This window comes from Mastacembelus armatus, chromosome 8 (assembly GCF_900324485.2).
Source record: "Mastacembelus armatus chromosome 8, fMasArm1.2, whole genome shotgun sequence".
Classification (NCBI taxonomy): domain Eukaryota; kingdom Metazoa; phylum Chordata; class Actinopteri; order Synbranchiformes; family Mastacembelidae; genus Mastacembelus; species Mastacembelus armatus.
Genome location: NC_046640.1, coordinates 20,321,917 through 20,466,095, shown reverse-complemented (window position 1 = coordinate 20,466,095; position 144,179 = coordinate 20,321,917). Strand labels below are relative to the sequence as shown.

General features: G+C 42.4%; 5 protein-coding genes across 15 annotated transcripts in view; 4 read left to right on the top strand and 1 right to left on the bottom strand.

Annotated features, from left to right (window-relative positions):
* Positions 1-1,481, top strand: part of LOC113141328 (uncharacterized) — an 8,712-nt gene extending 7,231 nt beyond the window's left edge. For 2 of the 3 annotated variants that reach the window (XM_026325675.2, XM_026325677.2), the window contains 5 exons: positions 1-31; positions 225-270; positions 382-669; positions 781-859; positions 951-1,481. The exon at positions 1-31 is cut by the window's left edge and continues 52 nt beyond it. In XM_026325675.2, the coding sequence (XP_026181460.1) occupies positions 1-31; positions 225-270; positions 382-669; positions 781-859; positions 951-1,173 (667 nt within the window). In that variant the 3' untranslated portion in view covers positions 1,174-1,481. The remainder of the gene's footprint in view (positions 32-224; positions 271-381; positions 670-780; positions 860-950) is intronic. The other variant, XM_026325676.2, reaches the window with a different exon arrangement.
* On the bottom strand, positions 1,144-4,050 carry ccdc97 (coiled-coil domain containing 97). The gene is made up of 7 exons (XM_026325678.2): positions 3,661-4,050; positions 3,373-3,558; positions 3,066-3,225; positions 2,774-2,862; positions 2,505-2,685; positions 2,288-2,411; positions 1,144-1,659 (listed from the first exon to the last, which is right to left on the bottom strand). Exons 1-7 carry the CDS (start codon positions 3,754-3,756, stop codon positions 1,533-1,535), a joined length of 963 nt encoding a protein of 320 aa, XP_026181463.1. The 5' UTR covers positions 3,757-4,050; the 3' UTR covers positions 1,144-1,532.
* Positions 4,051-4,550: 500 nt separating this feature from the next.
* Positions 4,551-32,653, top strand: LOC113141380 (myocardin-related transcription factor A-like). 8 transcript variants are annotated; one of them, XM_026325763.1, is made up of 21 exons: positions 4,551-4,688; positions 5,344-5,400; positions 6,510-6,686; positions 15,751-15,816; positions 21,080-21,135; positions 21,651-21,726; positions 21,811-21,972; positions 24,421-24,584; positions 24,666-24,779; positions 24,932-25,000; positions 25,097-25,281; positions 25,451-25,622; positions 26,012-26,255; positions 26,383-26,540; positions 26,786-27,799; positions 27,972-28,154; positions 28,264-28,380; positions 29,574-29,726; positions 29,889-29,972; positions 30,101-30,149; positions 30,264-32,653. In XM_026325763.1, the coding sequence occupies exons 3-21, from the start codon at positions 6,548-6,550 to the stop codon at positions 30,791-30,793; spliced, it is 3,735 nt and encodes a 1,244-aa protein (XP_026181548.1). In that variant the 5' UTR covers positions 4,551-4,688; positions 5,344-5,400; positions 6,510-6,547; the 3' UTR covers positions 30,794-32,653. The 8 variants fall into 8 exon arrangements, with proteins under 8 accessions (XP_026181548.1, XP_026181547.1, XP_026181546.1 ...); XM_026325762.1 differs by having other exon boundaries at positions 24,418-24,584; positions 25,454-25,622; XM_026325761.1 differs by having other exon boundaries at positions 24,418-24,584.
* A 29,376-nt stretch (positions 32,654-62,029) lies between these two features.
* LOC113140278 (protein shisa-8) lies at positions 62,030-128,188 on the top strand. Its single transcript, XM_026324087.1, has 4 exons — positions 62,030-62,592; positions 89,185-89,300; positions 122,018-122,134; positions 127,698-128,188. The coding sequence occupies exons 1-4, from the start codon at positions 62,030-62,032 to the stop codon at positions 128,186-128,188; spliced, it is 1,287 nt and encodes a 428-aa protein (XP_026179872.1).
* Positions 99,083-103,054, top strand: LOC113140277 (piggyBac transposable element-derived protein 4-like). 2 transcript variants are annotated; one of them, XM_026324086.1, is made up of 4 exons: positions 99,083-99,346; positions 100,090-100,823; positions 101,010-102,284; positions 102,401-103,054. In XM_026324086.1, the coding sequence occupies exons 2-4, from the start codon at positions 100,675-100,677 to the stop codon at positions 102,846-102,848; spliced, it is 1,872 nt and encodes a 623-aa protein (XP_026179871.1). In that variant the 5' UTR covers positions 99,083-99,346; positions 100,090-100,674; the 3' UTR covers positions 102,849-103,054. The 2 variants fall into 2 exon arrangements, with proteins under 2 accessions (XP_026179871.1, XP_026179870.1); XM_026324085.1 differs by lacking the exon at positions 99,083-99,346 and having other exon boundaries at positions 100,026-100,823.
* Positions 128,189-144,179: the final 15,991 nt, after the last annotated feature.

The following is a 144,179-nucleotide window of genomic DNA, read 5'->3' as shown; positions in this document are numbered from 1 at the left end:
TGTAAGTGTCGTCATCAAGCAGCTCCCAGAGGTAACACAGAGATAAACTGCAGAGTAGTTTCCACTTTGTTTCTGCACATCATCTTCTGTTACGTCTCCAAATACGAACTGATTTATTTTAGATGTTAAAAACAGATTATTGCTGACCTAAGGATAAACTCGCCTAACTTTTCATCTGATGCCATCACATCTCTGTTGCTGGTGTTTTATCTCATCTGCTTCAGGCCAGGAGTGATCATCAGCCCAGCTGCAGGGAGCATCTGCTGACAGGTGTGTAAATGTTACTGTAGGTAAACCAGCATCTTTATTGTACATGTGGGATTAAATCCGTTTTGTGTTTCTCTGATGCTGGTGTGTAACGTCAGTTTCATTTATGAACAGACAGTTTGCATGACTGTGGGGAAGCACAGAGTGAAGAGCAGAGTGAACCCAACACTTTGGAAATACCTGACCTCTCCGTAACACCAGACACACATGAGGATCCCCCACAGATGTCAGGTCCACACATCACTGCGGAAGAATTCATTCAAAGTAATGAAAGAAAAGACCCCTGTGAAAGTCATGGCATGTCAGGATCTGAGTCCAGTGCAGCTGGAAAAATGAGTGATGTCAGCACAATGACAGTCCCCACACCGCTGCGTATCAAAGAAGAAAGATTACGTCAACTGAGTGAGTTGTTCAGAGACCATAAGTAATTGCATGTTTTCTTGTCTTTGCTGCATTTTTGTTTGTGCACGACCAAAAGCACATTTCAATATTTGTTTTCTTCTAACGTCACAGCTGAGAATCTAGGGCAGGCAGATGCCACCACCTCCGGCCACGATGCAGCACGATTAGAAGAGATGGCGCATGAGACGACGTAAGGTTTAACAATCACATTACTTGTGTTAGAACAGATGTTACATTTACAGCACATACAGTATAAGTACACTACATATTTCCTTCCACAGGCTTTCCCACACAACAGAATCCTCAGACACGGTGGAGCGGCCAGACTTTAGGTCCTCTGCTAACATCGATCTGGACACAATGGACCTAGATCAACTGAAGAGAGAGAAAATCAAAATGCAACTGAAAGTTTTAAAGTTAGAGCAGGAATACTACACTCTGAAAATAAGGAAACTCAAAAAGGACAATGTAATTACTCAAGGACAGAGTAGTTTTAATAGTTAACAAAACTCAAGCTGTGGTACTTTTTATTTTCGATTTATTTTCAACACTGGGACATGTTACTATTGCATATTAAAAAGGGAAGAGCACTTTTAGAAAGAATTGGTGTGTGGAAATTATGTGAAACTTAAATAAGTGAACATAATTTGGAGCGATTATCATTGAAATCTTTTGGGAAGACTGTACTTTACTGGTTTACTGACTGTTTTTATATCTGTTCGTACAGACAGCTTGGAAAATCTGATAAACAAACGTATTTATTACCAGCTCTTTTTCTACTCAGGGGTAACATTAAAAAAAATAAAACATTTCCTTTTGTTGTCCATTTGTCTTTACAGCTGTGTTGTTTCACTGCTCAGCTGCTACTCTGTCATGCTTTCTTCATCTTCATCTTCATCCTCTTCTTCCTCATCTTCATCAAAGTACTTATCCTCTGCGTCTCTGCTGACGATGTCCAAGTTGTCGTACTCTGGGTTCTCATCCACCTCACTATAAAACACACACACGCACAGACCCTTAAAATACACACTTTCAAAACCCACAGCTCATGACACTATGTCCTTCTTCAAAGTAACTTAACATTAAAACTCATTTGTTTTGTTTCTTCCTGCAGGTATCTGTGGTGTTCACATCAGCATCTGCAGTGTGTTATATTTAGGAATTATGCCACTTTACCAACTGCATCATTAAAACTGGATTTTAAAAATATTGTCTACACATCTTATGTTTGTCCTGGGGTCAATCTGCAAGTAGGGACTAAACGTCAACCACAGGAGACAACAGGCGTTTAGTTCAGTTTCATTCAACAAAACTGTTTGTTGTAAAGGCGATAACATATTTAAACAGACATCATTCTCTTCATCACTTATCTTAGTTGCAATAATGTAAATGAAATGGGCAACACTTCACTCTTTTGTTTATTTTAAAGCCCAAAGTATCTTCATCAGGATTTAGTGGAGATTATTATATGAAATAATAATCAGGAGAACTTGACAATGAAATAATAATTCATCGATCACAGTTCACGCTAAGCTTGGCTTTGACCCTTGTTTCCTTAATGCAGATGCAGCCTTTACCCACAGTGAATGCCCAGTGTGTGTGTGGTGCCACAGCTGACCTGTAATTGAAATCTTTGTCTTTGCCATCTAGGAAGCGCCGGTGCATCTGACTGATGAACTCCTCCCTGAGCAGAGCCTTCTCCTGTGCAGTAGGTGCCCATTCATTGAGCTGGACTCTATCATCTAACGTATGGACACACAGACAGACACATGCTGACAAACTGCACAGAGGTAAAAGCAATTACAGTAATATTTTAGAACTCCAGTGACACTCACCACCCTCTTCCTCATCCTCGTCCTCCTCCTGTGCACCCTCCTCTCGCTCCTGCTCCTCCTGCAGACGGTTCTGGATGAGGCGCTCCTGGTAGGAGTTGAGGAGGAGGTGGGCGAGCCCTCCCCTGGCACTCTCTTCCCCCTCTGCACCATCCAACATGGCTTCCTGGGAGCGTTCCAGCACCTAAAGCATTGAGGAAATGATTCAGAGAGTAACTGAATAATCTTTAAGAGGAAAAACCAGTCGAATATGATCTGAACTGAAAAATCACCTCCTCGTCAGTCAGGTATTGGCCAATATATTGTTCATACAGCAGCGGCTCCCTCACGCGCATCTGCTCCTCGCTGAAATACTGACCCTCTAGGAGGAGAACACAGTGAGAAAAAACATAAACAACAGATACTAAACTCCAGCAGCAAGTGTCGACTGTTGTGGTGGCTTGTTAAATGTTAATGGCGTTAATGGCGGAGTAAATAATAAAATCTATACCAATACCAATACCAATCTATACCAATTCAATACCAGCCACTGTAACAGAGTTTGGATTATGCAAAGCCCCCTACCCTTCTGCAGGGCCCTGAGGGCAGCATAGCGCTGGTTTCTGATCCTGGTTCTGTTGGTGCAACCTGTGGCTCGTCTCTGTATCACTTTGCTGTAGTGTTGGGCCCGTGGGTCTGAGCTGACGTGGCTGAAGGCTGACAGGTGCTGGGGCTTGATGCAGGCCTAGAGAAACAGCAGCAGGAGGCCAAACGATGGACAAGATGTTACAGATACAGATTTGTTCTTCAGGCTCTGTGCTCTAATATGACATTTTCTAATCCATCCGTCCCCGTCAGTGCAGTTCTCTCCACTGCACAGATGAACACATACATGGTACCTCTCCAGGAACACCAGTGGTCTGCTCCGGTACTGATGCAGCAGCTCCTCTCTGCGCTGCTCTGGGGTCAGCTCGGCCTCCCCAATCTGCTGGCTCTTCACCGGGCACCCACTCCTGGCGACGGCCTCCACCATGGAGCTGACACAGCTGGACTCGGCCTGGCTCACGCTGACGATGGGCTGGAAAACCAGAATGACACGATAACAAAAACACAGTATAGTGAGATGTTATTTACATTGTGCGTCTATAAAACACGTGGACGTCACTTCTCGTCATCTCACCTGGTCGTTGCGCAGGGGCTGCTGGGTACCTGTCGCTGGTTCATCCGGTAATTTGTCTTCACTTGTTTTAACGGGAGGTTCAATCTCACCCCACATTATAAACAGTGTGAACCCGCCTCCCACCGCGATGTCTGCGGCTCTCACCGATCAATAACTTCGATTAACTGAAGCTCAGTTAGCTTAGCGTTAGCCTCAGCTAATATTTACTACAGCGGGTTTAGTCTGCGCTAATGAAATAAGTCATCAAACACACCGCAAAGAGCTGGTGGATATTCTCCGTTTAATATGAACATTCTCAGAAAAAATCATGAATTACAGTTTAATAACACACGAATTTCCCTTCACCGTTTAATAACATGTTCTGCCACCATATTGGTCCGTCATTATTATTGATCCGCTTCTCTGCGACCGAAAGAATTGTTCCGCATTAACGGAACGGAGGCACAGATTCTGCCACCGCCACCTGGTGGCGGATTCTGTGCAGCACAAAGAAATAGGTAGATTCTTCTTATTATTATTATTAATTGTAGTGTTGTTTATTTGTTCTTTTTCACCCACTGTTTTTAAAATTATTTTTATTATTATATTTATTATTTTTGTCTCTTTTATTTTTCTGTTTATCACCCGTGCTGTTTTTAATGAGCTCATAAGCCCTAAATGTTGAGAACCCAATTACACAATTTGTTAAAGTTTGATTAAATAGGAATATTTATTTACGGGAATGTATTTGAATGTAGCTGACCCTAAATACTATAGTTTAGTTTTTTATAACCAAACAAGAGTGGAAGTGGACTTCCTTTCAAAACAAGTGCAGGTATTATTCTGAAACTTTGCTCCTGACATGGTCAACTATAGGAGTTGTATTTTGAAAGTTTTAAAAGGAAATTATATTTTTCTCGTTGACTTAACAGTGTACTCCGCACAAACTCAGCGTCGGACCAGCAACAGTTTGCTCGTATTTTATTTTGTCTACTCTCGAAACGGACAAAAATATATGGACACTGTCCAGGGACAAAGAGAGTAGCGGGGTATGTATTTCCAGCAGCCTCCACGGACTGTTGTGCATGTGCTGTTAAACCAGTGCAGGTCTGCGGTTCGTGCGTGAGTGTGTGTGAACAGACACCAGCCCAGGGATTCCCTAACGCTGGCATCAGACACTTGCATGTGCGTCATATGGAAGAAATGCTTAGTGTCACTACTGGAGAAATGGCTCTTGAATGACTCTGCTAACGTAATGTATATTTTTAAATTATATTTAAAATTGAGCTTGGAGAATATGTGTTTTGTCACTGGCGGTTTTCATTCAGTCCCTAAAATCACATTGTCTAGTTTTAGTCATGTTTAGCCAAAGAACAAGGGGTTTATAGGTTTGTACATATGATTGTCGATGTCAAACTCCAAATATAGGTCCAGTTTAATTCTTTATTTACTCTATTTATTCTGTTTGCTTCAACATCTGATCATTTAAAAACATTTCAAAAGCAACAGAGAACAAACACAACTGGACTATTTTATCTTCAAGCAGCCCAGCTGTCCTCATACACTGTGGGCTGGTGCTGCAACTTCAAAATACAGCCACACAGACAGAACCTTTATTTTTGAAATGTTGTTACTGATTTCTGGAGTGCAGCTGTTAAACAATGTACAGATGTTTTAATGCCAACTTGTTTTTTTTTTTTTTAGTGTGAGTGGATCCGGTGAGATGGGAGTCCGCGGGAGCTTGTTGCACAGAGAATAAAGGTATGCGTCTGTAATTAGGAATTTTATTCTACCTAAATCATCCTGGTTTTCCAGGAATGCCAATGTCCAGTGTTGTCGTTTTCTAGCATGTGAGCGTTTGCTTTGCCACATGACAGAGCTTGAGAAAGCCACGTCAATTTTTCCTCTTCAGGTTGATAACTGTTTGAATAGCCTGAGCTCAACACATTGTTTAAATTCCAACACAAACACACAGGGAGGTTCTGGAGCTAAATGAAGCCAATGTTACCTCGTAAACAATCATCAGGGCGTGATTGGCAAGTCTCTGTGATAAACCTCTGTTTATGATGGTTTGGTCATTGCCTATGAAATCAGACACATGGTTGGACTGTGACCATGTTAATGAGTCAGAGCAGCTTTTGGTGAAAAAGAAAAAAAGGAATAAGAGCAGTAGTTTTTTATTGACTCTGTCCCAGAGACTTTATAATTTGGCTCATTAGCCACGTCATGTTGTAGGTAAACAAAGTTATTCTCTGGGCTAATGGGCTGAACCAGCCTGTTCAATCTCATGACACTGTAACTGAACCGCCAGTCAGATAATTGGAAAAACCCTTGTATGTGTGTATGTATATATGAATGACCAGTGCTCTCATCAAAATCTATGTTTTATGGGCAGTTGGGGAGAAGTAGCAGAGACCAGAGTTGGGACTGATGTAACAGGTAGACTAATACACTGTTCATTTCACAGCCCAGTAGTCTAGTAATCTACAAAATGTTCTCACGTTCCTCCAAGTCCAGAAATATATCAGCTCTGCAACTGACCATTTGTTGAATTCCACCTCGAATGATTGTCCAATTATAGTTTAACCAGAGAAACCGGACACAGCAGGCCTAAGCCTCAAGCTTTGGATTCTCCACCTGCTGCAGCCCTATGAATGGTGCAGTGTGATTGTAATTCATTTGAAAAAGGTTCCTTAAATGTAATTAGTAGTAGATTGTGTACAGACACTTCACAGTGTAAAGATTATCTTGGTGGACATGTGTAAGACTGGAGAACTCAGTGTAAAGATACAACTGCAGCACAGTCAGAAAGAGGTAAAAGACAAAGTGCATGTCATGGGTCTTGAAACATTTGTTTCATTGCTTCTCAGATCTGTTTGCGAGCGTCACTCTGAGTCCCTGTTGGACCATGGAGTCCAGGTTCGGAGACGGACCCAGTGCAGATGTGTCCATCCCCAGCTCTGCCAGTGAGGCTGTGGCCAGTGAGCTGCAGGAGTTGTCTCTCCAGCCGTCCCACAACCTGCTCCCAGTCAGAGAGAGGAAGAACGGTAGGTGGCACACAAGGTCCAAGTAAAACCGCTTCTACTTTAGCACACAGGTCCTGTTGTCCTTCATGTGGTACCAGATTTCACAGATTTGTTTCCATACCAAAGGAAAGGAGCTGAAAAATTCCTACCACCAGGTTATTGTGTACTCACGTACTGTAAAAAAACCTGCAAATGAGCCAGTTTCTTCCATCGTCTTTGTACTTCAAGAAGCCATGTAAAGTGTGGAGCACATGTTCCGCACAGGAGAGAAGGTGTTTGTGTGTAAACGTTTTCTTTCAGTATCTGCACAGCAGCTGGCTGATGCAGTTTACATTTCGGACGTACTAGGTCTCCATTCGCATTATGTCATTGTAAACAGTCAGTGCTGCCTTCTGCGCACACAGACAGAGAAATACTGTAAACACACCAGGTTCCAGTGAAGTGCACTTCTTAAAATGACGGTTAAATTACAGCTTGTTTGAACAGTAAGTACAGAAGTCACTACTTCAGTGTCTTCTTTTTATGCCACTGTGTACTTCAACAATACCACAGTTTACTGGGAAATACTGGACCTTTTACTTCATTACATTTATCTTGTGGTTTTAGCTACGTGTGACTTTACAGGTCAACATTTCTGTATATGGAACATGTGAAGTGTTTATAAAATATGATGTTACTTTGGAGTTAATTGTGAAGTTTCACTTTGGCTCTGGATAACTGAACAATCAGTCAGTCGATCTAGATTATAATCATCATATTATTCCATAGTGCAAATAATCATTAGTTTCAGTTCTGTGCCAAGTCATTAACTGTATCCACGTCTTTGTGTCCTCTTGTGCTCTGAAGGACACAACAGACAGATGTTTCAGCAGTAAGAAGTACACAGCTGACGCATTAATCCGAAACATGTGTGCAATATGTTCATATGACTGTACCAGTTAGTACCACACTGCAGATTCTCTTTTAAAAATGGATGTATGACTCCACTTTGTGGCCAATAAAAATACTACAACAAGCGTGTCTGTACAAACAAACGTGAATCCACAGTGTCAGGGTTAATTCCTGAGCAGAAACCATCTGATGGACTCAGTTTTAGTCCATCCTTCAGATCTCGTTAATCAGCCCCACTCCAGGTGGCAGTATGATGACTAGTCCCAGTGTGCACAGATGAAGAGGCTCTGGATGAAGTGGTGTGACCAGCTGGTCCTGCTATTTAAACCAGCGGGAGCGAGTACAGACGTTAAGAGGAAAGACAGATGTAATGTCAGAGGAGAAGAGGGTTTGATGGGCTGATTTGAGGTGGAAAGGTGTTGGCTGGAATATGTAGGAGGAACACACCAGAAGAGAAACAGTCTTTTCTGATCCTCTCAACAAATCACAGCATATAGATGAGCTATAACAAAATGTTCACCCTGACAGTCCATGTTTGCAGAAAATATGAGGCGCAATATGACAAACAATCATACAAACTTTATGTTCTTGCACCTACAGCTCAATTTAAAACTGTGGTCCCATTATTTTTTTAAAGTTTGCATGAAAAGATGTTCTGCCCTTTGTTTTCTCTGACATGTGGATCAACAGCTAACTACATTTTCAGGTCGGGGTGAATTATTCCTTGGTGACCTGTTTGCAAAAAAACAGAAAGTGGATCTAGATAGATATGAGACTGGTAGAGTGGGTGTACAGAACAGAGTGGGTGGAAATGGATATATACTGTATGAGTGAATAGCTCCCACTGGCTATTAAAATATATATACTGGTGCATGTCATGATTATAAAGTATAGTAAGTTTCTTTGGCAGATAAGAGACTTTGCGTGGAAAACAGAAATAAGTACAAGAGAACTATGGTTTTTGGAGGATGCAGCACCAAGGGCAGGAGGAGTTAGGCCTGCAGAGAGTTTGATACAGCTTTCTCTTGTTTTAGGAAGATCACAGGTGATGAAAGGAGAGATGAGATGGATAAACTGCGTGTTATTAGAAATGAATGAGAGTCGGAGATACAAAAGTGTAGTTTAACCTTTTAATCTTCAATGCAGCGTTTCGTGACCCATTTTTCTGTGAAGACCTTTCAAATATTAGATGCATGGATCCAGTAGCATTATCTTAATGTCTTGAAGCTGGGAGAACTAGTCCTCTGTGTGCTGTAGCCTCAGAGTTGTTCTTTAATTTCCTGTATTAGTTAGCAGAGGGTTTCTGGGGCTGTCTCTGAAGTATTGAGTCAGGTTTTTAATGAACACACATGCTGACACATCAGTACAGCAGCTGTTTTTGGCAGTGACCTCTAGTCCCATCGTTACCTCTCGCACTGCATTACAGACATCCTGTCTTAAACATCCATGTCGGACACAAATTCTTATTGTTATTCGAAACAGAATAGACTCAAATGTCTTAGGAGGAGAAATTATGTCACCTCTCCAAACCAGCACTTTAAGATCTGTTTATTAATAAACAGATGTGTGTCCACCGATACAGCAGGACCAAGCTCTGTGTGTGGGAGAGAGATGGAGATTTACAGTCCACGCTGAGCCCTTGGCCATGTGTTGGCTCTTATCTCAGTATTTGTGACTGATTTGAGGACGTACGTTGCAGAAACCATGACTGGCTGAGATTTATCCAAACAAAAAATGTGCAGACACATTTTTAGATACAGTTTTATTCTCACTGTTATGAAGACGTGTGCATAGGGTTGTCGCATCTAGATACACACTTACTGGCAAGAAACACTCATCTGCACACGCACACACACACACACACACAAACACACACACACACACACACACACACACAGCAAAGCAGGATTATCCCTGGCAGTGCTTTGGTTGGGCCTTATCTGAAGTAATGGTGGATCAGAGTCCTGATTCGTTTTCCCCTCTCTTGTCAGACTGAGGAGTTTTTGCCTGGGGACACCACATCCTGCACATTAACACCGTCAGAAACAAGAATGCACACACACACACACACACACACACACACACACACCATCCTGCATATTTAACGCAAACACACAGACTCTTATTTGTGCGTTTATGCCTCTTGTCTGTAATAAAGTCACTGATAACCAAATCCTTTACAAAAGCACACACACTCTCTCAGCTTTAGAAGTCCTGCCGTCACCAAATACATTTTTGATCCACATAATTTGAACATGACAATCATCACCAGTTCAGTCTGATAGTAACTGACAGGTGAGACCGACCTGCATAGTTTCTTCTCCCTTTGAAAGGCTCTGTCACCTTTAATGTCAGGTCATATTACCTGATGTCACCTGGGACAGAGCCTTAATAACGGCGATGAATGAAACTGTCGTGGGACGGTAACAGGTGTTTTACACTGACACACCGTGAGGACGTGATGTTCAGGTGGAGAACAGGGGTAGAGGCAGTTTAAAGGCAGGTGAGCAGCTACAGGTCACTGGCCTGCAGGAATAATTCACATCAGCCTGTTGTTTGAACTCTGGATGCTGTTATACCTTCTGTTTTCCAAGAGGCTAAAGGTCAAGTCAGTGAGGAATGATCTTAGAGTACAAAGTGGATTAAAGTTCTTCTGTTTCTCATTAGTCCCTACACGCCTCATTTTACAGGTTCTAGCAGTGATATGGTTTTTTAATGAGACAGTAAAGAGGCAGGTGTTTCATCCTTGTGGGTTCATCCAGCCTCACTGCAGGTTTTGACTAAGGTTTGGGTTCCTGGTTCTTTTCATAGACACAACTGGTATATGGGATGATACAAGGTCATAGATGGTAGAAAACCCTTGGTTAAACCCTTGGGATTCATTATTATCTCATTTCCTATTGCCATCCTGCTTAAGTTAAAAAGAAGACGAGACAAATTAAACGACTGATGATGACGCTCAGTGAAACGTCAGCGGATGAACGAAGTTATTACGTGTCCTCTTGAAGGAGACGTGAATTTCTTTTTTCTTTCAGTCGTAGTCAAGACATTTCACTAAAAGCCAAAAATGTCAACATGCCAGTGGCACTATGGTCAGTCCTTAGCATTGATATAATAACAATAGTGTAGTACTGAATTGCAGTTCGGATATTAAATTCAGATAGCTATCATATCAGAGGGCTCCTGATACTTTATTAAATATCAGACAATGTGTTTCAATGTGAGTTTCTGAAAATCAGTAGCTGAAGGCAAACAACAACAACAATGGCCCCTATTTTCTTTGCATTTGGTTAATAATCTGAAAAGTATTATGCTAATATGTGAGAGTTGGTCTCAAATCTTCCACCGGCTGTGATGCTTCATGTGTTTGGTCCCAGTTTTTAGCATCAGCCTGTCAGGTTGGACATTTTAGCCTCAGCAGTGAAACAGTCATAATAAATCAGATTCCCAGAGATTTAGTTGCTCATGATGGACTTACCTCTGGTCCTCGTCATCATTTACCCTCTGAAGCACACATGACTCATGACGCGAGCATCAGCTCAGACCTTAGCTTGCCCTCACTTCATTCTTATGCTAAGCTGTTCGTGCATGAGTAACTGCTGCCTGTAAAATGTCAGCGTCTCTGTGCGTACATCCGTTAAACTGTGACGTTTGGTGTCATTTCTTGTGGATTCAGGTTACACACTTTGAACAGAAAGAGGTCAGATAGTTTCCTCAGTGATTCCAGTGTCATTACTACTTTACAAAGACACAAAAAAATGATCCAGGTGTAGTAAATACATGAGGACGACTCTATAATCCTCTGATTGAATAGGGTTCTTCAAGCATGGTTAGCTGCTAAGAGAAAAATGCAAGAGTCAGACATGTGGGCAGGAAAACAGCCAGACAAAAGTGGAGAAGTGACGGATAGAAAAGCTGCTGCACATGAAGCGTCACAGCAGGTGTTTCAGTGTTCGTGCGTGTGCACTGATTTCAGGCCTGAAGGCATGACAGCAGAGAGGTGCTCACACAGGTGTGCAACCCTGACACCACCCTGAGCTCAGATCACAGGTGATCACATGATTTGTTGAAGAGGAAGGGGCCTCGGCTCCGAATGAGTGTGTGTGTGTGTGTGTGTGTGTGTATGCGCGCCTGTTTGTGTCTGTCAACGGCTGAATACAGCAACAGCTGAGAGACTGCTTGATCACAGATTCACCGACATTTGACACACACACATGAACATGTGTATACTTAGTCAGTTTGCTGCAGCAAATACAGCAGAAGCTCTTTTCCCAGCTCTTTTTCAAAGCTCTGCACGTTGTTTTCATACAGTCCTTTTTGTTTTGCTTGTGTTTTAATTCGGTCTAATCGAGGAGTTTTTCAAAGCCAGTTGGAGGAAATGCCGGTTTTGATGGAAAGAAAAAGGCTCTTTTGCTTTTAGAAACTTTGCTTTGAAGAATTTTGAAGAATATTTTTTTATTGTACTTATTATACCTGCACCCAGCAGCTCAGCTGTTGTCAGGGTTTCATTGCACAGACCTGAGACAGCTTCATTAATCCAGCACCTGGACTAAGCTCTTGCTAACCACCGACTTCTCGCTGCGATTGTTATTCATTCGTGGATGTCTCATTCAGAGTAATATCCTAGTTTGATCGCACTCGCCATGCTGGAGCACCTGCCTTGTGTCCGCGTTGACCCTGCCCCTTTCAGGTCTCAGCCAATCAGCAGCAACATGGATGAGCGAGCCATACGGTTTGAGTTAGAGCGCCAGGCCTGTCAGAGTCTCAGACAAGGTGGGAAACCTGCTGTGTGTGTGTTTAATGCACTGACGCATTTACAACATGTGATGCCTTTAAACTGGAGCCTGTTTATTGTTAAGTTCTTTGTGAACAACAACACATTAGTCATAACGTGCAGTCAGTAATCACAGAGTCGTCTCAGTTTTAACAAACCAGCATGTTACAAACTGCAGCAGCTGCTTTTAGTGGAAATGTTCCCTCCAGAGTCGTGTCCAGGGTTATTTTCTGGACTGAGCTGTTAAGTAAATCTAGTACTTTACAAGCAGCTGGGCTACAGTTGGGACTCAGCCATCCCCGGGCACAGCAGGCTCCGCCTGAACTCAGCAACCTGTCGACTGTAGCAGCATGGTCCTTGGACCTTAGCTGGACTAAGAGCAGTTTGGGCGAATCTAGGAAAGGTCAAACTCTGTGAACTGCAAGAGATGTGTAAAGTATAATGACATGGATCAAGCCAAACCTTAAAAAACAAGATTTCAATATAGCTGACACTTTTCTTTAGCTTGGTTTTGTTTGGGTATGTGTAAGTTTCAGAAAATCTTCATAAGAAAGACTGGCTTGCTTCTTGCTTTCTGTAGACTTTAGAAAGCCGGCTGGACTGATCTGATTCTCATCCTTTCTCTTCTTTTCTATGTTGCATTGAGCGAGCATGCTCTTTCGTGTGTGTGTGTGTGCTGGGAATTTACAGTAATGTTCCTTTGCGTTCACCCAGCTGTCCAAAGGAATTGGGTTCCAAGCAGTTACAGCACGGACACAAATAGAAAAGTGAGTCGGAGAGAAAGAGGATCACAGTGACAGAGGAGACGGCACAGAGCGCAGGAAGTGCTGTGATACAGTTGGAAACAGAGAAATGCTGAATTTAGAAATCCGTGATGAAAAATGGAGGAGGACTTAAGTGGAGATTGATTGTGATCAAATGGGGGGGAAAAAAAGCGAAATGTTCCTTTACAGACACAGACGCTAGAGAGAAGATTATTACCCCTGAAATCCCTGGTGCAACAGAAGTGTCGGCCCCAGTAAAAACTGTTCTGTGCGGTTTGTTCGTGTCTGTTCAGCCTTTGGCACGATTCTACCAGATTTACCAGTTTTTCCAGTTTTCACAACAATAGGTCCTTATACTGAGACATAAACTGAGGTGGACCTGATTTGTGGGAACAACCACAGCTGTTGACAGATGTTATCAGCTGTAGCTATAATGTTCGTTTCATGAGTTAGTGGAAACCCTCTCTCCAGCTGTCGTTTTAATGTTCCCAGCTGACTCATTTCAGGATCATCATAACAGGGTCTTACCCGATGACTACAAACATGACATTGTATTAGAAGACTCAGGCTTGGAGCTGCATGTCCCTCACACACAAGTGGAGAAATGTGGTGGTGTCGAATGATCGGTTCCTAATTATATGTGTCTAGAAGATATTTCTGTGATTTTCAGATTGTTGTTGTTTAGTTTTGGTGTTTGGAGAAAAGTTCCCTGGCCAAAGATGATACGTCGTGTTTCTTGTTAATTTGAAAACTCACATATTAAAGTGCCAGTTCACCTGTTTTAAAGGTGACAAGCAGAATTTGATGCCTTTGCGGTGTGATGGCAATTCTGACTTCTGAGTGTGTAAACTTTTTCATAAGGGTAAGTGGTTAACTTGAGCCTGTAGGTCTGTCAGAATTAGTCCTCTTAGTCCACATTGAGTGTTGTTGAGTGCACTCGCTGCATTAGAGCAGTGAGCACACTTTCCCAGAATAGATTCTGTATCAGCACATTGCATCACTTGCCTGTCATCATCTTTGTTTTGTGTGTGTCTGTGTTGGAGGGGATAGTGTGTGTTTCACGCCCGTGTATGTATATTCTCATTATGCAGCTAAAAAATGGAGGTGTTAAAATGTGTGTGTTTGTGTCTGTTCAGTGTGCACTTGTGTGTTTGCAAACATCATGCACAGAATTTGTGTGTTAGTGTTTGGTTTGTTAGTCTGCCCGTGTTAAATCTTTCCTCCTGCCGACAGGAGAAACTGCAGCATCCTGCGTCAGCCGCGTCCTCATCCCCGAAATCAAAGGATTGTGGATGTTTTCATCTCGGGCGAGGACGCACAGAGGGACTGTCGGCTGATTCAGCTTGTAATAGGCCACAGCAACAGAGCCCAGCTCTCATTATTACAAACACAGGCGCCAGAAATTGCACAGCTCAACAGAACACGCATCTTTTCCTGAAGTTAAAAAACCTACAGTTTATGTTGATGTGAACTTGAGATATATGAGAAAAGAGGAAGAAGCTGGGCAGTTGCATGGGGGTTGATATGAGCGCTTCCTGCTGCTGTATGAAAAACTGGTCAGTGCAAAAAGAAGAATTAAGTAATAGAGAAGTAATAATTGCACCTTAAAAGTAATTAGAACTGAGCTGTTACTACTATTGACAACTATTACTATTACTACATGACAACAGCCTGTAGCTTTAATGTGCTGATCCACTTTCACTGCTCTCATCAGTGATGGTTTTGGTTCAGTGCAGGCAGCTGTTTACTCCAAGAACTACTTTTCTGGTCTGTGACCCCCCTGTTCGGTTCACTTCCTGTATAAATCATGTGAAATACTAGTTTGTTGGTTTTATGGACTTAACCTGACTGCTGATCAAGTGATCCCATGTGGGATTTCAGCTGATGGTGTAGGAAAGATTAGTTACATTCTGAATGTCACTGGGGGGGATTGACTTCAGCCTAGAAGAGGCAGCATGTGAGTTTTAATGGATTTCTTCTTTCACACCAGAGCTGATCAGACGGACTGACCCGGCTCTGAGGGGCCTCTGTACTTTTTTCTTACCCCAGAGATTCGTACAGGAAGGTGGTAACTTACAAAGCTGAAAATTAAGACGTAAAAACGTTAAATGTGTGTACGCGGCGTATCGTTCGTGCTCATACATTATATTTAATATACTAAGAATCAGTGACACCACATTAAAAGAGTCGGTAGCATTTCTTTATCTCTTTCTATCACACTTTCTACATTGTGTGTCTGTGGTGGTGAGATGCATGCAGCTTAGCTTGAAACAGGAAACTGCTGATGTGTCTGTTCATGTGTGTGTGTTTCCCTCCTCTTTATAGTGTGTGATATAACCTTTGTACATCTTCTCACAGATAACCTCAGTTTTCATCACCAGCAGTGAACAGGGTAGATAAATCCTTTCTACAGAGTAACCTAGATATAACTGGACACCGTAATTACTCATAGTACATTTATTGCTCCTATATTTCATCCATAGGCATTTTATATGGCGTTCATTTTTTTTTTTTTTTAACTTGCATCTAAGTCATGAGTAATTTCACCACTTTGTGGTTTCCTGTGGCCTGGAAATCCTCCATTCATTTGACAGTTTGACGATATTCTCTGCAGTGACCGAGTTTTGTTTCTGCTTCTTTTTGTGTCTGTGTTCAGTTCTGCAGCTGAAGCTTCAACAGAGAAGGACCAGAGAGGAGCTGGTCAACCAGGGGATCATGCCACGTAAGTAGACAAGAAGATGCGTCTTAGCCTGATCTTAGTCCCTGCTCTAAACACGTAGATGTTTCCACAAAAATGTTGGATTGTTCATTGAAGCGAAAATGGACAGAACAAAGAGCATAGGGTGCTGTGCTGTCAGTTTTACATGTAGGCTCCTTTGTGAGTTTAACATTGTGTTGAAACTACATATTCATTTGGTTTTTGATGTCAACCATCAAACCCTCACGTCTGAGAATCCTGAACCAGAAAATAAAAACAATAATTGATTATCCTAGAAACATAGAAAATACTATAAAACATTAGCGTACAAACTACATTTAGATAATTGGGTGCACTGTGCAAAGTTGCTTTTTATCTGATGAAGACGTTTCCTCTTGTAACTCCAAATGTTGACCTGCTTTCAACTACATCCATTCTATGTGACATATTTCTACAGTCTTACACTGTTAACGTAGCTTATTTAGCTAGTGAGGGTAAAGTTGTTATATGAAGCAGCTCTCAGTGAATTGCAGGACAAAGAACATGGCTGTTGTGTTAAACTGCTTTAGTTTTACCAAAAAAAAAAAAAAAAAAAAAAAAGACACCTGACTCTAGTGCATCCTGTTCAAATGACAGACGTTGCTTCATGCTGAAGTTTTTCATTCAGTCAGCACTACCACTACCTGTGAGAATCCGCCAGCTCGCCTCAGCGTGAGCGTCACTATGTGCGACACAACAGTTTCTGAAGTGATTTTAGATTGAGGTTGAAATGGTGCCACGGTCTCCTGGCAGACAGCACTTTCAGTCTTCAAGGTGAGGTGAGCCGAGGTCAAAGCCTTTTTACAACTGCCATCATGAACATCCGTTAACTGCGTCTGATTTAGTGATTTCTCTCCCCGCAGCGTCAAACTCAAACTGACGCTCAGCAGGTTAGTGCTGCTTATATTCCTCTGCTTTAACTGTTAGATCTGTTGAGTAGAACGAGAATATGTCACACTGGGAACAGAACCTGGAAAAAAGATCTGTGCTAGTAATCCATGTCTGGAGCTGGGGCAGCTCAGTCAGGTACTGCAGGAGTTTATCTTCCACATATTGAAGGTTATAGTTCTCACTTGTTCTTTCTCACTTTCATACATTGTCACACAGACGTACTTTGTTCTGTGTGTCTCATCTTTTGCTATTTGCTGTTGTTATCTCTTCATGTTTGAATTAGCTGCCTACATTGATGATGTTATGGATCCACCTTGTTGACGTAAAAGTGAATTCTGGTCTGCATCACAAATACCTTCACACACTGTTCCACTTATTTACTAGAACCTCTCACAGTTCTTACCAGAACTTATCACTGTGCACAGACAGCGATAAGAGTGAGCGTGACCCAGACCTGGAGGAACTGGCTGAGGCAAAGATCAAAATGTTTAGTTTGCGTGGTTTCACCCAGTTAGCCCCTGCTTCTCCGTTTTGTATTAGCTGACTCTTTGCTCCATGCGTCATGTTTATCCTGGGTAGACACAGATGAGCCCTGAATTTAAAGAAATAATCTGTGTTTGTACACCAGGTGGCATCTTTTCCATTGCTGTGCATTAGTTGTTAACATTGTATTAGTGATGAAGAATTCACTGGTGATTTGGTTTCCATCTGTTTGGTTTTGAACACAGCACTCAGGCGAGAGGCTTCAGGGATGGGGTTTTTTTTTTAGGAAGCAGTTTCCTGACCAGACAAAATGATAAAACTATCGACAGTTTGTGTCTTGTTATTATTGTCTCAGTGTTTATTAATTGAGACAGACAATCTGAGGTAATGTGTGGACTGACACCTGCTCTCTGTCACAATCGTGATGACAAAACCTGATGCCTACATTACCCACGATGCAACCAGAGGCAGTATAGTCGGAGATTCAGAGCAGATGAGGAGTGAGGTCCGTAGGTCCGGTCAGATCACTTCACTTCACTCCCCCAGATTCTTTCCTTCCTTCAGACTTTGCAGAGCTCCCTCTGAGGCCAGAAAGGCTGCATTCACATATGTGGTTAAGGTCAGAGTGGCAGAACAATTAGCCGCTGACATTTCAGCTACCTTTGTCTGCCATGTGACCTTTATCATAATTGTCCACACAGTCTGTCATGGAGACAGGGGGCAGCTGGAGGAAAGGGAGTGATCTTCACTGGAGCGTGACATCTCTACGGCTTCCAGCTCTATATTTTATCTTCTTCTCCTACACCTTTGGATTCAGTCTAATTCCTGTGTCCATCTGCTTTGGGTCATTATTTCTCTTTTCCCATTTACACCCTTCCTACCCTCTTTCTCTATATTAGCCTCCTGGTTTTGTTAGTTGGATGCTGCCTCAGCTTATGACTCTTCTTCTCTGTCTGTTCACCTTTAGACAACCTCCGCTTTGTTGTTCAGTTTCATCTATTTAGTGATCAGAGTGCTGCTCTTAACGCCACGTTCTCTTTGTTTCTGCTGTGACAGACTGTTCTCTTGTTTAAAGCAGGCGTTTCTGTGACTGTGGAGTTTTTAAATGACTTTGATTCAGTTATGTTTGCTTTCTCTTCTCTCATAAAAAGAATTCAGAATGAAAGTTGGCTGATTCTTGCCGTTGTCTCCTGTCACCTTGTATGTGAGGGTGTGTGTCTTTGGCTGCATGTTTGGCTGCTTGAGGCCGTGGTGTGTGGCTGAGTGTGTTGATTTCACACGGTGCTATATTAAGCACTCGGTATGATACTCTACCTACCTTGTTATTTATACACTTCTGAGAAAAACGCAAATGGTAAAGAAATAGTTTAATAGTTTAACTGTTTTTTTTTTTCTTTTAGCTTGTTTTCACCCACATGTGGTTATCAGGTTAGTTCTGTGTGGAGTCTGCATGTTCTCCCTGTGCTTGTGTGGGTTTTCTCCAGGTCCTCTGGTTTCCTCCCACAGTCCAAAAACATGTATGTCAGGTTGATTGGTGACTCTAAATTGTCCATAGGAGTGAGTGTGAGTGTGGGAGGTTGTTTGTCTCTATGTGGCCCTGTGATGGACTGGGGACCTGTCCAGGGTGGACCCCTGCCTTTCACCCAAAGAGAGCTGGGATAGGCTCCAGCAGATCCCTGGGACCCTGGTTAAGGAATAGAAAATGGATGGATGATTTGGTGTTAATGAGAAATAATAATAGAAGGAGACAGAGCCGGTAGTTTACCTGCATGCATGGGAATTTGATTTATTCCTGGAAAGTGTATTTAAATAAAATGCAAAACAACAAGCAAAGTGTAAAGCATGATCCTTTCAACACACATTTAGTGGTTTCTTGGTTAGTCTAGGTAGCGATAATGGTAAATAGTTAAAGGAGGTTGACCTTGACAACTATATATAAGTTCTGCATGTGTATATATTGATCAGCCTGAACACTGTGAGCACCAGTCTAACACTGTGTACACAGGAGTCAATGCAGCAGCTGGTTGGTGCTCGTTTGACTCTGCAGCTCACGGTGCATCTTCTCTGAATCTGCAGTAGTGTAGTATCCAACTTTTGGTTGGACCTGCAGTTCAGGAGCTGCTCTGATCCAGTCCTGGTCCTGACAGGTGTGACTGTGACGAGATCATCAGTGTCCTTCACTTTACCTGTCACTGGTCATGGTGTTATGGTTCTACAGAAATACCAGCTTTACACCAGCTGGTGGAGGTGGGAGCAGCTCTCACAAGTACTGACGTCAGAAATGACGAAGTGTGTTGTCTGCACATACTGAAAAACAAACAGCTGTGTTTTTGTGGCTACAGGAGCTATTTTGTTATTTAGACAAAGAGCCAGTTTAAATGTCTGACCTGTAGTTAACACACACACTGGAAAACAAAGTACTGCTCCACAGGAGACTGAACATATAAAGACAGCCTCCACCAGAGGAAGTGATGCTTGCTGTTCTCAGAATCGGAAGATTGGTAATGTTGGTAAGCTTTAGTAGGGTGACGAGAAGCCATGTTGCAGCCACTCATGCAGATAATGGGGTCTTTTCTCTCTGACCTCATCCCAACAATCTCTATTTCCTCCTCTTTATTTCCTCCCATTGTTCCATTTTTCTTCCAGCTGCCTCTCTCCATTTATCTTCCTTCTATCAGTCTGTTTTCTGATTCTTCATCTTCTTCCTATCTATTTTTATCCCTTTCACTTTTGTCCCTGCTTCCAAAATTTTGCTCTGCACTCGATCATCCATCCCTCCCTCCACCCCACCATTCATTTCCCATGTAGCTGACTGACAGGCACGTTCATACGCCCTCGAGGGGGCCACATGACCCCCTTGTGGATGGAGGGGGACTCTAAGAGCGTTGATATCCCCAGGGTGTGCAAGAGTGAGTGTGTACCAGCAGCATGGCAGTGCTCAGCGACGTGAACTGAGGCTTGAGCAGGTACCAGCAGTTTGGCCCCAGGCGTGTTAATCCAGTCACACCACTGGTACCCCTGCGTTCAGAAATTATAAGAACAGCGACACATTTTCAGTTGCATTAGCTCCAGCGCTCTGCACTTGAAACGGAACAGTTGCTGACTCTTAGCTTTAATTTGGTCTGCGGTGGTTCAAACGTGTGCTCAGCTCAGTGACCGACTTCACAAACATCCCACTGTTTTAGATTGTAGTGAGCCAAAACTGCGTTCATACAAACAGCTGGGTTTTATACACTGTTCACCCAGTATGCATGTGGGTCTCCAGTTTAGTGTTTTAGTTACTGGTTCAGTTCAGAGTAGTGTAACACTCAGGTGACGTCGTGTTATTACTTTATGATAGATGCTGCTTTGTTTTCAGCCATAATATTTCAGGAGCAAAATTATAATGCCTGTGCTGATATGCTGCATTTAACTCGGCATTTTGGTGTCATCACAACCCTTTAGGCTTTAAGTTCCCAGTCGCACTAATCCCTGGGTTTTTGCATAATCATAGGCCTACAGGAAGTCTTGCTTGAGTCATTTGTCAATGCTGAACACTTACCATAAATTCCACTGCTGTGGGAAGGCTCGTTGAACTGGAGCCCTCAGAATCCATCCCAATAGATTTCCTCTTTGACCTACTTGACCTTTTACAGCACCTGTTAATGGGACCATGCTCAGGCTATTAAGCTGTTTATTCTGTCCTGAGCCTTTAGAGTGAGGGCAGGCATATACAGTATAAGAGCAGTAATCCTCACCATCAGGAAACTGAAAGGAAATGAACTGAAAGAATCATTCCAAGGTACTTTCCTCTGCATTTCCCATCAGTAGCACGAATGTTCATACAGTGCTGCTGTGTTAACGTTCGCTCTCTGCCCTCTCTTTCTTCTCTAAGCACTGAAAGGTTCAGCTGCCTTCCATGAACAGAGACGGAGCCTGGAGAGAGCACGGGTGAGTATGCCAGACTTGAATCAGCCACTGGAGTCAACACTTGTAACATGTCAAAGCATTAAAGTGACTCCTGAACATCTATGTAATACAGAAGAGAGAGAGATAAGACACAAAAAGTGAAAACTCCTGGACAGGAGTGCAGTGTGTATAAGTATTTATTCAGTGTCTGCAGTTCCTTTGGTGTACGTGGAAAAACTGTGGAGTAGCTCAGATAATATGAAAAAGTAGAAATTGTGCTTTGAATAAAAAACAGATATCCACATATTAAATCAGCTGTGAAGATCAGCAGTTAGCAAGTGAGGAGAGAAATACATCAGACAGAAAGGCTGGGAAACTGAAAGGCTGAATGTTATATGATGCTGCACTGATGCAAAAGATGAAGACTGTTTTTATTTATTTATTTAGGAACTTAAAAGAGGCTTCAGATAGTTGATATATTATTAAAACAGTGAGTTATGGAAAAATTCTAATCATGTGATAAACACCCAACGCTGAGCGGCCGGTTCTTTCTGCAGACTGAGGATTATCTAAAGCGAAAGTTCAGGAGCCGTCCAGAGCGATCTGAACTGATCAGGATGCACATCCTGGAGGGTGAGTGTCACACGGCACCAGCTTGATAAATAACGTCTGAGGATCCAAGCACACAGGTAAACATCTTTTTCTTTGTGCTTCCAGAGACATCAGCAGAGCCGTCACTGCAGGCCAAGCAGCTGCAGCTGAAGAGAGCTCGCCTGGCTGATGATTTGAATGACAAGATCTCCCAGCGGCCAGGGCCTATGGAGCTGATCCACAAAAACATCCTACCTGTTCACACCAGTATTAAACAGGCCATCATAGGTAAGTGGTGCCACTGCCAGCAGCAGGCCAGGGTTCAGAACATGGTCCCAGGAAACAAACAAAAAACACCTGAGGTGACATTTGAAGCTCCTGTTGAATAATTAGGTTTTTAGGTGTCGTGTGATGTAATTTCCTGATCTAAACTCTTTTCGTTGCTGTGAACAGAAGCAACTTAGATTTGTTTCTACAATTAACTCCTCTCACAACAGCGATGGTCTCTGATTCTGATTGGTGGAGCCAATTATCAGCTGAAGAGCGAATGCTGGGCTCGTTTTCATTGGTTGGTTGAAAAACATGATGCCAAATAAAGACGGATGTGGTATCTGGTTTATGTATAGTCTACACACATACAGACACATAGACACTAGTTTCCAAACATGCTAAGCTACTGTATATCTTGACCAGTTATTTATGAGCTTGTTTTGTTGCTTTCTGCCCCCTAGTGGCCAAGAAATACTCAATGCAGGTTGTAATAAAATATTCCCTGTAGAAGAGAACGGTGTAATATAAATTTGAAGTCTTAATACACCACAACACACCCACACATTGAGGCTCCTGTTTGGATGTGTCTCCTACCCCCCCTTCCTGCCCCTCTTCCTCCAGCTACCGTGAACATACTGATGTTCCTGCTCAGACGCCTCAGCTGTGCTCGCCACACACACACAGGAACAGGCGCCCACACACAAACGTTTTGCAGACTTAAAGACACATCCTGGGTGTAGACAGAGTCATGCACACTGAAACACACACACAACCAGGTCACACACCTGAGTATTCATGCTTCAAATGGCCACTGCTGGGGGGTTTTAGAAAGGTTACACTAGGGTATCATAAATCATGTATGCCCTCTCATCCCTGCTTGACAGACAGAAAGTAAAGACGTCTCTTCCTTGCCTGCTGTCAGCTTTAAATAGCCATGGTGTCGGTTATTAAAAGCCATTATCTTTTATTAGCAAATTTACATGCTAATTGAAGAGTTGGGACTGTAAATGAATACGTGTGATTTTTGGGACAGATAGGGTGACCTCAATCTCACCCTTTTCTGTTCCAACATCAGCAATGAAAGAAGCAAAGGAGCAGCACAATCTAACTTTTATTAGTCTGGTGCTATCAGTGATTAGGAGATGACATCAGAGACTGTTTGATCAACGTGCAGAGTTAGTGTTGCTGACATTCAATAAGATACAGTGTCAGTGGATTATCCATCTCTGTCACCACGACACGGGGAACACAATTGCATTACGGCCACTTGTTACAGGAGCAGTGGGGTGACATGCAAACATACAAAGCATGACACACAGACACACCCTGGCACGGCGCAGCAGTGGGCAAACATCACATTATTGGATCATAGGGTATTAAATCAGCCCCATGTTGTCTTTTCATCATTGCCTGCTGATGGCAAATTAATGGCCAGGGGTGTTCTACATAGCTGCCTGCTTCATTCCAGGGTGACTCCTGAAATTTAATAACACTGGTCCACTAGCCAAAGAAAAGTCTACACCCGAGTCCAGAGAAGTGTAGCAGGTACTGTTATTCCCTTAAGTCCATGTAAAGACTCATAAGTCTGCATAATAATGAAATGATTATATGAGATCCCTGATGGGAAAATGAGCAGGAGGCCCATGACTTCGATTCTTTGCTGTGCTGTACGGTGTCACAGGTTTCTATGCAGCGGTTTTTCACATACTTGATCTGATTTGTGAGTCCTTTTTTTTTTTTTTTCCTCATTCAGCAATGTTTGTTTGTAAAGGGAATATCATATATAGCACAGGAGGCTGGTACACACCTTCACAGAAACAGTTAATACATTCATACCATAAATTGGATGTAATGATGATAATCTATCACATGAAAACGAGTATGAATGAGGTGGTCGGATTTATTTAGCTGGACTGAGAATGAACTAGATGAATGGACCCTGGATAAAGCTCGACTTATTATGGTCACGCCATGGACAAAAGAGAATATATCATCTAAATTTAGCTTTCATGCGAAGTGTGTGCAGACGGAGGGGACGGGAATGTGGGCTGATCTGCAGCAGCTATCACTGTAGGGATAAATGCACCGGCTGACAGTTCTGGAACAGACACTGAAGAAGAGGCTAGTTGTTTGTGTTTTTTGCAGCATTTCACTCAGTCATGAGAACGTTAGCACACACATGCAGTGATATTAAGCTGATATTTGTAAAGGAGGCACTGATGGTAATTTTGGCTGCCTGTGGAGGTGCTCACAGGGTGGTGGTTCATTGGCAGGGGCGGTAGTTTTTGGTGTGTGAGGAGTCCACCTGTAAATGCAGGTTATAAAGGTGGTTGTTGTGTGTGTTTGTTAGTTTAGGGACCACACCAGCTGAGGGGGACGTCACAATAGCTTGCTCTTTATTTGCCAAGATACCAGTCCTTTCATTTCCTGCCTGTTCCCACCATCTCTCCCTCTTTCTCCCAGAAGCACAGTTTCCAAAGGCCTCAGGTGAAAACTCGTCATTGGATGAGGACAGTAATGACAGTCTGTCTCCAGAGCAGCCGTTCAGCCAGGAGTCTCCTCTGGGCCTGGGACCTCCGCCCTCTCCACCAGAGACACTGGCTGGGAGCAGCATCCCGTCTCCTACACAGGTAGGATCGCTGTGGTGAGATGGTGACACGGTGTGATCAGCCTGCTGTGTAGAAAGTGAATTCAGTGTGTGTCTCTACCAGGGCCCTGCTCCAGCTCCTCACCCCCCACCACCCTCTGGATTCCCCACCACAATGAAGCTAACCAATGGAACAGCAGCATCTGCCCAGAGGATAAGTGTCTCCTCCCAGATGAAGGTAACTTAACGGGGCCAAAGAAACCTTAAATGTTGAGAACTGTCCTACTGTATAATGTTGGGACTGTTTTTGGGTTTGCTGTTCTGTCAGTGGTCTGATTTAAAGATGCAGGTATAATGAGACATAATCCTCACATCATTTTCCTTTTTTAGTTCCAGCCTAAACAAAACACTGACCGCTCCAACCAGAGACACAAGAAAACCAAGGACAACAAACCGAAGGTGGATTTTTGTTTACTATTGCTAATGCTGTTGCACTAAAACACACTAAAACAGTAGAAAAATATTTTTTTATACTGTTAATGTGTTGCTTTCTAGATAAAGAAGTTGAAATACCATCAGTACATCCCTCCGGACCAGAAGGGAGACAAAGAGCCTCCTCCCCATCTGGATTCATCTTATGCCAAGATCCTCCAGCAGCAGCAGCTCTTCCTGCAGCTCCAGATCCTCAGTCAGCAGCAGCAGCACTACAACTACCACGCCATCCTGCCTGCACCACCCAAGTGAGTGTGGAGTCTCTATGATGGCTGGAGCAGTTTAATATGAGTTTCAGAGGCAGTTTGCTTGACAGCCCAGATTTCAGGGTGGTGTTCAGTGCTCCTGTGTTTAGCTTCATTTGACTATCTAAAGGCTGTCACTATTCTTTGCCTCCCTGTCGATCTTTCCTTTCAGCAGAGCTCAGGCAGACCAGCAGCCATCTTCCTCCTCCAGCTCTAGGGCCTCCTCCTCCTCCCCACCTCAACCTGCTGGAGCCCCGTCAGCTGCCCAGTCCAACCAGGGCAGCCACAGCCATCAGAGTTCTGCCAAACCAGTGTCTCTACCTCCAAACCTGGATGAAATGAAGGTTAGTGCATGATCCTTCTCTTATGTCTCATTGCCCTGAGCAGCATTTTTGCTTGTTGGACACTGCACCTCACCCATAGTGTCATACAGTTTCAGTGAGAATCAGTACAAAGTGAACCTACAGCTGCCATTACTGCCTACAAGGTGTGGAGTCGATTGAGTAACTGGTGGATAGAAGTTGACTTATGTAAAAGATTCTGTTAACAAAATTTCGTCACTTCAAAGTGGCCCGCCAACTCAGGCTGTGATAGATTACTCTGTCTTTCTGGTTTGTCTCCTCCTTTTCATTTGAGCCTTTTCAGTTTTTCTCTCATATTTATCTTCGTCTCTTTGCTTTTCCTCGCTCCCGTCCCTCAATCTCAATTTCTCTTTTACTTCATCTCCTGTCAGGTGGCAGAGCTAAAGTCCGAGTTGAAGCTGCGCAGCTTGCCGGTCTCTGGTACCAAAAATGACCTCATTGAGAGGCTGCGGATCTACCAGGAACTGAATGGAGGCTGTGACACGACCTCGACTCCGGCTGCAGGGGGTACCACAAGGCCGGGGCCTGAAGGTGCAGGACAGTCCTCCCAGCCTGCTGCAGCTGGTACCACCAACACATCACATCAGCATGAACAGCTTCGGTGCCAGCAGACAGGTCAGTCAGGTGACTGAGGTGTGTTGATGATTTCCCCTAGGAACCATGTGTAAGCAGCATGTGTTTATTGGCTTTGCAAAAAAAATGCATATACAAATAAATAAAACCTACAAATACCTCTGTACAGGTGATGGAGGTAGCAATGCCACCACACCTCCTCAACACCTCTTCACCTATAGTGGCAGCGACTCACCGTCGCCTGTCTACGCCACACCCTCTGACCGCTCACCCCCCACCATGAGCCCAGCAAACAGCAGCTTCACCAGCGACGCTTTGGGGGAAATGGTATGAATATTTTCACTGTGATATGTTGGAATGAACATATTTAATCACAGAAGTACTAACCTCTGATGAACATGGTAGACATTACGCCCGCTTAGCATTAGTGTGTTGCACTGTTGTGAACGTGTGACCATGAAGATCGAGCTCTAACGTGGCTGCAGATTCTGAGCTTAAGATATGATTTCACTAGTCTGAAGCTCTATGTTTATTTCTTTAAGGATTACCCATCTTCTTTTCTTTCTGTGCAGATGAGTACGCCTCTTACCCAGCTGGGCCGTCAGCCATGTTCAGCTGCTCAGCTTCCAGTGCACATTAAAAAAGAGGCCCCATGTTTAACTGCAGCACCTTGTCAGTTCTCTCTAAAGGCAGCTTCTCTGCAGAAACACTGCCCAGTCTCATTAACTGCCCCCACCACTACAACCTCAGCTCCAGGACTGATGACTGACAAAGACAAGATGCTGCAGGAGAAAGATAAGCAGATAGAAGAGTTGACCAGGATGCTGAGGCAGAACCAGAGACTGGTGGAGGTGCTGAGGATGCAGCTGGAGCACAGGGCGAGAGGGCGACAGGTTCCAGATCCAGTGGTTCTTGTAAGAGTAAAACAAGAACCTCCTGATAATCCCAGTGTCCCTCTTTCATTTGGCCATGGTGCATTTGCCCCTCCACCATCATCCACGTCATGTGAGATGAATGTCAGTGTCAAACAGGAGGCCACTGAGGCAGACGAAACTCTGTCTGAGACTTTGCGGTCACCAGACACTCATGAATCACCACAGTTTTCAGCACAAACTCAGGAGGTGCAGGATAAGATCCTGCTGCAGATCAAGCCAGAGCAAAGAGGTGCAGAGACAAAACAAGGGAACCAAGTTCGTCATCAGCCCGTCAGTTTGCAGCTGGCCCAGCAACAGGCCATACAGAAGCTCCTGCTACAGCAACAGAGCCACAGTCAGAACCACCGTCAGACACCTGAGAATCAGCAGAAGCTGCAGAAACCTGCTCAGCTGAAGAAGAAGAAACCCCACAAACAGCAGCAGAAGCAACAACCGTTGCAGTCACAACATTGTCAACATTTGAAACATCAGCAGACACAACAGCTGCACCTGAAGCAACAGATTCTGATGAAGCAACAAAAGCTGCTGGTGCAGCAACAAAATAAACAGCATCCGCAGACTAAACTACCAGAACAAATCCATATAGAGACGAAGATACATCTGAAGCAGCAACAGGTGCTAATGCGACAGAATCAAAAAGTAGAGCAGCAGGTATGGACAGGTTTTTATATGAAGTGCACAGAACATGCAGGTTCTGCATTATTCCTGTTAATAATCTTATTTGCATGTTATTTTAGCAGTTTAGCTTTGAGTTTCCATGCATACACTTGTAAACATCAGCATTAATCCTATAAGTCATGTCGATTTTGTGCACGTGTCACAGATGTACCTCAACAAGCAGTCAGGTTCAGCTGCCTCGTTCCCACTGGATCTCCTTAAGAGTGACTCCACACCAACTCTGGTCACTGACAGCAATGGCAACCACTTCCTGATTGCACTGACCAATCACATCATTGATAACCAAGGAACCAACACACCTGAAAGAAAAGCAACCAATCCCATAAAGGTCCATAAATTCATGTCCAGTTTTCAAGTATGAAGATGGACTCCTTTTGTTATTACTGTATATCCAGTACTTCAAAGTACTCACTATAGTGTTTTTCATCTTCCGTTAGCGACTGCAGTCCACACCAGCCAAGCTCCCAGGCCTCAAGACCGTGGAGCTGCAACGAGCTGACAGCCAGTCCAAACAGAGAACACAAATGGACTTTCAGAACCAACAAAACACCAAGGTGGGGCTTAAATCAGGACATGTAGATTCAGATTAGCTGGACTAGTGTTATATAGCAGATAAGCATGGGGCTCTTCAAAAGTTGCAGGCACCGGGTTTTCTTATTTCTGCAGTAGAGTAGCAGTAAATCCACGGAGAGATGTAATGATTATCTAACAAGGACATCTGGAAGGACACATTCAGATGTGATTGTCAGTGTTTTGTCTGCAATAAACAAAATTTTACCACTTACCGCTGTACTGGTTTGCGGAATAAACATCATATAGATGAAGATTTCTGACATATGTATTTCCAAACCTCAGATGTGAAAGTCAAAGTGAATCTGCTTGACAAAAGGTGTGTAAGAAACGGTGTTTACTTGTAATTCAGGTGAATGGAACATTTCTGCCACAACTATCAAAACCAGCAGTAGTTCATAGTGTGTGTGTTACTCAGTACAGAGATCCACATCAAACACGTCATTCTCAGCCTCTTTTCTATCAAGTGCAGTAACTGAACTACCCAGAACTGTCTTTTGATGCTCCATAAACAGGGAAACGTAAGAGTGAAAACTGCTCCAGTGAGTCCAATAGCCATGGAAATTAATGATGTATGCTTTTTGAGACAATGACAGGCTTTGATAAAGGTGTCTGACACCAGCCTCAGCTAATTACTCTAACGACATCCTCCATTACTATGATTTATGTTGTTAACAGATGAGGAGCGAAGACTCCTCTACCTCCTGACTAATTGAGAGTGGAGTGCAGGTGTGGAGCTCTGGGCCTTTTGGGGCAAAGCCTTGAAAATGTCAGGGTGTAGTGGAGCAGTGTGTGCTGCTATCAGCAGGCTGAGGTTTAACACACATTTAGATATTTTTGTACACGTGTGACATATTGAGTCAGCTGAAACTGAGACTGTGTGAAAACTGGAGATCAGGTGAGCAGAGAAATCTTAACTCTTAGCTAAAAGTTGTCAGAACAGACAGGTGAAAGTAGAGGCCAAAAATGGAGAATAGCTGAAATTAACAGATCATTTTAAATATATATGAAATCAGAAATGATTGGATGAATAGAAACTACTGGAAAACAGAATGTGAACTCTCCACGATGAAGAAGAAATAGCTTCATTAATTATTAGAGATGTTCCTATTTACAGTGTTTCGTTTTAAAACTAGTAGTTCTGCCTCTGGATACTGTTCCTTGTTATTGGAAACAGGCACAGAATGGGGGACTTCAGGAGCCTGCAGACCAACCACAGCATGGAGTTCCTCATCAGTGTTTGTCTGCACCTCCCACTCTGCAGCCTTTCTTCAAGGACCAGGACACTGCTCCCTCAGGGAAAACCATCTTATCACATCCCTCTCAAACTGTAAGTGGCCTACAGATGACATGGCTAATCCTACAAGGTGACTCGCATCGATCAGTCACATTGTAAAGGTTTTCATGATAACCTTGGAAGGACACAAATCCCGTATCTGGCTAGAGAGCGAATGGAAAGCTCTTATTCCTTGTTTTGTTTTTCTTCCTGTAGGAGGTCTACTCTGGATGTCTGGATGTTTTGTTGAGTCCTCTGTCTCCAGCTTCTGTAAAGACGGCCATCTCATCACCTGAGAAAGTATGACGAGCTGCATATCCAGATTCATCTGTTCTTCTGTGGTCTTGTGTTGTGATAGTTCCTGTATATATTAAGCCTTGATCTTGCCAACTCATGGGTTCTGTGTGTGTGTGTGTGTGTGTCCTCAGGATACAGAGCATGAAGACAATTTCATCGACACCATTCTGCAGACGGGAGGTAAGATGCACTAACACTGTCTGCTGTGTTTTTTCTCAAAATGATTTATTACATTGGGAGCGAACTCCCACCATAATGTTGAAATTTTAACAGGATGTGTGTCTCTGATTTCAGAAACCTTTAAACCAGCAGCAGACCCGTCTCTGGGCCATCTCTGTCCAAACTCCTCTTCCTCTCCTCTCTCCCCACTCCAGTTGTTGTTATCTCCCCCCATCCCTCCCAGCTATGACAGCCCACAGCTGGTGCCCTCGGTGCAGACGCAGCTTCAGACTCTGGTCGACACCACAGGGGAGAAACAACACCTCAGTAACGCTGGAACTGGACGCCTGGAGGACTTCTTGGAAAGCACTACCGGGAAGCCTCTCCTGGGGGTGGAGCCTGGGGGCCTGTTGACTTTGATCGATGACCTTCACAGCCAAATGCTGTGCACCCCGAGCATCTTGGACTATCCCCTGTCTCCCATGGACACCTTCGACATGGCGGCTGAGGTGCAGCAGGGGCTGGACAGTATGGATTGGTTGGACCTCACCATGGAGGGAGACAGAGGTGAGGAAACGCCCACATTGGGCCCTCTGGGTCCCCAAACACCCTCCGGTGTCTTTTCCATAGACTTCCTGGACGCTTATGACTTACAGATACACTGAGACTCCTGCCTGTAGCATATAACAGTCATAAACCTGCCTCCAACATGGAGCTCTGTGCACATGCACAATTCCATACACAAGAGCGGGATATTGATCACTGAGGCTTCAGTATTCGATCTGAGCACCTGTCTGTATCTTCTCACACAACAGTATACTGAATTTTCGAACACTTTGACCTTTATTTATTTTTTTTGCATGCAGTATTGATTTTGGTGCAGAGATTAGGCAGGTCCTGTATCTGTTCTTCCTCTTTTGGCCACAGTTTTGTGACTTCTATGGATTTAGATCGAGCGGTTGGTCCCACGTGCCTGTTGTTCACATCTAATTACTCTGATCAGACTGATGTTACAGTGGAAAAGTTTATTTATTTGAGCTTTGTCTAATTAGAAACTCCCTTCACTGAAAATGATCAATCACAGACAATAATTTTCGAGCAACATGATGATACGTGAAAGTAATTTTGAAATAAGGTTCATTTGTATTCACACAGAAAAAATATGACTGTGCATCATACACATTTTTAAATGTAGGTAATGTTGGTGCAGCTGGATGTAAACTCTGCATTTATGCCCACAGAGCTTTATGTTGACAGAGGCAGCGTCCTATAGTTTGATATATAAGAAAACTGAAACACCAGCAGTTGTATCGATTGTTATTTAGAGGATGAAACATATTCTTCATGAAGATATTTGTCATCATTTTGTTGTCGCTTTTAACGGTAACACTGAGCTCATCTGTACTGTATCAGTACTTTTTATTTCTTCTTCCACTTTCAGATTTTACAGTGCTCTTAACACCAGTTAGACCCTGTGTAAATGTATTATAGTGCTGGTGTACTGTGTTTAGTTCTGTTTCTGACTGATTGTCTGTACTATCGATGCACAAGCTTCCTTGAGAAAACCTCTGAGACTGTTTGCTGCAAACACAATTTACACCAGCTTTTGAATTTTAATTTTACACCTTTTATTCAAATGTTCAAAACTAATTTCGTTTGAGTTTGCTACTAAGCTTTGCACTGATTCAGCCATGTTTTGTCAGCTGTTTGCAGGTTTTACTGGTAATGTCCTAATGTGACTGGGATGCATTTTGCCGTATTGCCTTTCTCTGTTGAGTTTGTGTTGTTCACTTTGGAAAAGTGCTCACTTTAACTTTTATTCATGCAACCTCCTTGATTTTTAACTTTGCTCATACAACCTGGCCCTTTAAAAGGAGGAACGCAATTTCTTACATAGTTTTATAAAGTGCAAAATCAAACCAATGTATTCTTTAGTTTTAATAATGTTTTGAGAGAATATCTACACTCATAGGTCGGGTTTTGCATGACAGATACTACAAATGCACTTGAAAATATGATCACATGCTTGGTTCAGTGGCTTTTCATGGGTTTCTGTTGAACTTTTGAAGCAGGATGTATTGAACACACTTCACAGAAGAAACTAGGACTTTATTTCCTGCTGTAAAGTCATGATGATGAGGGTTTGAGCTTTTTAAGTACTTTAGATGTAAATATTATTCTCAAAAACAAAAACAGGAGGTGGCGTATTAATAAAAGGAAACACAATAAAGTACGTTTTTGTTTTAATTATTACAATAGTGAGATATGACTGCTACATGTTCACCACCTTTATCTTGGAGAAGGAGAATCGGTACAAAACTTTTGTTGCTGCAGCACATCTGGAACAAAATCCATTCTGTCTTATTGCATATAAATGTCTTATTGCATTTTCAACTGCAGACTTGGTCGTTTAATGTGGAACCTTTTATTAAAAATGAAATGAGATATATAGGTGACTGATTTGAAATGCTACCAGGACCTTGTATTAACCATGAATTACAGCTCATAAAAGCCTTTATAATGTAAATGGCGCCTACCAAATAAATATTAACCTGTGCTAGACTGCTGTTCTCCACGTTCAGATCTACTTAAAACTATCAACACGTAATTAAAATGATTGATGTGTCAGGCCATTAAACAGGAAGCTTTGATTTTTAGAAAAGAACAAAATAAATTGTCTGTGAGGTCTTTGTTTGTTCGATGGTCCCTGACATTCTGTGATAAAAAAGCTAATGACACTGAACTCTGTAGCAGAACATAATTGCATGCTTGCGCACAGTTATAATTATCTTCACACCCGTAGCCCTGCTGCTTTATGTCTGAAGATGCATCACGGTCCCAGACACATAGAAAAGCAAACTCACACGACTGTAAGGCGACATGAGAGTAAAAGACGCAGCGTTGTCTTTGCACACATCATCACTACAGAGCGACAGAACTGTGGTGGTGTAAAAACAGAGTCACAAGAGGGTGGAAAACTAGATAACTGCATGGTTACAGCTCTGGAAAGGGAGCCTGCTCACACACACACACACACACACACACACACACACACACATGTAAACATATAAAAAGTAGCGCACACACACACATCCTTGCCAGACCAGGATATGGGTGGGCATGTGAGGGAGGCAGATGATTGGCTGATAACAACTTTCTAGCTGCTAATGAAGGGGAGCAGAGGATGGCAGGCTAACATCTATTCCACAGTGGGCATCCCAGGCCTCCCACTGAAGGCTGAATCAAAAGTGTGTGTGTGTGTGTGTGTGTGTGTGTGTGTGTGTGTGTGTGTGTGTGTGTGTGTGTGTGTGTGTGTGTGTGTGTGTGTGTGTGTGTGTGTGTGTGAGAGAGAATAAACAGCTCCCAAATCTTTTTTGCACACTCATGGTCACTGAAGCAAGATATTCTTGTGTGAATTTAAGTGGCCTAAATAGCTTGATTTCTCGTTGAAAGGAGACATGTATCTTCCACAACACCAGTTATTCTCCAGCTTCATTGTTCCACCTGCTATTCAGGAGAATAAAGACGTCCTTTAAAAACCTTCTCCACTGCTGGTTACCCCACTTTCACTATCGTGCATCTCTTCAGGTGTAAGATTTACTTCAGGTGAGACAGCCTGAAGTAAATCTGCAGATGCTTTGATGCATCTGAGCACAACAGTGGGGGGGTCTGCCTGTGATGTGGCAGCATGTTAGTATCTGCAAACACACAGGGTAACTCATATATGCACTAACACAGAGTTCAGAAAGTTTTTCTTTTTGCATGCTGCTGTCCTGCTTTTTTTCCCCAACTATCCCTGCCATACCCACAAATGACTGGGATCAGGTGTGCTCAGCCAATCAGAAGCTGGAGGATACCACGTCATATTGTCTTCCTCTACTCCACCTTCACCTGAGATGGAGCAGTGCAATGGCTTTTTGTCCACCCCAGGTTTAAAACCATTTCTAAAGCTCTGAGTAATCCTGGGATCATAGTGGCCTCAATAACTGCAAAATGGAAGAAGTCTGGAACCACCAGAACTGCTTATGGAATCGGGCCTCGGTCAGGGAGGAGACCAAGAACCCAACAGTCCCTTCAGAGGTCACTTCAAGTAAAAGGCAGACGACCGCTTCTGGGAGTTTATTGAACTTTTTGTCTGAATCCGAAAGAAATCTGTCTGGTCATCACCTGCTAACTCCATCCCTGTGGTGAGACATGGCAGGGGCAGGGAGACTGGTCAGAAATGGGAGAAGGACAAATGCAGCCAAGCACAGAGGTCGCGCAGGGGTCGCGCAGGGGTCGCACAGAGGGATTCTGCTGCGGAGACCTGAAACTGGGGAGGCACTTCACCTTATGAGCCAAGACAACACAGCAGCCAGGTGAGAATGTTCAGCTTTTGTTAAGGAAATTTACAAATGTTCTCAAAAACACATTATGTGTTTGTGATTATAGACAGTGAAAATAGCAATTTTACCAAGTTTGAGTTAAAACTACAACATCAGGTGTGAAGAAGCGAAGAGGTCTGTGTTGGCAACATTATGGACATTAAGTAAAGGGATTTGGCACCTGACCTGGTTTAGCTTCAACACATTCACCTAATTGCTTAGTCCACTGTTTATTACTGTGAAAGCTGTCATTAAACCTCTGCTGCTGACTGATTAACAACTGTCTGACTGAAGACACCCCAGAGTTACATTTTCTGTCTTCAGTGATGACTAAACCATCCGACCCGCCGATGTGAAAGCATTCAGACTCACAAAGCAAAAGGCTGAGAGTGTGTGTCTGGAGCTGCTGTTGTTCTTGATTGGATGTGACAGTCCTTTGAAAGCTCGGGTTTATTTCAGTCCAAACATCGTGACACCTCCATGGTGGATGAAAGGGTGAAATTAATTCGTGGTTAGCAGGAGGTGGGGGGGGTTTGGCTAATATCTTCCTAGTGAGCGGCATCTTTTCAGGCTGAAAGAGGAAACTCAGAGTAGAAAAAATAATAGGATTGACAGAAATGCAGAATAGTGTACAAGATGTTTTCTTAATCAGATCCTCAAAGTCAATGCAGTGTCATTCCAGGTGAAAGATAATATGCTAAATCTGCACCGATCTAATGGAAACCTGCTGTGATGAAATACAGACACAGATTTTGGCTCATGTGCAGGTAGAAACGCTGACTGTGCCCGTCACATTCATGTAAATAAGTAAAATATGCCTGTGAGTTAAAGGAAACACACACACACACACACACACACACACACACGTACAGCGAAACTATAGAAGAGCACATGCATTTATTTTATGTGATGCGTTAATAGTAAGGGTGAAGGCTCATACACAGCCAGCTGAGTGACGTCACCATGTTGCACTGCCTGCTAGTGTCCTGCAGGGATAATACAAAACTAAATCATAGACTCGTTGGTCACTTTATTAGGAACACCTGTTTAAATGCTCATTAATGCAAAAATCTAGGCAGCCAATCACATGGCAGCAACGTTTATTTAGGCATGTAGACATTATCAGGATGATCTACTGAGTTCAAACTGATGATCTACCATCTCTGGAGTTTGAGAACGGAGTGAAAAAGAGGAAATATCCCGTGAGTGGTAGTTTTTGTTGATGCCAGGTCAGAGGAGAATATCCAGACAGGGTCGACCTGGGAGAAAGGAAACAGTAACTCAAATTTCCACTGATTACCCTGAAGGTATGAGGACACCAGCTGCCCTTCCTGTCAGCTAAGACCAGGAAACTGAGCCAACAAATACTATGAACTCACCAAAACTGGATAACAGGAGATTGGAAAAACTTTACCTGGTCTGATTAGTGTTGATTTCTGCAGCAACATTTGGACAGTAGGGTCAGAGCTGGCATAAACAACATGAAAATGTGCATCTATCCTGCTTTGTATCCACAGTTCAGGCTGGTAGAGGTGGTATAATGCTGTGGTGGATATTTTCTTGGCACATTTTGAGCCCCTTAGTCCCAGCTGTTTAAACTGAAGGCAAAATAGGGTCCAACCTATTTATAAAGTGGCCGGTGAGTGTATGTATAATCTGTGGTTTATAATGTGTCACCAACACTTATCCATTTGAGAAGGAGTTTCAAGGCATCTCTAACAAACAGGCCTGTTTTTTGTTTTTTATTTCTAATTAGCTTAATTAGCTGATTAGCTGTAACACATCCATTTGCAGGCTTCATTTGACTGTAGCTTAAATAACAAGATGACCAGTCTAATGCACCTGAATGATGAATGTGTCTGTCCTAGTTTTAGGTTTAATGCTTCTTCCACATAGTTACCAACCATGGGGCAGAGAACAGTCAACACTAATAATTATTCAATGCTATCTCATGCTTTTCTGTTCTAGAAGCCACTAGGGTGAATATTAATGGTGGTGCATCATCTGCATGATCTCACAATAGAGATAATACTCAACAGATAAAGGCTGAAACCCTGAACAGACAATGTTGTTGCAGAGCGTCTACCTTCCCCCTCTGCAACACAGAGGAACTGACTGTAATGACGCTGGCGAAGTTGCTGACATTACGTCAATTCAGCACACAAAGGAAATAGAAAGAAGCAGTTTAGAGCAACGAAAGGAGGAGAGATGAGGTGTGAGAGGATTCGGGAGGAGGTGAAAGAGGAACGAGTAAAAATGGAGGAGAGAGTGTGAAAAAACAGACGCATACGTGTTGAAACGAGCTTGTGTGTTTCTCTGTGTTTCAGTTCCACCTGGAGCAGAGTTGAATGTTTGACAGTGAGAAAATATGTGAGCAGGAGGGAGAAGACAGAGGTGAAGAGCACGAGAGAGCAGAACAGAAATAGCTGCAGCCTATTATCATCACCTCACCTGTCTGTGGCTGTCACACCTCTAATTACCGCTGCCACAACCAGAGCGTGTGTTGTGCATGTGTGTGTGTCTTTGTGTAGATGTATTTGGTGTGTACATGTGTAGGATGTAGTTTTTTTGTATGTTTATGAGAGTTTCTGCTCTTTGAGTTGCAATGATTGTGTGTGCGTGTGTGTGTGTGTGAAGATTACCTCCCCTCCTCTCCACCTAGAGAGAGGCAGCCTGGTGAGAGAAGCTTAAAGAGAATCTAATCCTTGCCTTAATGTGACAGCAGCACTTTCTGTGAAACTACCATCATTACTAAACTGTTGAGTCTTCTTGCGTGTGTGTGTGTGTGTGTGTGTGTTTGTCTTTAAGCAGACACACGCACACATGTGTTTGAAAGCAGACATTTTGCAGGAAGATACAGTAAGTGAGATTTCATGTGTCATCTTAAGCACAGCGTGAGCAGCCGATGTAGGTCAGGCGTGTTGCAAACGGAGCCTCTGAGTGTTCTCTGACTTTTGCTTGAAACCAAATGGTACCAGGGGGGTTTCACAGAGACGGGAAGGACACAGACACACAAATGTGAACACCATCACACAAACACATAAAGGGCCTTTTGAATATAGGTCAGTCAAGTAGTGGAGACGGTGCTGCCCTTTACTGCACACGACACACGTTGCTGGACAAAAATCTACAGCTACGAGGAGGAAACACACAGAGGTTAAAGATAAATCAGAATGTTTCACCTGGGTTTGTGTTTTCAGCGTTTACCTTCAACCCTCTGGGTTAGAGTCCTCTGGGAGAACCTTTTATGTCTTCATGTCCTTGCCATCAATCTGTCATCCTGTCTCTGTGTGTAAACTGCAGAGGCAGCATCATATGGCCCCTGACAGCTCCCATACTTTCCCCTCCACCCGACAAAACTGCTGAGCTCTTCCAGAGAGAGAGAGAGAACCAGAGACATGCAGCTCTACATCCAGGCTTCCCATCTGTTTACTATGATGCATAGTTTCCCCTGTCAGGTTTATACTGTATGTTTGATCTCATCAGTCAGTACGTCCATCTGCCTTCTGTTTGTGTCCATCTGTCCTCTGGCTGTAGTGAGAGAGACTCTTCAGTTGTCAGTTTCAATTCACTTCCCAGAAATTCTGCCGAGTGACATTTGCAACCTGTTTTCAATCAAGGCCACCTCACTGTAAGAAGGTTCTGTATTTGAACCTTGGTGGAACACAGCCTTTCTGTGTGCAGGTTGCATGTTCTCCACACATCTGTGTGGGTTTTCTCCAGCTTCAAACACATGCACAGGTGTTTGGGTTATGATTGTGGGAGTGTCAGCCCTGTGATAGACTGGCAAGCTGGCCAATCACAGCCGACTTGGGCCAGCAATGGCCCCAGCCCCCGTTATCCCTCGAGAGGTTAACCAGTATAGATAATGGATAAAATCAGTCCCTGTCTCATCTTTGGCCTCTAAAAACACATAGAACACATTCAAATCTAAAAACCTTCCACACATGCGGGTCAGAATATAATAACGACTAAGCCATAGTTCATGTGCTTTAATAGAAGAAATGCTGCTTAAAGCACCTTAAGCATCAGTGCAGCCCCACACCTTCATCAGATTATGCTCATGTGCATTCATCTTTCTCCACCTCTTTTCCATGTTAGGGGGAAGAAAATGCAATGGCTCTATGTGTCATGTGACAACAGTTATAGGTGTAAGATATACGACTCTGATGCAGGTGTTGCCGACCAGCCTTCTAAGAATCACTCCAGTGCTTTAGTTCTACTTCTGAACTTGTGCTGCACTTGAAAGTTTCAGTAAGACTTTACAATAAAAGTATAAATCATATACTTAATGTTGAACTGATGCATGATTGATGATCTATTGCATGAATTAGTGCAGGATGCATCACAAATTCCTGTTAGTCAATATTAACAAATGATCAAGTCACTATGGTTTCCTGTGATTAGTTGAGATCAAAAAATGATATGGCACCACATAGCTGCACTGCAAACACCCAAAGGTGCATTTCAGATCTGTGGGTCCAGTTTCAGTTTATTGGGTCACCAGTTTCAGTTTATTGGGTCACCTGCTAAATGATTTTGGTTTTGTCAAAACTAAAAAAACATCCATAAACTAGTTTATAAATGTGGCATAATTAAATGTCACGTGATCGCACCCTGTTTGTAAAGTGATACCAAACTTTCTAACCCTAAACCTTTAAAATCCTCCTGGCAGCTTCTTTATAAAACCACTCCACCATTTCCAGAGCACATTGTTTAAAGGAACAGAGCAGTCAAACCCCAGCATAAGAGTTTCTGTTTTACCCTCAGCCTGCCCACACTGTCTGAAAACCCTCCGGCACAATCGTGAGTCAGTTTCCCCCCTGTGCTCTCAGTCAAGCACATTAGCAGGCATTTGTGATATTCCCACAGAGTGAAGATCAAGGCAGGGAGCTGATCCTCCTCCTGTTCAGTAACCGCACATTTCCCCTAACAACAGATCGAAGCTGGAGTTCATATCTTGTTATTCTCCCTCTGATCTTCTTTCTCCTACAGCCGAGGGGCAAGCTTTATGTCCTACCTTGCTACTGTAGCTGCATAAGCACTATTATTGTTGTGAGTAGAGCTGTTTGGAGCTGTCGCTGACTTTTTTTTTTATTTCTTCTTTTCATGCAAACAAACTGTGCAGGTGGAGGGGGAAGCTGTTTGAGTCTCTCTTTAGCTATTTCCTACCTTTAATACTTCAGTTGGACCACGAACTAACACATATCTGAACCGTGTTTTAATGAAATTGATTATTGATGCAGTAAACTCACCTGCACTACACCTTCCAAGCTCAGCGTGATCTCCAGTACTGGGGTTTCATTGTGATTAGACTAAAAGTAGATCAGAGTAGACTTGTCTACATATTTGTGTGTTTACACTTTATTCATTATACGTCCATGATCCTCTCAGGAGAAAGGAAAGGAAAAGATTATGTAGCAGGAAATGAGGTCAGCTTCAGACAAATCTGTGTGTGTGTGTGGGTGTGTGTGTGTGTGTGTGTGTGTGTGTGTGTGTGTACACAGTATGCTCATACCCAATGCATTCGTGTTTCGCAATTAATGTAGATAGAAATTCACACATGCACGCATCTTAATTTGGTGTTTTTCTGCTCTCTGAGTTCAGCTGGCTTTCTGGGGTGTTTGTATCTGACTTTATTGCACCACTTTAGACTTGTGCCTCTGGTCTTCTTCACTCTGTACATGTATATTGCTGCCAGCCTGGCTCATGTTTTCCTCCTTCAGCACATCCTCTGCCTCTCTCAATCTTTCTCATCCTAATCTCACATTTAAGCCTGTTTTCACACTGAGGTTAAAGAGGATTCTTGTACAGGAGGTGCTGCTAAAAGATTAGAGGCTGTGACTGAAACAATCACAACCACACAATGTGCATCTCAGCACTGCTTCTGCTCAGGTCTTAACTTTCATACCGACTCCTTTCTCGCCTCCTTTGCTGTGAAATGAAAGCAGAGTATTACTCTGACTATCTGTCTGATGTAACTGCCTGTTAGATTTTGCAGTGGCTTCCTAATGCAACTCTAACCTGCCTTTGAGAAGCATCTTTAGCTGTGTCCAATAGCAGATGTGATGCAGGGGTGCAGCCACCTCTGGGTGCGGCCTGACTGTCCGTCTTACAGAGTGACATGTAACCTGTTTCTCAAGTCTTTGCACTGACCGCCAGTATATCAGAGAAAGCATCACTAACTAGCTCGGCCTTTAAAAATATTTATATTCCTTATTATTTTATGTGTTTTATGCTGGTTTAATGTTTGAATGCATTATTTGATCCTTTGTGTATGAAATGGTGCCTTTAAGGACACACACCGTTATGCTTAAAACACACACAAACACACACTATGATGCATAGTCATTGTCACATGGGAGAGGCCAATAAGGAGGCAAACCCCAGTTAGCCTGCCAGACGCCATAACAAACAACCTTCCTTCCTAAATGACAAATAAACACAGTGTCAGAAGTAAAATATTTCTCTGCGGTATTCCCACCTGCAGCGCCAAAACACCACTACAGCACATTTACCCTTGTTTATATCTGTCATTATTTATCTCTTTATCATGGTGAATTATTTGGTTGTGGCCTGCTGGAGTTATTCTGCATTTACAGCTGCTTTGTCATCACCTGGCCAAAGGGGTGATAAATCAAAACGCACCATCATGCAAACACAGCATGAAACCAATCTGCACTTAATGTTCACTTTCTTATCGAACAATTAAGTCCCTTTACAGTTATTTTCAGATTTTCTTCATGGCGCTTATTTCTAATTTCCTTCTTCATATATAAAAATCAGTCTGTTCCTTCACATCTACTGTCTCATCTTCCCTTTTTTAATCTCTACACCCACCTTCCATTTCTTTTTCTTTCTAAAAAAAAAACAAGCTTTTCTCACAAATTAACATCCAACACCTGCAGGTTCCTGTGCTGCCACAACAACACAGACGATTTTATAAAGAGGTGACATGACATAGTGCACAGCGTTTCCTAAGGCTGTGTTTTTGTTGGTAGCTATAAAGAAATATGCACACACACATATCCAAGCTTCCCCTACACAAACCACAGGTGGTTTTTGCATAAGATGGTATTTCATATTGTGCTGCTACTCTGACGGAAAATCCAACATGCACTTATTCTTGCTACAACCAGATGATGGTTGTTTTTAATGTCTGCACCAGTTCTAAAATTATTCCTTTCTTTTCCGCAGCTCTTTTTATGTTAGCACAATTGCATATAATCACATCAGATGCCAGCAGACAGTGTGTCGCAGCCTATTTAAACCCTTTTGTTGGCGATAAGATAGAATACTGCCCGTGCAGGGAAAGAACAGCTGGTGTGAGGACAGAGCATTAGCAAATCACACCAAGCAAGGTCAGAGTCCTGGTGCTTGTTCCTGTTGCAGGGAACAGTGAAATCACTTATTAGGAAATGGAGATATTGTTGAACAGAGACTGAGGCATCTAATTAGAGAGTGGGGGAAATTTGAGGCCAACGTTTCCGATCTGCTCGTAGTGACTACAGTGTCATTAAGCTTTGTTTGTGTTTAGACTTTGACAGCTCTTGGTCACAGTTAGGAAAGATTAGTAGTCTGCTCTGATACTCAAAAAGACTGCAGTGACTTGAGCACAAAATGTTTAACATTTAACCACCATCTTTCCCTAACCTTAACCTGTCTGTGCTTTTGTTGCTCAGACAGACATCAGGTCATTTTAGTCTTTGTAGAGTTTCTGAAATAATGTGGTAAATTTCTTTTGCCTGTTAATAATAGAATAATGATTCTGATGCATGGACTCATCACTGTAGTGGCTGTGTTTACCTCTTTAGCACATGATGGACACTGGGGGCCCTGATAGCCTAGTTTTCCTGCACAGATCTCCAATGCATGTGTCAGAGATGCAGAGAACTGAGACAGGAACATGCAAATTCAGAGCTGGAAGTGATGCTGCAACAGTGTTTTTATTTCTGTGGACAAATCATGTGACTGTAGAGCACGTTTCAACACTTTTGAGGATATCTAAAGATAATTATTAAAATTATTTGCTGGTTATACAGCCACCACTTTGTATTGTCACCAGTTGTTTCAGTGCTCGTATCTTCTAAGATGGTTTTTCCTGATCCCATCATGCCTAGTTGTTGTTTGACATAACTAGTTTTGCCTGGGATGCGTTGTCCTTCTGCTTGTTATTATTTCCACCACAGCATTAAAATATAGAAATACTGGCTGCTGTCGTGTTATAAATTAGGAAGGTTTGTGCCTGTGAAAAAAGAAATGGAAGTGGATGAATAAACATGATCCCTCAGCATCCCAGTGCTGGTTTTACCGCTTCCTGAATTATCTGAAGATATATGACAGACTGCCAGAGCACATGTTTTTTCTTTTTTACTGTTTGCTGCTATTAAAACATTGTTGAATGCAAAGCTATTGTAATTTCTGTTTACAGTAGGCAGCTGTAATTCATAGATGGCTGAACTTTCTCACTATATTCTCACTCTATGCTGAGTCAGTGCCATGAATTACACTTCAAATCTTGCAACTAAGGTAAGAGACACTTTAGTATCTATTCCTAACTAAATCTAACATTTTAATCTGGCCTGACAGACAGAAATAGTAGTTTCTCCTTATACCTTGCATCTTTCTTTGTTAATGTTTATAGAAACTTGTGTTAAAACTGTTTATTGACGTGATAATTGAATAATAATAATTAAGGATCCAGCAGGCTGTCAGTGAAGAGCTGTAATAGGAATCAATAAAATCTTAAAATCAATACTAAAACAAATTGGTAACCAGTGTAGTGATAAGAAGTAATATGTGCAATGAGGAATGTCCAATGTAATAATCCAGTCATTAGGAGACAGCGGCAAATAACTTTAAAATTAGTCGGATTAATATTCTTAGATGTTTTTGTAATTTATTTTTTCCACAGGCTTGATGTTCTTAGAATTTTCATAAAAATAAAGCTTAATTTTTCTAGTTGAGTTGAGCTTAAGGAAATTTGTGAACAGTAAAGCTCTTAGATCTGATAGACAGTTAATTCAACAGCAAAGATCAGATGCCCTGTTAGGGCTTTAGGGGAAGTTTAACATTGATAGCAACATGGGGGAGCATGGGAAACATGTCCACAAAGACTGGTCCTAAAACTGAAGCCTTGTTCATGAGAGAAAAGTGGATTTCCAGGAAAGACTGTGGCACCAACTGGTCCCGTTATAGGCAGAGAGCTCAACATAGACCTGAATGTGGCAGTTGGGATACCCCCTCAGAAGAAAAGGTTAAGCTGCCCAAATCCAGGTCTGCAAAGTTTTTAGAGACTCACCCAGGAAGACTGGACCCTGAACGTGCTGCCAAAGGAGCTTCAGCAAATATTTTTTAATAATAAGCAAAAATGTATAAAAACATGGCTTCACTTTGTCATTATATTTAATTTAGTGTAGGTTGATGGACAAAAGTCAAAGCCAGTGAGTCTGAAAACTTCCTAAATCCACTGATTTAAAGAAACTCTAATGATTTATGTTGAAACTAATCTGTTCAGGCTAAGAGGCTTGAGTGTAAAGGCAAAGGGACACTGTGGTGTCTGGAAGAGCTTGCAGTTAATATTTTCTTACTGTCTAATCTTTAATGGAACAACAGTCAGGAACTGAAGAAAAAGAAAATGCGCATCCATCCATCAGCGCCAGCTCCGATAAGAGACACTGTCCTACTTCCATCTACTTTTAATTGGTTGCCCTTAATTTTTGCATGTATCTCATGCCATGCAGCCTGCACTGAGACTAATACTTCACACAACAGAATGCAGAAGGCACGTGGCTGAATCAATGCACATCGACAAGCAGTAAAAACAAACACACATTGCTGCCCATGCACGCACACACACACACACACACACACAGACACACACATTTCCGCTGCCTATGCCAGTGCGGCCTACAGGCAGAGAAAATGCTGACGCAGTGGTAACGGGGCAGTGGGGCCGAGCGTAAACTCAACTCATGAAAGCCGTTAGGACCAGTATGACCCTGTTGGCTGAGCTTACAATGATCAACAACAAGGAAGAACATGTTAACATGCTAATAATATGAACCTTTAACCTTTAACCTTTACAGCATGTCCCTCAAAGGCAATTTATCACTTTTTTTCAGCCCTTAAACTGTTTAGTTTGACCAAACTCAAAGATATTCACCATAGAAATCCAATGTACTGCAGGACTGATTGTACTTAAGAGCCTGAAAAGCACTAAGGCTGACATTATCAGTAGCTAGTGGGTTTTGCAGCATCACTTCATTAACTAAAGAGATGGGCAAGTTAGTGATTGACCAAAGTCTGCTGAACATAAAGGTCCGTGCTGAATCTCATCCCAGTCCAAAAGCTACGGATCAAAGTGTCGGCTTCTCTCGAGCCTCGTCTCAAGCAAATATGGAGAGTGGGGCATAACTGTGTAATGTATTAGAAAGATAAGAGTGTGTTTTGTGTGTTAGGTGGGACAGAGTGAGGAGGAGGGTGAGACGATCTATATTTAGCAGAGGAGCTATTGTTTTCTGGCTGGAGGAGGTGGAGGGGGTGGAGGAGGAGGGTGGGGTGGCTTGCCAAACTGAGCTTCCTCAGTAAATCCATCCAACATGCAAAATTGCTCAGTTATGCACATGCAAATCTATACACAGATGCATCAGACCCTCCACACGCAAACCTGTGTGTGTGTGTGTGTGTCTTTATGTGTGTGTGCGTGTGCATGTGCGTGAGCTCCCCTCTAACCATTTTATGCCAAAGAAATAGCCGCTGGCTCAGTCTCATGGCTGGGATCTGTCACATTGTTATGATCATTATTCAGTAGCTGACCTTATCAGCCTGTGATTTTTCACTGACTCCAGACCAGTATTATTATCATCCCCTCTAATCTCACAGGTTGGTGTCCTGGCACTGCTGCATCTCTCCAAGTCAACATATAAACTACATTATAGAAGAGGATCACAGGAGGTTTAAGTAACAAACATGTTAGCAGGAAGTTGTACTCTGCCTCATACACGTCTGTCCAAAGTTATAGACACTGTAGAGTTTTCGTGAAGCTTTTTATAACTTTAGAAACTAGCTGGTTGGGGAAACAACAGTGCAAAATAACCACATGGTTAAAATTCAGGACATTTTGTGGTTGTGATTTGTAGAAATGTGCACTGGCTGTCTGGAGGAAATGAAAAACACATAATTGTTTGTGTCTGTTTTGCTTCTTATTATTTTATATTTTGCCATAAATTGGTTTATTATATGACAATGCAGTAGTTTATTATATGGAAATGCAGTAGTGCAGCAGTTTGCTTCTGAATCCAGTCCATCCATGATGCTGGTGGTACTTAAGAACAATTACTGTAACTGTACAGAGTTTGGCAGGATCAGATTCCCTGGTGAGTGTTGGCACCAAATGACCCAGAAGTGGAAATGTGTAAAAGCTGTAGTGATGATGCACAAGCAGTGTGATTAGTTGTGATCAGGGGCTGTGCAGCCGATGGGCGGGTGGCTGCTGTGTGACGATGAGCGCCACACATGACTCCACACAGTCAGCTGGAGGAATCGATGGTCGGCCCCCAGCCTGATGTTTCACAACACAGCGGTCCTCTGTGCTGCCACAGGAGGGATTTTGCTGTTTCAGATGGGGCAGTGGGTGACAGCTGAAGACCATTAACTCTGGTGTATGTGTATTGTATTTGTATGAAATTCAGGTGCTCAGGTGCTTTGCTAGACAAACTTAGGAGAGGCAGCGTGTTGAGTTTTTGCAAACTGACTGTGATCCAAGGACAAACAAAAAAAACATTGCTCCAAAACTGAGGAGAGAGTTTACAAGACTAGGAAATTAAAGACTACAGTAATGCAGCTTTATGCCTGCAGGCAGAGTGTGTATTGTTAGTCCTGACTCTCAGTTTGGTTCGATCTCTCATCTTGATGAGTTGTCTACTAGGAACATGTAGCCTGAGGCGGATGTAAGCTGCATGCAGGGAAGCTGATTTTTAAAAAGAAAAAACCATAACATTAACCCATTTACTGTTTAATTACCAGATGACATTAGATTTAATTGTCTTATCTAAGAAAGCTGGATACCCCAGCCACAAAGGGCAAAGGACACGGCGCTTCCTCATGTTGAGTCAGAAAGAGAAGTAGAAAACAAAAAGACAGAGTCAACTCACTGGAGCCGAAGTGGGGCCATAGAAAATAACCATGAAGAAAGAACTAAGCTGAGAGCTGAAAGGGCCAAAGACTACCGAGTAAAGGGGAAAGGATCCTACAGGATGTGGACCCTGAGACGACCTACAAATGCTGGGAAATAAAATAATGAATCCACCAGCTGTTTCTATAAACAAATATTAGAGGCTCTCAGGACTTTGACAAAAGTATTATATTATCATAACTGCACTGGAGAGCAAATCGATAGAGTATGGAGCAGTGTGTCAGTCTGTGTGATGTGAACCACTGTATTTTCCAAATGTTTCTCAGACTCTTTCTGGCTGCTGGCAGAAAATCAATCTCCACCTACTGAGTATGAAACTTGGCAAATCATTGTGACACTTACTTTGCCATTAGGGTCATGTACTCTCTCAAATCTTTAAGAAAAGTACAGCACTAGTTCAGTCATTTTAGAAACTGCATATAAATTCTAGTTATATAAATGTAATTATTTATGCAATAATTTAATTAAACAATAATTTCCTTATTTATTTATTCAATAATTAAATTGCTTTTTTAAATACAATTTAAACAGCAAGAAAATTCCCCATTACCTTAAACATTACATTACCGTACATGAAGCCTTAAAGTTAAATCAGAAAGGTCTTTGAATCAGCAACTACTGAACATACTGTGACTTCTCTAACATACATGTATGTGGTTTACATGACTGAGATGACCCACGTTACCATGAAACGTGTAGGAAACACAAGAAGCTCGTGCAGGGCCAAGTGGTGCCTTCACTGACACCGTATCCCCGACGTGTTGTTATGTTTTTGAGGAGGTGCATGTCTATTAGCGATCCCTGCCTTCACAAGGGCCCACACTTGATGAAGACTCTTCAAATCAATGCGGCTAATCTCTGAGATATTTCTCTGTGACCAGCCTCAATAAATATTGTCACACTGCAGGATGCAATAGAGAGATACATGAGATATAAGCCATAGATTTTAACAACAGAGACTGTAAGAGACATGACAATCAGCACGAAGAATCCCCATGATGCTCCTTCAGCACACTGTTTTCAATCCCATAAACTGAAGTGATTGAACTGAGCCACTAGCATCAATAGATTCAACAGTGGGATCCTTAAGTTTCATGTGTGTCTGAAACCCAATCAGAAACACCACTTTCTGATTTAAGAAAGCCAATCTCCTGTGCACTGACCCATTCACTCACACTAGGCTGTCAGACAGCAGGCAGAAAATACCGGAGTGAGAGGATGGGAAATGAGACAGCTTTTAAAAATCAATGAGAATATCAGTGCTCTGTTTTTTCCTCATCTACCCTCCAGTTCTAATCTTCGGAAGGAACGATCCAGAAACCCTCGAAACCTCGAAAATGTAGCAGGAATGTTAGTGGCGGGGGAAAAGAGCCCCAGGATATGTTTTCAATGTGGTGTGGAAACAGGAAAGAGCAAACAATGTGGAACAAAATTAGTGAGCAATTTAGATGTTCAGTTCTACAGAATGTGCAGCTGCAAGTGCAAAGAGGTGTTCTACTGTAAACATCAGCAGGGGCACTGGCATTTCTCTGTTCAAGGTGTGTTGGAGCCAAAGAGAATAGACAGAGAAGAAAAACACAGGGAGAGATTGATAGAATGGGGAATTCAAGAAGCATTTAATTGCTAATTAATAGGATAATGTTTGGGCTGCAACAAACTGTAAAGCCTTATGGGACCTCTACTGTGGCTCCTTATGGCACTGCCTTTAAACTGCCTTGGAACACTAATTAATTCACATCCTGCTGCTAATTAATTTGCCACCACTAATTAAACTGAAAGGCACCTTCTTTTCACCCAGTCCTCTCTGTCCCTCAGCTCCTGTCTTCTTTAGACTTTTTTGCATCTTTGTGTTTTGCCTCCCTTGACTCAACAGCTCATCCAACGAGCCGAATGCTTTCTTTCCCCGCAGTGTCTTCACGGCTGACAGTTGATGCTATTATTGTGCTCGACGCCACCAGCAAAAAGTGAAACATCTTGCTATTTGTACCTTTTAAATGGTTTCACCAACAGGGGGATTGTTAGCAGGATGTCAAATATAATCACTCTCTAAACCCTAACGCCACACACAGACAATCAGCAGCACTGTTTGTGGCACATTATGTGTTTACATCATCGTGCAATACTCTTTATTTGGCTGTAACGATAAAATACTGCTATCGCTATCCTTTTAAAAATAGATGCTTTGGATGAAAATGCCTCCTGGTGACTCATGACTTTCATGATAAACCATAATGTGCTTTGCTTTCATGCCTGTAATTACCATGCTGGGCATCATCATCATCACCGGATATCTTGCAATGAAATGCGTGAGAAGTGCTGCACTGTGGTTGAACTGTGGGGTTTTGGAGGAGGGAAAGAGAGAGAGAGAGAGAGAGAGAGAGAGAGAGAGAGCTCTGCTGAGAGCCAAACTCATCCTCCTCCTCACACAGGAGCCTTGAAGTACAGCTGCTGATTTGTGGCCATGCCATACGCTGACTGATGAGTCCGATGAGATCCTGTGTGGTTCTGGTCTCACTTGGACAAGCTCAGTATGACTTCTCCCATGTGCACATTGACCTCAGGACCCCTCTACAACAATTTTGCATCGCATGTCGGTTTGATCAAGGTCTTATACCCCCCCCCCCCCCCATCCATATGGGAACTAATGTGCATGACAGCTCAATCTCATGTGACCTCATATGAAATCATTGCTGCAGCCTGAACAGTTTTTCAGATGTCACGTCACAGTGACATGGTTTTTCTAATAACCAATTAGGAGTCAGGATCATTTATAATTCCCCAAATTACCTCATTACATCAGCAGTGTAGTCTATTCATTGATATATAATGAGCAGCCATAGTGCTTTAGAGGAGCCTGGGGTTATTTTAACCCTGGGTTAATGGCTGGCAGAGACACACAGACCTTAACTCATGGTCATCTCTGGTCCAACAATTCACATGGGCACAGCGTGTTTCCATTATGTCCTATTACCTATTTAACACAGCAAACAGATAACTGCTGTTAAATGCTTTGCTGCTCTGATTGTGTGCTATGAACAATCTGAATAATCAGCTGGCGACATTATTAGACACCCTGTCTGGACATGGACACCTCCAGTACAGAAAGGGATTTTATTTTATTTTATTTTATTATTCTTACTAGTTATAATGAGTGTCTGTCACCTCTGGAGACACTGCTGGACACAGACGAAATATAGTTTTTCAAAGGGTTGGGAAGTAATTACTGTAAGTGCAATTAAGCAGGTTATACTGTAGAGGCCTCTATGTTCTGCCATACTCCATCCAGCCACCAGGTGCCCTCACATTTTCCCTCCTTTCCCAGTCACATGACCTCCCCTGTCCATTCACACACCTGCTCCCAGTTTCCCCAGCCATTTTTCCACCATCCATTTCCACCTGCTCCCTGCCAGTTTGAAATGTGTGTTTTTGTTTGTACTTTTCATACCATGGAGTTTTTGCCACCTGCTGGTTCCCTGTTTTGTTTTGCCGACTGAGCCCGGACCTGTTCCTGTGCCACCTCACCAGGGAGCTGTAAGTCTTTTTTTCCATTGTGTTAATCTTGAAGTTTGTTATCCACCATGATGAGCTACAACTTTCTGACAGGGGTCATTTAGAAAACCTAATAATATTGTGGTAATTTTACTGAAGAAATATTTTTTGGGTGCAGGATTTGTATTTGTAGCTATTACTCTGATGCTACCTTGACTCAGTCAGACTGAAAGTGGACAGAATCTGGGGCCTACATTTCCCACAATACAACCCATCCACTGCCAGTTGGCTCAGAGTTTCTGGTGTGTTGTGCTAGTAGCAGCTAGTGTGGCTTCACCACAGACAGAGATGAGGGGAAGACTCCTCCAGATGCTTGGTTTTCATGCCCAAACCTCCAGTCCCAACTAAAGCTCACTGAGATGAGCCACCACCCATGTTTCTATCAGTCTGTGCAAGATCATCAGCAAAATAAACTTCACAATAACTAGAACAGCAGGTCCACTGCATGGAAGTGATCAGACTTTCATAATGGATAGTCAAAAGTTTCTTTTGTCCATTTCTTTTGTTTGTTAACCTCTTTGACCCGAAGAAATCACATAATCTGTTGCCACAGTTTGTTCAGCCATGTAATTGGAAATCTTGCATCAGGTCTTAAAAGTAAATGATCTTCCAAAGGATGAGTGGTGTGCTTCCCTGTGCTTTAAATATCCATCCTCTTACATCAGTAATAATTATGCTGATGGTTATGATGATAAAGGATTGTGCTACAGTTCTCTCAGGCTATGATGTGATTATATTACCAACGACAAAGATAATGAAAGTCATACACTGTTGATTACAGCTGAGATAAACCTTTATGGTGGTGTTGTAAAATTTAAGGTCTCATTCTTCAGGAGAGAGGGAAAGTGTGTGTGTGTGTGTCTGACTGCGTCTTTGTGTAGTGTCTTTACAGACAATACAGTGACCTTGAATGGGTCATTAATGACGATATGGCTGGAGGGGTTAAACGAGACCGTGTGTGAGTGTGTGTGCGCGCGTGTGTGAGTGTGTGTGTGTGTGTGTGAGACGGTGTACTGCATGTGCTTGTGTGTAAATGCAGATGTAAGTGATTCACCATCTCTAAACATTCACAGCATCAAAACACCTTCACATGCTGTTTATAGAACTGTGTGTGTGTGTGTGTGTGTGTGTGTGTGTGTGTGTGTGTGTGTGTGTGTGTGTGTGTGTGTGTGTGTGAAAACTGACAGACCTTATGTGTGAGCTGGTATTTAAAGATGTGCCAATTACATCTCATTAAGTCAATTTTATTGTAAAGCTTTAATTAGTTCTAGTAGTAATTAAATTCAAACTGCATCTTCCTGTTAGGGCTGTAACCCAGTTACCTGGAGCTGTCCTTTAATTGATGAAACTTATCCTATGCAGATATTTGCATTAGTAAATTAACCTACTTTATGTTTTTAAATTCGGTGATCATCTTCTTCAATGAGTTTCTATATAAGAGGTAAATAAAATACCCTGTCAGTGTTTGCTGGTTTTGGGGATGAGTCTGCACTGAAATCCACTGGGACATGTTGTGGAACCTATGAAACACCCATGGGGCCAATATAAAGTGACAGGTTTGCCCTGTGGGTTATTGTCTTCATTTTTAATATAAACAGATCAAATTAGTAGAGATATTCACCGCTCCATGTAAAAGAGAATTTGGAAAATCAAAAATAACCTGGTTCAGAAGTGTGATGGACTAAGGAACAGCGGCGCGAGCTCTTCGGGGCCTTATGTTCCACATTGGATGGAGAGGATTAAGTGAGAGATGTTAAGCTTAATTTATACTTCTGCATCAAGGGGTTTATGTACTTAGGGCAGCTGCATGTGCAGGCTCTGTGGGCTAAGCTGTAGCTGATATGTTCCTCCTCTGCACAATATCTTCTCCTCCTACATGTCTGCTCCTTTTCACTAAGATTTATCTACTGCTAACCTCATACTCACCTCCACCCCTGTTCTCCATCACAGTGAGAGAAATAATGTTAATACAGCAACTGCACAGAGGAGGAGTCCCATATACAGCTCAGTCAGGACGCTCATCCAGGCTTTAACCATTTAACCAGACAACTGAACGCTGATACAAACCCAGTGGAGAAAGTTAGATTTGGGCAGCAGTATGGCAGAGCTCGGTGGCGTCGTGGACTTTAGTTAGTGAGGGGTCAGTTATTGGAGAAGGTATGTAACATCTGCGTCTGCCTGAACCACCACTGATCTTCTCTCACATCCATTAATCAAAGCCTGTGCTGTAGTGCTCTGCAGCAGGATCGGTGTTAACCCTTTGTGTTGATTATAAATGCAGAGTAGCCTTTCTAGAATAAATCAATCTTGAAAAATATTTTGACTCAGACGTGCTGGGTGACATGACTCTAATTTCTCTATTTATTTACATGACAACACTCTCTCCCACACAGATGAAAGAACTTATCCTCCTCTTCGATGCCTCAGCGACTACATCTAGAATAACGCCACCTGATACCTATTTGTGCTAGTGCTGGGAGAATGGACTCGCACATTGAAACCTTATACAACCCCATGTGTAACAGTCAGTGGGGGTCAAAATGAAATGTCTGGGTGCAGGTGTGTTGTGGAGCAGGTCAATTACGGTCACTCAGTGATGGTTCAGTGTCCGGGTGAGGCTCTGGAACATCTATCCAGTCTCAGACTTAGGAATGATCAGAATTATATCTTCCTTTTTATTATGCTAAGGGATTATTATGATGGAGAATTATTAAAACAGCAAATAAACCTATCTCTGAGTTCTTCTGCAGGAGGGTACTGTTGTGTGCACTGTAATTGACTGTAAATGAACCCTAACATCTATTTTTTTTCTGTTTTCTTTACTCTCATTTTGATTTAAATTGTTTGTGAGTGGTGGAGACAGATCTTCTGATGAGCCTGTTTTGGAAGAGCTTTGACATTTTAAAGGGATAATGAGGTCACTGCAGAGGCTTTGAGGATGGCGAAGTAAACATTTGTCACTGATCCAAGCTTCTGTAGAAAGAGGGCTCTGAAAGCTAACTGGTTTGGAATATCAAAGAGAAAGGGAGAGACTACACTTTGTAATTCAGTTAGACTCAAGGTAGCTTTAAAAAAAAACAGCTTACTTTCTTTGGGGAAGAAAAGGGAAAAGGTGCAGTTTATTGTCAACATCAGGGATTTACCAGGCCCACAAAATCACTTGTGTTTCCAATAAATCACTGATGCACACAATGTGCCACCACCCTGGGCTGTTGTCTTTGTAGTATCCTTGGCAAGTGCCCGCTTTAAGGTAATAAAAAGAGAAATCTCTTGGTTGAGTAGCTGAATTTGTTAGACTGGAAGAGTTATAGCTGTGTGCTAACAGCAACGAGGGGTCTTTATCATCCTCAGCTTTAAGAAACAAACATGTTTCAGCTCCGCTGCTCGCTGCATGTAGCCAAAAAGATCGGGACTCTGATTTATGGATGTTGGACCACTATGAATAAATATTTGATATACTGATATAATTAATTATCTTTGGCTAATTTGGAAAATTTCTGTTTAAATGATAAAACCAAGTTTCCCACATCAGGAGAAAGAGGATTCAGTAACTCGGGCACTGCCATAACCTTCTTTCCCTTTTAACTGTAACTCAACTTTCCCTTTGAAGAAGTTTATTGAATCAAATTAAAGAGGAAGTCCTGACTTTGATACTGCTTGCTCAGCTTGAACATTTCAGATTAGATCAGGAAAACTATCCACCCAGAAGCTCTTTACTTCCCAATACATGTCACATACTTACACGCTGAAGAGAATATGGGATTTCCTCTAGTTTACAGCCCTTCACTAAAGCTAATAGCTGCTCCTGGGCTCTATGTGGCATGTTGGTAATCAGCTGCTCACACTGGAGTGTGTTTCTGTAAGTGTGATAAGATGATAAATATAGAGTTGGGTAAACAGCTCCAGGGAGAAGCACTGTGAGACGTATGGTGACGACATCAGCTGGACCAAATATGAGTCATCCACAAGTTTCAGAGCTTCTGCAGTGAAAACATCAGCCCTACACTGGGCGAAAGCACAGGCATCCACACACTCAACCAGTGTATGGACACGTGTTTGAATCAAAGATCACTTCAAATTCATTAGGTGCTAATAAATTAAACCTACCTCACCTCTGTAAAAACTTTGTTCATAGCATCCCTCAGTTCGGGGTCCCTCTATCGGCCTGGCGCACTTTCATTGTGATTTCTCCCTTGCATGTGTTTTGGCCGTTGCGGCGCGTTTGCCCTTGTCGGCCACCGTACGAATCTGCTTTGTGTCTCAAAACCTTAACAGGGACAAAGTTAGGGAGCATCTCATAAAGGATCTGTGGCTCACTGACTCATAATCCATCCATGTCTGACTTTTGTGCACCTCCCTTATCATTCCCTTTTCCTTCAGCCCCTTTCACCTTATTGGTTTCCCATATCACCCACATCATCTCCATTCTTCTTTGTTCACCTTTGGGTGACCTTTCTGTCTGCCTGTCTCCCTTTCTTCAGCTCTCCTAACTTTGTCCCGCTTTCTGCAGCACAACTGAGGACAGATCTCATCTTTGACTGGCTGATTGAGTTACCGCAGCTGTCCCTGTTGACACGTACACACAGATAACAGTGGATGGCTTTGCAGGGGACTGAATCAGGATGAAACAGAGACGGCTAATGACAGAGACCTCCCACAGCGACACAGTGGGATAATCCTCTATTGACGTCTACTGGCTGACTGCATGACTGGTGGGCTAGCTGCTGGCTCCCTTGACATTTGGGTAACTGATTAGTAGCTCTCTGCAGAGTCTTCTGCTGATCTCAGAAAGATTTCCACCCATCCATTATGTGCCGTCACTTATCCTATGCATGGTCGATGTAGTCTATCACACTGAGCAGCACGAACAGGTTGCCATTATTTTCGACTCATGACACACCAACGATCGCCCCTTAGCCACTATCGGGCCATCAGTGAGCGTCTGTCGTCCTACTTTATGCCATGTGTCCAGTATTGTTGGTCCTAGTCAGCCTCCTGTTTGTCTTTTCAGTTTATTCAGGATGTTGAATCGACAGCAGATCATGTCAGAGAGAAAGGCTGTTCTGATTGGCTGTTCAGCTTAATGGATCAGTGTAGTATCCATGGTTTCACCTGTTTAGTGCAGTTTTTCTTATTTTTAACCTCCACCTCTTCCTTTCTTCTTTCACAACCGAGCGTCTGACAGCACCAGGACTATTTGCAGGATTAGAAGCAGCTATAAATCTCTGTGGTGAGTGGGAGTGTTGTGAAAATGGTCAGCAAATGCTGCTTTGTTTACGGTTTGTATATATCTGCAGCGAAGGTCTTCTACCTTCCATTTTCCAGCGGCCAATACAGGCTATTGCCACCTGCTGGTATGGAGAGTTATTGCCTCAGTATTGTGACACTTTTTGGTAACACAAGACACAGGGGCCACCTACTAACTGCAGGAGATCCTCTTGTTGTGAAGGCGACATTGCGAACAATGCCTCTTACAGGCAGCTATGGTTTTAAAAAAAAAAAAAAAAGCCTAGATTTCTGGGTAATTGATCTACCAGACAGGCTTATTAACGAATAGATAAAAGGGAAACATCAGCACTGGTCATTTGTTTTGAGTGGACTTTATTCATGTCAAATGAAAAGGAACACAGAGAAACCAGACGCAATAGTATATGCACCAAACTATACACAGAGCAGACACCACTCCAAACTTATGCAATCCAATAACAGACCGGAGAAAGAAATTGAAACCACCCAATAGGTTTGTTTTTCTATCAGCTCGACCCACGTGCTCTCCTTTCACAACAGGCCTTTATCTTTGTTGTCTGACATGAGCAAAAGACAAGTGGAGCTCTTTGTGTATGATTTTTGATTGGAAAAGAAGGAACAGCCACAGGCTTACAAAAGCCAGAAAAAGTGCCACAGCTGGGAATTAGACCCAGCTGGTCCACAATGGAGAGAATCCATCTACAAAAGAAACTTTTGTTTAAGCAGAGCTGTAATGATGGAAGCCTGGGAACATCTTTAAACCTCAGACAGCTTTGCTTTCAAGAACTTTGTAGTTTTAATCTTTAAAATTTGAGATGAAAACCTCTGTACTGGCTGGAATCTGCACACTGTTGGCTCATCCCTGCCTTATCTCAGCATGTACAGCTAGAGCTAGCTGCTTAGCTTAGCATAGATACTGGAAACAGAGGGAAACTGTTAGCCTGGCACTTTCTGAATTCAACTACAATCAAACTCCCAATAGCTCTTTGCTGAGCTGCAGCTGGCTGTGATATTTATCATCACGTCTTACTCTTTTTAACTTAATGTTTCATTTTACAACATGCAGCTGCTGTGTGTTGGATTTTAATGCGATGTGTCGACTTTGCAAAGAAAAATGAATCTCTGTGTCTTGGCTACAGAGATAAAAGCAATAAAATAAGCATTTTCTTCTGCACAACACGCACCACAAATGCTTCACTTCGGCATAAAGACGGGGAATAAGATATCTATGTTTGTGTGTATGTTGGTTCGCTGGCGTGTATGAGAAGCTATTTATTTATGTGTGTGCAGTCGTTCCTAATCGATAGCAGCAGGTATGTGATGTCTGCAGTCAAGGACGGGGGGAGGATGGTGGTTTAAAAAAAGAAAAGAAAGATACTGCTGCAACCACAGACATCCATCAACTCTGCAGATGCAGTCCATCAGTTTTAGTCTGAACTTCATCACTTCTCTTTCTCCCATTTGCTTCACTCACACCTTTCATGTTTATTTGTTCTGTTAGAAAGTGCCTAATTTCTTTTTCCATCCATCTTCCGTCCCTAATTTTTCATTCTGTCATATCTCTCTTCCTCATGGCCCTGTCTGAGTTACCCTCACATAACTTCATCCCTTTTCTCCATGTTCATCTCCACCCTCAACTAATCTATAATGAGTGACAGTCGGAGAGTGCAGGAATGATGGGCAGTGAAAGCGAGAGAAAGGGAGTGACATGAAGAGGAAAAAAAAAAAAACAAAGCCTACACTCCCATGAGCCAAAACAGAGTGGGAGTGACAGGCGTGGTGTGGCACATACACTGGAGTCTGAGAGGCAGAGGAGACAAGTTGATGAAAGGATGGGAGGATGAGGTGAGAAATGGAGACCGACTGAGGAAGGGATGAAGTGAAGGTAAGGACGGGATGGGTGTGAAGTGGCAGCGGAGGTGGAAAGGTGATTGAAACTAGGTGGAATTTGAGGAAACATGTTTACCCTCCTTAAGTCTTGCTGTAAAATTTAATGACGGGTGAGTGGGAGAGTAGAGGAACTAGGGTGAAGAAAGAGGAGAAAAGAACGGTTGAGAGAAAGGAAAATAAAGGAAAGAGGAGGTGAGAGTGGAAAGAAAAAACCCAATGAGCAGGAGAGATTAAGCACAGAAGCACCTGCTTTGAAGGACCCACCTGAATTTTTGCAGTAATATTTGTCACTCCAGCCCTTCCCCCAGTATCAGGTCACCAGCTTGATTTAAAAAATTGCCCCAAACAGTGCTGCACTTCTCAAACCATTGCAGACACAATGTGCACCTTGTTCCAGGATTTCCTCTGTACAGGGAGGCCAGGATCTCTGATGCTGATTTAGGATAAACATCCTTTAGAAACCATCGAATTTCTGGTCATAGTCACCAGATGCTTCAGTGTCAAAGGTAGAGAAGTAGAGCAAAAGAAAGGCGACATGAGCAGAGATCAGAGACTGTGTGCTATTAGGCTGCAGAGAAGCAGATGAAATGATTTAAGACAGATCTGCCATTCAATCTGTACTCTCTGCCCTCCATCTCTCCCCCAGGACTCCTTCATCTTTCTGCCGCTCCATCTATCTCATCACTCTTTCTTTTACAGCTTGCTTTTTAGGAAACACCCTTCACTCCCATGTCTTAACTGCTTGTCTGAGCACTGACAGGCAGCATCCTGTGTATAGACCAGCCCTTATTCACAAAGACTTTGATTTTCTTTTCTAAATTAAAAACGAGGTGAAGGAAGAGGAACGGCACATAATGGTATTTTGAAGCCGTGAGAGTGTGTGTTTTGGCACGCATCTGTGTTTACAGTGTGTGAGTGTCGTCTTGACATCAGTGAATTTAGGCTGAGAGTGTTGGACAGAGTACAGACGGCAAGCAAAGATGAGCTGCAGGAAAAACAACAATCCCAAAAAAAGTTTGGCTCAAACACATAAGGGTCTGGCCCGAGTGTGTGAGAGAGGAAAAATGAAACGCAGTGAGAAGACAGAAAGCAGAAGTGGTGATTGGAGGAATTAAAAGAAAAAAAAAAAGAGAGATTTGAACAATGAATATTTGAGATGAATATAATATCATCCACTTAAAAACAGAATAAAATATTAAGCATCATTTTCTTTGCTCCCTTTTTCCTCAATATATTCAGAGGTGGTTTGAGTCATAATCAACCCAAAGGCAATTCTCTTTCTCCTTATTTAAAATCTAGTTCACATTTAACATTATATCTGGGATTATTCAAAATTGAATTGAATTTCTTTCCTTAGTTGCTTTCCTGGGAATTTAACTGTCTCTCTCTCTCTCTTTCCTGCATTTTTCTCTGAATAAAATTCTCTTTGTTTAATGTCTAATGTAATTTTCCTTTTGAAATAGCTTTTCTTTTTTTCCTCCTACCTGTCTGCACTCTCTTCCTACCTATGTCTCCACCCATAATCCATCTGTCAGTTCCTGTTCCAGTTGCCATCCCTGTTTTCCTTAATCCCCCTCCCTTCCCTGTGTTAATTCCTCTCCTCTTTCCCTCCCCTGCTCCTTCTCTCTGTTTTTGCTCTACTACACTTCTCTCCTCCCCTCCCTCCGTCCGTGTTCCCCTCTTTATCTCACTCTAGCTTCCTCCTTTCCTCTTCTTCTCCCTCCATCCATCCCTTTGCGTCTCTCTAAATCAGCCCTGATCGACTGCAGCACCACACATGTTCCACACATGCTCAGACAAAGACGAGCACGTGCAGTGGCATTAGCACAGTGACTGTGGACACGCACATGAGCATCATTGCATGCATGAACGTTATAACGCGTGTCTCAGGCAGCTCATTTGTTGGACTGACATACAACACTTGCATTTTGGGAAAGTAGCACAGAAGAGAGAGGCAGAAAATCAGTATGAAAGGAGAGAGGATGAAAGCTCAATAATCATTGGGGAAATGGAGGTAAAAAAAAAAGGGAAGTGTGGGGCAGAGGAGGCAGCCGAAGCAAACTGGAAAGGTTCGATGAATGGATAAGAAAAGAACAGAGGGAGCATGAAGGTAAAAGGACAAGCAGTGATGGTCAGGAGCCAAGAAGAAGAAGAAGGTGAAACAAAGCTGAGAAGAGAGACATAATGATCAGAGAGGAGGAGAGTTAGCGAGCGCTCATTTCCCCACAAAAGATGAGTGTGAGTGTGTTTGTGTGAAAAAGAGAGGGGAGGAGTGAGCGAGAGAGGGAGGAGAGAGAGAGAGAGAGAGTGTGTGTGTGTGAGATATTGTCATCCAGTCCTGCCAGAGAACAACAGCAGCAGCGAGAACATCACCAGTGGACGGGATACAGACGCACTGAGCTGAGCGTGGCAGCGAGGGCAGAAACGGGAATACACACTGATGAAGAGGCAGCAACAAAAGGGGAGGATGGAATTTTTAAAAAACTGCCTTTTATTGCTCCTCCTTGGTCTTCCCACTTCTGTTTGGAGCATCCCACAAGCAGAGCACCAGTGAAAACACATACATATGATATATATATAAAATTCCTATACATATATATCAAATTATGCCTGTTTTCAAAGAAGCTGCAGCTGGACAAGGACTGAATTGACAGCAAAATCCAATGCATAAAAAAACAAGAGATAATATGCAGCATTTGCCTAAAAACTGTTGCATATCTTTGTCTTTTGTTTTTTCTTTGCTGAGTGGGGAAAAAGACAAAAAACTACACTGATGCAAATGGAAATTTTGAAAAACTGGCAACTGAGTTGTTGAAACAACAATAACAAAGAGCAGCTGCTGCAGCCAGTCCTGTATTCCCAACGAGGGCTTCTTCTGAAAACAGGATATTTTTTTTTGATCAGCCCTCGGTGGCTGTCACATCTCCACTTGTCTCTCTTGTCCAAATGTGCTGGGTGAATATTATTCCAGTGAGGCTTGTGCAAGTGTGCCGCTGAAAGTGCGGAGGGCAGTTCACAGGCTTAATGACACCCCCACACCGATATTTCCCAAGCAACAACAAAAGCTCTACTCGGACTGAGAGGAGAGGGTGAGGTAAGTTAAAGAAGAGAGAGAGGCAGCCTAAATAACAAAGAAAGAGAGAGAGAGATTAAGATCAGAGTGCAATCAGGAAAGCAAACCAAGGAAAGGGAAAAGGTAACCAGCGGTTATAAAGACCCTCTCCGTTCTGGTCCAGTAATTCCAGGCATGTGTCTCTTTTTTATGGCTTCTCTTGAGTCTGGGATGCAGCAGCACTAGGACATTAAGACATTCAGTATCACAACATCAGCCCTCCCCCCTCTCTCCTCCTCCTCCTCCTCCTCTTTGCTCAGTCTCAGCACTCAGGGCAGGACTGAGCAGGCTGAGAGTACCTGGCTGGTGTCCTGGGTCTGGTAGAGATCCAGGGAGAGCAGTGGTTTCAGTAGAGTGCGCACGGAGCAGCAGCAACAGGAGCCCTGCACACAACGAGCACAAAAAACCCACTGGACTACTTGTGTGTCGCTTAAAAGCTGCAGAGTGACACTGACAGAGCACTGCCACCACAGGGATTTGAACTATTTGTGAAATTTGCGCGTGTGTGCGTGCGTGCGTGTGTGTGTGCGTGTGTGTGTGTGTGTATGTATGTGTGTGCGTGCGTGCGCAGATGCATGAGAGGAAACACGCCTCAGGAGCAGGAGGGATGATTCTGGACTGTAATCACCCCGGGATTTCCACTTGATGAGAGACTGGAACAATGTTTTAAGGAGTACTGAACAAATGGTTATACCTTACAAAATAAAAGCTGAATATTTAATATCATTGCCAAAGACATCAGGGACTGGAAGTACACTTCTCTAGGAGGCAGTAGCACTCACCAAAGTGGGCAAAGGTGAAAAGATGCTGACCACAAAAATAAAAAGGCGTTCTCTGAACAGTATCACTGAGAGCAGGAGGATGATAGACACAAGTTAAGCCTTGAGAAGAAGAAGTGGAAAACTGCTAGTTGTTTTTTTTTTTTTGTTTGTTTTTTTTTGTCTTTTTTATTCCTGGACAACAGAACTGATCTAACTCCAGAGTTCAGCATTAGAGTTGTTATCCACTCAGGAGTATGAGGCTGGCTCCAGAGTGAAAAGCCTCTCTCGTGGGAGCTGCCTTGTGTTTCTGTTCGAGCCGTCAGAACCCAAGTTCCCACTTTTCACGGATTATTCATCCACTCAGCGGGGGGAGCTTATTGCTGGAAATGCCAGCGGCAAGTTCATCTGTAGGTAACACGCCCTCCTAAACTGGATTCCCACCAAGCCCGTGGATTTGGATTTGTCTGCAACTGCCTCTGCTGTCTGCTCATGACATATGGCTTTGTGAAAGGTGACACTGTCTGAATTTTGGAATATTTATTTATTCTGATAAACATAGAAGAGCAAGGACTGTGATGGTGCATGTGAGTGCCCACTCATAAGGGACTGATATCTATAAAGGCTCAGAGCTTCATTCACTGACTATAACTGAAAGGTGGTGACAAGAAGGATATTTCCTCTTTATTTCTTTGTTTTTTAAACCAGGAACTAATTCATTCGGATCTATCCTTAATAATTACACATCAGCACTGAGTCATAACAAGACAGGCAGTAAGTCCAAGATGGCTACGTCTTTGCATCCAGTCTTGGTGAGCTTCTCCCTGGTCGTTCTTCTGGGTCTGACCTCTCTGGGTGGACTGAACTCCAGGACAGGTCAGGCTTTGGCCCAGGTCTCTGCCAACAACCAGACCATAGAGTCCTCTGTGTCACCTGAGGCAGCACTGGCAATACCCACACCAGACACAGAGGACCAGACGGTCCCAACCAACAGAAACCGATGCTGGGGTTACTATGACGTGATGGGCCAGTGGGACCCGCCATTCAACTGTAACGCAGGTATCTACATGTTCTGTTGTGGTTCCTGCTTCTACCGCTTCTGCTGCCAATTCAAAGTTCACAGTCTGGACCAGACATCTTGTTCCAACTATGACACACCTGTGTGGGCCAACACCGGGCGACCGGCAGCACCCGTCACAGAGGTCCAAGAGGAACCAGACCGGGATCGGACCCACATGATTGTGTATATTATCTGCGGAGTGGTGGCCATCATGGTGTTGATCGGGATTTTCACCAAACTCGGGCTGGAGAAGAGTCAGGGAGGACAGACGGACATGACGAACTCCAGGTATAGTAGGAGCTGAGAAAGGTGGACAGATGGATGATGTTGGGCATGGAAAGGAGCAATGATTTGTGGGTAGGGGATTAGTAGACATCAACAGCCCTTATAATTTTGAATAATATAGCTGGATTAGATTTTGCTGAATGGATGGATGTGTGGATGCATGAAGCCTTTGATTGATGAGCAGATCTTGTGTGTACAGGAAATATGGAGTTAGAGCCAGAAGCTAACCAAGCTTAGCTCTGCATAAGGCATCAGTCCAACTCAGTCCACAGGAAACCAGGTGGCCTGGCAGCATCATTAAAGCTGACTGATGACCCTTTTCATCAAACCTTTGCAAAAACAGAAGTGTAAAAATGAAGTTGTGGTTATCGGACAAACCCTCTGACAGCTTCCTCTAGTGTTTGTGCTAATCTAAGCTGACATATATTTATATTTACAGTAACTGAGAGGAGGCACTAAAGTGGTTTTGTTCATATAATTCTCTGCAGGCATGTTTTTAAATATCTATTTCTTTAAGCACAAGACAGACAAAGCCTTTCAGCCATTTAAAAATGTGAGTAGGATCATTTGAAATCAGAAAGAGATGATGATTATTATTAAAAAATTATTTAATGGTCACACAGGTATTCATCTAGACTGTACTAAATACGCTTCTAGACTAAATAATGCCCAACAATCAGTCACATATGGAATAAATTGAAAAAAAATCCATAGTAGTGATTGTGTGTGTGTTTATACATGCATGTGAAAGTGTGCAAGTAAACTGAAGTGTAAATTCCTGCCTGTGTGAATATAGTTTTTTTTTTTTTCTGTATATGTGTGAGAAGGTCACCAGCTGGGTAATGAGTCAAGTGTGTGAGTCGCAGTGAGGTGATAATGGCTGTTTGAAACCATGAGGGAGCAATGGACGCAGTGACAGAGAGGGAGCGCGGCACAGAGGAGCGGACGGAGGTCGGGCAGGAGGGTGGAGGCTTCGGCGGACAGGTTCCGGGGAGTCGTAAGGGAGGAGTTTGGTGCGGTTGTTACTGTGTTTTCTCTGTATCGGTGTAGCCGTTTCACATTGATGGACCACCAACATTGATTGATTGCTGTGACACAACAACACAATGTGCGGCCTCCAGTGAACAATGAGGAGAGAGAGAGGGTGGATTTTTTTCAAAGTGGTGGTGGTGGAGCTTATTGAATGGCTCTGACTGGACCACCGCCAACGGCTAATTCTAGTATGGAGAACAGGGGTGTGTGTTTGTATCTGTGTGTGTGTGTGTATGCTGGGTGTCACTGACCAGCCTGCCGGGCATTATAAGTCGGGCTGTGGGGGCTCTTTAAAATCCTGCTATTACCGGATCTCCTCTCAGCCTTCCAATGGAAGAGGATGAGGAAGAGGAGGGTAGCAGTGGACATCAGCACCCATTAATGTTACACTGCACTGAGCCACCCATAACACAATACAAGCTGGCAGCTCTTGGCACATTTTATCCCCTGAATCAAACAAATATGTGAATTTTAAGATTGAATCAAGGGATTGTTTGGGACGTATTTCTGATTTGTAGCTGGCTGTCGTCACCAGATGCAGGTCATGCTGTCACATGAAATGTTCAGCGTTTGTCTTGAAGTTTCCCAGAGGTGATGTGTATGTGCCTCCCAATCAGCAGGACAGATGTTGGCAAGCATCTGTCCTGCTGAAGTGTCCTGGAGCAAGACAGTTGAACTCTGTTCGTTTGACCAGTCACTTTGACCTTCCTGAGTGAAAACGATCGAAATGAGCAAAGTAGATGAATGAATTTACTTTTATCAGTCCACTCAAATGAACAACAAACAGCAAAAACCAACTGTCTGACTGTGCAGAGCCACCTGGGTTGGGGACACATGCTTGAACACAGTGTGTAAGAGCTCCCAGCTAAACGTCACATTACAACACGACGGGTTTTCGCCCTCAGCCTCACCAGTTCAACGGTGGGTATATAACATTAATGCTAGTGTCTGACGCAACAAATGAAGGCACCATCGATTTATGTTGTTTTTCCAATAGGAAGTTGCAGCTTCCTCTGATTTAAAGTGTTTAAAATAAATTCCAGATGTGTGTGTCAGTGTGAGGGTGCTTGGAATCATACTTATCTAAAAAGGTGGGGGCCCTGCAGAAAAAGCTGGTGAACCACTGCAGTAATATAATATTCCACTCCTACAGCAGCCATTCTTCTACATAATGAGCACTTTTATGGTTAGTACTTTAAATACTTCTTTGCTGTTTACACTTTCGTCCATCTTCTTAAAGGATTTGCACAAACATGGGTGTTTATAATGCTGAGACCTGCAGTGTGGTCAGGTGTTAGTCCTGAGAGGAGGAAACATAAATGAAGAACATTACTGCGACTTTTACTTATAGTGAGGTGTGATTGTTTGCAAAGTCAATAGAAAGAAAAACAAAATGAGACATGTATTTGTTTATTTTTAAACTCATATGGCAGGTAAAGGGTCAGCGATGGAGCGAAGACCAGAAAAGAGGAACAAAACCGAGTGTGAAAAATACAAAGACGGAGAACTAAACAATAAAAAGAAGCTGCACTGGGGCAAGTGAATATTGAGACGCTGCCAAACTCATTACTACAACTTGTCTGTCATAGTTGTTTACTCTGTGCTGAAGTGTGTGTGTGTGTGAGAGAGAGAGAGAGAGTAGACAGTGATACCCGAGCAGACCACTGCATTGATGTAACCCAATTCTGGTGATAAAAGAGGCTGTGACAGGACAGTCCACTGGAGCATTAATGGTGTAAGAACAAAGGGGGAACGTTACAGAGGAGCGGTGCAGATGAGTGAAGGCCTAAGCTGTTGTAATTCTGCTGATCTGCCACTGAGAGATGTGGATGACTGGTGATTATTGAAATACGTCTGTTGTTGTTTTAAAGACGTCGTACTGGAATGGGTCCTATATTTTCCATCTAATGTCTTGGAAACTTTTCTTGTAATTTTCAATATTTTGTTCATTGTTCAGGATATTTTCAAGAAAACTCTGTGCAGTTCTGTGCCACTTATATAAGCAAAAAGAAAACATTGTACATGTAGTACCTGCTTATGTTTTTTAGGTTTAAAGGCAAAAACAGGTGTAGATACATGAAAACATTTCATTAATACATGTCAATATACAGCTGGATTTCTTATAAATACTCATTTTGATGATGTTTGACTGCTATGCATTATATCATCATTACCCTATAAATATTCATGTTTATGCTGCATATTGATTTTAACTTTTCAGCTGCCTGAAATTAATTTCAAACTAATATGATTCAGTTTTCTTAAATATTTCTATACTGGACACACAAAATAAACTGATATGATGTAGAATAAACATGAATATGAAGAAATGAAAAATTCTAGTAATTAACACATACTATTAATATACCAGGAAAATAAATGATTACAACATATATTTTAACTCTTATTTTACTTTAATAACTTTAGTAATTGTTGTTGTCCCAGACCTGATTTAAAAAGAGAAAGTTGCCTTCCCTGTTGCTTAGTTTTGAAAGTGATAAGTGCCTGAAAAATATTCATTTGTTAAAATGGAAATAAAAAGTTCTCTAACTACAGAAACTATGGTGATGCTCAGAGATGGTGCTTGTGAAAGAGACACTTTGAGGCCACTCTGTGCAGAACGGATCCGCCCCAGAGAAACTGTTTATCACATCTATGCATGGGCATTACATTTTAAAAATTCATTCTCAACCTGCATATGATAGTGTGACACTTTCACCCAGCTGTGAGTGAGACAGTGCATGAGTCTGTGTGCTCGTGTTTAGATGTGTGCGCACTCAACAAATAAATCCAGCCACAAAGCTGTTGAGGTGGTAATGCTCTGAAACCTTGGGTCAGGCAATCACAGCGAGCAGCAGTGCAGTGATGTATAGGACAAAACACACATGCACACAAACATCTCATTATAACTGTACGGTGTCACCTCCGTTGCATTGCTTCTCAACTCCCTAGCAGCAGATTGTGTTTTTGTTTTCTCTCAGTCAATCTGCCGCTGCCGCATCTGTTGGGTGGAAACTGCTGCAAAGCTAAATTAAAAATGAATTATTTCTGTGGTATGAGACTCTGAGCTGTGGGAATTAATATGCCAAGTCAAATTTTTCCAGTTAATGAGGGGGGGAGTAAAAAAGAAAGAGGAGGACATGTTAAATAGTGCAGGAAACAGGTTCATATTATCTCAGAAGTTTAAAGCTAACATCAGTGAGGCTGCGTATTGTATAGAGGTGTCGGCCAATAAATATTCAGCCCATCAGACTTGATCAAATCCACCTAGAAAACATTTCTCAGAACATAACAACTAATGTAAGCAATTAAAAAACAATAAAACAATGCTTATCAGCCAACAGCATAAATAGCCTGAATGCATTTTGTGTTGTATTAAGTGAACGCAGCACAAATTAACAGCTAAAGAAAATGAAAATTGTAGTTAAACAACATGAACTATTTCACACTGATCAGCCATAACACTATGAGCATTATCCAGCTTTTGGTTTGCAGAGACCCAGTCACCCAGTCCATGGCTGATTGGTGTGTATGTTACATGCAAGTCACTGTGGTGTGGATAATTAGATCAAGTTTACCTGATAATGTTGATAGAAGACAGAAGATACTGAAATAAACTCTTATATAGTCACATCAAAGCAGCTCAGGTTATATGACAAGTGCTTCAACAAGAAAAATGACTAATAGTGTTAGTGACCTTGTTAACACAGCTGGTTTTGTTTAGCGTATCATTCAAGATCAAGGGCTTTTGTGTTTTTGGTTGGACCTGTTCATACCTTAACCTACACGTATTGATTCTAACACACACACACACACACACACACAGAGCATAACATCCCTCTCATTTTCATCCCTCTCGCTTTGTGCCACTTATCATAAGTTATTCCACTGAAGAGCGATGTGTTCAAGGGCACCGGCGATTGAATGACCCACTGGGGATCTAAACAACCATTTCCATCAGCCATTTTACTCTTTTACTGTATTGTGTTTCATCAACAGTGCATTCTGTAGCTTTTATTGTTCGGCCCCAGTGGAGCTTTTCATCATTGCCTGTGACAGCTGTTTAGAGCAAATAGATAAACATGTGCACACAGCTCCACTTTTTCTGAAACACTTACAGCAGTAGTCAGATGGATCACTGAAACATTTCACAGTGGGCTGGGTATTCTGAAATTAAGGGTATATTTTTAGTGTGTGTGTGTGTGTGTGTGTGTGTGTGTGTGTGAGGGTGTGTGTGAGGGTGTGTGTGTGTGTGTGTGGTGGCACAGCATGACAATAGGATCATTAGTTGCTTTTTTATATTCACGCACCAAATGGATGCAGTGATTTAAAAATACCAGAGCATGGGAAATTACCTACAGTCAAAACAGATCAAACAATCCTGCAGACTGACTTTGCACATCACAAAGACAGTCAGTGATGTGAAGTTGTGTCTGCAGGCTTCATCTCTTTATTGTAGCTGTTGCTATTCTCCATTTGCATTAATAAGAACAAAGCTCAGGTGTCTTGTTAAGCTGACGTCCTCCCTCCATGTTTAATCTGAAACCCAAATAAACACTTTGATGCTGCAGCAGGTTGAGAAATAGACTCTGACTCCCCCTAAGTGCACAGATCAAATCAACAAGGATTTATTCTTTATGCCTTTTATTTGTCCTGTGCACATGAAGGAATCGGGGGATAATTGTGAAGATTTTCTACTTGTCTTCACCATTTTATTGCTGACTTCACTTTGCCAGTACCAGGCCAAAATGCACCAGCCTGAACGTTTTCTTTCTATTCTATTTTACCGATTGGCAAGCACACGTCAAAATAAAAGGCTTAAAGGTTTTAAGCAGAGCAGCTGAGGTAAACAACTCAAGGTTTTGTCCTTCCAGACACTCTGCCCAATCTACAGTAGTTTGTTTAATCCAGTCAAAACAGTTCTGATTCCACCACTCTTGGTTTTTTTGACATCTCGACCTGTGCACTGGATGAGTTAAATATGAAAGATTTATGAATGACTGGCAGATCTCGCTCACACATAATTAATAGATTTTGGAGAAATAGTTCATCTCAGTAGTGTGTTTATCCCTGCCCTCTGAGTATCATCCAGGGTTTTATCAACCCATCAATCTGCCCTGACCTTCACCCTGTGCAGACATTACCTGACATCCTCCTTCACTCCCATCATGGCCTCACATGACTGCTGGGTCTCTCCTCATATCCCTCCGCCACACACATTCACGCTTTAACGTATCTACATGACAACCTACTTAGTAATAATAAACCTATTTCAGCTAGACATACAAATGAAGGCAGTAGTAAAGTAGGTCTACTGTACTGAAGTACAAAAATGAAGTACTTGTCTTTACAGACAGTGGTGTGTATTTTTACACGCATGTCCCTAAGAGGTGGCCGTATCGGTTGTGTTTTGATTGTAACGCCACACCTCGGTGCAGCAGGGCTCAGGGAGACAGATTGCTGCAGCTCCTCGGCTGAAGTTCCTCAGCTCAACTGTTGCTGCAGTGTCCCCACGTCAGCTGATCCCCACACCCTCTTTCCGTCACGCTCACGCATTTCTTTCTTCCCCTTCTTCTCACTCCAGTTTACTTCTTCCAGTTCTGCTTCACTTCATTTTCTTCTGTCTTCTTTCGGCATCTTATGTGTTAAATATTTCATGTGCCAAAAATCAGACTTAAGTGTTCATGACAGATGGTCAGACTTAAGAGCAAAATGCCAGGAGGGTTTGCATATAAGCCGGGAAAATGAATGGAAATTAAAAAGTGATAATGTTAAATGTATAAGAAAAGATGTGCAGTCAAATGTGCAGTCATCACAATACTAATAGACATGCAACATGTAAATGTATAAATGTGTTGTGAATTTCTCTTATTTCAATTCAAAGCTGAACAGCTCCAAAAGTAGCTGCATGCAGTGATGGTGAGATGATGGGATAGATTTATGTACAGCTCTTCTCTACTTACACAACATATTTTTTAACCTTTCCCACATCTTCCTTTTGTCCCGTTATTGAAATAAATGTCAAAAATGCAATAACTCATACTGCAGTGAAAGTTTCCTCCACATCCCATCTCTGCTTTGCTCTAATTTAGTTTCATGCCAAAGCTTCCTCTTCATCGTCCTACTTCCTATACTTCTTCAGAATCCCTATATCAGATTTTCATTAAAAAAAAAAAAAAACACCCACCCATTTTGCAGCTTAACACAAGATATGTAGCTAAAACACCACTTTTCAAACATTTCACTTGGTGTTTGAAAAGGGGACAAACTATAGATAAATGAAGTGCGGTGGGTTTATTTTTGAGCAGGGCTGTGGGCTGTTAACAAAGATCTGTGTCACTTTTGACTTTTGTAATGTGGAACCACTGTAGGAGGTTTGTAGGAAGCACCATTGTTAAAGTGTGTGAATATGTTCCTATCTATAATCACTCTCACAAAGCTTTGCTGCCTCCTTAGAACTGGTGTGTTTGCGTGCCTCTCTGTGGCTGTGTAAGTTTGTGTGGACGAGTTGGTGCAGTCTGGGGACACGCCGTCCGGTGTGGGCTCCATTTTCACTCCAGTGATCCTGGTAATGGTCCTGTCCCTGTGCAGAATGACGCCGGTTCCAAGTCGCCCTGACAGAAAATCAACTTGTGCACATGTAGCTGTTTGCTGGAGCGCGCACAGAGGCAAGAATCACCACAGTCGGTGTAGTGTAGCCGGTCATCTCGCTTTCCCATGCTCCTTTAACTCACCACTTCAACTTTACCCATCTATCCCCATGTCTTTCTGTCCGTCTGTCCTCTCATTTCTATTCCTCGACATCTCGCCGACCTCAGTTATTATGCATATCTTCATTTCCTTGCAATCTGCCCTTCAACCTTTTTATCCTTTCATTTCTTTCTGTCAAAGGAGGGAAAAATATTAATTTTCCACTCAGGTGAATCTGCTGCTCCCTGGACCAACAGACTATGCATCATCATCATCATCATCATCACCATTATTATTAGTAGTAGTAGTATTTGGTGAGTTTATATAATTTTGTGCCAATCTTTACAGCGTGATGTGCAGGGACAGGTGCATGCAGGTGTTCTTATTAGCAGCAGCAGTGGCAGTGACACACAGCTTATGGAGGCAATTAGGACACTTTAAATCCCTTAGCGTTTGGTTACCACAATTTGTGTCACAAATTGAAACTCTGATTACATTATCCACATATTTTTAGGTTCTGTGTTACCTGCACTTCCCAAGGAGATCATCTAAAATCACATAAATCACAAATAAATGATCCATGAGCTTGTTCATAAAGCCTTAGACAGCTGCCCCTTGTAACTCCAGAACCTGCCTGAGAATAATCCTGTTTTTAGAGATCAGCTACTACAATAGAGGAAATGACTTTTATACTTTGCTGTCTAGTGTCATGCCTTCCAGTTTTCCTCATTCACGTTCTGTTTGCTTTTCATGTTTGTCTCATTTCCCTTTGGTTTCTCGTCTCTCAGCGCTCTTGTCTCCCGTTCGGTGCCATTTGTTTTACCGTGATAGCACAATATTTATTGTTAGATGTGATGCCTTAGCCAAACAAAGAGATGCATCAATGCAGCCTAATCTGCAGCTCTATATGAACAGTATATTACCACCACATGGTAATCCTTCTATTTACAACACTTTTATAGCAATTGTTTTTTTCCAAAGCATTCACTGCCATCCTCCTCTTCTCACCAACACCAGGTAGAAATTGCACACACACCTGTAGACACACTAACACACACAAACATGTTGCTGCAGGCTGCAGTGCCTGTATATCTTCAGACCAATCTCAACAGTAGTTTCTCGGCTGTTGGGCTAAAAACTGGGTTATTCATCTTCCTCTCACAGGAGCTTAAAGACAGAGAGGGAAGGAAAATAAACAAGAAACTTTTCCCCAACTGTTTTCTTCTCTTACACTTTACCTGATGTTTACTTTATCACAAAGACTTGGTAACTAACACAATGCAGCCACAGGGGACAGGTTAATGTTCGGTTTCTATGCTGTGTAGTTCATTTTAATATCACACCAAGTGGTGATGTGATTATCTGGGTGTAAGTGGGTGTTGCCCTGGGTCTTTGGGTCTGTGACAACTATTCTGCTCTCTCAGTGGGCAGAAGCATCACGTCCACAAGGATTTTCCTGATTGAAAAATCACACTCAAACATCTTGTATAATGATAATGATACTTTGGTAACATGCCATAGAACCAAATTAGTCTTCTTGGCTACTAAACAGTAACGCTGTAGGGTTATGGGATGCTAAATGTTCATACATTTCTGAGAATTTGTTATGAAACTCAGTTCAGTTTGTTATTGCAAATTACCCATGATCCTTAGAGAGCAGCAGGAGCAGCCATCCTGCAGCATGAATGAGAGTAACACCATGTTCCGATCACTATATTAAAATAACAAAAACACACTGAACGTTTGTCTCGATGTGTCAGTAGATACAGGAAGTGAATTCAGTGACAGGAAGTGGACAATATGCAACAAAATGTAGTGAATTTTTTATTTTTTATTTTTTTAAAGTGAATGATATTTCAGCGATGCAGTGGAGAACTAACCGTGGGGGCAGGAGGTCATTCTCTATATTGGTGCTGCAACCTATGAATGATGAGCATGTGGGGATTGAGGCCCTGCAGTCAATAGCACCACTGTCTAACTCACCAACCCCCTCTTCTCTAACACACACACACACACATTTCATATTCAACAAACAACAACAACACAGAGCTGTGCCGAATGTTTGCACATATTGTTTGCTTTCAGTCTTACAAAAGGCAGCAGTTACTTCACCACAGGCTGGAAAAAATGCAAGATGTTTTCAGGGAATAGAGATTTTTGCAAAACAACAAGCACATTTCTTATTAACACACACTTGCTGTCTCTGCTTTTCCTCTCACAAACACGCTTTTTCTTTATGCATGAGCAAAATCAGTTTTGAGGGAGTTTTTGTTTTCCACACTTCACTTAGAAAAATGTGCCTGTCCAACCCACATATCTCTGTTTGTTACCCCCGCAACACACACACTAAAGCTTCTGTAGGTTATGCTAAAATTAGAAACCTATATATTTTCCCCTGCTGTTTAACTGCGCAGCTAAAAACACATCAGCACTGTCTGTTTATTTATTCTATTATCAACCAGGACACCAGACTCCTCAAAGTTTCAAGTGTTTTATGATATGAAAACAATTTGAAAAAGCTTTGCAGAGGCAGAGTTTACTCTGTCTGCTATCAGAGCAGGTTGTATTTCTATTTGTTCTTTGCACTCAGGATTAATAACAGTCTCTGGAGCGATGGTGAAAATCAGTCAGGATTCAGCTCTGTAGTTCCAATGCATGATCACACTGTCAGGACCCAAGCTACTGTCCTGTAGCAGCCAGCACGTAGAGCCAAGGATTCAATGTTTCCTGCTTATTCAGAAGTAATTTGGAAGTCTCCCATCATAAATGGAGGGATGCTCAGTTTTCTTATATGGTGTCAGCAGGTCAGTCTGATGCATTGTCAGATTTTCATACATTCAGAGAGTCTGGATACCACAGTGGAGAACATGAAGAAGATAAGAGACAGAAACTGATTGACATTTTCCAAAAGTGTGATCTGGCCTGGTGTTTGGTATTAAATCAAAACTCATCTCCGTCAACTCTCACAGTGATTGTGTCAATTTAGTTTTCTGTATACAACTGAATCATGCATTTTTGTTGTGTAATCCTTTGCAGCAATTATGTAATAACAGCCAACATAAGCACAATATAGTGATGGTGAGAGAGAGAGAGAGAGAGAGAGACTACTAGAGAACCGTGATGTGGATGCAACAGTTAAAACACAGAGACTCTTTGGTAAGAACGTTGCTCTGTCAGTGAAAAAAACACCATTAGTCTGAATATGTATCATAGTGCACTCATGCACACATGCACAGACATACGCACGCCCACATTGGGCAGCAGTGAACCAGTCGATATGTGCGCTCTAATTATACCAATGCTGTGTTGACGTTTCAATGTCAGCGTGATGCAACAGTGAAACTGGTTGAGGGAACCCTGACGCTGAGAGAGAGAGAGAGAGAGAGAGAGAGAAAAGCAGGCAACTAGCTGGACAAGGGAACAAGTGAAGAATGAGAGAGGAAAAGAGATTTTCATGTCTTGCCCGTGAGCCGAAGGGAAAACAATATAATATTCCCTGTGGGCAGCTGTGAAATAACAGAGCTGATGGAAAATGACAGGGGGATTGAGATTTCTCATCTCAACATGACAGTCGTGATGGTCAAATACAACTCACCTTATCCATCCACTCCTCCCTCTCTCCAGTCATCTCTTTTTCAATCCATCACCTTCATCCTCCATTTTACGCCCCGTCTTCCCTGTCCCTCCTCTTCCCCCTCCTTATAAACTCTCCAGCCTGTCTGCCCCCTCAGCTTTCAAACCCCACATTACTGGTAAATATGTCGACAGTCAAGAGCTCTGACGCACCCTGTTCCTCTAAGGCAGACCGTATTATTTCCTCACGCTGACAACACGTGCTTGTCTAAATGAAATACTACAGAGTGAAATACGTTAACCTGCGGTGTATGACTAACTAAACTGAGGACCCTGTTAATTAGAGAGACTACAGCTCAGAGCGTCACACTTTTTCTAAAGCTAAAATCCAAAAGGCCGACGCTGGACGACAGAAGGCGTGTGCACAAAACATAGTTGTGTCTCAGACAAGCTCAGGCTGCGGAGTGTTTGAAGTCATGTGACAAGAAGTGGCAAATATAGGTGGACATGTTTTCAAACTGAGGGAAGCTGGTTTTAATAGATTTACAACACAAAGCATTTTCATACTTTCACATAATTAGTCTGCGTCCTTCTGTTAGTTTGTGGAGTTTTTATTTATTTTAAATCTTAATTTCATTACGTAATGTTTTTTTAAATACCTTTTAGTACTACAATTCCCAAAATGCTCAGGGGCATGGAAATGTAATGTTTCCATTGATTCTGGATTTATTTATGTTTGCAGTGTCACTGGATTATTCTCATGAAGGAGATGGGGATGATTCTCAGGAATATTTAGTCAAAGTGTGTTTCTTTCTCCTGTGACTTCTAATTGGGTTGATGGACATTTATTTGGGATGGCCAGAAGGATAACTATATCTATCTAACTATATATATATGCAGCTTGAAGTGATGTTCATGTGGATGATCAGGCCTAAGCCAAGAACCAGACTTTGTCTTCTCTTTTTCACCTTCTCTAATAATTTTAGCATCTTTCAGTTTCCGTATTTTGGTTTGATCTATTTATACGACTTTTGTGTTTTGGTTCACTCTCCCCAGCATTGATTCAGGCCTCAGCAGGTAGATGCCCTGATGAACCCACTGACCTGCCCCCACATTGCCAAAATAATCACGTGATGCAGGTTTAAGTGAAGTGACAAACGCAGCTCGTCACTGTGCGTTACCAACTGTCGTGATAACCAAGCACATTTTCGTTTACTTCAAGTAAAACACGAAGTACCAATGTGTTAGTAACCTTTTAATCATTACAGCCCTAAGGAGATTTTCTGCTGTGATTATGAGAAGCTTAGCAGTGGTAGCAATAATAAAGAATATCCACTCAGCGACAGTATAATGGCTGCAGAACAGTCCTTTATGGCTGTTCAATCAGGTTTTGCAGAGTCTGATGTGAGTTCAGCTGTTGCTCCAGGAAACAAAGTCACTTATGTTCATTCCTACTTTGTCCTCAGCGAAGGAATAAAAACACTGGTTATATCTGGTCTCCTTAACCCATAAACTCAGGCCTGTCTCTGAGCTCAGCTGCACTGTGGAACCACACACAGGGTCCGTACAGTCCCTACGAAAGTGGAGCACGAAGGCATAGAAACGTCGTTACATAACGCAGGACAAGAGAAGAGTGAGAGACTTGGGGAAACAGAAACTGAGGGTTTCAGTGGGAAAATAGGAAGTATAAAGAGAACGCGATGGAAATATGAGAGTGGGTTAGCCTGGCAGACACGACAGAGATAGAAAGAGGAGAGGGAACAATAAACAGGGACAACAGACAGGCTGACAGGTGCATAGAAGCACAGAGACACAGAAAAAGATGATTTTATTTTGGTTTCCTGTTGGTTTAGTCCTTATGAGTGAACACTGCTAAAGACGGAGCAGAAGGGTGCAATGCTGTCTAAATGACTTTTGTTTTATGGTTGTGATGATGAGAAAGCAAGCTGGCTGTATTCATGCATATTTACCCAAAACATTTGTCCTTTTCAAAATGACTAATGTGACTGTTTTGTGACGTGTCTCTGCTCTCAGCAGGAAAATCTGGTGGTTGGTCACAAAAACATTTCACATGATCTGCCACGTCTGTGGTAAAGGTTTGTGAACTACTACGGTTTGGTTAAGGTCGGGTCCGGTTCTCCTCTGCTTGTTTCTTTTGACCCTCCTCCATTTCTCCTCTTGTTCACTCATTCATCAGTCTCCTCTTTCTCAGGAATATATAGAGAGATTTACATTCCAGCCACACGTTTTCACTCCTCCCTGCTTTGGTACAAATGAGCATGATAAATCTAAAGAGAGAGGAGGATCGCTGTACATGCTGCATACATATTGTGCTAGAAAGGCAGAAGGCAACAAACCAGATGTTCACTGCCAGCTGTGGCACAACAAGCAGTGACCAAAGTTTCTCCTCATGGCGTGCCAGGAATAGAAACTGGAGGTTTAAAAAATCCAATATCTTTGTGGGCTATTTACCCACCGTACCCGTGTCCGCAGCAGGTCTCCAAGGTGAACAGCCTCTGGCATGTTAGATCAAGGTAGGTAAGGGAAGTCGGCAAATCAGATCCGTAACTTCGGGATAAGGATTGGCTCTAAGGGCTGGGTCGGTCGGGCTGGGGTGCGAAGCGGGGCTGGGGGACAGAAAATGACAAGTTAGACAGAGGAAGTTCAAAGTCAGATTTAAAGAAGTGCAAAATGGCTGTTTTCCTTGTTGCTATAACCATTTATATTTATAATGCAGCTGCAGCTTCCCACAAACCTGCAACAGCAACGTATACGAACAAAAGAGTTCAGTTCATAGAGTTAGAGTCTCATTCAGAGTATCTGATCTGGCAGAGTGTAGCATCATTAAGCTGTTTCATCAGGGGAATGATTGTGCTTGGTTTATTACAGCAAAGTTGATAGTGACACACGTTTAGTTTTGTAGCTTTAACTTAAACCCACCTGGACGTGAACCTGCTCTTCACTCCCTCCATGTAAAAACCTTGGATAACAAATTCAAAGAAACACCAGAAATGACAAGGAAGTGAGTGAAAAGATTTTTTTTTTTTAGTCTAACACACTAACAGAAAAGACAGTTTGTCATTACAGAGGCCTGGCATCCCACAATGCAACTGAAATCAATCCTCCTCATTGACTTGTCCTTTGCACTTTTCCCGTCTTCTTCCTTCCATCTCCGGCGGTCGAAGATGCTTTAAGAGAGTTTTCAAAAGGCACTTCCACCCCGCTGACAGGCCTCCAACACTCATAAGAGCTTTCCAGGAAATGAAGCAGAGCAGCCAGCAGTCTGTCAGCAGGAAGTAGCTGTTACAGCACCAGGGTACAGGGATTTGTGGTTTTCTCCCCGTGTCTTTGGTTGCTGGTGCTGTATCTTCATCAGTATGTATACAAGCACCAATTTACACATGCTCATAAGTACTTAGCATATATTAAACCGCTTTCCTCTGTCTGTGTGTCTGTCCGTCTGCCTTCATTCATCTCTCAGTGATGAGCATCCCACCAGCTTAGCTCTCGCTGATATCTCTGGCCATTAACTGGATTTATGACCCTTCTTTTCTCTGAGAGCTATAGGAACCTTTCCAAGAGTCCCAATCAATGCTCGCTCTCCTGCACACAGTAAATGTTTAACCTGTTTTCATGTGGGACAACATGTAAGGACGTGTGTGTATGACAGTCTCAACGATCAAACCCAGTTCAGCTGCAGACCAAAACAGGATTTTTAAAAACTTAGAAACATGTTGCAGATGATAATAATAAACTGCACGAAAGATTTTTTTTAAATTAATACATTTTTAAAAGCCATCTGTATGATGTGGTACCAGACTGTCCACACTGTACAACACAGAAACCGGCTCCAAAACAGAGCCAGCCCACTGTAAACAAATAGTTTATAGTTTTATTTTTTTCAACACTTCCAGAGAATGTTTGGTGTGCAGCCATATACAGTCCCCATGGACTGTGCTTAGGACTCAAAGAATTACTCCAGTGATTTGGCATCGGGTACTGAAGAAAGAGATTAAAAAAATTGATGCACATGATCTTAAATTTCCCATAATGCATCTGGATAGCATCCTTTATTACATTCTCATTCACCTGTTCAACTGCACACGCGACTATTCTTTAAACTCTACTTTCTGTTAAAAGTTTGAGATGAGGATTTTGTCTCTGCTATAAATCGTAACCTGTAAGACTCTGATCACTGCTGCTTGTGAGGATGTGATTGATTTTCATGTGTAAAACTGGTGGAGATTTTGGATCATAACTAAAAGATTTGTATCATATGAGTGTGACTGAGGCACTTACTGTTTCACTGTGGAGTCACTGTATTTTCCCAGCTCCCTACTTGTCCTTTACATTGTGTGCACTGAAGAAATGAATCCAGGGACACATGGTTGATTTTGATTTCACATCTTAATGTAGATCAATAAACACAGACAGGCCTGTAGGTAACTGCAGATTAAAGCGATGCCTCAGCATCAGTGCAAAGCAACAAACCAGTGAGAGATGGGGGGTCGGGTGTGTGACGCTACAAGTGTGCACTTTGTGTGTGTGTGTGTGTGTGTGTGTGTGCGCGTAAGTGAATCAGAGGGCAGTTTGTCATGCTGCTGCACCACAGCCCTGATCCGAGCTGACAGGTGAAGCTAAGCACAGCTAAACAGCACACGTAACCGAGAGGGGGAGGCAGCGGAGAGAAGGAGAGAGCAGTGCACGATACAAGAGAATAGGAGATGGGGAACGAGGGATGGAAGTAAATGTTAGAGGGATGACGCTCGGCATTAAAAAGAGAAGCAGTGAGTGGACCAGAAAAAAACAGAAAGCTCAGAAAGAGCAGGAATTGAGATAAACCGGTGAAAGAGATTCGTTAATTGGCATTTTATCAAAAGGAAGAACTGAGCAAGTTCATTTTTCATTCCATTAATCTCCCTCCCACTCGCTCACTTTTTATGCCTCTCTCCCTTCTCTTCCCCAGGACTGGCTGTTTGTCACACTGTGCCATTATTTGTGTGTGTGTGTGTGTGCGTGTGTGTGTGCGTGTGTGTGTGTGTTCTTATCAGCATTTTTACAAAAGACCTCGAAAGTACGTCATTTAAAATAAGTTATTATTGACATTTATTAAATGAAAGTGGCAAAGACAGATGTGACAGATGTGCCAAATAGTCCACAAGAGAAAACTGTTAAAAAATAATCGAAGGGAATGTTCAAAATACACTTTGGTTCCATTAGAGCTCTGAAATGAGTTTCAAAACCATGAGGTGAATTGAACCTACACAACTTTTTCAGGGATCAGTTTATTAAATTGCTGAATGAAAACTGTATCTTCCAGAAAACAAAGTGTGGAAAAATACAAAGGAAACGAGAAACGGCACTGGAGAAATGAAACTAGCGACAATTCCAACACTTCTGAGGATGAAAGATGATGTGGACGAAAGCAGATACTGGGAGAACGAATGGGCAGGAGGTGCAGAGAGAGAGAGAGAGAGAGAGAGAGAGAGAGCGAGAGGGGGGGTGGATGGAATTAGAAGTAGTCAAGCCGGACAGGTTGATTGATTAGAGTCATTGATGTGACCCACCCTGCAGGCACACACACGCACACACACACATACACACACACACGTGAAGGGAAAAGCCAAGATCAGACTGATTGTACGAGTGTGTGAGTGCATGTGTGTATTTGATTTCATGTTAGATGAGAAACAAGAACTGGCTGAGAGCTGTTTGTCCATTAGTATATTACACAGCATTGTCCGAGCATCCTCGCTGTACTCTGTGTGTGAGGGTGTGTGTGTGTGTGTGTGTGTGTGTGTGTGTGTGTGTGTGTGTGTGTGTGTGTGTGTGTGTGTGTGTGTGTGTGTGTGTGTGTGTGTGTGTGTGTGTGTGTGTGTGTGTAAACCCTGGGACACACTACATATTGAACTTTGAGTTGAATGCATGGTGACGGGAATCTGTGTGTGTGTGTGTGAATCTGTGTTATGAGCTAAACACAGGTTGACTCCTTGCTCCCGCTTGTGTTACACTACATTGCAAAGCTTCTTGTAGTGTTGTTTTCTGTGGCATTACGTTGCATTGCATCAAATTTATTGTAGTGTGTCAAATAGAGCAGCAGTGAGTTGTTTTGTTTCCATTTAATTGGTCAGACAAGGTTCATTTTGTCAGTGGAAATTAAAGGAAACCAAAGTGTTGTTTCCTCAGTGTTATTGTCATTGTCAGCTGCTGTCATTAACCTGCATTGTTCATTTTGTCAGAGGATGTAGTGATAATAAAATGATCATTCTATCTGCAGCACGCAGGTTGGTAATTACTGCTGGTAAATATGTTTCCTGTTTGATTTTTTACACTAATTCCAACATTTAATAAGAGAAACAAACTGTACAGTAAATTCATATCTCTCATATCTGTGCAATAAATATGAATTTAGGACGAGCAGCAGGTTACGTAGCCTTGTACAAAGGTAACAAAGCAGCACCTCTGAAGCTCACATGTTATATCAAGGCTCTGTAGACGTGTCCTGAAGTGTCTGATCAAGCTGTTTGCATGTCCATTGACAGCTCACATCTCTGGCTGACCAGCTGCATCCCCTTAGCCACAAATAGCACCCATCTGGGAGACGCAGAGCTGCCACATCCCGGTGCTCATCCAGTAATGAGCAGAGTGAAGATTTGCCATTCATCCTGGCATGTTGTTTTAAATGTGTGCACCTCACCTTGCTGCACAGAGCAAACTGCAGCCTGTGCTCGGAACCCAGGGTCAGTAAACGCCACAGTTCACACACCACTAACGGTGTTTACTGAAGCCTTTACAGCGCACAGATGACAGAGTGCTGCCGTGTTATTAGATCATCAGCGCTGACCTTTTCACATTCACACCACAGGTTAATTAAACTTATTGCTCGTGTTGCAGAGCTGGTTGGTTGAAGTGTTCAGGCGACTGTTCTGCACTATGTTAGGACGAAAGCTGTTAAGTTATCCTTATTAGTCCCACAATGGGGAAATAGCATTATCACCCAAAGTGCACACACACACGGAGCAGTTGGGGGCCCGGTGCCTTGCTCAAGGGCCTCACCTCAGTCGTGTTATTGAAAGTGGACAGGGACGCTGGCTATTCTCTCCGCCCCACCCATCCTGAGACTCGAACCTGCGATTTTCAGGTCAAAAGTCCGACTCCCTATACATTAGGCCACGTTCTTATATTAATTCAAGTACAGGCTGTCTCAGTTCCAAAATCTCCTTTCAAGAAACAGAATAAAAGATGCTTTATTGCAAGTTTAGATCTTAATTATGAAAGAAAACAAAAAAACCACATGCTGGGTTAAGTTGACAAGTTGGCTTCTGTAGACTGTCCCAGTCAGGTTCAAGCTTGTTTAAACAGGAACAGTAATGTGATAAAACAGATCAGTGTTACTCTGATGGATGATGGATCCTAAGATTCTGCTTAGCTGAATGTCATCAACCACGTCAAAGTCTTCAGAGGATGATGGGTATTCTGCTGTGTGCATGAGTCTGTGTGTGTGTGTGTGTGTGTGTGTGTGTGTGTGTCTGTGTGTAGGGGTATTCATGCGTGGGCTACGTGTGCGTCACACTGAGAACGAATCCCTCGAGGAGAACGAATCTTTGTGTGTGTCTGTGTCTGTTTTGTTATTTCCAAAATAAAGATGGCAAAAATAATGAGTGCAGGCAGTGACTCAGAGGTTGACATATGGTATTTTCTGTGACATCATATTTAGCAGCACCACAGCCTCAGCACTGAGCTCCTGCCAGCGACTGGTTGACGTGGCTTCCAACATGCTGGCTCCGAATCTTTTATTTTCCTGTTTTGTTGCAGCAAAAAAAAAAAATCTGTGAATCAAATTCACTGAGAATCTTTTTTTTATTTATAATATTCAAACAGAGTTTAGACTAGTAAAAATGACATAAACTGGCATTTATGTAGAGATAGACCATACAATATTATAGGAACATGTTCTTTAATAGACAGGATTATAAAGTGTTTCAGAGTTACAGCAAATCCAACAGCTGGGCCATGAGCTGAGTCTTTGTCGCAGCAGAAGTGTGCACTGATCTCACGTTGCTGCTTCCTCATTTGAATATGAATATGGTGCATAACAGAAATCAAGACAAAAAGCGACGATCTTCTTTAAAGTGTATGACAACAGGATTTAATATGTTTAATTGATTCTCGTAGTTTAAGCAGGAATCAGAAAAGATCCGTGGGCTTTTGGAGGCCGTCTCTGACTTGAATGCTTGACTCCATCAGAAGTGCTTGTCAGTCGTTTGAATAGTGATGCTTCAGAAACACAACATGGCTGTCGAGGGGGGTGAGAGCGGAGCTGGAGCTCTGGAAAGGATAACCTTACATGTTTCAGTATAAAATGATAAGAAAGCCTTTTCAAGAAGTGGAATATATTATTTTTCTTAATGAGACGTTGAAAACGTCTCAGTGAAAACAGATAGTGTGTAGAAAGTTTTGTGTCTCTGACATGTATCTGACCCATTTTGTTGTGAAGTTTGTGTAAGGCTGTTTGTGTTTCTCGTATTGTGTGTCCTTGCTGTTAATGGAGGCTTGACCTGCCCAAATATGTGACACTAAATCCTTTGCATTCACTGAACAATTCATATTTGAATAATGTGCCAGTAACTCAATAAGGTGTTTCGGAGTCAAACTCCAATGTGATGTTACGCACATGCAAACACACGACACCAGACTACACATGGACACAAACAGGCCCTGGCATCGCAGGCACACAGCTATGCCATGGGACATTATTTGGCAGCTGTCAGCTCTAATAGGAGTGTAGCAGGGTGGGAAACATGTCCAGGCTCTGTACCAGGCCTACAAGGGTGCACTATCTGGCAGCTACAGCATATCTGCGTGTCTGAGATGTTTATGTGCCAGATATAATGCATGCTACCACTTGTGCCTATACAGTGTGTATTTACCCCACTCTCTATGTGTCGGGATCTTGCCTTTTGTGTGTTTGTCCAAATATATATATATAAATATGTGAGTGTGTGTGTGTGTGTGTGTGTGTGTGTGTGTGTGTGTGTGTGTGTGTGTGTGTGTGTTGCCGCCTCCTCACAGCAGTGGTGCGATAAAGTGCAGTGAATTACTGATGAAGGGAGACGTGAAGTTGTTGGCTCTGTCATTTTGTAACACCACAAGATGAAGGAGGAGAGATGACGAGACACACACACACACACACACACACACACATCCATCATGCGTTATCTGAACATTTCCCTTTGGCTTCTCTCTTACAAAAGCTGCATTTACTTTGTGGTGCAAACGAATCGGAAGCATCCGAACGTCGTTAACCTAATCAGACTGTAAAGAAAAGCTGCTTATTACAACCAGGAGTCACGAGTATGAAAGTCCTGCTTTATCAAATTAATAGTAAACATGAAAACAGACACTGGAGGTCCACTGCACATCCAACAAGTGGGTGGAAAATCCGATCATCTGGTTATATGCCATAATTATTTTGTTGTTGTTGCTTTTTTATTTGCGTATTCATCGTTTGAGGGGGTTTACATTTCTAATGAATAATGAAATATGAGAGAGGGCAAGAGAGAAAAAACAGCCTACACATGGTTATATCCATCCTCCTACCTCGCTCATCTTCCCATTTTGAAATTCACTTTTCCTGTCCCAGAGGATTTTTGTAAAATCACTGGTAACCACACAGACACACATCCAAGCAAATCCCACCCACTGGTACCTCTCATCATTACCACCCATGAGAAATAAAGGGTGAGTCATGTCTGTGCACATCAATTAACTCCCTCTGGCACAACTGTAGGTAGGAGACCAGCAGCTGTGTGTGTGTGTGTGTGTGTGTGTGTGTGTGTGTGTGTGTGTGTGTGTGTGTGTGTGAGGGTGTGTGTGTGTGTGTGTGTGTGTGTGTGTGTGTCTGAAAAAGCCGCTTCTGCGCATGAACGGGATCTGTATTTTTGTGTTTTTGTGTTTCTGTGGGCTGGCTGGGTGGCACAACTGTAGGTGGCAAGCAGCATCACACACAATTATACACAATCACGGTTTGACAACAGCAGGGTTTGTAGCTCCACGCTACGTTACAGGCCCCTGGATTCATCTGTGGGGGGCCTTGTAATATAAACTAACCTGCTGTGACAGTGAAGAGTGATTCAGCTATAAAATGCTGTGTTACAGACCCAGGGGAGTAAATACTTGTGTGTGTGTGTGTGTGTGTGTGTGTGTGTGAACACTGAACATCTTATTAAGTGACTGTGGGGTGTTTTTCTCGCTTTATTTTTAGCACGAAACACTCTCTGACAGTTGAAAGCTATAGTGTTGTTACACAACCAGGACCAGGCCATTGTGAGGTTGTGATCCACTAACAATCTGCAGGGATGCAGGCACCTTATTTCACTTTACCATAAGAAATACTTTGAGTTGGGGTGTTTGGTGGAGTAATACACACACACACACACACACACACACACACACACACTGAAGTTATTTCCACCTCAAACTACTTTAACTGACTTTGCTGTTGTAGACTTGTGTGCAGCCGACTGAGTAAGAGCCGAGTGAGGGACTTAATCATGGGGGACTCTTAATCAGCCATTTGAATTTTCTGTCATGTCATAACAAAGAAAACGATGAGTGCCTACATGAGCTTGTACATTTAGCCTTTAGCTGAGCTGCTGTGCCGGAGCAGCCACAGGAGACGGAACATTTTTCTCTGTTTTCAGACAGTTAATGTGCCAGATTTATTTCAGCCGCACTGTGCTCAATAAATAAATGCCAGTTGCTAATAAAGGTTGGGTTTAAAAACAACAGTGTTCATTTCCTGTAGCCTACTACAATGACTCACACAGTAAATTTAGCATAATGTACATTTCCACAGCGCTAATTCTAACAGGACTGCTCCGCCCTGCTTCTCTCTCTCTTTTTTTTAAGCACAAAAAGTAAACTAATACACCTTTTACTAGACTTAAAGCTCACGGTGACTGTGCTTTTACGTCTGCAGCCCAGAAAACTTGGAATGAGCTGCCTTTCCATTTTAGATCAGCTCCGTTGGCCACTATCTTTAGATCATGACCTAATTTGTTGGTATATAAATAAATGAATTGAGATTCTATAACAAAACACTCAAAACCTGCTGATTGGTTACACATTAAAAACCTACTGTACCCACTGGGTAGATACAAGGCTGCCAGACTTTCAACATGTATGAAAGTCTTTTAACTAAACGTACCTAATAAATTGGTAACTTTGCAAATGTTTTAATGCATAACTTGAACATACTGTAACTTTTGTAAATCACCCTTCCATTATTAATCTTTTCTTAATGCAACTCCGTAATGTTCATACATATGCATCTAAAAGCTGCAGTGTTTGTTTATTTTGGGGGGAATTAAGGAATAAATGGCTTTAAAAATGTGCATCTGTCCATTTATGCACAAATAGACTCCCAGTCGTGAACAAACCTTCTCTTTCTCTAATTCAACACACTTAAAATGGCTTTTTAAAGGCATTTCAGTGGCTGCGTCTCTCTCCACTGCTTTAGCCTGTTAAAAATCAGAGGGGAGAAATTAATAAAGGCGTTGTCGAATCAAGCGCCACATGTTTCACCCGTGAGAAGGTTCAAGCTGTGTGAATATCAGCAAAGTTTTCAGAGGCTAATCGTTTCCCCTATGAACGTCTGAATGATCGCTAATTGCGCCCGACTGAAGAGATTCCACGATGGTGCATGTCGGCTCCGTCAGAAGCAATTACCCACATATTTAGCTGCTTCACTAGAAAACACGCTCATGCCTTTAATTTGTTATCAGTTTGAGCAGCTCTGTGGCTGCTGGGTGTTTGTACTTGGGGGATACCAGGAGAAGCTCGGAGTGTTTTCTTACTGTGAAATGTTCAGCAAGTGTTGGTCCAGACAGAGTTGAGCAGGTGGTGCGTTAAAAGCATTTCAGACGACCTGGAGATGTTTCCTCCTACAGTTTCCCTGAAAACCCCTGCAGTGGCTATTTACTGGCTTCTGCTGATTCACTGCTGTTTGTGAGTTTGGAAAAATGTGCTCTCTGTACATCAGCTTTTATTCATTATTCAATTCATGTCCTGCCTTGCATTACAGGGGAAATCCAATTTTTTTATAATTGAACTGGAAATGGGCCTAATCTGTGGCCCTGTGTGAATGAAAACCTCCTAAAATTGATTAACAATATACAGAACAACACTCCTTAAAATGTAACAGTGGGGAGTTTTCCACATGAGGAACTTTGCATTATGGGCTTATTTCATCTTCCAGAGCTACAGAAGACATTTCACAAACATTTTCACAGGTTGAGCTCAGCTCTTTATGTGAAAGTAAACTTAGTTTTAATGTTTAAAATTAAATGTGACAAGCTGGCACTTTGTTCACCGGCTGTGCTGAACAACAGCAGACAATAATCATCTTTAGAATAAACTAAGTCATATTGTCTACAGCTGCTGCATCGTCTACCTTCATTCATGTGCAGGAAGTGTGTGTTGTCTGAAGTGCTGCTTCATCCCTTATCATGAGAGAGCCAGATTTCCCTCTGCACACAGACCAGGTGGATGCTGTTCTTATCCACGGCTTCCAGTGGTGTAACAGTAGAATAAGTTTGTCTGCAAACAGCTAATAGTTTATGTGACCCTGAAGCATCAGGTGCTAAGCAGGTAGAGGTGGAAGTTGTTTGTCTGAGTCTTTCGGTGCTTGGGTTCTTTATGTGTTTGTGTGTGTCTGCAGGTTGTGGGCTACAGAGTCCCCACATCACTTTGTGTCATTTCCAGAGTGCTAATATTGCAAGTTGGAATAGTTTATGTGACAGGTTTGTGAGGAAGGGGGAGAAAAACAAGGGAGGAAGGGCTGTGAATACCAAAAGCGGAGAAAGAAAGAAAGAATATGGAGAAAATAGAAAGTGGGCCAAAGGGTGCGAGGTTGAGAGGCCGACCAGACACGGAGATGACAGAATGCGAGAGAGGCAGAGATGCAGACACAGCATTGAGGAAGAAATGCAGGGAGAGACAAAAGACTCGTAGCAACGCAAACAACGAACAAGGGGGAGAGATAACAGGAGGAGGGATCAAGTCAGACGCAGAAAGTTGAGACGATAAGACAAGTGATTAGAAGAGAAGAAGGAAAAGACATTTCCAGGGAGACAGAGGGCGCAGAGAACAACAAGTAGTCGACACTAACACTCATACAGGAGTCACAGAGTGAGTGGGAGGATGAGACGATGGAGTGATGAAGAGATGTAGACACAGCAACTCGCTTTATCACCATCCAAAGGTGTGTGTGTGTGTGAGGGGGTGTGTGAAGACAAATGGAGTAATGGGATGGAAGTGGACGGATATTAATGAGATGAATAAGAGAAAATGGATTTGCTAGCAAGCAGAAAACTCAATGGGCAGTTGAATTGCATGTGAGTGGGCAAGTGTGTTCCTGTAGCAATATACTGTCAATATCCTGTCCAGTCTCATATTATGGATATTTATTGTCCCTACATATTCTACACAAATCATCAATGCTCTGATTTCCCTCTTAGTTAATCTGTCAAATGTTGTTTTCCCACGTAAGCGTAAACATCTCTGACCTTATATGCTCAGTATTTACAGCAGAAGATATGAGCTGTCCTCAGAGAATGGCTCTAATGTGAAATAAGCTCTTTCCTAACGTGAGTTTATTCAGGAGAGGTTTTGCTGAGCTGAGGGTTTTTCAGGAACCTCCTGCTTTACATTCAGACCAGGGAGCTGCAGACGACGTCTGGTCACTTTGCAGCTCCAAGTGGCAGCTCAGCAGTGAGAAGAGGGTGAAGGCAGAGGAAGGAAATAACCATTTGATTTAAGATCTTTCTTATTTTCTGCCGTATCTCTGGTTGTTATGTTGCAGGAGTAAGTCCTGTGTCTATATTATCTGCAGGGCATCTGTGGGTGTTGTCCTCTGCCATGGGCACGATGTTCAGGTGCAGCCCAGAGGAGGAGACTGTAAACTATACCAACTGTTTTAGACAATATGGTCCTGTTGGCTTCATCAGACCACAGCTGTTAGCAAGTACTGGGGCAGTTTGCAGTCGGTTGTGAAGCAGCTGGGGATGCAAGTCTGAGGCCAGGCCATTGCACCGGACTGTTGTGGTGAAGAGGGATCTGACCTGGAGGCAAAGCTTCCAATTTACCAGTGCGTCTACGTTCCAGCCCTCACCTGTGGTCATGAGCTTTGGCTTGTGACCAAATGACTGCACTCGTAAATACAAGTGCCTGAAAATGGGTTTTCTCTGGCTGGACTCAGCCTTAGATCTTGGAGTCACTGCTCCTTTACACTGAAAAGAGCCAGGTGAGTTAATTTGGATGATGGCTCTCTCAGAAGCTTGGGAATTAAGGAATAACAAGCTGATCACAAAGGTGTATAATACTTTGTTGGTATTGCAGGTCTGTTCTGTTTGGATTTCAGTATATTGTGCTGATGTTCATGTTTTTCTACTTGCTGCTCTTGTAACCACAGCAGGCTGTAAGAGCGTTGGTGCTCAGTCTACCTCTCTTCTCCGTTCTTATAATCCCGTTTTATCAGTGATGAGTCTTTAAAAGAGTTTATTCATTAACTTCACCTGTTTAATTAACCATTTATCCATCACCACTAATAATTTCAACAGTTTCAACTCTATAAACGTCTCCTGCACCGCCACCCTGTTCAGGAATCACGGAGCTAAACGCTATAAAATATTAAAGCAGAATAAAAATGGACCAACTACCTTCTAACTGATACAAAACACAGACCAAGTCCTTGTTTGTAGCTGGAGGTTGAGTTTGCTCCTGCATGCTGGAAGGCCGTTTCCTGCCTGTGCTCCAGTTTGGAGACGACGTCAGAACTTGTTCAAAGGCATCAAATAACAAAAGATGGGAAGAGAGGAAGCTGTTTTATTTTTTATAAATGATTGATGCTCCCAGTTGGCAAACATCCATACGCTCATCCTTTTCATCCCTGGTTTCACTGGTTGGGTTTAGTTTCTTTTTATAGACGTGATTCAAACTTTGACTATTAAATTTGCTGTTTGGATATTTTTAATAATGGATTTTTATATTATAGCCACATGAACATGTTCTGCTTTGTCCCTCTGTCCCAGCTGCTTCCTGTCACATCTCTATAACACTCTCCAGTCACAGCTCTCTGCCTCAGCTGTTACCTGACTCTCATTCACCTCATACCGCACTTTTCTTCTTTCCTGCCTGTGGAATTGCATTAATACATGTGAATGTTTTGTTTAGTTTTCAGTTTGTTTGCAGGATGAATTACCAAAGAGTGTAAATGTGTGTTTTTCTTCTTCCCTCCAGGACTTTGACGGAGCTTCTGAAGCAGCCGGGAGAGGCTGGAATGGTGGATGGAACCGGGGTCCATCACCCAATAGGGACCAACGGGATCTCGGCCAGGGCCCTGCGCTCCAACAACGGTCAGACTGCAGTGTGCGTCTGTGTGTGTGTGTGTGTGCGTGTGTGTGTCTGTCTGTTTATCCGTGGGCTTTTGTAAACACAGGTTTGCAAACTGTGCAGAGTAACAACAGTGTCTGCAGCACAAATCAATTACAGCTTGTGCAGTCATAGAAGAAGAGTAAACCTTCCTCAAACTATGTGAATGCTTTATTTGTTCATTTTTGCTATTAAGTGTTTAGCAGATACTCTTAGATAGTTGGTTGATCCATTCATTTTACCAGTTTCAACAATGTATCCGTCACATTTTTACTAATTGCTTCGACTTGCTTGCGTCCTAGTTTTCACACAACCTTTATCATGGAGGTTTTCAGGTGTTAACAGCAGATTTAATCTACTTTTTAATTAAAACATCAATTTCATTGTTTTCAAGTCAGTTGAGCTCGGTGCCTCCACAAACTTCCAAGCAAAACTATGTTAATGGGTACATGCATGTTCCCAATGAAGATTTAATCACTCTGACACCAAAGACCCATAAATGCACATACATACTTAGATGTTCTACCTCAGTACTGCTCTCCTCACACATACTGTAGGTCACTGTCCGTCGCCGTCACATGTGTCAGCCGTGAGAGGAGGGAGGAGGGCCGGGGACAGACAGGTCATATTTAATTAAGATGTAATTAACTGTGTTCCAGCTCCAAACCCACAGAGGGAACGCTGTGTGACCCATCTGCCTCGCTCTTTCGCGCTGACCACACACACACACAACGCTCAGACGTGCACATGCTTTTTATAACCCTGTGCTTCTTCGGTGGATTGAGACGCAAATTAGTCGACATATTTCCAGAGGGCTCATTTGTGACAAGAGCGATGACATGTTTCAAAGGACAAGGGTCTCCGTTTGTCCTTGTCAACAGGAAAAAACATGTTCACACTGATTGGTATCACCGTGCTTTAGGTAAATACCTAAACGTAATTTAACAGAGGCACCGTTTGTTCTCTATATGTTCTTGTTTATATGTAAATGAATATATTGGAACCGTTTTTTCATTCCACACCGTGACAAACACATTCACTTACACGGTGCAGTATTTCTCCACATATACAGACAAAAGGAAATAGCTAAAGCATCTCCCTTTACTTTCATCCACCCACCATTGCAATAAACATGTTTTTAGCCTCTTTTTCACCCTGTGCTGTGTTTATTAGCACTCTGTTTGCTTCTGTCTTGCTTTCCCTTGCTCCTTCCATTTCTTCCCCTGCTATCAAATCCCCCTTTTCACCTCCTCTGCTTTGTCTCTTTCTCTAGTCTGCGTCATTATCTAAATGGCCTTTTAGCATCATGTATTTTATGTGACAGTGTGGTAGCGTCTCTTTCATCTTCAGGTTCCACTGTGCAGCGTGAGATGAGGGATAAACAAGGCAAACGTGAAGGAGAGAGAACACGTCTTGGTATGTGGTGCTGTGGTCTTAACGGGGGGTACGGGGTGATGGCAGTCAGGGCGATAGGATGGAGCCATCCTGATCCTGCTGTGTCAGCTGTCTCGACATAATCACCTCTTAATTAAACACATTTAATCCTCCGGGCCACTTAAACAGACAGAGGGGGGAAAGGGACACAAGGGGAGTGAAAAGGAGGCAGATGGGTGTAAATACAAACAAAATGTCTGTGACTGCACAGGTTAGAGAGCCAACACCCTAACGCTTGCACTTAACTGTTCCACATTTCCATGATTTAAATTTTAAGGCTCATATAAAAGACTTCTGATTATGTTTCATCACGTTGCCCATTGGTTAGATTTGGATTCATCCTTTCATTCAAGACTTAGAGTAAATTGCTTATAATAGTAATAGCAGCTTGGAGCCATGCCAGCAGCCTGGCTCTACATGTGATAACGTTCACCACTTCAGGATGAGCTGAAATAGTTGGGACTGTTGGACCATCACTGAGATCTGGTACTGACGCAGTTTCTTGATGACTTTGGTGATCCCCTAACTTTTCTTCCAGCTTATGTTTTTTAACATATTCTGTAAAAAAAAAAAAAAAAAAGCATGTTATATTATTAAATATCAAATCAACTGAAGCTCTCGTTGCATGTAAACTGCTTTCTCACTGTTCTGTTTTTGTCATTGCATATTATGGATTTGAAACTAAAGGTCCTATTCATTTATTCACATGCTGACTTGGCTCCAGACATAAATGCACAGATTGCAAAATTTTGATCACGTTATTGACTTTTTGTGCAACACTTCTATACTCGTTTGCAGTCGAAGTTTGCAGGATAAAGATATCAAAAACATGGCAAAATCTAATCAGCATTCACAGAAAACACAGCTGAAGTCGCCTATTTTTATCACCCTACATGTATATCAAAGCATCGCTATGAGCACTGAACCACTGTGGCCTACAACAGACTGTAGCTGTATGAATTAGCTGTATGAATTAGCATGCAGTGAGAAGCATGAGTGCAGCTTATTAGGATGAAAATACAGTGAACAAGTCCTGAGCCTTTTCCTTAACGAAGACAGCAGCCAAAGCCTCATGTTTCCTCTCTGAGAAAAGAATAATCTCCATATCTTCCCTGTACTCCTCTCCTGCTCGTTTTAACGGTAGCTATTTTAATAGAATGTAAGAGATGATCTAAGGAATAAAAGTAGAAAAAGTGTGAAGTCTGTGGCTGGCTGGCATATCTGACAGTGGGAGAGAGAGAGAGAAGAATACAGTGAGGAAAAGTATTCAGGTCATGCGACAGTTACATTGACTGAATCAGTGAAATGGCAAGAAGAGTTTTTGTGTGGTTACAGAGCGAAAAGGACGTCAAGAGAGGAAAGTCAAAGAACAAGGTAATGGGGAGTGGAGAAAAAGGGGGAGGAGATGAAAATTAAATGAGGTTAAAAGAGACATAATTTAACAGTGACATTACTGACGCAGGAATGGGAGGAACAGCAAGAGACGGAGAGAGAGAGAACGTGGAGGTAGAGAAGGAAAGAGACATGAAAAGGGAGGTGGTGATGGTGGGCGGTGGGTGCGATGGTGTCAAACGACACTTGTGAGGGGAAAGAATCAGGAGGTAGAGGAATATGGGGAGGGAGCTTAGTGAACAGTGACAAAAAGAGGGAGAAATGGGATCAAAAGAGCGATGAACAAAGCGAGAGACAGAGCTGGAGAAAAGAAAAAAAAGACAAAAATGGAGAGAATCACTAGAAGACAACATGCTGCCGGGTACATGGGGGACAGCTGGTCAGGGGCTGCTCTGCTCTGGTGTGGAGAGCTGCCCTGAGGACAGTCACCCTGCTCTGCACACACACACACACATACAAAAACCTGCTCATATATATACCAACACACTATATGCATTTGAAGGACTGGGGAAAGCGATGGGTGAAATCAAAGCAAAGATCTTACAGAATGACGCTGAGGGAGATAAGAAACAGACGGGTAAAAAAAAAAAAAAAAAAAAGATATCAGGTGTTTGTAAGTGAGACGGAGCGATGATATAAAAATGAAAATGAGAGCAAAGGAGGACTCAGGCAATGGGATGTGAATAAAAAGGTATGGCAGGGGAGGAGGACAGAGAGAAGAACAGATGGTGAGGGAGAAAAGCGGGAAGGAGGGAAGGAAGATGGAAAGCTGGGAATGTGCTCACAGATCACTTATAGCTGATGTCAGCCATGCAAACTCTAATTGCAGCACCAACTGCAGCTCAGAGTAGCTCAGGAATTGGTCTTTGTTCAGGCAAATTACAGGCAGCTGGTTTCAGCACCATGGACAACACCACTAAAGACACACAGAGACTTTGCCGGGATGTTTCTCCTCGCTGGACTTTGTCACAGTGTCCGTGGTTTTTCTTACCTCACACCAAGCTTACTTATAAAACTCTCAGGAAGCCTGTGTTATCTAATATGATCATTAAAATGGCTCCAACTAGGTTTCATGCAAAATCAAAAGCTGCCCTAAAATGGAAGTTCTTTTTTTTTTTTTTTTTTTTTTTGCTCAGTGTTTATATCATCACCAGGGCTTCATGTGCCTGCTGAAGAAAGGGGGAACCATCTTATGTCTCTTATGTCTATGCCCATAGCCCTAAAGGATAGAGAGAAAGGGAAAGTTGACAGTGCATCTTCTAACATCGGCCTCCAGGAGCGATGGCAGCTCTCAAATGTCAGTCAACTGCTGCCAAGAGAAACGTCAAGTCAAGGCTTTATTCTCCTTTGAAAACTGAGCAGCTGTTAAATCATTAAAGCATATATTTTCTTACAGAATCAAATTTGACCTTAAATTAAAATGGTAAAACTACCACTGAGCCATTTTAACCTTAGGCTGTGTTTATGTACACTAAGAAAAACCTGCGTGGGTCAAAACTGTACTGACACAAACTAAATGGATTAAAAACAACCAATTTATTATTGCAACCTCCATTTCAAACACGCTGACTAACAATGCCTTGGACCGCCTCACCAAAGCACAGGCATAATTCTATATTCAGCAGAGCTCGCAGGTAACCTTCAGATAAACAATGCTCCTCCATTACAGAAAGAAAAGCCTTCAGTGGTTGAAATCCGAGCGGGGCGGACTCCTCCTCTGGTGGTCTCTTCTGAGACGGGGGAAGATTTGCATTTGTGAGGCAGAATTTTCTGTGTGAGAGAGAAAAGAGGCAATGAGAGAAATAAAAAAACAGCTGTGAGGCTGAGACAGAAGGAGGAAAATGAAGACGCAATAGAGTAGGAAGGATGAAGGATGGGGGGGGGCTGGGATCAGTGTGACACTGAAATCAAAACAAGGAAATGAGTATCATGGGAGCCTGCAGGACGGGTGTTAAGTGAAAAGATATAAGGCAGGGGGTCGGTGTGTGTGTGTGTGTGTGTGTGTGTGTTGTGTGTGAGAGCAGGAGTGTGTTAGCATCTGTGTGTGTGTGAGAGAGAGAGTATTTGTTTACATTTCTGTGCCCTTGATTTCTGTGGATTGTCACTACAGTGCCACATGGGGCCGGTGCCAATTATATCTGCACTGAGCTCATCAACACATCAGCACAGAGCGAGACAGGGAGGGAAGGGGTGAAAGTGGAGAAGTAAAGCACAGCAAAAGTGTATTAACGTGTGAGTTTGTTTGTGTATGTGTGTGGGCGACTCATCATGAAAGTGTCAGGTGGCCTTGAGTTTCGTTTTCACTGAATATCTAAACGACTTACAGAAGGACAGTCCTCACTATTAATCTTTTGTTGTTATATCTGAGTTTTCAGTCTAATCAGCATCTGAGAGCATGTGAGCCATAAAGTAATGAACATCACCTGGCTGACCTGCTGCTGCTGTGGCCTTCGACTGGTCCTCGCAGACCGGCTGAACAACCAGATCTAATGCTGCAGAGTAACACGTTTTATGTGTTTGGCCAGACTTGGCTGCTGTAATACTTCAACACAGCTGCCAGTGATTCTGTGCCATAATGCAAGTGTAAACGAGTAGCAGCCACCAGTGTTACTGCGTACTGAAGGATCTGATGCACTGATGCACACGTCAGCACCAGGACGATACCGTAGACCCAAAATGTGCATGTTTAAATTAGTAGGTCTAATATTTAGCAATGCCACTGAACCTTAGAGCCTCTGATTTGACTGCAGACACGTGTTATTCACATACAGATGATTAGGATGAAACACGCCAGAGATGGAGAGATTCTCCATAGTCTTCTGCTGTCGATGAGCAAGTTGTTTACCTCACCAGCTGGGGGTAAACAACTGAGTGGACTCTGCATATTCTAGTTTGATATTAAACACAGGCATGTGAGCCCCATTCGTTCCCATGCTTCTCTTTTAACATCCGATTTTCCATATCTGCTTCTCCCAATCTGTTTCCCTCATGCTCTCGTTCCAGACTAACTGTGAATGTTGGAGACCTTTCCTGCGCTTCTGTGTTTGAAGTTTGACTTTTGTCCTTTGGGTCTTTGATTTTCTTTTGACCTTCAAACGAGCCTTAAAATAAACCATTGTTACCTGGAATTGGAGAAGAAAAATATGAGTCTGCATTTTTTTTTTTCCTTTTCTCTTTTTTCATCGTCCCTCAGGCCCAAAAAAAAATCTCCTCTCTCCTTCTCCCCTCTTTCTCAAACTATACTGGCAGCCAAAAACCACTGAACATCCAAAAAAAGATTTATTTCTCTATTTCACACAGCATTTGTCTGAGTTGCAGATATTTTCATGAATTTCTCTGATGATTTTTGTTGCTGGAAAGTCTCCGTGGCTATCAATATCTCTCCCATTTGGATGATAACCATCTTGAATGTTAAGTTTCAAGTTTCTACTGTAAACCACATGAATGAGATGTCCCCACTGATTATGGTCCCGTCTCTGCAGTCGCCACTCATTAGCCACCAATCTCCTCTCATCCTCTGCCCTCTTTCTGCTCACAGCCCCACTTCCCTCGAGGTCTCACTCTATCTCTCGCTCTTTTTCCACTTCTTCTGTCATCTCTCTGTCCCCCCTTTCCTTTTATCTCCACTCTCTCCCCTCTTTCCTTCGCTCTCTAAATCGTAGCCTGAGTGTCTGCAGACGGAGCCGTCTGATCCCTCAATTTCTGACTAAACTCTAAAGTCACCCGGCAATGATCACAGAGCTACAACGAGTAGATCGGATGTTCCTCTTTGTGTTTTTGAGGAGTTCAAAAGTTGAGCTGTCCTGACTTGAGAGCAGACTTTGGCTGTAAACGGGACACAGCCTGCAGACGGGATGATTTAAATCCAACCCTCAAAAAAACAAAGATAAAAACACAAACAGAAAACAAACAGAAAGCAAAGCTCTTATATTTCTAACTAAATACAAATACAAATGAGGATTAAATGATGTAATAAAATCAAAACAAAGCACCACGTTGTTCTAGATGAATATGAAAGTAAAATGGAAAAAATACAGAAAATCATATAGTGACTGAGTGAATGCGGACATTACTGATCTATTCATCCTAGTTCTGTGAGGATCTGCCACCACTGCTGAAAGTCAACCAAGTCACAGAGGGGAAATTTCCAGAATAGGCTTATTAAGAAGCCAGAGCAGCAGCAGATTACAGCTTTAGTGAGCCACCAAAACAATGTCTGAGACTGACAGTGAGAGAGACACAGTCAGACAGACTGGAACCAAAGGGAGAGAGAGAGAGAGATACTGGCTTGATTGGGAACACTGGCTGATCAACAGTATAGGCTGATCGGCCTGTGCAGCAGGAATACTGACACTGAGCTAAATGCTAATATCAGCACAGCAGCTATGATGTTTGCTAATTAGCACTGAGACAAAGTTCTGCTCAGGCTGATGGTTTTGCATATAACTGGTCATATAACTGGTCATAAAGCATTGCACTGATTGGCAGTGAAACCTGTGACCTGATGATGGCGCTATGGTACATTACACATTACAGGAAAGTGTACTGCACATTTCCCAACGTTTGAGAGCAGGTGAGACATTTCAGACAGTCTCAGGGTTGAAGCTGGTTCATACACAGCGTTTTCTGATCACCCTGGGAATCATAAGTGTTTCATAGTTGTTTGGAACACCTTGAAGTCTTGAAGGCAACTAGAGCTGGGTTGAGAAGACTTCAGGAACTAACAGTAATTGTCAAACACATTTAGTCCCACGTTGAAAAGGTGAGGTGTGAGGGGGTTTCCAAAGCAATTCAAACATTAGAAAAGCAGTTCCCAACAAGTATTATGCAGCTTCATGGTGTCAGTAAAGGAAAAGTCAGTGATGTTCATACTCAGAGGTACCATTAATGTCTCTAGAAAATTTCACTACAGTCCATCTAGTACTTTTTTAGATGTTTCTGTCTGGACTAAAGATGTGGGCCATTTCGATTTGGGCTTGTCCAGGTTCAAGTGGATTTTCGGTGGATTTTTGTTGGGGTGAGGTTAATACACTTACTGTAGGCTGTTGCTGCAGAGGTTGTGTGTTTAGAAACGCACTCGGTGTTCATAAGGGCAGTGGAGTATCTATTTATGTGTGTGCATGTGCATCGATCCACTGCGGTGCAGGGGATATTTTCTCTCAGTCATTTGAAGGACGACAGACCGTGCTCTGAAGCACCACACACTCATGGCAGCCCTCACTACACAGACACACACACACTCAGCCGCCGCCATCAGGGATAGTGTGGACGGATGATTTATAAATTGCAGCTCAATAAAAACAAATGAGAGCAAACATTGACGGTGGCTTTGTGGATATGTGAGTTCTGCACCTGGGTGTGTGGTGTTTGTGTGTGTGTGTGTGTGTGTGTGTGTGTGTGTGTGTGTGTGTGTGTGTGTGTGTGTAAATGAGTTGTTAAGAAATGATATGTGATAGTCGTGATAACATGTGATAACATATGCAATATATGTCCGTCTGTGTCCAGAAGATATGTGATAGAAATGGAGGATAAAGCAGAAGAGTCATCAGTCTGTCGTCCCTGTTTGAGGATTAGATGGTAGACGTTAGAATATTTAAAAGCTGAGGATAAAGAGATTGGGGGAATGTTTTGATGGGGTTTTTTTTCCCACAGTGCATGCATGCAAAACCACTTAGCACAACTTTATGAGCAAGCAGAAAGTGTCTTTTTTATGTGTAAAGCACAATGAGCAGGGAGGCAGTTCAAAGGCATTTCCATGGATGTGAAAATTGTGACTTATATGCGATTACTTGTGTGTGTTGGGTACTGATATGAGCCGCTGCTGAGCCCATGAATTAGGTGCAGTGTGTGGCTATACATTACACATACCTGACTGCTCCAGGCTCACTGATAGTATTACTGTTATGGAACCACCGGGTGGTATTGGGCTCCATTTTGGCTCCGTTATTCTGTCATAATGAGGAATAACCCCTCTCATAGAGGTTTCCTGGTTAATACGTCAGATCAGGGGAAGCACTTGCTGACTGTCGCTCCTGTAGAATCTAATCTAACAATAAAATTATTTTAATAGCAACTACTGACTTGTAAACAGGCTTTGTGTGCACAGGGTTGTACATCGAGGCCTCAGGGGACACATAGCAGGGACCTGCTCCTATTAAAACAGACTGTCATCAATTAGCTGCACCAAATAACGGACAATGACCGAAACTGTAACCGATACACTAATTATGATCCATCAGTAACAAAATGGTGACGTGTTAAGTTTATTAAGTAGATCAGAAAACTTTGCAGGCTACTATATTTTAGATGTTATATTGGGTAAATAAGACAGCAGAACATAAACACACCTCATGGGAGGCTTTCTACCTACTGGACTGGTTAATGTTAACTTGTGTTAGCGTATTTAATAAATGATGAGAAGTGGGTTGTGCAGACTATTAGATACAAACTGATGCTTTATTGTGATTGTGGCAGGATGGGGATGCAGCTCAATGTGGCTGCAGTTTCTATTATTTCTTATGTTTTAGCTTCTCAATGAGAATTTGAGGATGTTCAGGTGTTTTCAGGGGAATCTTTGTACGTCCAGCTGCAGCCTGCCAGATGGGCAAGTTGCTGAGAAGGACAAAAAGACGACAGCAAATCCATGTTTAGTGAAAATATTTTTATAAATCTTGCTCAGACATAGTGTGAAGTGTTAGGTTGGGGGTCTGTAGGGTTCTGTGGGGGTGTGGTTTGCAGATGGGCCCTTCTCAGTCCTGCTGCTGCCCCCAGTTTGCCATGTTTAAATAACATTACTCAGTTTTAAGAGCTTCTGTTTTTACACCGATGTAGAAGGAATACAGATCATCTCATTGTTTTTATGTTGACTGACTGACTGACTTGACTGCTCTGATAAGTCCATAAACTCAAAGCTTGGTTTATCAGTGTGCATGACATAAAGGCCACTCAGGACTCCCGTCCGGGTTTTCCAGCCGATCACCGCGCCAAAGGAAAAGAAAATCCAGGAAATCCAGACAGAGGCAGCAGAAAACAACGTGTCCGGCCGCGTCCTGGTCTCAACAAGAGGAAATTAGCTGAGAATATCCACAATCCGCTCCCGGTGCCGGCGACCTGTCCGGGCTGCAGCCTCCTCCCATCCGGGTGGGAAAGATTTAATCCACCCCCGGTTATTTCCATACAGCGGCCGTCCTCGTTATCCCGACATGTGAGTTTCTGCAGAAACGTGCGTGCACTAAGACACAAGCGTGCGTGTTAGTGTATAGGTGTGTGTGCATGAGAAAGTTGTTGTGTTTATACAGAGGAGAAATGCAGTTTTACTGTCCTGCAACAAAGTATATGTAATTATAGTGTCAATTCTCACATTAAATGAGTAAAGAACAGTCTGAGTCCAGGACCAACGGAATGAAACCGGGGGGGGGGGGGGGGGCGGGAAAACCCAACAGTGGGATGTGAAGGGGGAGGGCAGTTGCACCTACTTGCCCCCTGTTGGTTGACCCCTGTAAGGGTGAGAGCATAGTGGATTTTGGAAATAAGCAAAAACACTGAGTGTATAAACAGTTTTTTACATAGACAGTTTTTATATTGTGATATTTTCAAGTTGTCCTTTTTTTATTTGTGTATCTTTATCTGTGCTCTCACAGACAAGATACATGTTTTATATTTAACTCGACTTATACGAGAGATTACAAAAACACATTATACTGCACTCTTATTTCTCTTAGTACAAACACCTGCATGGTCAACATCTTTTATTCTCCTTCTTAGTCAACAACCATAAACCTGGAGAGGCGGGGGGGGTTCATTGTTATTGTTCTGGGGGTGGAGGATGGTCATGGGGATCTGGGATGGTCATGGGGATCTGGGATGGTCATGGGTATCGGGGGTGGTGTTTCCTTGTTTCACTTTTTTTGTAACTCAGTGTATTTGACCTGCTCTGTCCTTTTCCAGTTCTTGGCCTGGCCTCACTAGCTCATCCCCAGCAGAGACTCCTCCTCGAAGCTGTTTTGCCATATGTGGATTAATATTCCTGAAAATCAGTTTTAAGCACCGCTGCTTCCTAAATATCAGGAACGGTACATGTGGGCAGAGTCCTGAATACTTTCCTCTTCTTCTTGTACACATTTCTTACTCTCTCTGCTAACTCATCTTCATAGTCCTCAGATTAAGAAGCAGCACAAAACTTGTCTTGAAAATCAGACCAGGTGTGTGTTTTAAAGGAGCCATATCCCTCCATTAATTCCTCTTCCATCAGTGAATCTGAAGCCAGAGAGTTATTAATATATATTATAGTGTATTGGTCAGTCTGGTTCATCGTTAATCTTAGCGAAATACGGGCACTGCAATTTAACAGGACTTGCCTGTGATCACTGATAGATATTTGTCGCCAGTGAAATAATCTTTCCAGTGGTTCGTTGTGTGCCAGAACATTATTAGGGCGTTTAGACTAATTTCTCTGCGTAAAGTCACAACACACACTTGAGAGCACCCAGATCGGAGCGCCCAGCAGCATCTGGTTTCCGGCGAAGCGGCACCATGATGGCATCTCTGAATGAACATCCCTCTTTTATAGAGGACTTTTCAGAGCTTAGTCAATGTAGTGAGGAGGACCAAACCTTAGAAGATGGTTCAAGTGACTTTGACATGGACTCGGAAGACTGTTTTGAAGATCCTGATTTTGATTGGTGAGTACCTGATTTCCTGTGGGATACTATTGATAATGTAGTACTATAATTCCCTCTGCTCTGTGAGATATTCACTCAAACTTCAAGACAATTAGATAAATGGAGACCTACGAGTATTTAGGTTTACATATATCCAATGAACGTGTGTTTAATTGTGGGGTTTTCATTTGGTTTTGTGCTTCGTAGTGGTCAGACCTCTGACGACAGTGAGTGGGAGCTAGAGGTCTACAACCAAAAGCGTCCTCGGTTGACTTCCCCCATCTCTTCACCCACCAAATCACCAGGGCGATCACCACGGCGATTACCAGGGCGATCACCAGGGCAATCAAACAGAGGAAGGGGAAAGGCAGCAAGTCCAGATGCTGCGATCAGCGGAACAGCAGCTGACTGGCATGATATGGATGAACCAGATGTTGAACCATCCAAGCCACCGTTCAAACCCACAAGGACACCAGGCCCCCAGCTAATAAATTCATCCACGTACAGCCCACTGCAGCTGTTTAATCTGTTCTTTACTTCATCTGTGATGCAGACTATCCTTGCTAATTCAAATGCCTATGGAGAATTGAAAAGCCAAGGACTTAAGAGGGCATGGAAAGCTATTACTGAGCACGAGCTTTACGCCTTCATTTCCCTTGTAATTTACATGGGCTTTGTCAAATGTTCCGCCATATCAGACTACTGGTGTAAGTCTGCAGTGTATTCCCTACCACTGCCTTCTAAAATTATGCCTAGGCGCCGGTTTCAGGCTATATTAGCATCTTTGCATCTCAGTCATCCCCAGGTGGACGCTGAGAATGAGAAGAAGAAAGGCACACCAGCATATGACTGCTTATGCAAAATCAAGCCTTTATATGGTCAGATAGTGGAAGCATGCAAAAGCAATTTTCAGCCCTTCCAAAGCATAGCTATTGACGAGCGTATGGTGAAGTCAAAATCCAGAAGCAAATTGAAGCAGTATATGAAAGACAAGCCAACAAAATGGGGGTATAAGCTGTTTGTTTTGGCTGACTCTTCTTGTGGGTATACATGGAACTTTTTTATTTATGAAGGGAAGGCAGTGATGGAAAATGGCAAAGGAGTCGGCTATGATTCTGTAATGAAGCTGTTGGACCAGAAGGTGTTGGGGACGGGGTACAAACTGTTTGTTGACAACTTTTACACCAGTCCCAAACTCTTCCAGGACCTCCTCAAAAGCAAGATCTTGGCCTGTGGTACAATTCGTCGGAACAGGACTGAGGGTAAGATCATGGCAAAGAAGGCTGCCAGAGGAACAATTCACTGGATCAGACAGAACAATCTGCTTTTTGTTAGCTGGATGGACACACGTGAAGTGTTGATGTGCTCCACAATGCACAAAGCCTTTGACGGGGACACAGTCAAGAGACGAATCAAGGGTAAAAACAAGGAGTGGTCACTGGTGAATGTCCCTGTACCACCTGCTGTGAAGGAGTACAACCAGTATGTTATGTTTTTTCACTTTGGTTTGTTTGCGTTTTTCCTCTCTAGTTTATTGGGTCACATTGTTTTTCTACGTTTAGTTGCATTAACCCTTTGGTCTCTTTCTGTCCTTACAGGAGCATGGGGGGTGTGGACGTCTCTGATGCCCTGATTAGTTACTACAACCTTTGCCACAAAACCCGGAAGTGGTATAAGACCTTCTTTTATCATTTTCTGGACATTGCTATTGTGAATGCGTATATTCTGCACAATCAGCTGGCCAAGATCAAGCAACAGAAATCTATGACACAAAAGGTTTTCAGACAGACCCTAGTGTTGGAAATGGCAGACTATTGTCGCCCAAGTTCAGTACCATCCGTATCAGCCCCCTCCTCTAACATAGTACCCTTCACCTCAGAGACACACAAACTTATGTACATCAAGGGAGACAGCACAATTGGCAGACGAAACTGCAGGCAGTGCGGCAGGAAGACACCTGTTATTTGTACAACCTGTCAAGTGTCCCTGTGTTTTGTGTCCAGGAGAGACTGCTTCAATGAGTGGCACACTCAAGCAGGCCTGTAAACCGACTGAAGAAACAGCTGGGCAAGAAACAGCGCCTTTATGGAAGACTGTAGCATGGAGAGTACAATTTTTATATAAACTCTAGTGTAGTAAATAGTATTAGGTGTTTTCTTTTTGCATTTTTTTTAGAATTAAAACATAAGTAGCTTCTCTAGTTTTATTCATTTGTTTAAAAACGATGGTTCAAAACATCTATAGGGTCAATTTGTTTCCATGTTGTCCAAAAACTGATGTGGAAAGTTAATGTTTAGCTCCTTTGTCAGCCTGGTTGGATCTGAATTGACCCCAGGTTCACAGGGAAACACATTTAGGCGAGAATAAACGCATTTTTACCAAGTTTGTGTCTCTGTAAATTTATTTCCGTATGACTTGGCCAGATTCTTTTTCAGAGTAAACTAGAAAGTGTTTCCTTTCCAGTGACACCAAGGTCATTTATGTAACCCTTGAGGTTTAAGAATAACATCTAGTTTATCTTGGCTATGCCTTTCTCTAGCACAAAAAGGAGGAGCGGTGTTTCAAAGATTGTGGTGGACAGGATGGACTCATGGAGCGCCTGCCATAATCACTGGACTATCAGGGCACTCCAGGAGGTGGTTTTTAAGAGGTTAACCTAGTCCCGCTCACTCATGCGTGATCGTTACAAGGGGAGTCAGCTCTGTTATGACAGCAGATGTACTGTGTGATGGCTGTAGGGTTGAGAGAGCACTGACCAGCAATGTGCTTTTCATACACACACATGCACATGAGGCAGGGATGCGGACGGACAGGAAGTGAGTTGATGGCACACTCTTGCAAACAGCTGCTTGTTTACACATCCAGCTATTGCAGCGATAATATTCATGTTAAGATGTGTTTCAGAGCATGTGGCTGTTATATGTGAAAATGTTGATCAGCTGCATTAAAAGGCATAAAATTAAGGTTTTACAGCTCAAACATGTCTCACATTTCAGCTGAGGGCCTTTAAAGTCCTGCCCTGGTTCTGTATTTACTGCTCTGGGCAGTGCTGCCCAGCTGGGTTCAGTAGTATCATGGATTCTACAGTAGTTACATCAATCACTGGTACCTGCAGAAACAACCTTTCACAGCACGTGTGTGTGTGTGTGTGTGTGTGTGTGTGAGACAGACAAGGTGAGATTGTCATATAACAAAGTGCCGCTGCCAGTCCACTGCAGTGGAACTGGCAGATATCATTTATCTAACAGTGGAAGGAGATGTGTGCTTGCTTCTCTCTCTCTTTCACACACACACACACACAAAACATACTTTGCTATTATTAAATATCGTCCTTAACTGAATCACTGATCCACAGGCACTGATAAATTCCCATGCTGGGTGTTGTTCAGACTTCCTCTCGCATGTTTTTCCCACCTTGCTAATCCCAGTCCCAACACTCGCCGTATGTTGAAGCACAGTGCTGCAGTCCCAGCCTGCCAGTTCTAGGTCTGCAACACAAGGACGACTCGACGCGTCATTTGTACCTCACATTAAACTGTGATCTGCGTCTGGGCTCCGTCAGGATAACTAGCAGTTTGAATGCGTTCTTGTATAATGTTGCCGTTATGTCTAGGTTGTGATTGATTTACTTCTTGAACCCAGAAGACTAAGAATGAAAGGAGCAGATGACCTAATGCAAGAAGACCAAAGAGCCGGTGTTATTGCTTTATCTCCTCACCTATTGCCGCTTTACCAGCTGCTCTGGACCGGTGGACCAGTGTGTAATGGTCTCTTTCTGTAGCGCTGTCTACCTGTCACTGCCGCCCCACACGCTGCTATCAATCATGGCTCCGGGGACGAGAATTGTGTTCTGAGACGATGCTGTTATTGTGTTGTTTCACAGATTTCAGAAAATCTCAATACAGATTTGGCTTTTACAGCAGAAGGACAATAGTCCCAGATATAAAAGGAGAAACGTCAACTAATAGAATAGAAATTCATTTTAAAGTGTTCATCAAACGAGTGGGAGACCTATGAGTTTTGACTTTTTTAGTTCAGCTTTTATGTCATAATGGCACATGTGTGTCATTTACATCGCTCCTTCACATAGTTGTAAGAAATACAAACAGCTCAGTGATTATTTTAACCTGAGGTCTTTCCCAATGTGGTGTCTCTGTGAGGTGAGGTAGAAGACGGGGTCAGTTTTGTGACTTGAGGGTGGCAGCAGTAGCAGAGGTGATCATATTCCAAGCACCTTTGGGGGTTTTGTTGTATAAAGTAGGTGGTAACAATATAATATATTAATATAATAATTACCCTACCCATAAGCACAAGCTAAGAAAAGGAATCTGAACTTTGTGAACCTGCTGCAGTCACACAGACTGAAAAACAGATGGAGGATTTGTGAACTTTTTATAATGCAAACATATTTAATGTGCATTGTGCCATTCCTGCTGGTGTGTGTGTGTGTGTGTGTGTGTGTGAGAGACGGGAAAGAGTTGGGAAGCTGAAAGAAAAAATAGATAAATCTCAGGGAGACATGGCAGGATAGAAAGAGGAGGTACGATGCAGGGCGGAAAAGGTTGTTGAACGTGATGAAGAGATAACGAGGAATAGTGAGGGAATGAGATAATCAGATGGACACAGAAAACTGCTCCCTGGTGACAAGGCTCTATTGGTCTTAGCTTGTTACTAAGAGAGTTCCTCTGAGATCAGACTGAGCCCTGACACAGCCATCACAATGCATTATGGGGGATCAAAGAGAGGCCAGTGTTGGCCAACGTGGCTGAGGTGGAGGAGAGAAGAGGGAGGAGATGGAGGGGGAGGGGAGAAACCAAGGAGGAGGAAGCTCACTGCTAAACAGGATTTTCAATCACAGCCTGTCGTTTGCTGCGGCATCTCGATCATCGTGCGGGAGAAACAGACAGGAAAGAGAATTAGCGATGGAGAGGGGAAAGGTGAACATTAGAGTATAAGTGAAGAAGTGAAGCAGTGATAGTTAAGATGCCCAAAATAAAAAGCTATTGGAGAGACATGCGATGCGGCATGGCTGTGTGTCTGTGACAGATGGAGGCAACAGGGTGACATGGTGGGACCCAGAGGGTGAAACTTGAAGAGAGAAGGAAAAAAGATGAGATGAGATAAAACTGCAGTTGCTTCCATTAAGGAGTACTATGTTTGTGCTGATGCACGGCGATAAAGCCTGTTTAAACCTCTCCAGCTCAGCCTTCTTGTCTTTTCCTGCATGTCACATTTGCCTCCACCCAGTGTGTGAAATATCACCGGACAGCTCACATGTGCCGAGAGTCAGACAAATGTCAACCATGAGCAAACTGCTGACGTACATTAGTGTGCATGTTATGTTAAATGTCTTGTGTGTCTCGGTATAATCGTGCTGCAGCAAGAGAACCAGACGTGTTAACACACAGTGTAATCACACTGTCATATTGCTCAGTGGTTTATTTTTAATGCTGTATATACCTGCCTCTCTCAAGCTGCACCTGTAGTGATCTGTAATGTTTGGATTTCAGGATATGAGCTACTGAGGCATTAGCCTAAAGCGCCGTTAAAGTTAGCCAAGTAGCAGAGACAAGTCTGCACAAGTGCAAGTCATAATGCAAGTGTCAGTGTGTGTGTGTGTGTGTGTGCTCTGTGTCTCCATCAGAAACAGGCTGAAAACAGGCTGTTAAAAATGCCAAAGGGAACAGTCCTGACCTCATATGCTGAGGTCAGGACTGTTCCCTGTCCACCTACTGTGATGTTTGAGAAGGTGCAAATGAAGTGGCATTGTCCCACCAAAATGAAACTGAAGAAAATGACCAGGCAGTGAAGCTCTTGTGGAGAAACTCCAGTCACTTAACCTCCACTTGTTCCAGTGGAGCAGATATGGGACCACACAGCGTGGGTGTGTGTGTGTGTGTGTGTGTGTGCGTGCTGGGCAGCCCTCTGGAGTGACTGTGCCAAGTGTTATGACTAAAAATGAGAGAAATGCTGGAAAGGAAGGCCAAAGCTGTCCCTCAGCAGGAAAGGTTTTAAAAAGGTCAGCAGTCAGGAGCAGGTCACTGAGCCCATTTTTTGTCGTCCGCTGGCTGGACTGTGTGTCTGCAGATACAGCATGGCCTGTAGACATTTCCTGTCTGCTGTGAAGAAGGTCTCTTGTGGAAGTGGGAACATAATCTAAAGCAATAACAAAAAGGCCTATCTTGAATACAAGGATTTATGGTTATGAGGAGGTAGATCATGATGTGTGACAGCAGCAGCGTCACTTTGCGTGGACCGAAGTGCTTACGCTCAGCTTTTTCTCCACAGAATTTAGCCTGATGCCGCAGCCTCCATAAATTCATTCTGAAGGTTAATTATTTTCTAACAAAGAGCAGAGACAAGTCCAACATCCTGACAGGCTAAAAACTGTCCAGCACACACACTGTGACATACAGCAGAGAACACACAGCCTTAATTCATAATGAGTCTAATGTTTGCTACAGCAAATGTTTGTCTTGTTCTGCTCAGCTCATGCACATTTTCAGTTTGGAAATAAAACACTGGTTGGAATTGCAGGACATTTGTCAGACATTTTGACTGGTGCTCGTTAAAGTCACCTCATTATGGACTTAACGTACCTGACTGGAGAGTTAGCACTCCCAGCATTTGGGCTTAATGCATCACCTACTGGTTTTCCAGCCTTATCTTCCAGAAATCACTTTAATATCCACTTAATTTAGAACAGTAAATACAACACAACCAGATAGTTATTTCCTGAACAACACAAAGTCAAAGCCGTCTTGCAGTGTAATCTACATTTGTACAACAGTACTAAATGTTTTATGGTCGTGTTTAGTCACGCACAGCGTTTTGTTGTGGTTATTTGTATTTACCCAGAGAGCATCACTGATATTTATGTGAAATACAAATAAACATATTCTCTAACCACAACAAAATGTAAATGAATGTAATTTCCAGAGGGCAGGGTTGGAAATTCAGTAGTGACTGAAAACACACGTTCATTTGCAGTTTATTTAGTCAGTTTTGCAGAAACTCTCAGACTTTTTGCTCTAAATGTGGATGAAAACTTAAAAAACAGCAGAAAAATGGAATTCAACCCTCAGCTCTTCACTTTATTATTTACACGTGTGCTTTTCAAAATGCGAACGTTAAAAAAAAGGCCTATTATACCTGCACTCTATCATGGCTTACTGCACAGCTAATGGAAAAGAGTCGTCATTAATGAACAACACAATGAACCTACAAACACAGAGATAAAAAAAAAAAAAGTTTTACCTCTGGTGCAGTAAATACATGAGTGAGATGTTTGTTGATGATTTGGAAGAGTGGGCGAACATCTGGTGAACATCTGGAAGACTCTAAGTGGTGTTTTAATCCCGATTTCCATCTACAAATTAGAGTATGAGCAGTCAAATCCCTCCATCAGCTTCCAGATTCCAAAGCCAATGTAAGCCTGTACAGCAGGTTGTGTGCAGCTGATTTGCAGCTCATAAGTACGTAAGTGTTCCTTGAATGCTCTCAGTGTTTCACGGAGCACAGGAACCTGGTCTTTTTAAGAATGGGGCAGTCATTCATAAAAGCGAGAGCAAACCATCTCAGCAGTCTGGCTTATTTTTAGCACCATGGCCTACATTTCACAGTACCTAAAGGATGACAGCGCATGGAGAGAGAGACGTGTAATTATTCGTGGAGGTGATAGACCTTTATGTCTCCTCATCCACTCCCTCTCTCTTTCTCCCTGTCTCCTTCTCCTCGCTCTCTCTAAGGGGCAGACAGGGAAACCAGCTGCCAGAGTATGACAGAATCCACAAATCACTGCCCTGGGGGAGGAAAAACTGGGGTAGAGACAGAACACAGGAGGGAGGAACGAGTAGGGTGAGAAACTAATGGGTGAGTTGAAAATAAGGGAATGTATTTACAAAGGTGGAGAACGAAGACTAGAAGCATTTCCCAGAAACATGCTGAGTGAAAAAACATGGGTACAACATTAAACAGAGGGCATTTCATTTCTGTGTGAGACGATACAGCAGCTGGATGTATGTTTCTCCTGCTTTGTCATGGTCATGGCACAGGTTTCCCTTTTTAAAAAAAACAAAACATTTGCTCCATGTATCCGACCATAGATCCCATTCCCATTCAGGGAAACAGACCTTCTTTTCTTTCTTATCTTTGCTCCCATTTCTTCCTTCCACCTTTTGTTCCACTCCGTCTGCAGACACACTAAGAGCCCCCAACGGTACAACCCAGATACCTCCCATGTGGCTTTTGCAGCACTGACCCAGTCCCCCATGTTGATCTGGTACAAGTTGGAACATACCAAGTTGTGTGGAAGGTGGTGATGGTGTTGGTGAGGGTATGTGGCGATGGAGGGTGATATGAAGGTCAAATAATAGGCGGGCACGTGCACCCATATGCACAGAGTCTATGTGAGAGTGCATCTCTAGAGCATCAGTCACTGTTAGACATGGTGGGTGGGCACAGTAGCAGGAGATTCACGCTTTAGGAAACACGGAGAGGAGCTGACTCCTGATTCAACGAGACAAAGGGATACAGGGAAGCACTGAGTGTGTGTGTGTGTGTGTGTGTGTGTGTGTGTGTGTGTGTGAGATGCTTATGGCAGACGAGTAAAATCTACCTGCATGAGAAGAAGCTCATCCAAGTGCAAATCATTTCTGGATGTCTGTAGTTTGTTCGTTTCTGCTTCCAAATGTTTGGACATTTTATTCAAAATGCAGGAAAACAAAACAAAAAAAATCTGCTGACCTCTTCTTTTTTTTTTTTTACTTCTAGACAACCCACATTTTTCTGCCTTTAAATGCTCATGAAGAGTCTGTATTGATTAGACAAAAGTTCCTTTACAATTAAAAGACCTCAGGTACCTTTTCACCTGATTTAGCAGTGAGGGCCGTACATTAAGAGATGAAAACTGCACCGTCTTTTGTTGCCTTGCATGGCTGTCATTCTAAGAGGATGTATGGGCTTTGTTCCCCACTAGAGATTTGCAGTTAATATTCTCGATCAGTCACCCTGTTCCAAGTGTTGTAAAGGGAGCTGTTGAGTGAAGGACAGCGCTGGCTGGCTGCAGCATTTTTATGGTGTGGCATGAAGTCAGTGAGCTGAGCGATTCCAGCGCTAATGCTGCTGCTGCTGCTGCTGCCTGGAGAATATGGATGAGATCACATGCACACATACAAAGTACACACAAACAGGGCTGAGGCGAATCTGTATACACAATAAACAGGTGTACACACACACACACACACACTCCCAGAGAAGAAGGTTTGCTTTGTAAGCACATGGAAATGAACACAATCATGCGTACACACACTCTCTCAGGGCAATTAACTTGATTAACACTCAGTTGGCAGTTTATTAGGTACATCTAGCTGAACCGGGTGCAGTGTAATTCAGCAGTCCTGCAGTAAATCCTCCTTCACGGAGGTGATAATGCTCAGTTTTTGTTCTTGACTGTGGAGCAGTCTGACTCACACTGCTGATGAAGCTGCGTTTCTCTGGCAAACAGTATAAATTATAAAATGTCCACTCCTTAGTTACCACGCGAGTCCGTATTAATGTGTGTGTGTATTCTGTATATGAGGCACTGATGTGTGAGTCTGCGTCTGAGTAAACTTCTATGGTTGTCCAGTAAATGAGGAGTATCTTCATCAGAAGCTGAGGGGGGGGGGGTCTGCATCAGAAGAAATTGTGTCCACTTCTGTAACCGAAGTGATTAAAGGGAGAATCTATGTGATCAGATTCCTGTATGTGGTGTTTCTGTCAGCGAATAACAGTCAGCCTTCCTCTGGATGACCTGTGTGCAGAGCTCTTTGCACACGATTCCAAAAACTATAGAATAATTCCTACAGAAATTCCAGTGGAAGTCCAAGCTGCACACTGATGACTAAAACGTTCGTCATCGATCAGGATGGTCTAGAAAAAAGCAGAAGATGTTGTTAAACATGACTACTGTACTGCAGATGTGACAGTGGGGTGCATTGGGTGCAATGCACCCTGGTTGTTGGAGGATTTTTCATTCTGGGAACTTTAGGACATGACATCCTTTTTCTCCATACACAGGGCATTGATGATTAATTGACTGGCAAAAGGGCGGAGATGTAGAGAATTATTCCTTTAAACTCCTTTGTTTCCCATGTATCACTTTTGCATCACTCTCCAGCTCATAACAACTGTTAAGAGTTATACCTTCTAGTGATTTCTTTTTCACTGGTTTAATCTTTTTCTTCTCTAGCTTGAACAGCAAACTTAATAAGACACTTCATCATACCTGTTTCTGTCTCATTCCTCTGAGTTCTCTCCTTTGTCCACCTTCAACGCCCTCTAAGTCATTCGAGCCTTTTCTCTCTTATATCTCTTTCCCCCTTCTTTCTCTTTTGTCCATTATTGCATTCATTTGGCTGCATCAAAGGTCTCTTCAGTAATATTTCATAGAGAAACTAATATGCATACCCCGTGCCCTTTCTTCCTGTATGCATACATAAATAATTAAGGCTGTGCTTGATGCTCTTCTTCCACACAGTGATTGGATGGAAAGAGTCCATGTGTCAAATCATGTGTGTCCTCACCGACAGTGATGATGTGCATCTTCTTTTTAACCCTCATTTAGAAGAAATACCATCAAACATTAAATTTACTATTTCCTGTTCTTGCCTTCAGTCTAAATCATCCCCCTGCTATTTAGTAGTATTTGTCTTTCCTACTTTTTAAATACATAATATCCAGATTCAAAATGTATTTTAATTTAAGCCTAATTTTCTCAGTTTAAATTCTAATGGCACTAATACAGAAACTAATTTATTATTCCCTCCTGCTGGAGCTTTTATTTTGACATGCTACTGGTGACATGTCATGCCCCCTGATAATAATATTGGTTCCTAAGCTGCAGCTAATGGCAGAAAGGGTTAAACAGCTTTTATTGCCCTTGGACATCACTTAAATCAATGAAAAGAGACATGGCCCCCACGGTCACAGAAACATGTAAGGAATTAGATTTAATGGACAATATGTATCAATTAATTTTTTTTCCTTGCCATCTTTTATGAGTACAACATTAGCCTGTGGCTACAGCTTGAGTGGGTTTATGGATGAGGAGAAAGAGGCATTAAATCTCTCCTGCCAGGCCTGACAATGGTTAGGATTCATTCTCCTGTACCGAAGATGAGCAGAATAATAAACAATGCAGATGATGTCTTTATTTATTGATTTATTTATTTTCAGATTAGAGAATCTGACCTGGCTTCCTCTTTTAAAATAAAATATAACAATTAATAATTGAGTAAGATCATTACTATGGTCGTTATTTGTATATTTCTGACCAGCGGTGACGTGCAAAGTGCAGAGAAACATGATACTGATGCAGGACAGAAAACAGATGGATTCAGTTTCTGAGAACTATGGAGACAACGAATGTGATGCTTTATGCTTTTATTGCATAAAAGAAACATAAAAACAACAATACAAAAAGCCTCCTAAGTGGATTTATTACAGCCCCACAGAGCACAAAACAGCAGGGAAGCAATACTATAATGAAAGAAACAGAAAAAATAAGGATTTGATGTTTTATATATAGTGAGAGAGTGTTTTTTTTTTTTTTAATTTTGTGGATGGAAAGAGGAGGTGGTGTAGTGAGTTGGACTTTCAGACACAGAGTATATATTGCAAGTAGTAGATATAAAACCTGATTATCAACAATAGATGACAAGGAGATTGTTTTTACATTTATTTCTAGCTAATTTCACTAATTTGTTTGTTTTTATTTTAGCCATGAGCCTGCACACAAACACAACAACCTGCAGCAACAAGGTAAAACAGAGCCCGGAGGGAAAAGTCTGCAGAGCACTTTTCATTCAATTCAGCTCAATAAGCTCAATGTTGGCACATGGAAAGATTTTAATTAGGAAATCAACCTGAAAAGTTCTGATCTAAAAGACACAAAGGTTTTATAGCACGTATTTCCATGAGGCAGTAATTGTGTAAATCCAGCGCTGTTGGAATCAGGAAAATCATATGTGACTTAAAAATGTTTCGAGCCTTCGAGTCTTTGGTTTCAGTTTCAGGCATTTGTGAGTGTGAAGTGAGGCCCGGGCGGCTGTTTGTGATGAAAGGACATGTTCAACATTCAGATTAGCTCAATAATTCACCAGGTCTCTAAGTACAGCAGGGACATGTGTACTGTATGCACACATACATACACACACACACACACACACACACACACACACACAAACACAGATCAAGCAGATTGGTTATTATTAATTCATCAGTTCTGCAGGTAGAGTCAATGAGAAGCCAGCAGGACTGAAATATCTCTGCCCTTCAGAGATTCACAACCTTTTAGCTTTTAGAGAAAACGGCATGGTCAGAAGAGAAGAAGAGCTTTTAAAATCGATTAAAATCCAACTTGTTCAGGAATTTAGAGGAAACAAATATCTACTAAGATGTTTTATCATCATTTTAACATTCAAGTGATGATTTATTCTGATGATTTATTTCAAATTGGTGACTCTTCTATAACAAGATGCTGAACTATAGAAAATACAGCAGAGAAGCATTGCATCAGATGGATCATTTGGTGCAGTGGTTAACACTAAGACCTCACATTTAGAAGGTTCTAAGTTCAAGTCCTGGGGCTCTTTCTGTGGGGAGTTTGCATGTTCTCCCTTTGTCTGTGTGGATTCTCACTGCATGCTCTGGTTTTTGCCTCCCACAGCCCCAAAACATGCAGGTTAGGTTGTTGGTGTGAATGTGAGTGTGTCTGTCTCTGTCTTTGTTAAAATGATGCAAAGAAAAATCTAAATCCTAAAACATTATAGAATAGTTGTGATCTCTTTATCAACTAACTAACAGTTACTCACTGTTTCTTTGTTTGCAACAACATATAAACGATAAAGCCACAGGCAGACCAGTTTTTAAATTTAAAGACGTGCTGTTCTTAAATAATCATTTTTGTAGTGGTGAATTGTTCCTTTAAAGCAAAGGCGTGACTAAGCTTTTGTATCAGCCATCAGATGCACATGAAACCCCTCATGCACCAAATCCTGATCTCAAGTCTGAGGCGGCCGATGCGAAGTTTTTTTCATGAAAGATTAATTCAGGCAAATTAGTTCAATGCATGAGACCCAGATTGAGTCCTGTTGCATAACAAGGATTTCTTTACCTCTCCCAAATTCTGCAGCTGTTAGAGGGAGCCAGAGGTGATTATGCAACACACACACACACACACACTTCAACACACACAAATTTACATGTACTGATGAACACACACACGCAGATAATGAATGTGAAGTACACTCAAAGTTACAGGATTGCTCACAAACACACACACACACACACACAAAAGAGATTTAGAAACGCAAATCACACACAGACAACATCAGTAAACGTCTGTGGATTAGCGAGCGAGTTTTACTGTAGATAACTGCAGTACAATTACCTCTTTTGAATAATTGAATCCTCAGAAGTGAAGACGCGGTGGCCAGGGGTTTGCTTTGTTGTTCCTTGAAGAACAATTAGAGAGAGGAAGGCAATGAGTCATGGTGACTTTGGGGTGGGGGACTTGAGACGCCTGTCAGAGTCAAAGCGGCTCTTTGTAGATAATGAAAAAGAAATAATGGCAAAAAGAGATTCACTAACACCGTTTGCTTCGCTGTTACGTAACACACACATGCAGGCACAAAATATGCACAAGCTCACACTGACGAGAACTAATTATCACACACAGACCCCAAGTACAAAATGTCTACATGTTTGTGTGTTTGTTCAGACACAGAATTATTTTAATATCCCCGTAGTTGTTCATGTCTTTACACATGTTTTTAAGTCACGTCTGACGAGTTAAACAAGCAGACTGGATATCTGACCTTTACATAAATGAGAATGAAGGACAGAATAAAGAAAAGACCATCAGATGGGAAGAATATTATATGATATGAAAATCTCTTAATTTGTGTTGTGTTCATTTATACCCTCAAAACTGTCCATAACCCAATAAATGATGGATTTCTTACTTAATGCTGCTTCTTTCTGTGGTAAAAACAGATAAAGACCAGGAGTCTCTGATCTGCTCTCTCTCTTTTTTCTCTTCTTCTCTCTCCATCTTTCATTCCCACTTTAGTGGCAAATGATTGAGCTGCATTTATGTTCTGCATAAATCGTATTATACTGAGTGAGCTGACCTTTTTATCACTTTGCATAGTAATGAACATACTTTAAGCTGCACTTATCAATAGTTTTATATCAATAATAGATCAAAATAACCCTGTGGAATGATTTTATTGTAAGGGCTCAGTCTCAGAGTCATCCTGCTCTCGTCATAGCCCATTTTTAGCAGCAGTAGATAGCTGTTCTCTTAGAAAGACACCCATGATACTGACACACTGTCTGCTCAGCACCAAATGCCAGACAGACAAATTTAGCAACTTGCTGGTGGATGCAGTGGAGAAGTTAGCAGCTAAAAAAAAACCCAAATACTTTCCTCAGGACTTGCTAGAGATCAGAAAATGGCTAACGCAACTCCACATTAATGCTAATGTTGTTGTTAGTGGGTAGCTGTGTGTATCAGCTGGGATCAATAAGTTGATGCATTAGTCAATTAGACCTCGAGATCAGTCGCCTTTTGTTATTTGACTTGACTGGTTGCAGAGCAGCGTAGCAGCAGTGAGAGGCCTCACGATTCGAAAATAGCTCCAACAATCCAGATTCACAAATTGCTCTGAACTGGACTGAGTGGTATGAATGGATGGATATTATTCAGAATTCAGTTTATTGTTTTTGGATTGAGGTCAGCATGAAATTCAGTCTATGTGAGAAGTTCTTATTCACAGTAGTGTCTTGTCGTGGATATTTTCTTTAAGTTTGAGCGATGCTAATTCTCAGAAACAACCACAAGTGTGATGAATCATCTCAGGTTTAATCACAGGCCCGGAGAGGAAGACCTTGCAGAAATCCTCTGACTTTGTGTTACAACACCAGGTTTATACTGTATATCTTTGTCACAAGGGCTGGGCTCCTGTTGGAGAAGACCCTACATGTTTGTTCAAGTGTCCTCTATCTCCAGGCCTCTACCAGACCTAAACAAATTGTTGGCAGTTATTTACAACCCTCTACAACCATAAAACACTAAGAAATCACATACCATGCATGGGTTAAGTAAATATGTCCAGGTGACCCTTTGACCTGGTGTAAAAGCCCCACAGCACTTTAACTGTGCTTGTCTTCATTATGATCCTTCTTTTTACTTTTCTACGTCCCTGTAGCCTGTTCGCTGTACATTTTACCCTCCTCCCAACATGTTTGTTATCAGTGCGTCGTGTCTGCCTCATGCCCTCTGTGTTTATTTCCAGCTCTGTGTGTGTAGATGTATAGCACTGCACCGCATTATGTAAAGTGCAGAGCAGACAGGCCGCCAAAGTTCAATGCATTCAATGTGTGGGCTAAATGCAGAAAATAATGGTGCTATCCTGGGATAAGCCCTCATTTACCCTGCAAATAGAGTGTGTGATGGGGGGAAAGGAAGGGAGGGAGGGAAGACAGACTTCCTCGTTGCCCTCAGTGCACTGGAATGACTCCATTTACTTAATTTAACACACGCAAACAGGAAGGAAAGTACAGTGTGTAACAAGGATGCATGAAATAAGTCAGCGAGCCAGTGTGCAGCTGCTGTTTCTAGTCATTTCATCAGTCTCCCTCCTCATGCCTGTTAACATTAGCAGGTTCACCGCTCCAGCACTAAAGACCAAAAAGTAATTAAGAATGGGTAATTGTATTATTTTACAGCATATTTAGTGTAATAATCCAGACAAATATAAACATTATACAAATAAAAACCTCTCTGCTTCTAACTCACTTTTAAAAGTTTAGCATTAAAATAACATGAACTTACTGGCAAAGGCGAACCGGCGAATTGCTGTAATTTATAGAAAAGTAAATTCTTTATTTGCTACATTCACATAAAATGAAATAAAGTTTGCATGGTATATCACAGTTAGTGTCAAAGCTAATACAAAATGTGCACGTGCACTTTAAAATGCATCTAAATATGGTGGTCTGAGGTGTTTTTGCACCTCCCGAGCAGTTACACTAAAGCATATTTTAGTATTTTCCTCTTTATGAAACACAAAGTGTCACATTGTACACAGCTTCAACAGGAAGCTATAATATTAATAGTGTAAAAACACTGAAAATCCTTTATTGTGATTGATTTGAAAACCGACAGATGGCCTGCTTCACACTCAGAACAAGAATCAGACGAAGAAGCAGCGACTGAGAGAGAGGAAGGAGGCTGGAGAAAGGGAAATGTGAAAAAAGTTACGGAAACAGGGAGAAGCATATGACAAGAACTGTAACAAAGAGCGTAGGTGGTAGAGAGGGAAAGATCTGAGATAAAGAGAAAACAGACACATGAAGAGAGAATAGAGTGGAAGGAGCTCAGAGAAGCAGCATCTGCTCGGGCGTGTTTGCGTGGTCTACGGGGACGTTAGAGCACGTCACACTCCGTAACAACTCAAACAACAATTACACACTGAGACAGATGCTACTGAAGGAGGTCCTTTACCGACCACTAAACCCTTAAACAACTGAGTCACACACAGTCCTAATTAAGGCCCAATTACCAGTATCTTTACAGCCAGTAACATCTCCAAATAACAGTATAAGGTGGTTTAAAATCCCAGGCACAGAGTATGATGTGTGACTAACACCGGTGCCTTTAAAACTTGGTGGAATAAACGGTGTAATAGCACAGTAGCATGCTAAAGAAAAGCTGCTGCGACGTTTGCTTTAACATAAAACCACATGTGTATCTGACACTTCTCATCATCAAGCAGCCCCGAGATAAAAACGAGTCACATATAAAAGACGGTGGAAATATTTGTCCTTTATTGACTGTGCACTGCCATGTTTACTGTCAAAATATATAAAATTGGGCGTGAATTACATTTGAGATATCAGATATTAGGCTGCCATTGCAAATCGTATTGTTTAAAGCGAGAGTCTGACATCGAGGAAACAAGTTTATTGACTTTCTGCCAAGAGTATGATGGAAAGATTTCACTCTGTGCAGGAAGAAAAGCAGCAGGTTTAGCAGAGAAACTTCAAGTTGTCATTTCTCCCCTTCACTTTCTGTGTGGACTGTTCCAGGCTGCGCTGTGGAGTCAGTTATCTCGTTTAACCTTTGTCCTAAAAGCAAAAGTCAGAGCAGAATTAGAGTAAAACTAACGTATATACAGTATGTAACACTTTTCCAGTCGTGTCTGTTGCATGTGACCGAGGACACGTATGGTTTTGTACCTTCTGCTCTAATAATTTAATGTGCACACTGGCCAAAATACAGACCAGCCTCCTGACAGCTGGTGTAGGAATGTGTATTATTTCCTCCATCAGTATAGAATATGAGTAAAATCCAAAGATATTTTTTCCAGCATGTGTCATAAAGTAAACTTCTCCTTCATGGCCTCCTCTGACCTGTCCTGCCCTTTCAGTCGTTGTTGTTGTTTTTTTTTTTTAACTTTCCTCTCCATCTCTAATGCACTTACATGAACCGATGTGACATATACGCCACTTGGCTGTTCATCCAGTGTGCCCTACAGTTCCATAAGTACTCTCATGTTAGCCCACGCGGCTAAAAAGACCCAAACCCGTACCCCTGCTAGTATTCCACTTTCTGCATTAGACAACATCAGACTATCCTTTTCCTTCCTTTCTCCGTCTTCCCCTGCATCTCTGCTTCTTTCTTCCTCTCAGTGTGATGGTAGACATGTCAGAGTAAGGCTGGCTGAAGCCTTGCAGCAGTGAGCCTCTTTGATGTTGAGCCCTGCTGAATTAGGCCATCACCCAGCGGTGCTCTGCTGCCTGCCTGCACACACACACACACAAAAACACAAACACATGCTCACAAACACACACACAAACAAAAACAAATATGTGCTGGCAGGAAAGCATGCACATGCAAAAAGTATACATGCTGCAAATCACATAGAAGTAGCAGCCATACGTGCTGACGCACTTTAAACCACACAGGCCACTAAATAACACGTGCACAAACATCTACACACACATATGCCTCCGTATACACACTGTGTTCCTCCACCCTAAGTCCTCGTTTCCTTCTCTGCTTCTCTTTAATAAACATAGATTTGAATTCTTATGAGTGCTGCTCCGCCGAGGCCTCCATACTATAGCACATCAAGAAACCTGCGCACAGTCACGAGCACACACGCACAAGGAAATGTAGGACATTCAGACAGAATTTATTCAAGAATACAGAAGGCAGGGAAGGATTTATTCCCTTTCAGTCTAATTTCTCCTGCTCTTATGAACAGCAGCAGAGTGACTGAGGCAGGAAGCTTCTGAATTACACATTAAACCAGGCTGGTGACCTGACGTTGTGTAAAATGAATATGATGTCGTCAAATGGAAATATATACTCTGAGCGGAAAAATAAAATACACTTCAGCTGTAAGAAGACGTGACAAGGAGAAACTTTTAAGTTTCACCGACCTGGGACAGATTTTCATCTTATTTAACCAATTTTAAAATCAGTATTTTCATTTAGAATAAATATTGTTTGTTTGTATTATGTGTCATGTGAAACATTCACTATGAGCGAGAAAAGATAATTATCACCTTCAGTGTAGTTTTTTCATTATTTCAACTCATTTCTTTCATTTTCCAACCCACAACTTTACTGTTCAGGTTTTTGTGTCACAGGTTTAGAGAAAGCTCATTTCCATATTTAACAGCAACATCTGGTGCTCCAACACTTCACCAAGAAGCACATGTATTATTGTGAAATTTCTAATAATTAATACTTTAATAATAATAGTTTTATGGCGTCACTAGTCAGCATTGTACACATCAACATGGTGCTAACAAGCTAGCCTTAGCATTTAGCCTAAAGTACGGCCGTGAACAAACCCAGTAGACAGGACAGTGTGGCGTTCAGACCTGATCGACACACCAAACCACCTGTCCCTGGTCTCCTGTGACACTAATGGGCAAAAGGCCTTTTAGCTCCAGTCAGAACAGCACTGTCATTTTCATATAACTCATGATTTCATCCACGCTGCATAGAAAAGAGGAATCGTGAGACATTCAGTGACAAACCCAAACTATCTCCTCCATATCCAGCCATCCCTGTCCCACCTAGTGTCTTTTTTTAGGATGACTCACTCTATAAAAAAGGTGCTCACATTGCTGCATAGTCCAAAATAATGACAGAACTAAAACTCTTGTCTTTGTCTCTGTGCTCTCTGCTGGCCAGGAACAGCCCTGTGGTCAAACTGGAGACCAGCCAGAGATCTTTCCATCAATTAGTTGATTTTTTTCCCCTCTCTATCTCTGCCTTCAACTGTCTCTTTCTTCCTGTTCTTCGCTCCATCTCCCCCTCTCTGTCTGTCTCGTTATTTCCACTGTCGTTGGCTCTCTAAATGAACGCTCGAGAACATTACATCCGAATGTAGGGCACTTACAGAGCAAAAGCTACTTCTTTGAATGTGCTTATTAAATAGCCACTCTAAGAGTAAGTCAGGCAGTTTTTTACCATGTCTGTGTTTGCCTTTATTTCTGTGGATGCTTCAGTGATGGTCACACACCTTTAAGTACCAGTGAAAAGTTTGGACTCTTTTCTCATTTCATTCAGCAGGAAAGTGCATCCAAACTTCTGACTGGCTGTGTAGATGAATGAGCGAGGAGAGCAGGTGGTACCAGACGTTCACATAAAACAATCCCAAGTCGGATTTCACACACACACACAGTTGCGCATGCATACAATTACAACACCCAGCCGTGCCTCTGTGCACTCCACGCCGCACACAGCGTGTCATCACTGCATATCAATTACACGGGGAAGTGAAGATCTATTTCTAATTCAATCAGTCAGCGCTGGTGTCACATTCTTCGCTCCGTGGCTTTCTCCCTGCCTCGCCCGCTCTCTCCACCTCACTCTCCTATTTCCCCCTCACTTGATTCTCACTGATGCGTCTCCGTCGTCATGAGGCTGGTGGATGTGGGTGTCGGGTTGGTGTGTTTGATTGTGCATGTGTGTACTTTTATTCTCCCGTGTGAAGCAGTTATAGTTTTTAGACTTTTCGAGTGAGGTAATCCAGTCCTGACCCTGTTTCCTCAGAGAGCTCAGAGGGTTAGAAAGTTAAAGATGCCATGTGGAGCATTTTCAGACATTTCATTCTTAAATTAACTGTTAAAATAAACTTGTACTAAACACTGTTTGTGGCCTCTGGTAGTGTTTTCACAACTTAGAAGATCATTTTCCTTCCATTTTATGTAAAACTGTGGCTGCAGACATCCAGTGCAGTTTCAGACCACCTGGCTATTTTTAGCTGATATGCCCTCCAGCTACTCCCCAATGAAAGCTTGGTCACTGTAGCTGCTAAATACTCCAGTGTCTCGGAGATCTCTGGGACGTTAACGTGCTCCATAGAGCTGAGGGAACCGCACAGTCGGGTGATAAAACCAACATTTTCTACAACACACACTGTTATTTGATCAATGTTGTTATAAAACTATTGATTAGTGCAGTTTTACACTCCATTTGTGAGAACAAAGACTACACCACCTGCACAAATGTCTCTGTTTACTAGTAATTTCAAATAAAATGCATAGCCCATATTTGTGTGTTTGTGTTTGACAGATTATATAGAAGCATACACTCATCTGTTTACGTGTGTGTGTGTGTGTGTGTGTGTGTGTGTGTGTGTGTGTGTGTGTGTGTGTTATTTTGTTTGTCAGCTGTCCCTGTGTGTTTTCTAACTGTAGGTCTATATTAAGTAGTGTTCTTCTCTGTCCTGCACCTCTAAACGCTTTATGAATATATTTGTTATTTTGAGCAGGAACATTATGTAATGAGAGCTGATAGAAATGTGCAAATGGTTATCGAGCCTCAGAAAATCACTACATCCATTCTCTATAAAAGAGCTTAACTCAGATCACAGGTCACGTTCTGGAGACAGTGTTTGTACACGATGTTCAAATGTCTCACTAAAGTTCATTCCTGCAAAAGAGACAAATGTCATCTTAATCCAGAATCTAACTCAGTAACATGTTGCCGCTCTGTGGTGACTCCCTGTGTGTGTGTGTGTGTGTGTGTGTGTGTGTGTATTCTCACAACATTAAAACATAAACTCGTTTGCATTATTTTTAGCTCTTTTTCAGATATTTGTTTAACATTTGCTCCTCGGTGTCTGTCCTGCTCTCTCCCTTAGAGCATAACCACCTGAACAACGCAGCCCTGTCCCCCCTGGGTCCGGCCATGGCCTTGTCTCACCCTCACAACAACCTGGGAATTGGCTTCAACAAGTACACCTCGCTCAAGGCCGTGGGTGAGAAGGATTTTACACACACTCACACTCACTCTCTGACTGCAGAGATTCATACCCCTGTACAAACATGTCTGCATATTTAAACCCTTACACACACACATTTTATGCACAGATAATCCAGAGTAAGTAAATAATGGATCAGACTCCTGATTTGAACGTAATGAGGCAGATACAGAAACTTACTGTGCAGTGGTCAGTGATGCCACATATTGCACAGTATAAGCAAACCTCATTTAGAGTGATGGAAAAACATGAAAGACAGTAAGAAGATGAACCTGAGGCCAGTATAATGAGCAGGGAGAAATTATTGAATGGCAAAAGAGCAGAAACAAGAGAAGCTCATTTCATTATTGTGCTCAGTGAGAGAGAAACAAAGGCCGATTACAGCATCAGCAACAAGCCAACCCCTCAAAGATGAACGTCATCACTTCACTGAAAAACATTTCAAAATAACAAATGCCTGGCACAGTGAGATGCAGCTCTGCCTCCTCTGTGTGTGTCTGGCTGTTCAGTTCTGTCTCCACAGACACTGTTTGGTATCTGCTTATATGTGGGTCCATGTGCTCGCTATGAAGCTAATGCATGTACGATGCAACACACACACACACACACACACACACACACACATACATGCAGCTTTTCTCCCTTAAATTTATTTTTTTCTTTTCTCGCACTATTAGACTTAAAATAATAATGGAAAACAATAACCAAGACTATCCAATAGAAAAGACAATGACCTGTTATCATTAAGTATATTTATATTCAAGTGTTTTATAATGTGCACAACCAGCCTCCTTCTCTTCCTGGCTAAAGTCCCCATGTCATTATTTTCATTGTTTTGTCAATAGCAAATAGCAAATACTCTCTAGAAAATACTCTTCTTTAAACTGTTACTTATCCTGCTTTAGCAGACCCGAATTAAACTGGCTGTTGTACTTACATTGAAGGGTTACATTGATGAGCTCGGTAGCAACACTTTCTAGTTTATTGTGACTATTCAAATTTGGCAGATGATTTTTAGGAACACATCTGGAAACACAGGGGGTAGGGAGGGCGTTTAAGTATAAATAGAAGAGTAATAGTCGATACTGACACTTCTCGTCCTGCTGTAAGTACCTGGCCACCTATTACACACAGAAATGTAACTGTACTCACACCCCGTCTCATCTTTTCACACATGCTTATCAGTTTTCTTGCTGTGCAGTAAACAAGCCTGCAGGTCCAGGGATACTGGCTGTGTGGACAAAGTCAGGGCTAGGACACACAACAGTTTGGTTGGGGTAGCTGACAGTTTGCCAGGTGAAACAGCAGGTCTGAGGACCAAGCTGCTTTGAAATCTTTATAAATGCACTAAGACAGTGCAGCTGTTAGCGGCTCCTGTGTGTTTTCCTTTGCATTGGAAGACACAAGAGGTGAAATAGAGAAAATGAAAAGACAACAAATAGATTAAAAAAAAAGAGAAATGGCAAAGCTCGGGGACAACAAACCTGTGCCAGGTGGAGAAGCAGGACTCTGGGCAAGCAGCTCTGATATATCGATCTTAATGAAAGCACTGACATGAGCTGGGCCAGCAGTGAGAAAATGTGGGAGGAAGATGCTAAAGGTTAGAGAGTGAGACAGCGAGAGACACAGTAAACAAACAGAATGTCAGAGCGTGAGGAGGAGGAGATGAACTGAAAGAGTTTAGCCACAGAGACAGGCTCATGAATTCTTCATTTTTGTTTGCATTTATTAACCTTATTTCCATTTGGGTGCCAGGGAGCTGTTGTCCTTGAGGATGCCTGAAAATATGAAGGAATACTGTAATGTCTGATTCATAAGGCTCAGCCCAGGTCAGTCTCCAGTGAGTGTCAGGTCTACAGGAAAACAGCAGAAGGCAGAAAGTGGATGGATTTTCTTGGTGTGAGAGACCAGGATCAACAGGGCTCCAGATTATGGCCCCAAAACTCCTCAAGGTTTTTAACTAAAGGATCCAAAAGCCTGAGGATTACTGGAGCAATGGCTGTCAGATTAACCACAGATTAGATATTTGTTCATGCTAAATTAGCTATGACAACAAGAATTAAGGATTAAATGAACAACTTCTTAACAAGCGCATTTACTTTTTTTTTATTGGTTTGGCTTTATTTTTGAGGGTTGCAGTAGAAACAAACAAATCTACTTTCATAATGTTTTACCTTCAGGGGGAAAAGTCTTAGTGTAAAACTACATTTTTCTGCAGCGTGGTTGCTGCAATTTTGAATACATGCTTCAGGTCATATAATGGATGAAATAACTCAGTAGATGTTTAAGACTGCGTGAATTGAAGTGATCTCAAACTCTCCAAAAGGTGCTTTGAAGCTAAAGAAGCTCTTTTGGTTCAAAGTTTTTTTTTTTTTTTTTATGTTTGGCTCTTCAGCATAAGGCTCCTGTTCAGGCAATGATCAGTAGAGTATCTCTGGAGACTAATGAGATAAGGCAATGCAGTTCTCCTCTATAGTTCTTTAAAGAAGTGGAAAACTTCAGATTTGAGGAAGGAACTGTAGCCTGTGAGTTTGTGAATAGTCTTGGGAATTTCGCTCTGGTGTTTATTTTTCTATTAAAATGGACCTTCCTGCAGTTTAATAATCAAATCATGTATAATTGCTCAGTGCTAACAGAATACTTTTATATTACAAAGTGTTTCCAAACGTACCAAATATATCAGACTGAATTACTTTAAAATGTGCAATAAATGGAGCAAAAGACACAAAGAAGTTCAATGTGAAGTAAAGTGCAGCTCTAAGAATGTGGCATCTTAAGTTTAATTATTTCACTCGGTCATTTAGCTGCAGTTACAAAACACAAAACACTGTCATGGGAACCAAAGAGGAAATATTAGGGCAGAAATGAGAGTTTAAGAGACGATGGCTGCAGATCAGCAAACTGTGATCTAGCTGTGATATATCAATGAGCCAGAACACTGACAGTTCAGAAAATGCTTGTTAGAATTTGTAAACTGAACATATAGAGATAACAGTGTTTGTGATGTGTTAATATTCGTTCCACATAGCCACTTTTCTAAGACTGCTAACTGCTCAAACACATTTAAATGGCATTAAAAATACACCAAATAGAATCCAGCATGTTGTCAAACTCTGAAAATCTTTAGAGAGCCCAGCTTATGCAGTTATAATGCAGTGGCCTAGATTGGGCCCACAGGCCTCACTTTGGGCTGCTGTGGGATAGAGAGCAAAAAAACGCATGTCGTTAAAGACTATGAAATAAATGCAATGCAGAAGGAAAGAGTGGCAAACAAGAGAGTGAGCAGATGGAGAGTTTGTGAAACGGAGAGGAAACCGCCACAGAGGACTCTGCTGTCAGGTGCTCCTGCTGGCAATATGTGTGGAAACACTGCAATGGACAGCAACAGCAGTTGTTGTGTGAATGAAGTGCGTGTTTGATTCATTGTTTCTGTGCTGTCCCAGATTTCCCTCCCTGTCCAGAGATCTGAACCAATTTAACTTAATTCTGCCGCTGCACTGTAGCTTCAGCTGTCGTGTGTCACGCAGAGGAGACGTCTACATATTCAATTTAACCCTAGTGAGTGGCTTCACATTTGTGTGACCAACACACACATTTTACCAATATCAAATTAAACCTACGACACAAAAGTGTAAAAAAGTGAAGCAGCCTAAATATTTTCTGAAGCAACTGTGAATATGAGTTTATTCATTCCCTCATTTGTTGTCATCTATATTGTCACGCTGTCACTTTAATTGCTCTTCTCTTTGAGCAATCAAAGATATTAAATATTGTTTGTGCCTGGCAGCAGTAATAGGTCCAACTTGGAAAATATCATGTCTTTTGTTAGTTGTAGCTACATTTAGGAAAAAGAGCCAGATGATATAAGCAATTTAAACAGCTGTATTGCTGCCTATAGTGTTCTTTGATGGCACATTGAGAAAAGCAGGGTTGTGTTTAATTCCCTGGACTGGTGTGGATATTTCTACTGAGGCAGTGAATATTTACTGCTATTTTGTGTCCTTCCCCGGCAGCTGCTGTTGAAGTGCCCTGGAGTAACACAATGGAGCCACATTTTAAGTGTTCAATAAGCAATTATCAGACTGAGATAGCACTGGACGGACGTGTGAATGTGAGACTACTCCTCAAGGTGTTTTCTGGGAATACAAATATAGGAAGATGCTCTCACTCTCCTTGGCTAGTACAACTATTAGAAATGAATCAACAGCAACAGCCAGAGGGGGAAAAACAATCCTGTAGATTTCCTAGAAGTACAGAAAATATGTTATTATATCACATATAATTAAAGTGTATGTCTGTATAAGAAGACAAACTCATATTAACACACAAAACTCAAAGTCCAAACCCAGACGTTGTGAAATTTTGGGGATCAAATTTAAATCACATTCCTGAGAAAATGTGCACACACACTTTCTTTAAAAGCAGCACTGCAGATTTGCTTTCTATGCCAGAAAGGTTTGCTTTGTACTTTTGTTTCAAACCGTCACCACATGCACCCAAACAAATGGATGCATGCATAAACACCCACTAAATAGCTGGTCACATTCACTGACATTTATTCCAACAAATTAAACCCAGCAGGTCATACATCTTCTGACCAGACTACTGACATAATCCTATTATCATGCTCCTGTTTGGAATGTAATAATGGTAACAACAGACACAAACACACACACACACACACTGTCATGCTGTCATGACAATACAATACAGGCTGATAGCAGCGGCCCTGTTATGTTGTGAGGGAAACAGTTATAAAGATACTGAAAGATACCAAATCTCAGGCTGTTGTTTCTCTCCAGGACAACAGGCCAACGCAGGCGAAGAAAACAAGGTTGTTAGTGTCTTTAGGGCAGAGTGTGCATGACGTGGGCCGCAACATGGGGGTGCGGTGATTATGACTGAACAGCACTCCCACTCCCACTCAGGGAGCTTGCACTAATCTGACTTGACACGCTGAACTTGTTCTATTTTTATTCCCTACAAATCTCCCGTTTTGCTTGACCCTCAAACACACTGATTTTCCCTTATTCTGTTTGTTTTCTCTCTGGTTCCGTTGGTTTTTTTTTAACTCTACAGACCATTCAGAGCTCAATTAACTAAATATGCTGCCAACACTCGTATCCTCATGGGCACACACATAAAATGCACCCAGCAGGACTCACCTATTTTCCTTTGGATTGTGTTTCAGGTTGATTATAATATACATACATAAGATTTAAGTGTGGTTTAGAGTGAGAGTCCAAAATATCCCTTGTTGCTTCACTGATCCACTGCTGCACAGGTACGCAAGTGCGCACACACAAACACAGACACACACAGACACAGACACAGACACACACACACACACACACACAGGCTAAATTACTGTTTAGTTAACCAGCAACTTGAACTTGAACTTTCATTTACAAATGCAAGTCTGACAATATGTTGTGAATATTAATTCACTTTGTAATTATGTCAGCTTCCCACCCACACACGCTGCTGACTGCTTTTCTAACACCTTTTTAGAATTTGACCTTTTTTTTTTTGTTCTGCTTTCTGCTTTCCCATCATCCAGACACAAGAGACTACTACAAGAGCTACCCAATGGTAGATTACACCCACCGTCAGTCCCCTCCCACTTTCCAGCCCATCAACTTCCACCCTAAGGACAAGCCCTTCCTTCCGCCGCCCGATGTCCACGCACCACTGGCCATCACCATCAACGCCTCCCAGATCCCCAAGCCCAAGATCTCTAAGACCAACACCCACCCCCTCACCTCCAGCTCGGCATTCAAAGTGTGGGACCCCAGTAAGAGCCATGTCCAGCACCCAGTAGCCTCCCACATGGGCCTCCAGCTGCAGCAGCACCACCCCATCCAGCAGCAGCAGCACCAGCCGCTGCACCAGCAGAACACCCGCCGCCAGGCTTACTCCAACAAGAGGCAGTTCAGCATCGAGACACTGCCCGAGCTCTTCTCGCAGCCTCTGGCGTACGGCCACTCGCCGCACATGCACCCCAAGCACAAGGGACTGCCCACCAACAGCAAGACGGAGGTCACTGTCTGAACATGGGGCTGAATGGGTGAACAGACAGAAGAGGAGACAAAACATCAGTGGAGCTGCAAGAGAAATGCTCAGTTATCTTTTATATCCACAGCTGTCAGGGCGAGAGGCAAATATCATCTGGAATTTTTTAACTCTGCATTTTCTTCATCATTGTTGACAATACTACAAATAATGTGATGGATATTCTCTGTAATTTTAAGACCACGGGATCAAAACAGCAGCAGCAGATAAGCTGTGAAGGTGGTGGACTGGCAGGTGTTGGCTCTGACTCTTTGAACCCAGTGGCTTCTAAATAATTGAGCGGCCTCTCAGTGTGTTGGCACGGCTCTCTCCTCCTTCTCCACTCCCCCTCACACCTCAATGACACTCTGCGCTGCTCAGTAGCACCACTCCACCACGCACAAATACTCAAATCCCACACGCAAGACACCATTCATTCACCCTGCAAAACAACCCAGACTCTGGGAGTTTCAGAGAGGCTGGTAGGGGAGCGTTTCCCCTTTGGTCTCCATCAGCGCAGACAATACCATTGTGTTGTCAGCTCCCACTGCCCTCCAGCCCTGCGGAGAGTGAGATATCAGCCTGACAGTTCATACCAGGGACGAGGCAGGGTTGGGGGTTATTCATCTCATTTCAGGGGCAAATGAGATGAGAAAGATCTGAAGCATATACACACACCCACATTACACACTTGTCAAAAAACTACATAAGGTTCCTCACAGTGTCAGAGACCACTGGCACCCTCTTCTGACACTTGTTTCTCCACACACGATTGACGGAAACCGGGGAGATGAATAAATAGACTCTTCTGCGGCTGTTTCTAGTGGTTTGTTGAGCGGCTAATTCCAGTCACTGCCTCGTGTGTTTGCTGTGGATGTTTACCTCTGAAGAAACCCCAGGATACGTCCCAGAGTTCATGTAGTCAACAAAGGTCATTGCAAAGTCACTGCATTCTCCCTTTCCCTCTGCTCCACGCTGCGTTTCCTCAATGAGACTGTGTTTGTGTCACAGAAATATCAACCAGTGCTGTGCTGCGTGTTGGTGCGTTTGGTTGCACCACGCTATAAGAATGAGCTTCACACGTGTGAACAAATGGTCAGGCTTGGATGAATATGCAAGGTGATTAAGTAAGCTAGTTGCCCCAGCTGCAGATCCTCATGCATGTTAGCATGTTAGCATAGTGGCCTCCCCAGACGTCTTTGAGTTTCAGTCCGAGTCAGAGATAAGAAATGAAATGATTAATGAAGATCCATGAGCTCTCACAAACATCCAAAATAATCTTTAATGGCACCTTTTGACAGATATGGGCTGAGTAACAGAAAATATTTACTTAATTACTTTTTCACTCATTACTATATTTCATTTACAGCTGTTCCTGATGGCCTCAGTCTACCGATCCAGCATTGCTTTCAACCTTCAGAATCCCTTCCCTCCACACCACATTTCCTCATCCAGCAGTCCAACAGCCAGTCTGAGTCACTGATTGAATTCACCTTCATTTGTTATCATGAGGACACCAGCCATGCCGCAGTGCATACACCTGGCACATGCTATAGCGCGTCAGACAGTTGGTGGAACCTAATCAAACAGCAAAGTCACACGCTATTTAGCACTGTTCCATGCTCACTCTCTCTCTGTCTCACTTCTTTCACTCTCTATCTCTCTCTTTTTCTGTCCCCTCTCACTCATCTGCACCTCCACCCACACCAACCTCTCTCTCTCTCTGCATCCCTGTCCACCAAGGGCTGAGCGATGGATACCAAGCACTTATCTGGTGTTTGGTATCCAATGCCTGAAGCTGTTGTAAACCATGATATTCTCACTGGTTCCTCTTGGCATATATATGTGTGTGTGTGTGTGTGTGTGTGTGTGTGTGTGTGTAGGGGGTGAAATATAATTAATGATGGAGCTAGGCACAGCATGGCAGGCTCCAGATTTCCTCCCTGGTACACCATCACATTCACACGCATGCAATCACTCACACACAAACACAAGCTGCCACAGGAATGACCAAACGCTTTGCAATGTATTATTCCCAGACGGAGATTTGCCAACACCTACATGCTACTCTGAAAGTTGATTTTATGTAAACAAAAAAAAGATTTTAATTTTTAAATTCATTGATTTTATTTATTTTTATATATATATATAATTTGCAATCAGAAATGTCAGTCAGACAAATTCCCCAATTGCATCTCAATTTTATGGAACTGTGAATGTACGCAAGCAAATGAATGAGCGACAGAGTAAAACTTTAATGGGGGAGAATAAATTAGCACTATAATGCTTGTTTGTAATGCTGCAGTGGCTTCTCCACTTTACCTCTCCAAGATGTGAAAAACCTGTTAGGCAAGCTGTCGGAGTGGTGCTCAGAGCGGCTGGCAGGCCTTTGTAATAAGGGATCAGCGGTGAACGGGGGCTGTGAGGACACATGCATCATGGTGTAAATGCAGCAAACACATCTGCACTAATGCTCTCGCCTGCACTGTACCATGTTGCAGCAGGTCGCTTCTGCATGGCTTCCCTGTCTCTTGGACTTCTATTCCCACGAGGTGCCACACTTTAGTGGGTCACCTCATACGAAAAGCTTTCTGGCCTCTAAAAGCCCAACCAAAATACTCTGTGGGGTCTGTCCTTAATCACTCGGAATGCATTAGAGGTTGAGAACAAACAAGCAATGACAGTGAGTAAACAAGCAATATGCGTCAGTAAAGCAATAAGCGCCCAACCATATCTGTCTGTCTGTCTGTCTGGAGCCCTCCTCTGAGTTTAGGGGTTGGTGCTAATGAGGGTGCTGGTATTAAAACCACAGGGGGGAGCTGAGCAAAAGAATGAGCTCTGCAGACGCCCTGGGAGCAAAGGAAAGAGATGAGACAGAAAAGAAGAATGGTGTTGTATGGACACAGCTGATATGGAGATGTTTTTTATTCGGATGGGGTCTAAAAACATTAATTCCGGGTTTTATCTCGCTGATGTTCTCAAACAAGCAGCTTTCAAAGGCATTCTGTTGCTGTTTTTAAAGGAGAAGTTGGTGTTTACTCTGAATTGCACAATTTCACCACCAAAGTTATTGTTGTGGTTGGGTCTTGGAGGCACAGGACCATAGTCCTAAAACACTGGCTGACCTCTGAGGGTGTAACAGACACCACTGGAGACCTAACACAACTGAAAATCACTGGCACCAGGATTTACAATTAAAGGAGCAGCATCTGCAGTAATTCCCGGATGAAGACACGCTACCAGCAAAGTTAAAGAGACTTTCACACAAGGATTAGCCCACAGAGTTTAAACAAGCACTGTAAACAGCTGATGTCTTGAATATCCTTTTTGCTGTTTGGGAAATCTCCATGTGAGGTGCCACAGTCGCACAGAACTATCGTGCTGATCTGCTGGAAAACACTGACACTGATTTTTATTTTGCAGTGCTGGATGGACACGTGTGGTAAAGCTGAATACATTAGACTGAAAAAGCCGCAGTTTTGCCTCTCCCGTGGATAATGTACATACTTGAACACATGGCACAAACACACACACACACACACACACACACACACATGTGGACAAGGAGCCACAGAGCTGTAACACTAATTATATCTTCTACAAAATGTCCACAACTTTGTGGTGTGAAACAGGACCAAAAGCCTTGAATCAGGAGAAACTGAGTACACCTAACTGATGCTTAGACATTCAAAACAGTGAGAATGCTGAGACTGTTTTGGATCATCAGCTTAGAGTGCGTTTACTCAATCTCTCCTGATTAGAAACAGACTACGGCCTCGCTCGCTCATCTCAGAGCTAACTGACTGTTGTTTGTAAAACTTCCTCTCTATAAAAGAAACAATGCAAGTATTCTACCGCAGGTTATCTGAATGCAACCTGGTAGACATACTTGGGCTCCATGATCCCTAGCAATATATAGATTATGGTGTACGGTTCAGTTGTTTCTTCTTTTCTGTTTGCTGTCGGTTTGTTTGTTTTTTGTACCGTGTTTTTCAAAGAGTGAGCTCCCGTCAAAAAACAAAAGAGTTAATTTGACCAGTGGAAAATGGAAAGTGCTTCCAGATTTTAGACTCATGTCTGCTCAACCTGCAGCCCTCCTCCCTTCACCCGCCTTCGCTTCTGTCATATGTTTGAAGCTTGTGCCCTTTTGAGTTACGTTGGATGGTAAACATGCACTCATCTATTTAATGTTGAAAATTATTGCATTGTATCCAAGTGCTTTGCCAACACAGCTGAAAGACAAACGGAAGATTCGGTGATTTCTTGTACAGCTTTTGCATCTGCAAAAAAAAAAAAAAAAAAAAAATGGAAAAAAAAAAAATCATGTTTCATGATAATTTGTGACCGGTAGCAATAGGCTGCCTTGGATTGCTATGTACTACTTGTGTTCGTATGTATGCTGTACCACTTGTCTGCTGTGAAATTTATTGACTACTCAGCTTATATAAGGGCTTTTTACAGCTATAAAAGCAGACGGGGCAAACTGACGTCACTCTCTAACTAGACAAATTTCTCTAGATATGTTTTTTTTATGGATGGTGGGATATAAACTGAATTTTCATGCATACAAAATGCTATATAAATAAAGTTTTGACTAACTGAGTGAAATGTCTATAGGCACTCATAGAACATTGGCTCATGTGTCCGGTTTGAATAAATCTTTCAAGAAACATAACATTCATCTGTGTGTTTTGGCTGGTTCTGGTCAGGAGCAGCTTTACGGGAACAAACCTAAAGAGAAGGTGCATTTTGTCTTGGTTAGCTTAGCGTTGCTCAGTAAGTGGTATAATTTGTTGTTCACTTCCACCATGACTACTACAAATTAGCTGCTCAAGGCTATCATTTTTCTATAAAACATTTTTTCCTCCATAATAGTCTGATTATTCTAATTGTCAGGACTGACTGTTCCAGATTTATTTTGTGCAAACAGGAGGTGTCACTGAACAACTTGGTGAATTAAATGATTCAGTCTTTTAGAGATGTTATAGTTCTATGCATTTGACATCACCGTGTCTTGATTTCACACTTTGTTTTTTTGTACGGGAGATAAAAAGTGTTAATCAGTGAGTTTTAGAGGTGTGTGTAGGTGTTAGCTTCCCAGCTGTAGCTTCATTTATGCTACTGACATGAGAATGATGTGATGTGGAAGGTGGATCTGTTCCTTTACAGGAAGAAAACTCTTCTTCATTATTACAGTTATTCAATAAGCAAAATCCAAAAAAAAAAAACGAAGTAAAATGAAATGAGAAGAGAAGGAAAGTGGGTTCAGCAGCAGAGTAAATGATGCTTCATCATAAAATAACCCCTGATTGCACTGACTGCACCAAAGTGATGATATAAACAGGATTATCCATGAATGAAGGTTTCCCCCCAATTTCCTTCACTCATGCAAGCAGCAGCCCAAAAAACCTGCTTCAAGCTTTCAACTGACCCAGTTTGGGGGATCTGGAGTCCCTGAAGAAAATGCTCTTTGGTTTATTGGTAAGTGACTTATATCCACGCACCATGAAGAAAGTCTTCATCATCTAACATCACCTGTATTCAGCCTGTGTGATGATAACAGCTCTCTTTCTCCCTGTTTCTTTGCCTTATCTCCTTGTCATACAGCCTCAAGTCTGGATCTCCCAAACAGGCGCGTTGCCACTTAATTTGTTCCGACATCATCTGGGATTTGACTGGATGTGTTTCCTGTGGCTGATGAGCGAGCTGACAGTGTGTGTGTCTGTGCGTGTGTTTTAGAGCCCTAGAGTGTGTGATGCCATCCGACAGCACATAAAACCTTTAGCGTCGCCTTGTTTCCTGCAGCCTGTCAAAAGACCAGTCACTTCTGCACACACATGTAAGTAAATGCTCCAGTTTTGTAACACATCTAGAAAGGTTTTGTTTGCATTCATGTCCCGCTTTGTGTTCATGACAGACAGTCCTCGCCTTTATGGGTAAATATCAGCCAAGTTAGGTCTAGGCTGTTATTACAAAAGCAATTTTTTTGCTTATATTATAGAGAACACCTTAAATTAAACTGTTGTTTTTCTTTGTTTTTTCAGAATTTTGCAGAAATGGTGGTCCACATTGGCCTGGCAGAGTCTGACAGTCAGTAGGTAGGTGTGTGTGAGTGGGTATCTGTTAGTGTGTGTACCTCTTAGTGCGTGCGCGAGGCAGTGTGCATCATCTCCAGCTGTCAGAGATGTCACAGTTCATTTGTGTGTCTCAAGGGTTTGGACCAAATCCATCACAGAGAGCAAAAAGCCAAATGCCACAAACCACGTCCACAATAACTTTCTCCCTCTCTGTCTCCCTCGGCGCCCACAGCTCCATCCTGAGGCTCTGTACCAGTGTAGAAAAGTTCTTATCCAGGTCAGAGGACACTGGAATATTGCATTACCATTACTTATTCAACCATCCTACTAATACTAGTGCAGGGACTCTGCTGCATAACTGAAGTTTTCAGTGAGCGTGTAGTACAGAAGGGATATTTTCAGAAATATAGTTGTAAAGCTACAGTAAGACAGTTTGACAGTAGGACACAACACCAGGACCCTGCAAAATAAGCAACTAAACTAAAACTAAAGTTTTTACTTTATTATGCCCCTGTGCTTTGTCTACTGTGACACATATGCTGTAGATATATACTGTATACATAGGGCTGGAAATACAACTCACTTTGTTGACCTGGATCACTTCCTTCAATTCAGATCACAGATTAGCAGTCGTCTGTAATTCAGTGGCTTTATAAACTAAACTGTTATGGCACCATTCAAAGCTCCATCAGCATGTACAGTATAGCAGCATGTCAGTGAGAGCATGCTATTCATGCAGAGGTCAGTGGTACTAATCCAACACTAGTCTACATAGTCACTGGGTTTAAGATTAATAAATGACAGTTATCAGATTGTGAGTGTTCATAGGCTTTTAACAAGGAACTAACATCCTGAGTAGACAGTGACTGTTCATTGTTTAGCTTTAAACATTTGCTGAGAAAGATTCATGTATATTTCATGCTGTTACAATTTAACATAGAGTTGGTCATTTAAATCTGCATGAACCGATGCTTTTATATCGACCATGCATTAAATATTCAAGAATCATAACCAACTCCACGGTTCTCATCAGCACTACTGAGCATTTAGTGTCTTTTATCTTGTTTTAGTTTTAGTTTTAGTTTTCTGGTCCACAACTTCACTTGATTTTATCAGGATGCAGCTGTTTCAGAAAAAACCTTATTGTAAACGATGTGCTGGTCAACATAGTGGGTCATTTACAGCAGAACCTAAATGGTTAATTATTGTCTCAAAACACTGGACTTAACATTCATTCTGCCTCTACAACGTGACTTTAAATGAATGCTAATGTGCTTATGCTAATGGGCCAATTCAATGTTACCCAGATATGTAAATAGTCCGTTTGCTAACACATTACGCACAACAACTTTATATGTTAATATCGTGTTTGCGTTGCACTGTATGTGCTGTGTGCTTGTATAACTTACAGTAGACTTGTAGATGAATTTCACATTTATAGGTAAAGTTACGGCAAAGTAAAAGAAAGAAGGCACAGATCCACAAGGACAGTCAGGTAGATGCACAGTGAGATGAAGTAAACTGGGAAAGAGGAAGAGGCTGAACAGCATGTCCAGCCAAAAATATTCCTTCCATTGTGGTGTGGAGGCAGCACTGGCATTTTACCAGCCCACCTTTGTGCATCCTGCCGATGAATGAATTTTAACCAGCACCTGACAGAACCAGATAAGACAGAAGCTGTCACGCAAAGCCACTCACTGCAGTCAATAATGGCAGGACAGAAAACCAAATGAATGAAAGAAACAAAACACCAAAAAGCCAGAGGAGGCAAAGATGAGGGTGAGAGAAGGAGGAAAATGGGGGAGGGGGGGAATATCCCCTGTCTGAAGAAATATTGTCAAAAAGAGAATGGTTGCAGGGATGAGACTGTGCTAGATAATACCAGGAGAAGAAAGGAAGTACAAAAGGAATCTGAGAGAAAAGGCGGATGACATTTCCCGCTGCAGAGGGAGAAAGAAAGCGAGAGGCGTGCACATTTGCTGCAGAACTAACAGAATGTAACATAAGCTGTAGCTAGAGAAAGACGTACACTGTCAGAGGCAGGAAGACGCAAAGGACAGCGTTACATCTGGTGCTGCAGCAGAGAGACAGACAACCAGAGCGAGCAGCAGGACTGCGGAGGTTAATTGAGCTGATGTTGAGGCTGACTCACAGCGGGGAACAGGGCCATGGAGAGCTGAGGGAGTGCTGAGCCGGGTGGTTTGATGGGCTAAGTGACATGGAAAGACAAAAATGTGAGTTTCACAGGTTTTCATTTGCAACCAGTGGCCACAGCTCAGCCATGTTTTTTTTTTTTTTTTCTGTATTAGCACAGGGAGGAATGTTTATTTTATTTTTGGTGACAAACAGGTGAGATAAATATGAACACTGAAAACTAGGTACTAATTAATACACTGCTAAAGATAAAAAGAAGCTCAACAGAACTGAAACTGTTGAATAAGAGGTTTAAGTGCAGGTGTAGGCGGAGATTTGTAATCACAGGAGTAAACAGTGTGACACTGAATATCATCAGATGAACACCAACACAGGCTTCCTGCCATATTTACCTACATACATACTCTCAGTTCTTTATTCATCCAATGTGCATTCATTATGCTATAATTTTCCCTCTTTCTCATTGCTCAGCAGCCCAAAGACATCTCTGCCTTTCTTTCCAGCTCTCTAATCTTCAATCAATAAATTCTCTCTCATACCAGCACACACAGTTGAGCCACACACACACACACACACACACACACACATACACACAGATTTGCAACTCTGCAGGCCTGGCCACTGATAGGTTCATCAATCTGCTCAGCTCTCCATCTGCAACTGGCTGTCAACACACACTCAGGAGTGTAACAGGCTGGCAAAATAGGTTTAAGTGTGTGTGTGTGTGGTGTGTGTGTGTGAATGTGTAATTGTGTATCCTATTGTAGATAAATATGGAGTGACATTTTAGATTACAGCCTGTAATTCACAGTCTAATCATTTAAGTAGAGTAACAATAAAATACTCACTGGGTACATCTAATGAGACGGGGAGCCAGGGGTAAAAGTCCATGTTTAAGAGGCACACTAAATATTTCTTCATTACCTCTTTAAGAACTATAGAGTTTAATAATAAGTACTGTTACTGGGTAACAGGGCATAAAAATGGGGGAAATGGGGTAAGTGTTGATACTGCTGTTCACCAAATTACATATCAATTTTCTGCAGGAAAGAAAGAGGTAATGAGCATTAGCTATTGAGCAAGACACTACTATTAAGTTATAGTAGGATATATACTACTATATAGTAGTCTGTCTGTCTGTGTATCTGTCTGTCTGTGTATCTGTCTGTCTGTCTGTCTGTGTATCTGTCTGTCTGTCTGTGTATCTGTCTGTCTGTGTATCTGTCTGTCTGTCTGTGTATCTGTCTGTCTGTCTGTCTGTGTATCTGTCTGTCTGTCTGTCTATCAACTGCATGTAAATATGTGTGTGAGGGATGTGAATGAAGGAGGGAGCAGAGGTCAGAACAACTTTCTCTGTGTGGTCAAAGATGAAAAGGAAGAGATGCAGTGGGAACAGTGAGAACAGGGGGAACAATGGGAACAGTGAGAACAGGGGGAATAGTGGGAACAGTGAGAACAGGGGGAACAGTGAGAACAGGGGGAACAGTGGGAACAGGGTGAACAGGGGGAACAGTGGGAACAGTGAGAACAGGGGGAACAGTGAGAACAGGGGGAACAGTGAGAACAGGGGGAACAGTGAGAACAGGGGGAATAGTGGGAACAGTGAGAACAGGGGGAACAGTGGGAACAGTGAGAACAGGGGGAACAGTGAGAACAGGGGGAACAGTGAGAACAGGGGGAACAGTGAGAACAGGAGGGAAAGAAGAGTAAAGAGATAATGAAGAAGCTGCAACAACAGGGCGGTTTTGAAGGATCTGAACATAGAGTTTTAATGAATGTGTGAGTTAGAGCAGGCAGATAGAGGGATCTTAAAGGAAGGAGAATTCAGCAGAGTAGGTGAGTTGAGATGGAGAAAAGATCAGGTGAAAGATGGAGAGCGAGAAGGAAGACACAGCGTTCCACAGAGATCACAGCGCTATTAGATGGATGTCCTCCATCAATCTGCTCCGTCCACTGCTTCATAAACTCAATTAAACTGCAGGCCTCCCGAGGAGGAACACTCTCTCACTCCATCTATCTTCCAAATCTCAACTCCCCATCCCTCCCACTCTGACGGGAGATCTACCAGTTTGTGCCACTAATTTTCCACTTTTTCCCAGCCTCTATTGTCAGAGCCGATCTAAAAAAAGAAATTTAAAATATCACAAGCGTAAACAGATCATGGGCTCAACTCCTTTTGTTGACTTCATGACCTGAGCAGGTTCAGGATCCTTAAGAGCCTCATTTCTTTGCTAGTTTTCTGTCACAAAATAAATGTCATTTAAGGCCAGATTTTATATCAAGGGACCTCAGTTTTTATTACCACAGTGACGAGGCAACTTTCACCTGCTTCCAGCGTCGGAACAACAGGGATATAAAAAAAAAAAACAGAGACAAGCGTTTGTGACGACTTCATAAAACGACGACAAGCCTCAATCGATACTTCTGTTTTAAAGGAGACATAATCGGAGCTGGAGATCTGGACAGCAGACAGCACATAAAACCTGATGGATAGATAGAGCCAAGTCCTACTGCGCAAAATTAATTACATTTAAAGAAATTCATGGTGATTGGACACATCTATAATTACTCTGGCTTGAGCCGTGTGTGTGTGTGTGTGTGTGTCTAATGATGGAGGTTTTGTCACAGAGTAGTCAGGGCTGTGTGTAGCTGTAATTTAATGTAATGTATGTGTGTGTGTGTGTGTGTGTGTGTGTGTGTGTGTGTGTGTGTGTGTGTGTGTTTTAAATGAACTCTTGTGAAACTTAAGTACCTTTCTCCTCGCCAGTAAACCAGTCAGTCATCTGCTCAGCCAGTCACTCGACCAGGAAATCAGCCACAGTTAATCAGTGAGTGCCCGCTGGCAACGTTTCTTCCCATATGTTAACTTTTATTTCTCCGGTAAAGCTTTGCTGAGTACACTCCTGCAGCACCATACTTCACATTCATAATGTCTGCTGACCAGCTGCTTCGGGGAACAATAACCATACTTACCAAGAGCCGGGAGATCTGTGTTATGTATCGCACACAGACGGGTTAAAGGGCGAGAAAGCCACATAAGAGCTTATTTGAATAAATGAATAAAGGTATAAATAATAATTCCAATATAACACCCATATGCTAACATGTCATTTTTAGCTAATTATATGGAAGAAAACCAAAGTTATCACATATTAACTTTTCAAAATGGGTCAAATTGACCCGAAGACAACAGGAGGGTTAAAAACTCACATGACGTGAACCAACATCATTTACTGCCATTCACACCTTCTTTAATCAGGTAATAGCAGTAGGAAGCCCTCAGAGCAGACTGACAGCTCGGATCAATGTAGGTTTGTCAGTATTGTTGCTTCCACGTCTGCTGTCTCCAGAAATAGCACCAAGGATTTCAAAGTACAGTGTGTGAATCATAGGAACAGCAGTGATTTGATTAGAAATACACAGTAGTTGTAGCTGAATTAGATAAGTGGATATAGTCAAAAGCAACTTCATTACAATAAAAAAAAAAACCTGGCGAGTGTTCATCAGCAGGACTTTAACGGAGTAACAGGATCCCCATGAGGAAAGTTCCCTAATGCTTGTTAAAATTTCAATTACTGTAGGCACGCTTGTCCATAATAAACCAACTTCTATTTCTTTCACACATTTTCCATTCAGAGCACTTTTTTTAATTTAACGTCAGATTAGATTTACATTTAGATTTACAAGCGCCATTGTTCTGATTCCCCGTGCAGGTCCCAGCTTTTTAATCAGCCGAACTTGGCAATACATCTGGACCTGAGAGCAGCTGAATTAATTTCTCACACTCAGCTTTGTAGTCAGTTGGCCTGCCTCTCCCTCTGAGCCACAATGGACAATTCAATCTCATGCACTTGACTTTACATCAGTTCGGTCCAGATGTCTTTGTGATTGATGAATCAGAAACAATAAACGCCAGAGCGCTGAAGCACATAATCAACATTGTTTCAGAGACAACATGAATCCCATCCCCTCGCGTAAAGGAGGATTAGAGATTAATGATTGTAATCATACAGAATATTTTGCCATATTTAGACACATCCGGTGCTCTGAACGAGCAGTGAACAAGAAACATGTTATTGTCTGATAATTATTGTCAGTACAAGCATCTGAAACATGCAGTCGGTAATGGAGTTGTAAGCCAGAGTGAAGCTCTCTCATTGCATTTTTCTATCTTTCATAATGTGTCTGCCGTTGTTTCCGTGTATATCATCTGCTAGTGTGTATATGTGTGTGTGTGTGTGTGTGGGGGTGGGTATCTGTTGTTTTGGGGTCAGGTTGTGAGAAGCTGACTGCTGCGTTGAGCTCACTTTGGCGCCAATTAAAACAACAACACTTGACAGCAGCAGAATACAAAGTCAGATACTGCAGCTTGGTGCCTTTTATATACTCCCTGCTTTCTGATTCTCTCTGTTTTCCTTTCTCGTGCTCTCTCTCACTGTGATGAGATCAATCTTTCATGATCTCGGGTGGGAGGAAAATGCCACACAGCAGCAACAAATAGCAAAAGGACATTGACGATATGAGCAGAGCAAATTCAGGTAAATGAGATATATTGTTAGATGGAAGTGTATGAAATATGAAACAAGATGGATCAAGACGTCATAGATGTGTAAAGCAACGGCAGTGGATGCAGCAAATTGAAAAAAGAAATGTAGAAAAATGAAAATGTGCCCAAAAATGTGAGAGCACTGCAGAAATGCAGCCATATGGAGAAACATAGGCTTCACTGTGCTATAAGCTGCTGCTCAAGTCTGATTCTTTGTGCTGTGTCTATCTCATTCTGTTTGTGTTCCCTCCTCTCAGTTGTCTCTGTTACACTGTCACTTATTGCTCAGAGCCACTTGTTTCAGCTCATCAGTAAAGTGGCTCAACTTTCTGTGGCTCTGTCCCCCCTTTGCTCAGGTCGGAGTAAACATCCAAACTTTCCATGGAGCCAGCTGCTGAAGAATGAAGAGAGAGCCCATGAAGAGCTTATAAGTTATTCCCATGGTCAAGGAGCATCTGTGGGGTTTCTCTGGGTCCTCTTGCTTCCTCTTACGGTCACAAAGGCGTGAATGTGAGCGAGAGTGTTTTTCTGCATGTGTCAGCCCTGTGGTAGACTGGTGATCTGTCCAGGGTCCAGCCCAGCTCCCACCCAACGGCAGCAGGGATTGGCTCCAGCCTACCCAGTGACCGTTAATCGAGTAAGACCCAGAGATATTGGATGAATGGACGCTGTTGTAGATGTCACTGCTTTAGAAATAATAGATTATTGTAATATTTATCCATCCATCCATCTTCTGTACCCCCTTATTCCTAACCAGGGTCCCAGGGACCTGCTGGAGCCTATCCCAGCTCTCTTCGGGTGAAAGGCAGGGGTCCACCCAGGACAGGTCCCCAGTCCATCACAGGGCCACATAGAGACAAACAACCTCACACACTCACACTCACTCCTATGGGCAATTTAGAGTCACCAATCAACCTGACATACATGTTTTTGGACTGTGGGAGGAAACCAGAGTACCTGGAGGAAACCCACACAAGGACAGGGAGAACATGCAAACTCCACACAGAAAGGCAGTTATTCCTCATCCTAAAAGCTTATAACCTTACAAGTGAAACCTATAATGTGAGCATCCCTGCTTTCACCCTGGTTGGTGATCCTTGTGTAGTACGCTGCTCTAATACTGTTTATACATATCGGTTACAAACGTGTGTTTGTCTCTAAAATGTTTGTGCGTGCTGCTTTTACACCATGTGTGAATCACCTTAAAATTTCCTACGTTTAGAGCAGACTTTGAATCTGTCTTTATAATATCTGCTTTTGTATTGGTGAGTCAGATGTCAATCATCTGTATTAACCAATCGGTGTCCTGGAGGGATGGGACAGAAAAAGTTTGTCCTCTGTGGGCAAACACAGTTGATATGGAGGTTTAGTTAGTAATTAGTGTTTGTGGGTCTTTGGACAGAGTGCTTTGGATGGTTCTGCCATGGAGGTTCTTGAACAGGAACTGTGAGTACTGTCTGAACAGTCTGGGGATTTGTGTTTCTGCATTTTACAGCTGAAAAATGTTTTAATTGAAGTCTGCTCTTAGTTAAAAACACTTCTAAAGTGTCTTAGGAAGGTAACTGTGAATTTCATAAACTATTAATCATGTAACTTTTTTACATGATTAATGGTAAATTCATTTATTTGGTCACTTCTAAATAAATGAACTAGGTCTGTTGTTGTGCGGCAAGTGTCACTCACCAACATTAGCTTGGCTCTGGGGCTGTAGTCTTGCATTTCATGTGCTGTCACTGCTTCAGGTGGCAAAAAGTTAGTGGTATTACCTGTTTTATATTTAATATATTCTTGTCTAATATACATCTACGTTTTGCAGTGCATGCTACCCTGCTGTTTGTCAGACTTTAAATATCTGAAATACACTACCAGTCAAAAGTTTGGACATTGAATTGAGTGATCCAGACCTTTGACTGGTACTGTGTCTCCACACTACTAAAGTCCTCAGACCCTGCTCTCCACAATGCTCTCGTCTTTTGAGCCCTGGGCTGTGTCTGTTTGGGTGTTTTCATCGTTAACGCTGACATTCGAGTTGTTGTCAACATTTTCTATTTTGTTCAGCTTCTAGTTAATCAGGCTCCACTCCTGATATTCAGGCTTACAACCCAAATATCAGCATGTCTGTGCTGCGTGCATCAACCTAACTGATGTGCTCTGGTTTAGCACACCATTATTTTCATTATTATCATGCTTTCTGTCAAGACAATGATGGAATGAGTTCAATTAAATTTATATCCCTCTGTTGTTAGTTCAGTTTGGAGAATCAAATGTCACCTTGTAGAAACGAAACGCGAACATTTTCTTTGCACCTTCCTGAAATGAGGACGTGGTGCTGAGTGAGTTTCAGGTGGGAAGTCTGCTCCGTCTGCTTCTGGTGGCAGCAGTAACGAAGGGGAATGGTGTGAAAAACAGATCATGTCTCTGACCTGGTGCAGAAAATTTGTTTTGGCTGCAAAACAAAATGTTTTTTGTCCTGTCTGTTGAAAAGTGTTTTAACTTGGGCGCTGTGGAAATGGATTCTTCATGAGTGAAGGAAAATCTCTTTTTCTATGTGGAGATGGTTACTCATTTATGGTTTCTGAAAGTCTCTGACTCTTTGAAAACACATTGTTTAGATGAATGATCATGTGGTTTACCAGTAACTGGTGTAACTTTTGCAGATGGTATCTTCAAGTTTCTGATTGACTGTTTTGCAGTGTAATTATTCTTCTGCAGAGGAACATTTCTCCCATTTACATAAAAGACATTCAACTCAAAGAGGACAGATGTTCTCAAAAGTTGCCTTTACAACTTATCTCTCATCTGTTTTGCTCTTTTTGTCTCTTTCTCGTCGTCTGGAGATGTTCTTTTGTCAATTTCTCGATGCTTTTCATTTTTTAAAACAAGCTTTTTTTATGCACTTCATCATCGGCAGTGCTTTGCCAAAGTAGTTGTCTGTGTTGTACGTGCACTAAAGTAACCACCATTAGAAGCAAACCATTACCTTTGCTCCTCACTCAGCTTGTCTCTTACTGAATGTTTTACAGTGTGAGAATAGAAGCTGCTGTTGTTTTTAACCATTTGTCAGCAATGCTCTCAGTTAACTGTAAAAATATTAATGTTTTCTAATGTTTTCCATGTTCTTATGTCACTGTGTTGTGCCAACATGCTACCAAACACAAAATACAACTTAGTGTAAGCTCAGGGAATCGGCCTTAGGTTTAATTATTTGGTCAGA

Bases quoted from the DNA above. Each gene is read 5' to 3' on its own strand.
- LOC113141380 (XM_026325761.1), top strand. From the start codon at position 6,548: ATGGAGTCCAGGTTCGGAGACGGACCCAGTGCAGATGTGTCCATCCCC. The intron at 6,687-15,750 runs GTAGGTGGCACA...GTCTGTGTTCAG, and splicing joins AGTCAGAGAGAGGAAGAACG to TTCTGCAGCTGAAGCTTCAA. The intron at 25,282-25,450 runs GTGAGTGTGGAG...CTTTCCTTTCAG, and splicing joins ATCCTGCCTGCACCACCCAA to CAGAGCTCAGGCAGACCAGC.
- ccdc97 (XM_026325678.2), bottom strand. From the start codon at position 3,756: ATGTGGGGTGAGATTGAACCTCCCGTTAAAACAAGTGAAGACAAATTA. The intron at 2,863-3,065 runs GTAGGGGGCTTT...TTCTCCTCCTAG, and splicing joins CCTCAGGGCCCTGCAGAAGG to AGGGTCAGTATTTCAGCGAG. The intron at 1,660-2,287 runs GTCAGCTGTGGC...TGTGTTTTATAG, and splicing joins GACAAAGATTTCAATTACAG to TGAGGTGGATGAGAACCCAG.
- LOC113140277 (XM_026324086.1), top strand. From the start codon at position 100,675: ATGATGGCATCTCTGAATGAACATCCCTCTTTTATAGAGGACTTTTCA. The intron at 100,824-101,009 runs GTGAGTACCTGA...TGTGCTTCGTAG, and splicing joins GAAGATCCTGATTTTGATTG to TGGTCAGACCTCTGACGACA. The intron at 102,285-102,400 runs GTATGTTATGTT...CTGTCCTTACAG, and splicing joins GCTGTGAAGGAGTACAACCA to GAGCATGGGGGGTGTGGACG.
- LOC113140278 (XM_026324087.1), top strand. From the start codon at position 62,030: ATGGCTACGTCTTTGCATCCAGTCTTGGTGAGCTTCTCCCTGGTCGTT. The intron at 89,301-122,017 runs GTCAGACTGCAG...TCTCTCCCTTAG, and splicing joins GGCCCTGCGCTCCAACAACG to AGCATAACCACCTGAACAAC. The intron at 122,135-127,697 runs GTGAGAAGGATT...CCCATCATCCAG, and splicing joins CACCTCGCTCAAGGCCGTGG to ACACAAGAGACTACTACAAG.